This window comes from Ranitomeya variabilis, chromosome 2, assembly GCF_051348905.1.
Source record: "Ranitomeya variabilis isolate aRanVar5 chromosome 2, aRanVar5.hap1, whole genome shotgun sequence".
NCBI lineage: Eukaryota > Metazoa > Chordata > Amphibia > Anura > Dendrobatidae > Ranitomeya > Ranitomeya variabilis.
The window spans coordinates 304,833,172-304,977,350 of NC_135233.1; the positions used below are offsets into that span (position 1 = coordinate 304,833,172).

Here is a 144,179-nt window from a genome sequence, read left to right on the forward strand (position 1 = left end):
GGGACTGACTGACAGATTCGGAACCCTATTAACCCCATATCTGCAGGGTAATAGCTTTTTTTCATGTGACAGGTTCCCTTTAGGCGGGTAATCTCTCTCTATAAATATATATTTATTACCTATATACAGGATAGATGATAAAAGTATGACCATTTGGCATCTGACTGCTAGGACTGTCATTGCTGGCAAGAATGGTTTCAAAGTCCGCTGTGTGAATGGAGCAGTATTGCAGAGGCTTCTTTGACTCTGACTGAGATTACTACACCATCAGTTCTGTTGAAATGAATCATGCAAGATAAGTGACATATTTATCATCAATTTTGTGGATAGGTGATACATTTATATATGTGCAAAATCCACTATACATGCATGTTTGGCATGTTTTTGTTTGTTAATGTAGAGGGGTGTATAAAGCGCTGTCATTTGTGACTATTTGTGAGTTTGATCAACTTTGACACTGGTACAAATCAGACAATTTTGCCCTGCTAGAAAAGCCTGGGGCCCTAGTAGACAGAGGATGGGAGTGAAAGGGTCAAAGGGGTTATGAATGGGTCAGAATTAAATACATTGTTTGGTGGTGGATGTGATTTGGTTAGGTGGATGGAAGGGGGTTGGGTTATAGGGGACAATATAAGAGGAAGGGTCAGCAGGTACCTTCTCTTACCTCTTGGATCCAGATGGAATTGTTATCTAGCAGCAGCAGACAGGAACCATGCCATCTGTAGTTCATGGCCCCCAGTTCATGCAGGATCATCGGTGTGCGGCCTGCATAGCCATTCCAGGAGCCGTGACAGCATCCTACACCCTCCCAACATGCGCTCGGCGGTAACAGGTAGTTAAGGAGCTCGGCGGCGATCCAGGAGCCCCCTCAGGGATCCTCTGGGTAGGGGAGTGAAGTGCATGTCCTGCTTCTCTTCATGTCCTCAGGAGGAATCGTCACTGATGCCATGGCCTTCTGTAAGTGGGCGGAGCTAAATTGTGGCCTTCTGGGACCCGGACCTGTCCAACGGTGGCCCCTGGTGAAGTGCCGGCTAGGGAGTCGAACCCAGCTTCATGGAGCAAAAGAGCAAAAGAGTGAGGAAACACCAGCAGACAATGGTACCGCTGATCCGAGGACACCTCTGATGTAGCCTGGTGAGCAGACTATAAATACACTGCTCAAAAACATAAAGGTAACACTTAACTACCACATTCTAGATATCACTGAATGAAAAATTCCATTGCCAATATTTATTCATTTTATAGTGGAATGCGTTGAGAAAAATACAACATTAAAATGATCAATGTAAATCAAAATTAATATCCCATGGAGGTCTGGATTTGGAAAGATACTCAAAAGTGGAAAATCAAAATACAGGCTGGAGATGCCTCAAGACAAGGAAATGATACTCAGAAGTGTGTGTGGCCTCCACATGCCTTTGTGACCTCCCTACAATGCCTGGGCATGTCCTTGAGGCGGCGAATGTTCTCCTGAGGGATCTCATCCCATACCTAGATTAAAGCATCAGTCAACTCCTGGGCATTCTGTGGTGCAACGTGGCATTGGTGGATGGAATGAGACATGATGTCTCAGATGAGCTCGATTGGATTTAGTTCTGGGGAACAGGCAGGCCAGTCCATAACACCAATGCCTTCATCATGCAGAAACTGCTGACACACTTCAGCAGCATTAGGGCTAGCATTGTCATGCATCAGAAGGAACCCAGGGCCCAGTAGTCCTGCATATGGTCTCACAATAGATCTGAGGATCTCATCCCTGTACCTAATGGCAGTCAGGATACCTCTGGCTAGCACATGGAGGGCTGAGCGGCCCTCCAAAGAAATGCCTCCCCACACCATTACTGACCCACTGCCAACCCGGTCATTCTGGAGGATGCTGCAGGCAGCAGAACATTCTCCTCGACGTCTCCAAACTCTGTCACATCTGCTAAGTGTGAACCTGCGCTCATCAGTGAAGAGAACAGGGCGCCAATGTTGAATTTGTCAACCCTGGTGTTCTCTGGAAAATGCTAATCGCCCTGCACGGTATTGGCCTGTAAGCACAACACCCACTTGTCGAGATCAGGCCCTCATATCACCCTCATGGAGTCTGTTTCTGACAGTTTCAGCACTGCTCCTCCTGATCTTCTTGACAAAGGAGGAGTTAGTGGTAATGCTACTGGGTTGTTGCTCTCTTACGGCCCCCTCCACGTCTCCTGGTGTACTGGCCTGTTTCCTGGTATCTGCTCCATGCACTGGACACTGTGCTGACAGACACATCTACCCTTCTTGCCACAGCTCGCATTGATGTGCGATCCTGGATGAGCTGCACTACCTGAGCAACTTCTGTGGGTTGTAGACACTGACTCATGCTACTGTACTGTACCTCTAGTGGTGACAGCAATGACAAAATGCAAAAATGACAAAAACACCAAAAAAGGATGAGAACAGAGAAATGGTCTGTGGTCACCCCCTGCAGAACCACTAATTGCTAATTGCCTATCACTTCTACCTGTTGTCTGCTCTATTTGCGCAACAGCAGGAGAAATTGATTCACAACTGGTGTAGTTTCATAACTGGACAAGTTGATGTCACAGAAGTGCAATTGACTTGAGTTACATTTGGTTGTTTAAGTGTTCCCTTTACTTTTTGAGGATTTTTTTCTAATGGCAATGAAGCTAGGAATATGGGTAAAGCAGTACGGGATAGTCAGGGCCCCTATGCTGGGACTTCGGATTTCAGGGTTCAATTATTGGGTGTACAGCAAGGTTTGTTAGCAGAACAGTTAAAGGCCATTAATTTGCGATCTTCTGATGGAGGTTGGACATCCCTCTGGGTGCAGGATTAGCAGTTGAGCGAGCCCCTAGTGAGGAACAGCAAATGGGGTGTCTGCTGGGGTGGTGGCAGAAACGGGTTCTAAGGATAAGGAAGATGAGGCAGTGCGTTTGGATGATCAGGTGAAGGGTGAGGTTTGTTTTGAGGGCCCTTTTAGGGGTGCATTTGGAACAGGATGTTACCGTTAAGATTTGGAAGGGGGAGTATGTGGAAATACTGTCATTACTTCCTTTGAAGAAGTTCAATTTGGATAAGGTGAAGCCTAGTGATTCCAAAAAAGTGGAGGAGGGAAAAGACAAAACAAAAACATCAGTATTGGTTAATTCCATTGATGTTTTATAACTGGTGCAGGAGTTTGCAATTCTGGCAAGTGATATTTTTAGAGTTGGCGGAACGCACCGAGTATATATATATATATATATATATATATATATATATATATTGAGTAGTAGGTGCGTTCGCAACCCGGGGTCCACCATGCAGGAGAGAACCTGCTGCTAGTAAAAGACCGTACTATATCGCTTTATAAGCGAACTCTGTTACTTCACAGATTCGTTTGAGAAAGAGAAAGCTGTGCCCTGTTAACCTCACAGGGAAACAGCTACCTAAAAGAGCCGACAGTGGTCATGCAGTCAGCATAGCACACACAAAACTCCTCACCGGAGGTGCCGGTATTCTAGGGGCTTATTTCAGCCGAACCCTGACCACATGCAAGCATGACCACACTGGCGCTGTGCTCATAACTTAGGTTAATACTAGCGCATGGCTGTGCGGCCATGCAAACCTTTTATAGCTGCAGCAACTTCAGGACCTTCCTACAGGACCAATGGGAGCTGCTACAATACCTGAGCAACTTCAGGACCTTCCTAGAGGACCAATGGGAGCTGCTGCAGTACCTGAGCATGTGACCCTCGACCTCCAATGAGAGGTCTTACCCTGGGCATGCTCAGAAGGGGAAAAGCAGGACTTAGTCCCTCTGAGACATCTGCTTGCCGCTGACCAGTACTGGCTACAATGGGTCTGTTCAATCTGGTTGCTTATTTTGTAGAAAATAGCCTCAGCATTTGGAATTCCTTGGTCCCCAGATAAGACTGTAAGTAGTCCAGTTATGGCTATGTCTTCTGGTTATTGAGAATGATTCGGTGACGATGGAATGCAGGCTTCTGGTGAAAACGTTAGCGGATTTAAAGTGGGCAGTGGCTGTGCTTAGGCAGACTAAGAAGGTTCACTTGAGAGGGTACTGTCATTATTGCGTAAGCTCAATTTTGTATTATGCCTATGGGTCATACTGTTTTTCTTGGCGTTTGGCAGCTGTCAAGGCAGGAATAAAATCTCCGGCGCACTTTGTGAGGACCAAGCAGGAAGTTAGGGCCAATTTGGCAGTTTGGAATTCGTTATGAAGAAATATAACGGATGTTCATTGTGGATGGAGAAAGTTGTGTCTAATGGTGACTTGCAACTGTGTACCAATGGGTTCAGTTGGTTATGGGGCGTTTTCCAAGGACATTGGTGCGCAGACCGATGGCTTGTATGTTAGTGCAATACGGTTTCTGTGAGGATTGGTGTTTTTTGGATATTTTCCAATTATAGTGGTGTTTGAACTTTGGGGTTCAGAATTCAGAAATAGGAAGGTTTGTCTTCATGGTAATAACCTGGCTGTGGTTCAACTTGTCTGTGTGTAATAAATTCTCTTAAGGAAAAATAACTCCTGGTAGTAGCTTATTTGTGGCATCTGGTATTACGGCGTTTGTAATGGAATGTGTGCGTTATAGCTAGACACGTGCTGATGAGGTAGCTGCAGGTTGTTTTGTTTGCAGTTCGGCAGGTTTTGGAGTCTGGTTGCGTGGGCGCACAATGTGGGTGCGGAATGTCTTAGCTGGTTATGAAGTCTGGTAACAAGGTAGTTTTCACTTAAATACACAATCAGTGTGCAGGGCTACGTGGTGCCAGTACACAAAAATGTGGGAAGTTATAGGTGTGAGTGCGGGAGTTGGTTCCTCGTATAGGGATCGGTTGCTTTGGCGTTGGCTTTGGTTGATCATGATTTTGTCAGGGGTAGATCAACGCTGACAGTGACGCAGTGTCTGGAGGCCTTAGCAATTTGCTTATGTTGCAGGGGTTGGAGGAAGTAATGAAGGAATTTTGCTTGGACAAGTGTTGAGAGTTTTTTTTCATAGAGGGACACATAGTTGTTATAGGAGAAGACCGGTTTCCTTCTGTTCATTGGACAGGCTACTGTATTGCTGAAGAATGGATTATTTTGTATTATGTGGTGTAACTGTTCTTGTCCGCTTTTGCATTAGCATTTTTATGGGGATTTTCAGATTGGTGAACTGGTCACTTCCTCTAAGCAGGCACAAAGGGCATCTGCAGGTCGGTGAGACGACTTTGATGGAGGATAGAGTGGAATGTTTTCAGGCGTTCAGAGTCGAATCAAGTTGGCCGGGGTATGCTGGTAAGCCTCTATAAGGTTGCAAGGCACGGCGCTGCCCGGGTAAAGCGGTTAAGGATTTCTTGGGCAATAGAGGTGGTTCTTTATTGAGACATGTGGATGGTTCTGCATTATTTCAATGTCAGTTTATTGCAGTATTTTGAGAATTTTTGACTCGTGGGCAAGTACCTCGACAAATATGAGTTGCATTCTTTTTACATTGGTGCAGTAACAGAAGCGTCACGCTGGGGTTTGGGTGACGAGTTGGTTTGGCACATTGTATGTTTGCCCTCATATGTTTCGTGTTAAGGGACTGTTTTTGTTTGTATTTCATTAGTATAAGTGGTGTATTAACCCAGTTAGTTGTTTTTCATGGTAGGACCATGCCTGGTTTGGATCCTGCGGGCACTTTTATGGGTTTTTTTCAGGAGAGGAGGTGGCATCTCGAGAAGACATGTGCCCTGATGGTTGGCTGTCTATGCAAAATAGTGCACGGCACTGGTCAAATAGCTGGGAAACCATGGTATGACGTGGAGTAGTAATAAATCACTTGGCACTCAAATGGTTTCTTTCAGATGAAAAAAAGTGAACATCCCATTTATTTGTGCATCCAGTTCAAAGATTATTTAAACGTTTTGGTCAAATCACAAGACCTTCATCAGAAATATCCTTAACAAAACTGGAAGCATAGGACAATGAGGTATATGAGCCTAGGCAACCCGGGATGGAAAGCGCACCTGGAGCGTCTCAGATCCTTGAAGAGAGAGGAAGGGCGTGTATCCGCCGCTGCATATGGCACTTATAGACGTCCGGTCCGTCACGCTGTGTGGAGCAGCCCCCGGGATCACTCCACACAGCGTGACGGACCGGACGTCTATAAGTGCCATATGCAGCGGCGGATACACGCCCTTCCTCTCTCTTCAAGGATCTGAGATGCTCCAGGTGCGCTTTCCATCCCGGGTTGCCTAGGCTCATATACCTCATTGTCCTATGCTTCCAGTTTTGTTAAGGATATTTCTGATGAAGGTCTTGTGATTTGACCGAAAACGTTTAAATAATCTTTGAACTGGATGCACAAATAAATGGGATGTTCACTTTTTTTCATCTGAAAGAAACCATTTGAGTGCCAAGTGATTTATTACTATTGGATTGACGGGCTGGAAACCTGACTTGGGCACCACACAGGATCCTTGAGTGCCGTGTGTTTTGTCTTGATCATGACGTGGAGTAGGTTGTCAAAGTTTTTTTCATATTACTGTCAAGGGGACCGTACATAGATTGTGTTAGTGTTGCACATTGGGAGGATCGACACTGGTGACATAAAAGTTTGATTTGTTGCAGTTGTGGTCATCCTATCCGAGAATAGTTTGGCTGACATTGTAGCACGGACTACTTGGAGGTATGTGAGGTTGGTGTATAGTCTAAAACAGTCAATGATTAAAGTGAATAAGGTTGTGGCTTGTTTGGTGGCCAGGAATGGCGAGATTGTGGTGCTGCTCAGACCCTTGGAGACTTTGTCAAGAGAGTATTTGATACTTGATGGTGTTCATCTTAATGCAATTGACATGGATTTATGGATATTGAGATTCTGGGACAGCATCGAACAAGATTCTGAGGTGTGGAGGGACTGGCCCGTGTAATGTGTCACACGGTCAGGTCTGTGGCGGGGGGTAAGTTTGGGTCAGAGGCTCGATAAGTGTTGTGTCCTTTTACATAAAGGCCACTATTGGGGGATAGTGACTTTGGTTACATCCCAATATAACTGTCGGGCATTGGTCCTGCATGGTTAGGGTATTAACCCTGTGGTGTTAATACCTTACTCCCTGGGCTGGTGTGGTGCGGCCAGGGAAAGTTCTCTAGGATGTGGGGTTTGCCTCTGGCCTGGGCCTATTAGTCTTTAGGTAGTTAAAAATGTTTATTATAGTGTGTTGTAGTTTTGTTATGTTATAATTTAATAAACGACTGCTGTGGATATTTTACCCAAGTGGCAAGCAGTCATATGATTTATTTACATACAGGAAGGAGGTGTTATTGGCTAAGGAATAATTAAACGACCGGATCTCTCTTAGCTTGTCATGTATAGTACATTTATTCACATGGGCAATAACTATGGCTGATCATATTTATACATGTAAACATTAAATGTAAACAGTCAGGAAAAGGAGATTCAAGTCGAAGAGCTAATCCCACTGCCATGGTCCAGCATCCAGTCCAGGCCTCTGTGGCAGCCAGTCTTAGGCTACTTTCACACATCAGGTTTTTGCCTTCAGGCACAATCCGTTGAATTTTGAAAAAAGGATCCGTTTTTTTTGCCGCCAGATCTGTTTTTTTCTCATAAACTTGTATTAGTGCCGGATAACCTCACGTTTCATCAGTTTTTCGCCAGTTCCGTCAAAAAATGTCAGTCTGGCGGCCAGAGAGAATGCACAGAGAAACGTTTTTCGTGTCCGTCTAAAAAATGGCCAGTGACGGATCCAGCGCCATGCGGCTTTTGCTATAATGGAAGCCTATGTCGCCGTATTCGTCAAATGAGTGAATCCGGCGACCAATTCCGTTTTTTACATTGAGGATGCCCCATAGCTGCATTATCCATTCCGGATATCAGCGAGTCGGATCCAGCAAAAAAACGGATTTGTTGCATCAGTTTTCCACAATTTGCAATGGATCAGTTTTTTCCTAAAGTCACCGGATTCAGCCTGACTGCGAAAACCTGATGTTTGAAAGTAGCCTAATCTTCTATGCCCATAATCCTGGCTGTCTCTTGCACTTACTAAACACCTCAATGTTATGACGTCATGGTGCTTTGCACCTTATGATATCACGGGGCATAGTGATTAAGCCACACATGACATCATGACGTTGTGATGCCAAATAAAAGCCAACAGGATGTTATAACTTCAGGCATGGTATCAGGGGCGGATGTACAATTGGTGCAATCTGTGAAGGCGCACACAGGACCAAGAGCAAAGGGTGACGATTTCCAGCTCCAAATCAGGTAGAATTGTGCTTTATGATGTGCTTTTGGGCTAAAACGACCCATATATTGTTCATGCACAGGGGCCTCTTCTGTCTCTGTCTGCCATAGTATATAATATTATGCCTCTGTACAATGTATTATTAGTGATGGTCATTAGTGATAATCTTTGTAAGATCCTCCAGAAGACACTGAAAATAGAGAAAAACACTATATAAGTTCACTGTACAAAAAGAAAGCTCAATAAGCACAGCAAATTATAAAAGGAGGTAATGAGTTTTGTGTACCATGGCATGAAGGACCACCACCTTCCTACAAGTAGCGCCCAAATAGGAAATGCGCCAGCAAGTAAGATGTGATGTGTACGGGGAATACCCATAAAAATCCTTCCTGTCCCATGAAAAAATGAGGGACTACAAGAAGTCATCATGTAACATGTCCTGTCCTGCAAAATATGGATAACCTGTTCCAGACATGTGACATACATGTATCTCATATGTCAGTTGCAGGTATAGGGAGCATGTGCTTTCTTGGCAGCCAGGAGAGTTCTGAAGTCGTTAATCTGTCAATATACCACAATTCTTCAATACTCTATGAGGACTAAAATAATATGTAAAAAATTATGTAAAACATGATTACAATTACTTAAAAAAAGAACAAATTACCTCTGTTTACGTATTCCAAAAATAATGTAAACAAATAAATAAATATGCATTTTTTGTATCACCACATTCATAAAAGTCCAATGATTTTTTAAAGTATAAACGGTTTCTCTCACAATGTATTAGGCAGAAAACAAAAATTATGGAATAAAAAACAATCGAAAAGTTGTATGGACCCCTTGGTACTGTGGTAATTACAGTTTGACCTGCAAAAACAAACTCTCACACAACTCCATTGAAGGAAAAATGCAAAAAGTTCTGAGTCTGAAAAAATTGCAAAGCTAAACAAATTGTTGTTCTTAAATGTATGAATTCTTTAAAAACTGAAAACAAAAAATCCATACATTGGGTAGCATAGTACAGACCCGAAGAATTCAACTTACCACACCAGGTCATTTTTACTGGACAGGGAAGGACGTAAAATTATGTTTTTCCCCATCACCCCTCATTTATTTTGCGGATTATAAGATGCACTGGTTTATAAGACGCACCCCAAATTTTGGGGAGAAAAATAGGAAAACATTTTTTTTTATAAAATCTGCTTTAACTGTACCTTACCTGGGGGGTGGATATGATGGAGTGGGGTCCCAGGTGGCAGGGTCACTGCTGCAGGAAGCTTGCGGAGGCAAGAGAGGCTGCGGACCCCAGGCTGGTAGGATGTGTGTTCAGCGGCGGCAGGAGTGGGGTGATGCTACGAGACCTAGGATGGTAGGACAGGTTGTTCGGCGGTGCAGGGGCTCTGCCAACATTTTGTCAAACCCCGGAGCCCCGCATCTTCCATAATTTTTAATGTGATGGACTCTGGGAAAATGGCCACAGGAGTCGGCGCATGCTTAATTGAGATCTTGGAAGTCAAGATCTCAATCTGCGCATGCCCTGCCGGAGGCAGCCATTTTCCTGGAGTCCACCGCATTGAAGTGTTCAAAGTGGGGGTTCCAGGCTTTGACAAAATGTCGGTGGAGCCCCTACCAGCCTGGGGCCCCACTCCTGATCCGGCGCCACTAGATGCTTTTTGCTAAAGCGACTCTGGGACCCCGCTCCACGGCAGCTGGTAAGCTTCACCGCAGCTACTATTCGGATTATAAGACACACTCCCATTCCCCCCAAAAAAATTTGAGGAAAAAAGTGCGTCTTATAATCCGAAAAATTATTTGTTTACTATTTTCAGTACATTATATGATAATGTGAATGATGTCACTCAAAACTGTAACTCGTCCCGCAATAAATAAACCCTTATTCAGCTACGTTTATTGAAAAACAAAAATAAATTATGGCTCATAGGCTACATTCACACTAGATTACAGTATTTTCAATCTAGATTACAGTATTTTCTTTCTTTCAACTTTCTTTTTATTGTAAACAGTGTAAAATACAGGAAAGGAAAAAAAGTAAATTACACAAGACACAGTGCAAGATAAAAAAGAAAACATGTAGGAGGAAAGGATAATCATGTAAAATCACAAAGGTTACATTAACCCCTTCATGACCCAGCCTATTTTGGCCTTAATGACCTTGCCGTTTTTTGCAATTCTGACCAGTGTCCCTTTATGAGGTAATAACTTAGGAACGCTTCAACGGATCCTAGCGATTCTGAGATTGTTTTTTCGTGACATATTGGGCTTCATGTTAGTGGTAAATTTAGGTCGATAATTTTTGCGCTTATTTGTGAAAAAATTGGAAATTTGGCAAAAATTTTGAAAATTTCGCAATTTTCACATTTTGAATTTTTATTCTGTTAAATCAGAGAGTTATGTGACACAAAATAGTTAATAAATAACATTTCCCACATGTCTACTTTACATCAGCACAATTTTGGAAACAACATTTTTTTTGCTAGGAAGTTATAAGGGTTAAAATTTGACCAGCGATTTCTCATTTTTACAACAAAATTTACAAAACCATTTTTTTTAGGGACCACCTCACATTTGAAGTCAGATTGAGGGGTCTACATGGCTGAAAATACCCAAAAGTGACACCATTCTAAAAACTGCACCCCTCAATGTGCTCAAAACCACATTCAAGAAGTTTATTAACCCTTCAGGTGCTTCACATTTAACTTTTTAGTCACAAAAATGATCTTTTAGCAACAATTTGTTTATTTTCCCAAGGGTAAAAGGAGAAACTGGACCACAAAAGTTGTTGTCCAATTTGTCCTGAGTACACTGATACCTCATATGTGGGGGTAAACCACTGTTTGTGGGCACGGCAGGGCTCGGAAGGGAAGGAGCGCCATTTGACTTTTTGAATGAAAAATTGGCTCCAATCTTTAGCGGACACCATGTCGCGTTTGGAGACCCCCCGTGTGCCTAAACATTGGAGCTCACCCACAAGTGACCCCATTTTGGAAACTAGACCCCCCAAGGAACTTATCTAGATGCATAGTAAGCACTTTGAACCCCAAGGTGCTTCACAAATTGATCCGTAAAAATGAAAAAGTTATTTTTTTTCACAAAAATTTTCATTTAGCCTCAATTTTTTTCATTTTCACATGGGCAACAGGATAAAATGGATCCTAAAATTTGTTGGACAATTTCTCCTGAGTACACGGATACCTCATATGTGGGGGTAAACCACTGTTTGTGGGCACGGCAGGGCTCGGAAGGGAAGGAGCGCCATTTGACTTTTTGAATGAAAAATTGGCTCCAATCTTTAGCGGACACCATGTCGCGTTTGGAGACCCCCCGTGTGCCTAAACATTGGAGCTCCCCCACAAGTGACCCCATTTTGGAAACTAGACCCCCCAAGGAACTTATCTAGATGCATAGTAAGCACTTTGAACCCCAAGGTGCTTCACAAATTGATCCGTAAAAATGAAAAAGTTATTTTTTTTCACAAAAATTTTCATTTAGCCTCAACTTTTTTCATTTTCACATGGGCAACAGGATAAAATGGATCCTAAAACTTGTTGGGCAATTTCTCCTGAGTACACTGATACCTCATATGTGGGGGTAAACCACTGTTTGTGGGCACGGCAGGGCTCGGAAGGGAAGGAGCGCCATTTGACTTTTTGAATGAAAAATTGGCTCCAATCTTTAGCGGACACCATGTCGCGTTTGGAGACCCCCCGTGTGCCTAAACATTGGAGCTCCCCCACAAGTGACCCCATTTTGGAAACTAGACCCCCCAAGGAACTTATCTAGATGCATAGTAAGCACTTTGAACCCCAAGGTGCTTCACAAATTGATCCGTAAAAATGAAAAAGTTATTTTTTTTCACAAAAATTTTCATTTAGCCTCAACTTTTTTCATTTTCACATGGGCAACAGGATAAAATGGATCCTAAAACTTGTTGGGCAATTTCTCCTGAGTACACTGATACCTCATATGTGGGGGTAAACCACTGTTTGTGGGCACGGCAGGGCTCGGAAGGGAAGGAGCGCCATTTGACTTTTTGAATGAAAAATTGGCTCCAATCTTTAGCGGACACCATGTCGCGTTTGGAGACCCCCCGTGTGCCTAAACATTGGAGCTCCCCCACAAGTGACCCCATTTTGGAAACTAGACCCCCCAAGGAACTTATCTAGATGCATAGTAAGCACTTTGAACCCCAAGGTGCTTCACAAATTGATCCGTAAAAATGAAAAAGTTATTTTTTTTCACAAAAATTTTCATTTAGCCTCAATTTTTTTCATTTTCACATGGGCAACAGGATAAAATGGATCCTAAAATGTGTTGCGCAATTTCTCCTGAGTACACTGATACCTCATATGTGGGGGTAAACCACTGTTTGTGGGCACGGCAGGGCTCGGAAGGGAAGGAGCGCCATTTGACTTTTTGAATGAAAAATTGGCTCCAATCTTTAGCGGACGCCATGTCGCATTTGGAGACCCCCCCGTGTGCCTAAACATTGGAGCTCCCCCACAAGTGACCCCATTTTGGAAACTAGACCCCCCAAGGAACTTATCTAGATGCATAGTAAGCACTTTGAACCCCAAGGTGCTTCACAAATTGATCAGTAAAAATGAAAAAGTTATTTTTTTTCACAAAAATTTTCATTTAGCCTCAATTTTTTTCATTTTCACATGGGCAACAGGATAAAATGGATCCTAAAATTTGTTGGGCAATTTCTCCTGAGTACACTGATACCTCATATGTGGGGGTAAACCACTGTTTGTGGGCATGGCAGGGCTCAGAAGGGAAGGAGCGCCATTTAACTTTTTGAATGAAAAATTGGCTCCAATCTTTAGCGGACACCATGTCGCATTTGGAGACCCCCCGTGTGCCTAAACATTGGAGCTCCCCCACAAGTGACCCCATTTTGGAAACTAGACCCCCCAAGGAACTTATTTAGATGCATAGTAAGCACTTTGAACCCCAAGGTGCTTCACAAATTGAAGGAGCGCCATTTGACTTTTTGACATACATAGTGTACATCAGGTTGGTGTGTGTGTGTGTGTGTTGTAGTGTACGTCAGGTTGGTGTGTATGGCGTATACTACACCAGACACACCAACCTGACGTATGCCACACCACACACCAACCTGACATACACTACACCACACACCAACCTGATGTAGTGTCAGGTTGGTGAGTGTGGCGTAGTGTACATCAGGTTGGTGTGTAGTGTACATGTGGTGTAGTGTACGTCAAGTTGGTGCGTGTGTGTGTGGTGTATACTACACCACACACACCAACCTGACATACACTACACCACACACACCAACCTGACATACACTACACCACACACACCAACCTGACGTAGGGTCAGGTTGGTGTGTGTGGTGTAGTGTACGTCAGGTTGGTATGTGGTGTAGTGTACGTCAGGTTGGTGCGTGTGTGTGTGTGGTGTATACTACACCACACACCAACCTGACATACACTACACCACACACACCAACCTGATGTAGGGTCAGGTTGGTGTGTGTGGTGTAGTGTACGTCAGGTTGGTATGTGGTGTAGTGTACGTCAGGTTGGTGCGCGTGTGTGTGTGTGGTGTATACTACACCACACACCAACCTGGCATACACTACACCACACACACCAACCTGACGTAGGGTCAGGTTGGTGTGTGTGGTGTAGTGTACGTCAGGTTGGTATGTGGTGTAGTGTACGTCAGGTTGGTGCGTGTGTGTGTGGTGTATACTACACCACACACACCAACCTGACGTACACCACACACCAACCTGACATACACTACAACACACACACACCAACCTGACGTAGGGTCAGGTTGGCGAGTGTGGAGTAGTGTACATCAGGTTGGTGTGTAGTGTACATGTGGTGTAGTGTACGTCTGGTGTGTGTGTGTGGCGTATACTACACACACCAACCTGACGTAAACACCACACACCAACCTGACATACATCACACCACACACACCAACCTGACATAGGATCAGGTTGGTGTGTGTGGTGTAGTGTACGTCAGGTTGGTATGTGGTGTAGTGTACGTCAGGTTGGTGTGTGTGTGTGGTGTTGTGTATATCAGCCTGGTGTGGGTGAGTTCTGTAGTGGAATATCAGGATATGGCTAGTCCACGGACGTGTGATGAATTCTGAAGCATTCATCCAAACACAGTCCAGGTTTGTCGGGACACGTTTCACATTGGAAACGAGTTTCCTTTCTTATCCCCCTTTTATAACATACCCGGCACCTTTTTCTTTTTCGCCCCTCTCCGGGAAAATGTTGCCCTGGTACAATACGGGAACCTTGAGTTCCAGGGGTGCTGGGGCCCGCTCCTTCCTCGTCTCCAAACATCAGGGCCTTTATCACCGCCTCCTGGAACTGAAGGAAGGTGTTGTTGTTCTGACCTGCACATCGTGATAGCACGTATGCGTTATACAGTGCCATTTGTACGATGTGCACAGCCAGTTTTTTATACCACACCTTCGTTTTCCGCATGGCACTATAGGGCTGGAGGACTTGATCAGAAAGATCAACTCCCCCCATGTGTTTGTTGTACCCCAGGGCACAGTCCGGTTTGTGGACCTGTGCTGGGGTACCACGAACGGTGGTGGCCGTGGTGCCGGGACCATGGATTGTGGTCAAGAAAAAGACATCCCTTTTGTCTTTGAACTTGACCACAAGCATGTTGCCGCTACATTGGGCTCGGCTCTCACCCTTTGGGAGAGCCTGCTCAATTAGTGACAAAGGGAGACCCCTCTGGTTTCTGCGCACTGTACCGCAAGCGACGGTAGCTCTGGCAGAGAGGGATTGAAAGAGTGGGATGCTTGTATAAAAGTTATCAACGTACAGATGGTAACCTTTATCAAGCAGTGGGTGAACCAAATCCCACACTATTTTCCCACTCACCCCCAGAGCGGGTGGACATTCTGGGGGCTGGATCCTGATGTCCTTTCCTTGATAAACTCTAAAGCTGAGAGTGTACCCTGAGGTACTCTCGCAGAGCTTATAGAGAATAATCCCGTACCTCGCCCGTTTGCTGGGCAGGTACTGACGGAACTGAAGCCGCCCTTTGAAGAGGATGAGGGATTCATCCACACAAATTTCCCTTTGGGGAATGTACACTTCAGCAAACTTGTTGCTGAAGTGTTCGATGACCGGCCGAATTTTGAACAGTCTATCAAAATTCGGGTCATCGCGGGGAAGGATGTCGGTGTTGTCCCTAAAATGTAGAAATTTATGAATCGCCTCAAAACGCTTGCGAATCATAACCATGCCATATATTGGAGTTTGATATAAAATATCAGTACTCCAGTATTGGCGAATTTCTGGTTTCTTCACAATCCCCATGTGAAGGACCAGTCCCCAATATTTCAACATTTCTACAGAGTCAACGGGACTCCAAGCAGAAAATGATGAAACTGGGTTTTGGGAAAAAAATTGCAGGGCGTACAAATTAGTTTGCTCCACCATGAGACTGACGATTGACTCCGAGAAAAAGACTTTGAAAAAGTCTATTTCCCTGAGGTTGGCAGTCTCAAATTGGATTCCTGATTGGGGAATGAAATCAGGAATCCGTGGAGCAAAATTTTCAGGGACGGGGGTCCAGGTGGGGTCACTAGTGCTAGGTTGGGCGTGACTAGCACTAGGTTGGGGGTTACTCACCCTTGGTTGTGGGTCTTCTCCCCCGGCCTCCGACTCTTCTTCCCTGGGCTCCGGCTCTTCTTCTCTGGGCTCCGGCTCTTCTTCCCTTGGCTCCGGACGATTTCTCGTCCTGCGACTTCTTGGTGGTGGCGAGTCTGTGTCACTGGAGGAGGAAGAGTGAGAGGAATACAAAAAAGTGGGGTCCTCTCCCTCACTATCAGCTTCGGAGGCAATAAAAGAATATGCCTCCTCTGCCGAGTACAGTCTTTGTGACTGGGATGAATGGGACGAACGGGACATTGTGTGTGTGGTGTGTGTAAAAAAAACTAAGCTTTATTATAGTGTGCGTGTGTGTATGTGCAAGTGTTTAGTGAAACTTTTTACTGCAGGAGGGGACTTTCAGGCGTGGGGGGCTGAGGAGATGCAGGATCCGGCAGCAGCAGCAAGGGGAGCGATCAGCGAGGCGCGGGAGCGATCAGTGGGGCGCGAAAGCGATCACACGGGAGCGATCAGTGGGGCGCGAAAGCGATCACACGGGAGCGATCAGCGAGGCGCGGGAGCGATCAGTGGGGCGCGAAAGCGATCACACGGGAGCGATCAGCGGGGCGCGGGAGCGATCACACGGGAGCGATCAGTGGGGCGCGAAAGCGATCCCACGGGAGCGATCAGTGGGGCGTGGGAGCGATCACACGGGAGCGATCAGTGAGGCGCGGGAGCGATCACACGGGAGCGATCAGCGGGGCGCGGGAGCGATCACACGGGAGCGATCACACGGGAGCGATCAGTGGGGCGCGGGAGCGATCACACGGGAGCGATCAGTGGGGCGCGAAAGCGATCACACGGGAGCGATCAGCGGGGCGCGGGAGCGATCACACGGGAGCGATCACACGGGAGCGATCAGTGGGGCGCGGGAGCGATCACACGGGAGCGATCAGTGGGGCGCGAAAGCGATCACACGGGAGCGATCAGCGAGGCGCGGGAGCGATCAGTGGGGCGCGAAAGCGATCACACGGGAGCGATCAGCGGGGCGCGGGAGCGATCACACGGGAGCGATCAGTGGGGCGCGAAAGCGATCCCACGGGAGCGATCAGTGGGGCGCGGGAGCGATCACACGGGAGCGATCAGTGGGGCGCGGGAGCGATCACACGGGAGCGATCAGTGAGACACGGGAGCGATCAGCGGGGCGCGGGAGCGATCACACGGGAGCGATCAGTGGGGCGCGAAAGCGATCCCACGGGAGCGATCAGTGGGGCGCGGGAGCGATCACACGGGAGCGATCAGTGAGGCGCGGGAGCGATCACACGGGAGCGATCAGCGGGGCGTGGGAGCGATCACACGGGAGCGATCAGTGGGGCGCGAAAGCGATCACACGGGAGCGATCAGCGAGGCGCGGGAGCGATCAGTGGGGCGCGAAAGCGATCACACGGGAGCGATCAGCGGGGCGCGGGAGCGATCACACGGGAGCGATCAGTGGGGCGCGAAAGCGATCCCACGGGAGCGATCAGCGGGGCGCGGGAGCGATCACACGGGAGCGATCAGTGGGGCGCGGGAGCGATCACACGGGAGCGATCAGTGAGGCGCGGGAGCGATCACACGGGAGCGATCAGTGGGGCGCGGGAACGATCACACGGGATCACTGTCAGGTGAAGGGGCCTGAGGAAATGCAGGAGCCAGCAGCGGGGGGGGGGGGGGGGGTGATCAGAGTGATCACTGGGGCGGGTGATCACCGGAGGGGGGGCAGAAGGTGGCTGTCAGGAGCGAAGGGAAGGAGGGGGCAGGGGAGATGCAGGAGCCTGCAGCAGGGAAGGGTGATCACTGGGCAGGGGGGTGATTTCCGGGGTGTGGGAGGGAGTGGAGGTCAGGAGGGGGGGGGAAATCGGACGTGGGGGGGGGACCAGCGGATCGGAAGGTGGCGATCAGCGGACCGGAGGGCGGACAGGTGGCGATCAGCGGGGCACGGGGGAGCTGTCAGGCAAAGGGGCCTGAGGAAATGCAGGAGCCAGCAGCGGGGGGGGTGGTGACAGGGGGGCAGGGGGTGATAAGAGTGATCACTGGGGCGGGTGATCACCGGGGGGGGGGGCAGGCAGGTGAGATGTAGGAGCAGGCAGGGAAAGTTGATCCCTGGGCAGGGGGGTGATTTCTGGGGCGTGGGAGGGAGTGCAGGGGGGATCAGATGGCGGGGGGGATCGGACAGTGGGGGGAGCGGGAGGCAGAAGGGGGGGAGTACCGGAAGGCGGCAGCGGCGGCGATCAGGCGGCAGCGGCGGTCAGGAGTCGGCAGCGGCGGCGATGAATAGGCGGCAGCGGCGGTAAGGTGGCAGCGGCGGCGGCGATCAGGCAGCGGCAGCGGCGGGTGCAGCAGGCAGGAACCTCACTCTCCAGCTTCCACGGAAGGGATGAAGCTGGAGAGTCATGTCAGACATGTTTCACTCCGCCCCTCCACATCTGATTGGAGGGAAAGCGTCACATGGACGCTTTCTCCAATCAGAGCTGGAGGGGGGTGAAACAGAGGTCACAGGAGCGATCGTGGCCACGGGGGGGCAAAGCCACCCCCTCTGGGGTTAACTAGAGGTCCTCACGTACCTGCGGGTCCGGTGACATTTCATTGACCCCGGTCACCGGACCCGCAGGAACGCGATCAAACCATGACGCATACGCTGCGTCATAGGTCGGATTGGCACCGACTTTCATGACGCAGCGTATGCGTCAAAGGTCGGGAAGGGGTTAAACGAGGTTAAAGGGCCCAAATTTAACCTTTGATAGATTACAGTATTTTCAATCCGAGTGCTGTCTGTGAAAAAAAATGACTTCACACAAACAGCACTCTGTGTTTAGTTGAGATAAGTTTTGTGACAGACTGGACTGGTAAAAAAAAAAAATCACAGCACACATTGGTCTCTTCTGTATTTTGGATGAAACTCGCCTATTCAGGTGTTTGTTTAAAAAAAAAAGTGATCCCATATGGATCAACAGTGCAGCATCTGATTGTAAGGGTACATTGCAATTCTTTAACACAAGAAACTGTATTAGTTCTTGTAAATTTATTAACTGCTGATGTACTAACACGGATGCCACAATACAGATGACAAATCATTTGTTTATTTTCTGAATGGAAGGAAAACGATTTTTATACGCTCAGGTCAGAAAGGAGAGAAAAAATGAAAACAAAAAAGCTAAAATTTGCCCCAAAGGGAAGGATGTAAAATACTGATATCTCTGTTCTAAACATCTGAAATAAAATCATTTTTTATATATATTTTTGAATATTTATCCAAACAAACGGAGCTATAGAATTAAATAATTTTATCTTATATTTTAAAAATATATGACGACAACATGATCTAGGGTGGAATTTCATATATATCCCTTATAAAGAAACTCAGAAGGAGACAATTAGAGACTAAAGTTTATAAAAAGTTTTGCATTAGAGCCACAAATAATTATAATCATTGTAAGGAACATTGGGATTATATCCAACATAATTATTATATCTGTTTTGAACACTTTAAATACAGTTACTTACATATAGGGTTTCTTTGTTTGCGAGTGGGTCTTGTAGAGCCTCATGGGATGCCTTCAAATTGTTCTCATTAAGAACGAATTTCACCAAAAAATTGGTCACAAATCCTGCAGGAGGTCAGTAGTTAGATTCAGCTTAGATTGATTTCATATTTCCTTCTCCAGAAACCTTGGAGAACTGAACATGTCCTCCCATTATGCTGCACAATTAATGCTTTGGCGTCTCAGTAAGTGATTCCATCATTTGGGCCAGAACAAAAAGCGTTGAATGTTTAGCTTGTGCTAATCAATGCCAGAGACCATGACAAAAATCCAGTAGGGTCAAATTGGCACCAATAGTGTCCGTAAATGCGGTGAATTTAGTGGTCTTGCTCCTAAGATGGTGTAAAGGCCCCGTCTCACATAGCGAGATCGCTAGCGAGATCGCTGCTGAGTCACTAGTTTTGTGACGCAACAGCGACCTCAGTAGTGATCTCGCTATGTGTGACACGTACCAGGGATCAGGCCCCTGCTGTGAGATCGCTGGTCGTGTCGGAATGGCCTGGACCTTTTTTTGGTCGTTGAGGTCCCGCTGACATCGCTGAATCGGTGTGTGTGACACCGATCCAGCGATGTCTTCACTGGTAACCAGGGTAAACATCGGGTTACTAAGCGCAGGGCCGCGCTTAGTAACCCAATGTTTACACCCTGGTTACCAGCGTAAATGTAAAAAAAAAAAAAACACTACATACTCACCATCTGATGTCCGTCAGGTCCCTCGCCGTCTGCTTCCTGCTCTGACTGAGATCCGGCCGTACAGTGAGAGCAGAGCACAGCAGTGACGTCACCGCTGCGCTCTGCTCTCACTGTACGGCGGCTCAGTCAGAGCAGGAAGCAGACGGCGAGGGACACCGAAAGGCGAGTATGTACTGTTTGTTTTTTTTGGTAACCAGGGTAAACATCGGGTTACTAAGCGCGGCCCTGCACTTAGTAACCCGATGTTTACCCTGGTTACCCGGGTGCTGCAGGGGGACTTCGGCATCGTTGAAGACATTTTCAACGATGCCGAAGTCGTTCCCCTGATCGTTGGTCGCTGGAGAGAGCTGTCTGTGTGACAGCTCCCCAGCGACCACACAGCGACTTACCAACGATCACGGCCAGGTCGTATCGCTGGTCGTGATCGTTGGTAAATCGCTATGTGAGACGGGGCCTTTAAATACAGGGTGTAATCAGAGACTAAGTACCGTAGATATGGCACTTGGGAGCCTGACAAAGCCATTTTAAATAATTTTACATAAACTTATATAATTAAGAATTTAACTTGATAGAAGATGAAAACTAAAATGCTTTAATTGTGTTTTTTTGGAAAACAGTAATATTATTTAAATATTACTGGTGCAACGTACCTTGAACTTTATTTTTTAAGACATCTAGTGCCTTAGCCTGTAGTTCACTTGGTGTCAGCTCTTGTGGATGAAATTCAGACATTAGCAGATCAGCAACTTGATTCAAGCACCATATAATCTGTTCCTCTGCATACATGTGAGGTATATGGTTTAGTATATATTTATTATAGTTCTTCATAGCACTTAGAAAAAGATAAGAAAATAGAGTTGTTAAAGTTTTGACAAAATTATTAAGTCATTAATATTACTGGTTAGAAATTACATCATAGACCTCATTCATACGTCAGTGTTTTTCACATATGCAAGAAAATGGTCCCTGTGTCATCAGTGATTGGTCCCTGTAATCACTGTGTCATCAGTGTTTTCGATCCGTGTGTCATCAGTGATTGGTTCTTGTGTTATCAGTGTTTTGGATCCTTGTGTCATCAGTATTTGGTTCCTGTGTTATCAGTGTTTTGGATCTGTGTGTCATCAGTATTTGGTTCCTATGTCATCACTATGCCATCAGAGTTTTGGATCTGTGTGTAATCAGTATTTTGGATCTGTATGTCATCAATATTTGGTTCCTGTGTGATCACTGTGTTATCAGTGTCTTGGATCTGTATGTCTTCAGTATTTGGTCCCTGTGTCACCAGCGTTTTGGATCTGTTTGTTATCAGTATTTTGGATCTGTATGTCTTCAGTATTTGATCCCCGAGTCATCAGTGCGTCATCAGTATTTGGTCCCAGTTTCATCAGTGTTTTGGATTGGTGTGTGATCAGTATTTCGTCCCTGTGTCAGCAGTGTTTTTCATAGATGTATAAATAAATTACAAAGCTTCTCCTATCTTTGGCATGGCTGTCATCGTTGTGTTTGTCAAGGACCCATAGACTTGCATTGGCACTGTTCATCTGTGCTGCCGGTAAAAAACAATTGAAAAAACCGTGTGCACTACTGCATGAATGGTGCTAAGGTAGGCTCCCACACCTTAAATCAGATAAAGAAAAAACCTAGCACTCAACTTGATGCGTGTGTGAACTTTTATTTGTAGTACCCAATAAACGTTTCGGTCCCACATACGGACCTTCATCAGTTACTACAGGTGAAAAAAACAAAGTAATATAACAAAAATAATATAAACAACAAAAGTATATACATAGATGAAATTCAGATATAGTGCGGCATCAATGAGGTAGCAGGTCAAGTAAATAGGCGAAAGTACATGCTGAAGAGAACCGTGCGATATATAAAGGCATTATCTATCCACTAGGTGAGATATAAGAAGGTGGTAATGTGAGACACGTACCGTACTATGGTGAGGCCTGGGCATAAGAGACAGAAATGTCTCGGGGCACACATACATGCAGCGTCTATAAGTCACATAAGGGGTAAGTTAGGAGCGTGACTAAAGATGCTGTATTGTGAAAAAATACCCGTTTAGAGATACCTTATCAAAGCGCTGAACTGATGAGAATGCTAGGGGTAAAGAAAACATAGGGTGAGCGCCATAATAGAAAGGGCTGTATGGGAGTGGTGTAAGGCAGCGCAAACTAAACATTACCTGATGGCGGCCAGACGTGATGTGCCGTGGTCAGACGCGGTTTCCGCCGCTGGTCTGATGTGGGGGTGTGAGAGCCGCTACTAAATAGGCCTGGGGAGTGTCCCTTTTGGCGCTTTACACCAATGCAAATTAGCGCTCGTAGTACCGGAAGTGACCTCATGAGAACTTGAATGTGTCTGTCAAGCATGTGTGCGGCTGAGAAGCCGGCACACCAGCATGACAGGGGCCGGCGGAAGTGACGTATCTCCGTGTAGTTGTTCCTAGGGAACATGCTGCGGTCAACTAAGTTCCACCCAGTAGGATTGTCTCTCAGTGCTGAAGATAGAAAGAGGGGCGGTGCCTAACGGAGATCCTGTATGTGGTAAAGGAGCTCCGAGGTTTATGCCGGTATTCAGTGCTGGATTCGGCCATATAAGTTGTAGGAATGGTGAAAGAGGAAGAAGAGCTTGATCCAGTGCGGTCATAGAGTGGTAGAAGTGACTTCAGTATAAACGGCTCTAATAATAGAGAAAGAACATAATTACACACATGGCATATATGACATGTAAATGCAACCACTTAATACTGGAACTTCGCCTGTGTGCAAGGAAAATGACATGGTATAATGGTACATATGTTTAAACAATGAGAAAACAGCATTATATACAATGTAAGACCATGTGAAGTGAACACAGGGGGCAAGGTTACAATGTCAAACATTTATAAGGTTGCCAACCTCATCAAGGGAACCACTAAATGTCCGCTTTGCTGTGGATGAGAAGTTTAAACAAAGATATATACAAAAACCAAATGTCACTGATCAAATAGGGGATTCAGATAAATGAAGCCAAGTCGTACTCCCTATTGAGACCCAACGGATGGAGAGTCTCCAAAGTGTGAATCCAGTAGGCCTCTCTACGTTTTAAACGGGCCACACGATCCCCACCCCGTCTCATAGGGGGGATGTGCTCAATTACTTGGAACCGTAATTGTGAGATGTTGTGACCCTGAGTATTAAAGTGTGACGGGATGGGTAGTAGAAGATGTTTGCAGCGAATCGTGGACTTATGTTTCGAGATCCGATCGCATATGGGTTGTGTGGTCTCTCCTACGTATAGGAGACCACATGGGCATTTTATCAGGTATATGACCCATGAGGAGGAACAGGTAAAGTAGTCAGGGATGTGAAATATTTTACCAGAGCGAGGGTGATGAAAAGAGGAGCCCTTCAGAACATTATGGCACTGTGAACAGTTGAGGCATGGAAATGTTCCTGTGCGAGGGTTTTGTAGGAAACGTTGTTGTGGGGCTGCTTTATTTGATCCTACATCCGCCCTGACTAGTGTATCCTTTAGATTTGGAGGGCGCTTGAAGCAAGGAAGGAATGGATTATGGAATTCTGGAACATTAGGGTGGGCCTTTGCTAGTAGATGCCAGTGCCTACGTATAGACCTGTGTAAGATATAGGCGAATGGGTGGTATGAATGAATGAATGGGATACGATTCTTGGCTCTATTGGGTCGCGGGGGTGAGGGTGAGCTAGCGTCCTGAAGGATGGACGACGGATACCCACGTTGGGTAAATTTAGTGGCCATTTCTTGTAAGCGAACTGGTCGCCGATCTGCATCTGACACAATTTTTGAGACCCGATGAAATTGGGATTTGGGTACCGATTTCTTGGTGGATGTGGGGTGGAAACTCGTAAAGTGCAGCAAACTGTTACGGTCGGTGCTTTTTGTGTAGAGGTCAGTGGAAATGGAGCCATCAGGATGAAGGATGACCATTGTGTCCAGAAAATTGATTTTATTGGGATCCTGTGACATAGTAAAAGAAATGCCAGGCCAGGCTGTATTGAGCCAATCAAAGAAGGACGCGAGGGCTTCCAACGTGCCCCCCCATATGCAAAAGACGTTATCTATGTAACGTTTCCAGAGTAGTACGTTGCTACAGAACATGGGGTGTGGGTATATCTTACTCTCTTCAAAGTCCGCCATGTAGCAATTTGCATAGGGGGGCGCTACGTTGGAGCCCATCGCGGTGCCACGGACCTGTAGATAGAAATCGTCCTGGAACATGAAATGATTGCGGGTGAGAATAATGGTTAACAGCTCAATGCATAGACTGACTTCATCAGATAGCAGACCTGACTGAGTAAGAAGTTTGTGTACCGAATTGATACCCTCAATATGTGGGATGGACGTGTATAAATCTTTCACATCCATGGTCACAAGAATAGATTGTGGAGGAATTCGTCCAAGTTCTTTTAGGATGTTTAGAAAGGAACCTGTGTCCAAAATGTAGGATTTAGATGTTCGTATCAGCGGGGTTAGGATTTTTTCTAGGTAAACTGCCAGTGGGGAGAGGATGGAGTCGGTGGAGGCTACTATCGGTCTCCCTGGTGGTTTCTCCAAATTTTTATGAATCTTAGGAATGGTGTAGAAAACAGGGATCACCGGATGGGGGTTGGTGAGAAACTCGCATGTTTTGCTATCGAGGATCCCGAGATCTGTGTATTTTATAAGGGTTTCAGAAATAGTTTGTCGAATGGTGGCTGTGGGGTCCCGTTGTAATTTTACATAGACGGTAGTGTTATCCAACTGGCGTCTAATTTCGTTTAGATAGTCTGTCTTGTTCATGATTACCAGGGTGCCCCCTTTGTCGGCCGGTTTTATGACCAGACTGTTATCGTTTTGTAGGCCGTGAAGGGCCTGACGTTCCGTAGTAGACAGATTAGGGGGATAGGACAATCTACCCTTGCTGATGTCCTCACGTAATGTTCTAAATGAGTGTTTATAGGTTTCATACAACACTCATTTAGAACATTACGTGAGGACATCAGCAAGGGTAGATTGTCCTATCCCCCTAATCTGTCTACTACGGAACGTCAGGCCCTTCACGGCCTACAAAACGATAACAGTCTGGTCATAAAACCGGCCGACAAAGGGGGCGCCCTGGTAATCATGAACAAGACAGACTATCTAAACGAAATTAGACGCCAGTTGGATAACACTACCGTCTATGTAAAATTACAACGGGACCCCACAGCCACCATTCGACAAACTATTTCTGAAACCCTTATAAAATACACAGATCTCGGGATCCTCGATAGCAAAACATGCGAGTTTCTCACCAACCCCCATCCGGTGATCCCTGTTTTCTACACCATTCCTAAGATTCATAAAAATTTGGAGAAACCACCAGGGAGACCGATAGTAGCCTCCACCGACTCCATCCTCTCCCCACTGGCAGTTTACCTAGAAAAAATCCTAACCCCGCTGATACGAACATCTAAATCCTACATTTTGGACACAGGTTCCTTTCTAAACATCCTAAAAGAACTTGGACGAATTCCTCCACAATCTATTCTTGTGACCATGGATGTGAAAGATTTATACACGTCCATCCCGCATATTGAGGGTATCAATTCGGTACACAAACTTCTTACTCAGTCAGGTCTGCTATCTGATGAAGTCAGTCTATGCATTGAGCTGTTAACCATTATTCTCACCCGCAATCATTTCATGTTCCAGGACGATTTCTATCTACAGGTCCGTGGCACCGCGATGGGCTCCAACATAGCGCCCCCCTATGCAAATTGCTACATGGCGGACTTTGAAGAGAGTAAGATATACCCACACCCCATGTTCTGTAGCAACGTACTACTCTGGAAACGTTACATAGATAACGTCTTTTGCATATGGGGGGGCACGTTGGAAGCCCTCGCGTCCTTCTTTGATTGGCTCAATACAGCCTGGCCTGGCATTTCTTTTACTATGTCACAGGATCCCAATAAAATCAATTTTCTGGACACAATGGTCATCCTTCATCCTGATGGCTCCATTTCCACTGACCTCTACACAAAAAGCACCGACCGTAACAGTTTGCTGCACTTTACGAGTTTCCACCCCACATCCACCAAGAAATCGGTACCCAAATCCCAATTTCATCAGGTCTCAAAAATTGTGTCAGATGCAGATCGGCGACCAGTTCGCTTACAAGAAATGGCCACTAAATTTACCCAACGTGGGTATCCGTCGTCCATCCTTCAGGACGCTAGCTCACCCTCACCCCCGCGACCCAATAGAGCCAAGAATCGTATCCCATTCATTCATTCATACCACCCATTCGCCTATATCTTACACAGGTCTATACGTAGGCACTGGCATCTACTAGCAAAGGCCCACCCTAATGTTCCAGAATTCCATAATCCATTCCTTCCTTGCTTCAAGCGCCCTCCAAATCTAAAGGATACACTAGTCAGGGCGGATGTAGGATCAAATAAAGCAGCCCCACGACAACGTTTCCTACAAAACCCTCGCACAGGAACATTTCCATGCCTCAACTGTTCACAGTGCCATAATGTTCTGAAGGGCTCCTCTTTTCATCACCCTCACTCTGGTAAAATATTTCACATCCCTGACTACTTTACCTGTTCCTCCTCATGGGTCATATACCTGATAAAATGCCCATGTGGTCTCCTATACGTAGGAGAGACCACACAACCCATATGCGATCGGATCTCGAAACATAAGTCCACGATTCGCTGCAAACATCTTCTACTACCCATCCCGTCACACTTTAATACTCAGGGTCACAACATCTCACAATTACGGTTCCAAGTAATTGAGCACATCCCCCCTATGAGACGGGGTGGGGATCGTGTGGCCCGTTTAAAACGTAGAGAGGCCTACTGGATTCACACTTTGGAGACTCTCCATCCGTTGGGTCTCAATAGGGAGTACGACTTGGCTTCATTTATCTGAATCCCCTATTTGATCAGTTGATATTTGATATTTGATATTTGATATTTTTTATATATCTTTGTTTAAACTTCTCATCCACAGCAAAGCGGACATTTAGTGGTTCCCTTGATGAGGTTGGCAACCTTATAAATGTTTGACATTGTAACCTTGCCCCGTGTTCACTTCACATGGTCTTACATTGTATATAATGCTGTTTTCTCATTGTTTAAACATATGTACCATTATACCATGTCATTTTCCTTGCACACAGGCGAAGTTCCAGTATTAAGTGGTTGCATTTACATGTCATATATGCCATGTGTGTAATTATGTTCTTTCTCTATTATTAGAGCCGTTTATACTGAAGTCACTTCTACCACTCTATGACCGCACTGGATCAAGCTCTTCTTCCTCTTTCACCATTCCTACAACTTATATGGCCGAATCCAGCACTGAATACCGGCATAAACCTCGGAGCTCCTTTACCACATACAGGATCTCCGTTAGGCACCGCCCCTCTTTCTATCTTCAGCACTGAGAGACAATCCTACTGGGTGGAACTTAGTTGACCGCAGCATGTTCCCTAGGAACAACTACACGGAGATACGTCACTTCCGCCGGCCCCTGTCATGCTGGTGTGCCGGCTTCTCAGCCGCACACATGCTTGACAGACACATTCAAGTTCTCATGAGGTCACTTCCGGTACTACGAGCGCTAATTTGCATTGGTGTAAAGCGCCAAAAGGGACACTCCCCAGGCCTATTTAGTAGCGGCTCTCACACCCCCACATCAGACCAGCGGCGGAAACCGCGTCTGACCACGGCACATCACGTCTGGCCGCCATCAGGTAATGTTTAGTTTGCGCTGCCTTACACCACTCCCATACAGCCCTTTCTATTATGGCGCTCACCCTATGTTTTCTTTACCCCTAGCATTCTCATCAGTTCAGCGCTTTGATAAGGTATCTCTAAACGGGTATTTTTTCACAATACAGCATCTTTAGTCACGCTCCTAACTTACCCCTTATGTGACTTATAGACGCTGCATGTATGTGTGCCCCGAGACATTTCTGTCTCTTATGCCCAGGCCTCACCATAGTACGGTACGTGTCTCACATTACCACCTTCTTATATCTCACCTAGTGGATAGATAATGCCTTTATATATCGCACGGTTCTCTTCAGCATGTACTTTCGCCTATTTACTTGACCTGCTACCTCATTGATGCCGCACTATATCTGAATTTCATCTATGTATATACTTTTGTTGTTTATATTATTTTTGTTATATTACTTTGGTTTTTTCACCTGTAGTAACTGATGAAGGTCCGTATGTGGGACCGAAACGTTTATTGGGTACTACAAATAAAAGTTCACACACGCATCAAGTTGAGTGCTAGGTTTTTTCTTTAGCCGGTAAAAAACAGACATGTGAACAGCTCCACAGACTACAATGGGTACTTGTTGTATCCGTAAGACAGAACAGATAGTCTGAAAAAGGCCTTAGACCATAAGAAAATGAGCAATTTAAGCTTACCAACTCTGCAAACGTCCTGTATACTTTGAGGATATTAGCAGTCAAGTTCATTGCCCAGATGTTTTGCTGCAGTGCTCACATTGAATAAAAATGTTACACAAGCTCTGGGAGACCGGTGCTGAAATCACCGGAACGGCACCAGTGCAAGAGATTTGCTTTGATTTTTTTCTGTTGTTGTTGTTGTTGCTATTATTATTTATTTTTCTATACTATTATTAAAAGTTCTCTACTATTTTGCTGTTGTAGAGTCCTGATTGTCCTATGACTTCTGCAGCCCTGCTCCTGACTATAGTCTGCTCTCTCCACTTTCCCATCCCTTCTCTCAGTGGTAGGCCGGTTTCACACGTCAGTGGCTCCGGTACGTGAGGTGACAGTTTCCTCACGTACCGGAGCCACTGACACACGTAGACCCATTAAAATCAATGCATCTGTGCAGATGTCATTGATTTTTTGCGGACCGTAATTATCTGGACGTGTGGGACAGCCCTTACATATAGCATGAGAGAGGGGTGGGAGCATGTCAATGGGCGATGATAATATGGAGGGGTAAAAAGGAACAAGTCATCAAGAAGGGTAGATCATACAGGCAGTACTGAGAGTAGGTAGGAAGATAAGTACACACATGTGGGCGGAGGGAAGGAGGATGTGGGGAATGTGTTGTGAATTTGCTTTTTGCTCCCTCTAGTGGTTACTAGTTTTTGACTCTGGTTTTTCTGTCATTCCTTTTATCCGCACCTGGGTCGTTAGTTAGGGGTGTTGCTATATAAGCTCCCTGGACCTTCAGTTCAATGCCTGGCAACGTAGTTATCAGAGCTAGTCTGCTGTGCTCTTGTCTACTGATCCTGGTTCCAGTTATATCAGCTAAGTCTGCCTTTTGCTTTTTGCTATTTGTTTTGGTTTTGTATTTTTGTCCAGCTTGTTCCAAATCTATATCCTGACCTTTGCTGGAAGCTCTAGGGGACTGGTGTTCTCCCCCCGGACCGTTAGACGGTTCGGGGGTTCTTGAATTTCCAGTGTGGATTTTGATAGGGTTTTTGTTGACCATATAAGTTACCTTTCTTTATTCTGCTATCAGTTAGCGGGCCTCTCTGTGCTAAACCTGGTTCATTTCTGTGTTTGTCATTTCCTCTTACCTCACCGTCATTATTTGTGGGGGGCTTCTATCCAGCTTTGGGGTCCCCTTCTCTGGAGGCAAGAAAGGTCTTTGTTTTCCTCTACTAGGGGTAGCTAGATTCTCCGGCTGGCGCGTGTCATCTAGAATCAACGTAGGAATGATCCCCGGCTACTTCTAGTGTTGGCGTTAGGAGTAGATATATGGTCAACCCAGTTACCACTGCCCTATGAGCTGGATTTTTGTATTCTGCAGACTTCCACGTTCCTCTGAGACCCTCGCCATTGGGGTCACAACAGTTTGCCAGGCCAGTATTAAATGTTTAATGCATTGCAGAAGAGGGATTATAAGAAAGAAGATTCTGAGTTTTTTTTTTTTTTTTCTTTCTCCTTCCCCTTTACCTCAGAGTGGCTATGCTTGCTGCAGACATGAATGTCCAGACCTTGATTACAAGTGTGGACCAGCTGGCTACTCGTGTGCAGGGCATACAAGACTATGTTATCAGAAATCCTAGGTCAGAACCTAAAATACCGATTCCTGAACTGTTTTCCGGAGACAGGTTTAAGTTTAGGAATTTCGTGAATAATTGTAAATTGTTTTTGTCCCTGAGACCCTGTTCATCAGGAGATTCTGCTCAGCAAGTAAAAATTGTTATTTCGTTCTTACGGGGCGACCCTCAGGATTGGGCTTTTTCGCTGGCGCCAGGAGATCCGGCATTGGCTGATCTTGATGCGTTTTTTCTGGCGCTCGGTTTACTTTATGAGGAACCCAATCTTGAGATTCAGGCAGAAAAGGCCTTGCTGTCTATGTCTCAGGGGCAGGACGAGGCTGAAGTGTATTGCCAAAAATTTCGGAAATGGTCCGTGCTGACACATTGGAACGAGTGTGCACTGGCTGCTAATTTTAGAAATGGCCTTTCTGAAGCCATTAAGAATGTTATGGTGGGTTTTCCCATTCCCGCAGGTCTGAATGATACTATGGCACTGGCTATTCAAATTGACCGGCGGTTGCGGGAGCGCAAAACCGCAAATTCCCTCATGGTGTTGTCTGAACAGACACCTGATTTAATGCAATGTGATAGAATCCTGACTAGAAATGAGCGGAAAATTCATAGACGCCGGAATGGCTTGTGCTACTACTGTGGTGATTCTACACATGTTATCTCAGCATGCTCTAAACGTATAGCTAAGGTTGTTAGTCCTGTCACCGTTGGTAATTTGCAACCTAAATTTATTCTGTCTGTAACTTTGATTTGCTCACTGTCATCTTATCCTGTCATGGCGTTTGTAGATTCAGGTGCTGCCCTGAGTCTCATGGATCTCTCATTTGCTAAGCGCTGTGGATTTACTCTTGAACCATTAGAAAATCCTATTCCTCTTAGGGGTATTGATGCTACACCATTGGCAGCAAATAAACCGCAGTATTGGACTCAGGTTACCATGTGCATGACTCCTGAACACCGCGAGGTGATACGTTTCCTGGTTTTACATAAAATGCATGATTTGGTCGTTTTGGGGCTGCCATGGTTACAGACCCATAATCCAGTCCTGGACTGGAAGGCTATGTCAGTCTCAAGTTGGGGCTGTCGTGGTATTCATGAGGATTCCCTGCCTGTGTCTATTGCTTCTTCTACGCCTTCGGAAGTTCCGGAGTATTTGTCTGATTATCAGGATGTCTTCAGTGAGTCTGAGTCCAGTGCACTGCCTCCTCATAGGGACTGTGACTGTGCTATAGATTTGATCCCAGGCAGTAAATTTCCTAAGGGAAGACTGTTTAATCTGTCGGTACCTGAACATACCGCTATGCGTTCATATATCAAGGAGTCTCTGGAAAAAGGACATATTCGTCCGTCTTCTTCCCCTCTTGGTGCGGGATTCTTTTTTGTGGCAAAAAAGGACGGATCTTTGAGACCTTGTATTGATTATCGGCTTTTAAATAAGATCACTGTCAAATTTCAGTATCCTTTACCGCTGTTGTCTGACTTGTTTGCCCGGATTAAGGGTGCCAAGTGGTTCACCAAGATAGACCTTCGTGGTGCGTACAACCTTGTGCGCATTAAGCAAGGTGATGAATGGAAAACCGCATTCAATACGCCCGAAGGTCATTTTGAGTACTTGGTGATGCCTTTTGGGCTTTCCAATGCGCCTTCAGTTTTTCAGTCCTTTATGCATGACATTTTCCGGAAGTATCTGGATAAATTTTTGATTGTTTATCTGGATGATATTTTGGTTTTTTCTGATAATTGGGATTCGCATGTGGAGCAGGTCAGGTTGGTCTTTAAAATTTTGCGTGAAAATTCTTTGTTTGTCAAGGGCTCAAAGTGTCTCTTTGGTGTACAGAAGGTTCCCTTTTTGGGGTTCATTTTTTCCCCTTCTGCGGTGGAGATGGACCCAGTCAAGGTCCGAGCTATTCTTGATTGGACTCAGCCCTCGTCAGTTAAGAGTCTTCAGAAGTTCTTGGGCTTCGCTAACTTCTACCGTCGTTTTATCGCTAATTTTTCTAGCATTGTGAAACCTTTGACGGATATGACCAAGAAGGGCTCCGATATAGCTAACTGGGCTCCTGCTGCCGTGGAGGCTTTCCAGGAGTTGAAACGCCGGTTTACTTCGGCGCCTGTTTTGTGCCAGCCTGACGTCTCACTTCCCTTTCAGGTTGAGGTGGATGCTTCGGAAATTGGGGCAGGGGCCGTTTTGTCGCAGAGAGGCCCTGGTTGCTCTGTTATGAAACCTTGTGCCTTTTTCTCTAGGAAGTTTTCGCCTGCCGAGCGAAATTATGATGTGGGCAATCGGGAGTTGTTGGCCATGAAATGGGCATTTGAGGAGTGGCGTCATTGGCTCGAGGGTGCTAAGCATCGTGTGGTGGTCTTGACTGATCACAAAAATCTGATGTATCTCGAGTCTGCTAAACGCCTTAATCCGAGACAGGCCCGCTGGTCATTGTTTTTCTCCCGCTTTGATTTTGTTGTCTCGTATTTACCAGGTTCAAAGAATGTGAAGGCCGATGCTCTTTCTAGGAGCTTTGTGCCTGATGCTCCTGGAGTCGCTGATCCTGTTGGTATTCTTAAAGATGGAGTTATCTTGTCAGCTATTTCTCCGGATCTGCGACGTGTGTTGCAGAGATTTCAGGCTGATAGGCCTGAGTCTTGTCCACCTGACAGACTGTTTGTCCCGAATAAGTGGACCAGCAGAGTCATTTCCGAGGTTCATTCCTCGGTGTTGGCAGGTCACCCGGGAATTTTTGGCACCAGAGATCTGGTGGCCAGGTCCTTTTGGTGGCCTTCCTTGTCAAGGGATGTGCGGTCATTTGTGCAGTCCTGTGGGACTTGTGCTCGAGCTAAGCCTTGCTGTTCTCGTGCCAGCGGTTTGCTCTTGCCCTTGCCTGTCCCGAAGAGACCTTGGACACATATCTCCATGGATTTCATTTCTGATCTTCCGCTATCTCAGGGCATGTCCGTTATCTGGGTGATATGTGATCGCTTCTCCAAGATGGTCCATTTGGTTCCTTTGCCTAAGCTGCCTTCCTCTTCCGATCTGGTTCCTGTGTTTTTCCAGAACGTGGTTCGTTTGCACGGCATCCCTGAGAATATTGTGTCAGACAGAGGATCCCAGTTCGTTTCCAGGTTCTGGCGATCCTTTTGTAGTAGGATGGGCATTGATTTGTCGTTTTCGTCTGCTTTCCATCCTCAGACTAATGGACAGACGGAGCGAACCAATCAGACTTTGGAGGCTTATTTGAGGTGTTTTGTCTCTGCTGATCAGGACGATTGGGTGACATTCTTGCCGTTGGCTGAGTTTGCCCTTAATAATCGGGCTAGTTCCGCCACCTTGGTTTCGCCTTTTTTCTGCAACTCTGGTTTCCATCCTCGCTTTTCTTCGGGTCATGTGGAGCCTTCTGACTGTCCTGGGGTGGATTCTGTGGTGGATAGGTTGCAGCAGATCTGGAATCATGTGGTGGACAACTTGAAGTTGTCACAGGAGAAGGCTCAGCGCTTTGCCAACCGCCGCCGCGGTGTGGGTCCCCGACTACGCGTTGGGGATTTGGTGTGGCTTTCTTCCCGCTTTGTTCCTATGAAGGTCTCCTCTCCCAAATTTAAACCTCGTTTTATTGGGCCTTACAAGATATTGGAAATCCTTAATCCTGTATCTTTTCGTCTGGATCTTCCTGTGTCATTTGCTATTCACAATGTATTTCATAGGTCCTTGTTGCGGCGGTACATTGTGCCTGTAGTTCCTTCTGCTGAGCCTCCTGCTCCGGTGTTGGTTGAGGGCGAGTTGGAGTACGTGGTGGAGAAGATCTTGGATTCTCGCCTCTCCAGGCGGAGGCTTCAGTACCTGGTCAAGTGGAAGGGCTATGGTCAGGAGGATAATTCCTGGGTGGTCGCCTCTGATGTTCATGCGGCCGATTTAGTTCGTGCCTTTCATGCCGCTCATCCTGATCGCCCTGGTGGTCGTGGTGAGGGTTCGGTGACCCCTCACTAAGGGGGGGGTACTGTTGTGAATTTGCTTTTTGCTCCCTCTAGTGGTTACTAGTTTTTTGACTCTGGTTTTTCTGTCATTCCTTTTATCCGCACCTGGGTCGTTAGTTAGGGGTGTTGCTATATAAGCTCCCTGGACCTTCAGTTCAATGCCTGGCAACGTAGTTATCAGAGCTAGTCTGCTGTGCTCTTGTCTACTGATCCTGGTTCCAGTTATATCAGCTAAGTCTGCCTTTTGCTTTTTGCTATTTGTTTTGGTTTTGTATTTTTGTCCAGCTTGTTCCAAATCTATATCCTGACCTTTGCTGGAAGCTCTAGGGGACTGGTGTTCTCCCCCGGACCGTTAGACGGTTCGGGGGTTCTTGAATTTCCAGTGTGGATTTTGATAGGGTTTTTGTTGACCATATAAGTTACCTTTCTTTATTCTGCTATCAGTTAGCGGGCCTCTCTGTGCTAAACCTGGTTCATTTCTGTGTTTGTCATTTCCTCTTACCTCACCGTCATTATTTGTGGGGGGCTTCTATCCAGCTTTGGGGTCCCCTTCTCTGGAGGCAAGAAAGGTCTTTGTTTTCCTCTACTAGGGGTAGCTAGATTCTCCGGCTGGCGCGTGTCATCTAGAATCAACGTAGGAATGATCCCCGGCTACTTCTAGTGTTGGCGTTAGGAGTAGATATATGGTCAACCCAGTTACCACTGCCCTATGAGCTGGATTTTTGTATTCTGCAGACTTCCACGTTCCTCTGAGACCCTCGCCATTGGGGTCACAACAGGAATGGCTGTGTTTGAGCGCATAGAGAAATTATGGGGATAGATGAGGGAATCCTCAGACATTCATCAGCATCAGTATCTGTCGGTACACAAAGATCCCTCATAAAGGCTATGGGATTATATAATAGCTAGTGGCAGCATCGGTGTACTAGAATCACTGCCGTCACATTCGGTATGAATGGGAGAGTCAACCCACAAAAGAAATGGAAATCTAGGAGCAAGCTGCACATCAGATGGTCTAACAGTGAAATAAGAAATGAAGATTGCAAACTGAAAGTTAAAGGTGTTGTCCTATACCTAAAATGTCCTTTATAAATATCTATCTTGAACCCCTAAACACTTTAGTAATTTGCACCTGCAGTACATGATGGCGGCGCCTGGTGGCTATCCTAAGAATATGACATCACTATTGTAGTGTCCACACTTTGCAAGTAATCCACACTAGTAAATCTTCATTATCTTTATTTCTCTTTAGCACGTTGCATAAGCTTGTCTCTGCATGCATGACAAAGTGAAAGTAACTTCTCCCCCTCCTCTCTGTAACTACCCACAATTCTCTACATCTCATCTTTCTTAAAGAGACAAGGTACAAGATTTAACTAATGCATATTACAACATCCCCTTTTTTTTTTTTTTTTTTTTTAAACGAATAAAACTAAAATAAAATAACATGAACTAATGATGCAACAAGAAAAATGTCCAAGAAAACGTATGTCCATTTTGCCCTGTTAAAGAAAAAGAAGTCACGCTTCTTCAATAAGTCTGGATGGAGCCCTTCTCTCTCTTGATGGATAACGTCTGGGCTCAGCGATGGTGTCCATTAATGAAGAACTTGTTGCCTCCTGGTGATTCTCTCCACTGTTGAGTGCCGAATCTTCCCCCAGAGAATGTCCATTGTCATTATTTTGAGGAATAATTTTGAAATGTGAAGAGCTTCGAGTTATGGAGTGTCCATCCCTCTCAGCCGTGACCATGCTGCCTTTCTTGTCAATAACGTTATATTTTGCGGGACAATATGCAGCTGAAGTCTTGTTGGTTGGTCTCTGACGCACCACAACGACGTCACCTCTTTTGATAGCATTTGGCTGTGCCCTTCGCCTTCTGTCTGCATAGTGTTTCATGGTTTGTTTGTTGGAAGAGTCTGCTAAGCGCACAGAGGAGTCACTTGGTACAGGACGACTGACTATGTCAGGGATTCGTATATGCAGAGTTCTGCCAAACATTAGATGCGCTGGAGCAGCATTGGTAGTAGAATGTGGCGTATTGCGGTAATTGCGCATGAATTTGTACAATGACTGTTTCAGTGGGGTGTGCTCCAGGCTAGCTGCCTTGATTCGTTTCCCCATGGTGCGCATGAAGCGTTCGACTATTCCATTTGCTTGCGGCCAGCACGGTGTGATTTTTCTGTGACTGAACCCCAAGTATTCAGCAAATTGTGTGAACACGTGTCCATTGAATGGAGGTCCATTGTCCGTTTTGACCACTCTTGGAATGCCATATGCTGAAAATATGTTATCCAGTTCTGGTATCACACTAGTAGCAGATGTTGAAGAGATAAAAGAAATGACAGGGTATCTGGAATATTCGTCAATTGTTACTAGAATGTATTGGCCATTTGGTAACGGTCCATATATATCGACTGCCACCTCCTCCCAGACAGCAGTGGGTAGAGGTGACATTTGTAAAGGCTCCAGCTGTGATGATGGAGTGATAACTTGGCAGGTGGAACAGTGTTTAACCTTCTCTTCCACCAATTGATCCATGTTTGGGAACCACACTTTTTCTCTGAGTAATTTCTTTGTGCCAACAATTCCCAGATGACCTTCATGCGCTATCTGTATTACTAAGCTGCGCAGAGTCTTAGGTACAACCAATTTGGTACCTCGAAGGATGAGGCATTCCTCAGTGACAGATAGTTCATACCGTACACTTGAGAATAGTTTTAATTCTGTCAGATCAATCTCAGGATCGGGAAATTTTTCTCTTTGAATTTCATGCCACCTTCGATTTCGGATGATTTGTATTAAAGCACGTAGTGTCTTGTCACTTGTTGTGGCGTTCACAAAGTGATCAATGGAAAGAGCTTTTGGTACTGCATGGGCTGTAATGAAGCATATGTATTCTTCAATGGCGGAATGCTCAGGTAGATCATCAGTCATCGGATGTCTTGACAGATAGTCAGCGGGATTGCTGAATTTTCCAGGCTTGTGGACAATTTTGTAGTTGTAGTCCTGTAGACGTAGACCCCACCGTTCTATGCGTGCAGGCATTTTAGCTCTGGGATTTCCAAAGATCGTAAGGAGTGCTTGATGATCTGTGACAACAGTGAAGGGAGCTCCATACAGAAATAAGTGAAAATGTTCGCATCCCCAGACAACTGCCAAGCTTTCTTTTTCAGGTTGTGAATATTTCCGTTCCGTGCTTGTTAAGCTTTTACTTGCATAAGAAATAATCTGAGGATTTTGATTGTTATCTTTATATTGTGCTAAGATGGCACCCAGCCCCACGGGACTGGCGTCCACAATTAGCTCAGTTTGGAGAGCTGGATCAAAATAGGCCATTGTGGTTGTTGAGCAAAGTTCAGTTTTAATTGTTTCAAATGCATTTTGACAGTCTGGAGACCATTGAAAAACACAACTCTGTTTTGTAAGTTCCCTTAATGGACTGTTAATTGTTGAGAAGTTTGGAATGTATCTAGCACAATAACTGGCCATTCCAAGAAACGAGCGTACTTCACTGGCATCTTGTGGAATTGAGGCTGATTTAATGGATTCCACTTTCTTGGGATCAGGTTGTACCCCTTTTGCCGAAAAAATATGACCGTAAAACTCTAATGAATTTTTATCAAATTCACATTTTTCCTTGTTTAAGGTGAGTCCAGCAGAGAGGAGGCATTCAAAGACGGCATATAGAGCACGATTGTGTTCAGCTTGAGTTTTGCCAAACACCAGTATGTCATCACTGTAATTAAAGGCATTTGGAATGTTCTGAATAACGCCCCTTATTGCATCCTGAAAAATTTCCGCTGCAGAGCAGACCCCAAAAGTCAATCTTTTATATCTTCTGAGGCCCACATGTGTGGAAAATGTTGTCAAATATCTGGATTCTGGACTCAGCTCTAACTGGTGATAGCCCTTATTGAGATCGAGTTTTGAAAAGACGGTCGCTCTATTTAACACATGAATGATGTCATCAATTGTGGGTGAGATATGTCTTTCTCTCTGAATGGCAGTGTTGGGTAGGCGCATGTCAACACACAATCTCACCTGGTCAGGAGCCTTTGGTTTAGGAACTACCACCAGTGGTGAGACCCAGGGAGTGGGCCCAGTAACGGTTTCGATAACGTCCTCGTCCATGAGGAATTGGAGTTCTTTTTCTACTTTCCTTCTCAGGTGAAATGGAATGCGCCTATGTGACTGGGCCACTGGGCGAACACTATCGTCCACATGAAGATGTACTTGAGAGTCTTTTAGTTTCCCCAAGCCACTAAATAGGGAGGGAAAATTATTCACCATGGTTTGTATATCCATGTCCGCAGGATCAGTTATGGTATGGATAATTTGGATGAGACCTAGCTTCAAGGCAGTGTGATAGCTGAGAAGACAGCCTCCTGATCCTTGTAACGCATGAAAGGTAGTTTTCTGCTTATTGTCTTTATAGCTCAGTTCAACATCAAACTGCCCTCTGGTAGTTAGAGGTATTTTAGATCCATATGGGAAGATTTTAGTATGTACTTGCTGCAAAACTGGCTTTGTCTTCAATTGCTCATAGGTAGTGCTGTCTATGATGTCCACTGACGCTCCCGTATCTATTGTAAACGTGATATTGGTGTCGCAGATTGGGAGTGTGATACAGGGGGACTGTACAGAGCCAGTGGCAGAGGTGGTGAACACATAGTTTTCTGCTCCAGATGCTTCTTCTGTATCCTGATTTACCATTTTTACATCTGCAGGCCGTGTCATAGGCAGAGAAGGCTTGTATTGTGCTGATCTGCAGACAGCTGCCAAATGGTTCCCTTTTCCACACTTATTGCATGTCTGTCCTATAGCTGGACATCTGTCCAGGCGGTGAGGGAACTCCTGTCCACATCTATAGCATTTTTTCTGTTTTGGGGTTTGCTTGTCTTGTGTATTTTTATGCACGAGATTATGTACCTGTGACTTTTCCCCATTCTCCATTGTAGTAGCCTGATGATCTGCTATTTCCGTAGCACGGGCTATTTTGAGTAATTCATGTAAAGAGAGATCTTGCTGCAGAGCTTTGCGCCTTATTTTGTTAGATGAGCAGGTGACGATTACCTGAGTTAGGATTTCATCATCTATATCTGTGAATGCACATCCATGTGCTAGCTCCCTCAGTTGTGTGACATAGGTGTCTATGGATTCTTCGGGAAGCTGCTTAGCAATTCTGAATTTGTATCTCTCATATCTGATGTTTTGTTTGGGATTGAAGTAATCAGTGAGAGCTTTGCTGCAATCGCTGTATGTATCTGTCTCAGATGCAGGTAATGTGCAGTAGATATCATAGACTCCTGTGCCTGCACAATGTAAAAGTAATGCTTTCTTTCTTTTCTCCTCTTTTATATCTATGGCTTCTAGAAAGTTCTCAAATCTGCTCAACCATTTTCTCCAGTTATGGGAGAGATTAGTGACATCAGTCATATCAAACTGTGGGAAACTGTGTAAGTATTCAGCCATGATGAAGTTTTTCAGTGGTGCAGCCGTGTGGATCAGTAAAATAGGGATTAGTACTCACTGCAGCAGAAGATTTTCATCCCATCCTCGTCGCCAGTTGTAGTGTCCACACTTTGCAAGTAATCCACACTAGTAAATCTTCATTATCTTTATTTCTCTTTAGCACGTTGCATAAGCTTGTCTCTGCATGCATGACAAAGTGAAAGTAACTTCTCCCCCTCCTCTCTGTAACTACCCACAATTCTCTACATCTCATCTTTCTTAAAGAGACAAGGTACAAGATTTAACTAATGCATATTACAACTATCTATCTGCTGGACATCCCTCTTTGGCTACTTTTACGCATCATTTACGGGGCATGCTCCATTAAAAAAAATGGAATCCGTTGCCGGATTCATCATTTCATGGATCTAGCGCCATAGGATTTCATTATAGCAAACTCCAGACGCCGCTGTAGTTTTTTTTACGGAAAAAAAACGTTTCTATGTCCGTTTTTTTCCGGCCGCTGGAAAACAAATTTTCGACGGATCCGGCGAAAAGTGGATGAAACGTGAGGCCATCCGTCACAATCTATACAAGTCTATAAGAAAAAAAACGGATCCGGCAGCAACTTTTGCCGGATCCGTTTTTTTCAAAATTCGTCAGATTAAGCCTGACAAAAAAACCTGATGTGTGAAAGTAGCCAGTAAGCATACATGTCCTGCGTCAGTATTGGTAAGGTCTGCATGTTGAGATTGGACACACTGATTACTGCTGATGACCCTTCTCTTATTTTTAAGACTGAAAAGTGGGTGGATGCCATGATGTTCCCAAAGAGAATGAAGATTGTACTTACCCAATACTGTGCAGGAAACTAACGACACCCCCTAAAATGGGTAATAATTATTAGTTAGGTGTAACATCTATAAATCATCACCTAAAACTGCCGGCAACACAAGAATAAAGTCTTCAATGCACAATAGATGACTGTCGGCAGAACGATTGCTCAGCTGACGATACACAGGAGTGCTCACTTGTCCAGCCACTTCTGTGTTCTGCATGGAAGCCCCTGACAGACCCCTGGTAATTGCTCATCTCTAAAAAAAAAAATGAAAGCCACACCTGCTGGAAATTGGATATGGCAGATCCTTATCTTCAGATATAATCTGCCAGGGGAGAGTCAGGAGGCCCCAATGTCCATAAGACTATCAGCCAATCCTGCCAATACCAATCTCGGTAAGTTCGAATGACCTCAGTCTAAGGCCGGCGTCACACTCGGCGTAAGACAATACGGTCCGTATTTTACGGCCGTAATACGGCCGAAATACGGTGAAATGTTCCCAAAATAGTGATCCGTAGTCAGGGTGTGTCAGCGTATTTTGCGCATGGCATCCTCCGTATGTAATCCGTATGGCATCCGTACTGCGAGATTTTCGCGCAGGCTTGCAAAACCGACATCTAATGGATTTATGTGCTCAAATGTTCGGGAAAACATATATACAGTATATATATATATATATATATATATGTCATTGAGACACATATATATATATTCTGTATTTAGATTTCATTCAGCGCGATATGTGTTAAAAGCCGGTAATTCAATTGCCGGCTTCTCATTTCTCCTGCACAAACCCGACAGGATATGAGACATGGTTTACATACAGTAAACCATCTCATATCCCCATTTTTTTTGCATATTCCACACTACTAATGTTAGTAGTGTGTATGTGCAAAATTTCAGCGCTGTAGCTGCTGAAATAAAGGGTTAAATGGCGGAAAAAATTGGCGTGGGCTCCCGCGCAATTTTCTCCGCCAGAATGGTAAAGCCAGTGACTGAGGGCAGATATTAATAGCCAGGAGAGGGTCCTTGGTTATTGGCCCCCCCGTGGCTAAAAACATCTGCCCCCAGCCACCCCAGAAAAGGCACATCTGGAAGATGCGCCTATTCTGGCACTTGGCCACTCTCTTCCCACTCCCTGTAGCGGTGGGATATGGGGTAATGAAGGGTTAATGCCACCTTGCTATTGTAAGGTGACATTAAGCCAGATTAATAAAGGAGAGGCGTCAATTATGACACCTATCCATTATTAATCCAATTGTAGGAAAGGGTTAAAAAACACACACACACATGATTTAAAAGTATTTTAATGAAAAAAACACAGCGGTTGTTGTAATAATTTATTGTACTCTCAGTCCATCAGGAACACCCTCGCTTGGAAAAATAATAAACGCACAAGATACATACCTTCTGCTGTCAGATCAGGTCCCACGAAGTAATCCATCTGAAGGGGTTAACTAATATTACAGGCAGAGCTGCGATAATCCACTCGCTCTGCCTGTAATCCCCGGGTGCTGAAAGGAAAGCAGTGATCTATACTTACATTCAGTTGCGGTGATGCGCCCCTGCTGGATGTTCTCATGAACTGCAGCCTGGGAACTTTTTCCCACGCTACAGGTCATATGAGGACATCCACCAGGGGGCGCATCACCGCGACTGAAGGAAATGTAGGTCATTGACCTACATTTCATTCATTCGCGGTGATGCGCCCCCTGGTGGATGTCCTCATATGACCTGTAGCGTGGGAAAAAGTTCCCAGGCTGCAGTTCATGAGAACATCCAGCAGGGGCGCATCACCGCAACTGAATGTAAGTATAGATCACTGCTTTCCTTTCAGCACCCGGGGATTACAGGCAGAGCGAGTGGATTATCGCAGCTCTGCCTGTAATATTAGTTAACCCCTTCAGATGGATTACTTCGTGGGACCTGATCTGACAGCAGAAGGTATGTATCTTGTGCGTTTATTATTTTTCCAAGCGAGGGTGTTCCTGATGGACTGAGAGTACAATAAATTATTACAACAACCGCTGTGTTTTTTTCATTAAAATACTTTTAAATCATGTGTGTGTGTGTTTTTTAACCCTTTCCTACAATTGGATTAATAATGGATAGGTGTCATAATTGACGCCTCTCCATTATTAATCTGGCTTAATGTCACCTTCCAATAGCAAGGTGGCATTAACCCTTCATTACCCCATATCCCACCGCTACAGGGAGTGGGAAGAGAGTGGCCAAGTGCCAGAATTGGCGCATCTTCCAGATGTGCCTTTTCTGGGGTGGCTGGGGGCAGATGTTTTTAGCCACGGGGGGGGCCAATAACCATGGACCCTCTCCTGGCTATTAATATCTGCCCTCAGTCACTGGCTTTACCATTCTGGCGGAGAAAATTGCGCGGGAGCCCACGCCAATTTTTTCCGCCATTTAACCCTTTATTTCAGCAGCTACAGCGCTGAAATTTTGCACATACACACTACTAACATTAGTAATGTGGAATATGCAAAAAAAAAGGGGATATGAGATGGTTTACTGTATGTAAACCATGTCTCATATCCTGTCGGGTTTGTGCAGGAGAAATTAAAAGCCGGCAATTGAATTACCGACTTTTCACTAACACCGCTGCGTATTTCTCGCAAGTCACACTGCTGGTCAGTGTGGAATCCGTATTTTTCACGCCCCCATAGACTTTCATTGGCGATTTTTTTTGCGCAGTACGCTGACAAACGCAGCATGCTGCGATTTTGTACGGCCGTAGAAAGCCGTATAATACTGAACCGTAATATACGGCTAATAGGAGCAGCCCCATTGAGAATAATTGTGCCGTATGTTATGCGAGTTTTACGGACGTAGTTTCTGCGCTCTTACGTCCGTAAAACTCGCCAGTGTGACGCCGGCCTAATGTGCATGGGGCCCTAAGGCTCTGCTCACATCTCTTTTTATGAATATAGTTTTAGGTTGTGTCTTGTAAAGAGATAACATATAGATAACATACACATTTGGTCACATGCACCCAGCATATGCCAAAAGCGTGTCCATTTGGCATAAAACTGGACAGTATGAGTCAATATAATGTATAGGAAAGCATAATCAGCTTCACTTTGCAACACAAAGGGATACAGTAAAGTATATAATTTCCAAATGAGCGACGTATGACACTGCATGCCCATTAAGAGCCATACATCACAGCCTTCGAATGGAGATATACCTTGGACATCCCACTAGTCTCATCCTAAGGCCGGGGACACACTTAACGTATAAAAAAACGGTCCGTTTTAGATTGTGCGATTTTTTATCGCATAGCACTCGTCCGTATTACAGTCTAGTGTGACCCCGGCCTAAATTGTGCTCAGCTACTTCCATCAGTCTCACTGACGGATGCGCATCTCTGCTCCATTCAGTATGGAGCCTCAGTGCCCCATTCTCAAGGCTTTAGAGCTCCAATTTCGGGGATCTAGGGGGTCCCAGCGGTTGGACTCCAGTGATCAGCAAGTGATTCTCTTTCCTATGGTGGTCAGTGGATAACTTGATTTTTTGTGAATAACCCTTTAAGTAATGTGAAACTGAATAAAAAACGTGTCACCAGTTTTTCAAGCTAAGCCTGAGAGTATGTGCACACAGTGTTTTTCAGGTGGTTCCGATGCAAAACCTGTCTGAAAAAAAAAACGCAAAAGAATGAACATATTCATTTCTATATATTAACAAAAAACTTGCTGTTCATATGTTCAGGGATTTGAGCGCCTTTTAACCCCTTCAGATAGGCAAAGATGCCGGGCGTTATCTACGCTGAAAATGTATACTTTACAATACAGCAATGGGAGGGCTAAAAAATAACACCAGAGGCCAAAAACATTAAAAAAGCAATCAGGAAATTACCCAAATAAAACTAAAAGTAATGAAAGGATGACTTATATACAATGTGCTGTACCTGTTAAAACTTCATCGACTAATTGATAGATAACAATAAGGACGGCCTTCTGTAGCTTCTGCTTCTGTTGTTCCATAATTTGTGTAATGTTCTGGTCGATCACATCTAAACCTTTCTGACCCTGCTTTTGTGGCTTCAACCTGGTAGAGTCCAAATTGTTGGGGGGCTGTAAAGATATCAAAACAATAGGGAAACTTACAATTGGACCATTTTGCAAATATGTCCTTGCAAGGTGGTCTCAAATCAATTGGTTTCCTAGATTATTCCTTGAATGTAGAGGAAGATATAAGCACAGGTATTAATCAATAAGTGGTTTCTCTTAGGCCGGTTTCACACGTCAGTGGCTCCGGTACGTGAGGTGACAGTTTCCTCACGTACCGGAGCCACTGACACACGTAGACACATTAAAATCAATGCATCTGTGCAGATGTCATTGATTTTTTGCGGACCGTGTCTCCGTGTGCCAAACACGGAGACATGTCAGTGTTCGTGGGAGCGCACGTATTACACGGACCCATTAAAGGCAATGGGTCCGTGTAAAACACGTACCGCACACGGACGTTCTCCGTGTGCCGTGCAGGAGACAGTGCTCCAGTAAGCGCTGTCCCCCCCACATGGTGCTGAAGCCGCCATTCATATCTTCTGTGCAGCAGCGTTTGCTGTAAAGAAGATATGAATAATCCATTTTTTTAGTGGTATTTCGTGTTTAAAATAAAGCTCCATATCCCCACCCCCTGTGCGCCCCCCCCGCTGTTCTGAAAATACTCACCCGGCTCCCTCGTTGGCTGTCGCTGGGAAAAATGGATTATTCATATCTTCTTTACAGCAAACGCTGCTGCACAGAAGATATGAATCGCGGCTTCAGCACGATGCAGGGGACAGCGCTAAACTTTAGCGCTGTCTCCTGCACGGTGCGTGTGGTACCCAGTGGGAACACGGGAGGCACACGTGTGCCACACTGATGTGCCACAGAAACGCAGGGGCACACGGACACGGATAATTCCGGTACCGTTTTTTTCCGGTACCGGAATTATCTGGACGTGTGAGACTGGCCTTAGATAGATAACCCCTGACTATTAGCTATTGTCCTAAGAAATAGGGCTCTCACTATGGTACAGAACTGCCCATAGGAAAATGTATAGCTGATGGGAACTTATCTGGCAAAATCAGCTGTGAAGCACCCCGGTTGAAAGTGCTCACCACACATCTACAGTAGATACATTCCTTGAGTAGTTTAATTTCCCAAATAGTGTCACTTTTGAAAGGTTTTCACTGTTTAGGCACATCAGGGGCTCTCAAATCACGACATAGTGTCCGCTAATGATTCCAGCAAATTTTGTGTTCAAAATATCTACTACTTCGGATTTCTAGGACTACTTGGGATCTTCTTTTTAAAAAAAAAAAAAAAAACAGTTGGTGAAACAGGGCTAGAGATGGGGTCTGTTTTTTTAAATTGTGGGGTGGCTGTGGGCTCCTATTTTAGGCTGGGGTGGGGACCTTCCCAGTCTGATAATATACTGTCAGCCCGCAGGTGTCTGCTTTACCTTGGCTAGTTATTAAAAATAGGGGGGACCCCAAGGACTTCTATCTATCTATCTATCTATCTATCTATCTATCTATCTATCTATCTATCTATCTATCTATCTATCTAAGATTGCTTTATTAGTATGAAAACTAGCTTTAAATTACATGCAGAGTTAGGCTGCCGTCACACTAGCAGTATTTGGTCAGTATTTTACCTCAGTATGTGTAAGCCAAAACCAGGAGTGGGTGATAAATGCAGAAGTGGAGCATATGTTTCTATTATACTTTTCCTCTAATTGTTCCACTCCTGGTTTTGGCTTACAAATACTGATGTAAAATACTGACGAAATACTGCTAGTGTGACGGCAGCCTTACAGTGTGTAAAAGAAAATGTTAAAAGCACATTGCATGTGGATTGCAAACACATGTCATACGGATTGTGGTTGAGAAAATCGCATTGTACTCGCATGACACTCGCTTGACATTAGTCCTACTTTTCTCTATCAAAATCGGACCGATTTTTTATATCACTGTGGGACTCCAGCCTAAAAAGAGTTTTTGAGTTTGACATTTCTATCAACAATGGCAAAAAATCACCAGACATCCTACCTACCTCATCACTACTTGTACTGGTGCTGGGCTTGTCCTCTTGCTTATTGCGAGAATCACTTTTACCTAGTAAATAATATGAAAAGTGAGGAGTACTTCATTTACGAGCACAGGCATTGAGGCCATGTTCACACGTTCAGTATTTGGTCAGTATTTTACCTCAGTATTTGTAAGCCAAAATCAGGAGAGGAACAATGAGAGAAAAAGTATCATAGAAACACGTCACCACTTCTGTATTCATCACCCACTCCTGGTTTTGGCTTACAAATACTGACGTAAAATACTCACCAAATACTGAATGTGTGCATGTGGCCTTACAGCTATTTTCTGTTAGGCTGGAGACACATGAGCATATAGCATCCGATGCGAGAGCTTTGGATGCGATATGCTAATGACAGTCAGCTCCAGCTCTGCTGCGAGTGTAAGCCGATCTTCGGTGCTCTGTGCTCCATTTCTGTTGCAGCTGAGAACCGCAGCACAGGTGAGGAGGAGACGGAGAAAGTAATTTCTTCATCTCCTCCATTGCCTGTCACGGAGTATATCAGACTGCACTTGGGTGACATCAGAGTGCAGCCTAATGTTTCACACGCACCCATAGACTTGTATGCATGAGTGTGAGACGAATCTCGCCGCCAATTGCAGCATGCTGTGATTGTTTTCTCATACCAAATCTTCATGAGAAAATCATCTCGAATCTGCACTGTCCCATAGAATAACACTGGAACGAGTGCTATCCGATAAATCACCGGATAGCACTCAGCCGTGTTCGGGTATGTGCATACGTCAGGATTTCTTGCAGAAATTTTCCTGACAAAATCCGGACATTTCTGCCAGAAATCCGCATGCGTTTTTTTTTTTGCGTTTTTTACGCGTTTTTTGTGCGTTTTTTTTATGCAGATTTTTTGCGTTTTTTTCCTGACACTCCAATTTCATGGGAAATCCGCAAAAAATCTGCAAAAAATAATGAACATGTTGCTTCTTTTTCCGGATTGCGTTTTTTTTTTGCGGAAAAAAACGCAACATTTGCACAAAAAATGCGGAATGCATTCTAAATGATAGGATGCATAATGTATGCGTTTTTTATGCAGAATTATAGCATTTTTATCGGGGAAATCCGCAAAAAAAACGCAAAAAATCCTGAAGAAATCCTGACGTGTGCACATACCCATAAAAAGCAGTGTGAGTGAGGCTACATTTCCATGAAACATATTCACTGTGGACCTCCGGCAGCGGATAGGTGAGAAAGCCTCATAGTTTATCATTTGCAAAGAAAAAGGTGAAACTCACATCTACATCGGCAGCATAAGATGACACTGCGGATCTCAAACCCCCAATTTACACTGTAGATATATTTTGGTGCATGAGGTTTCTTAAAGGAAACCTGACAGCTGATCCCTGCTGGCTGATTCACAGGCTGCATGTATCGGACACTGGCTGGAAGATTTCAGCCAGTTATTTGTGAATCTGAAACACTGCGGCGTTTAAGAGGCAAACATACATTAAGGCTGCCGTCACACTAGCAATATTTGGTCAGTATTTTACATCAGTATCTGTAAGCCAAAACCAGGAGATGGTGATAAATACAGAAGTGGTGACGTGTTTCTATTATACTTTTCCTCTAATTGTTCCACTCCTGGTTTTGGAAGAAGCCACTAGGGGACCCGCCTGTCTGACTAGTCTCCCGTGCAGCTCGGTTCTGGCAGCTTTTAAAGTATGTTTTTCTCTGAAACGCTGCAAGGTTTCAGACTCAATAGTGTATACAAAAAAAGAATCTGGAAGGGTTTCAGACTCAAACATACCTGGCTGAATTAATCCAGCCAGTGCCTGATACATGCTGCCCGTGGATCGGATAGCATGTATCACTGTCAGGCTCCTGTTACAGTAAAATGTCATGCACTTTGCAGTGTTTCAACAGCGTTTGTGCAGCATTTTTGCATCAAAATCCAGAAGAATTAAATGCAGATTTTGCAGCTAATTTTGTTGAGAAATATGTGAAATCTGTGCTTGCAGTACAACTGTGCGTTTCTTCAGAGTCTTCTCTGGGGGCATCCTCTTTCATCCCTCTCTCCCAGACGCAGTCCATCACTGCTCAGCAGTTGATCTATCAGTCTCAGACACTGCTGAAATTTGATTGGTAGCCTCTGGAAGGGAGATGTCCCCAGAGAATACTATGAAGAAACACGTAGTTGCACCACAAGCAGAGATTTCACATACTGTGCTCCAAAAGCTACAAATGAGAATCTCTCTGCAGTGCAAAAAGGAAAAGAGTAGCACAATCAGGGGAGTCTAGGGATTTCTAAAAGGTATTTATATAATTATTTTTTTTTTAAATGTATCAGTTTTTCATCAGCTTGAAACTGATCCAGTTTTTTTTGTTTAATGGATCCATTTTCAAACGAATGATTACTGGACATGTGAACTCAGTCTTAGATTTCTTGCTTGTAATGATACACTATAAATAACCAATTACATACTTTTTTTGTGTTTTCTCTTGATTCGTTGCCATATACCCTCTGGTTGATAACAGTCCTTAGAATCACTTTTGTTGAACATGGTGAATTCACTGTCATTTTTGAACTGTACAATAAAGAAACAGAATATAATTTAGCAGGTCACTTTATTTGAAAGCATTGACCGCATAGCATGTGGTTACAATAGGTCTGCATATAAAATCTTAATACTTTAGCACTAAAACCATAGTATTACATGTATTAGTCAATGCAGAACAAGCAGAAGAGCATCACTTCAAAAGATTAGCATGAAAAATAAACTAACAAATACAAGATGGAAGATTTTGGTGCTAAATCTGTATAGTATAAAGTGGTATTCTCGCCTGGGACATTTATAGCATATATGTCTTATTGATGCAGATACATGCATTGTGCTTGCATAATATTCTTATGTCAGTGCATCTAATTTTGCCTACACCATAGAATGATACAGTCCATAAAATAATTCATATTTAATGAATCTATGGGCAAACAGAATAGACCTACACAGGGCTTCATTCTCTTCACCCTGTGCCTGAGCTTCCTCCATGTTTCACAGTAGGTACAATGTTCTTTTCTTTGGATGCTTCATTTTTGTACCAGTGAACATAGAGCTGATATAACATCAAAAAGCTCCAGTTTTGTCTCATATCCAAAGAACATTCTCAGAGAAGATGTGTGACTTTACAGCTTATCTCGCTGAAAATATAAGGATCGGACATGCCGGATCCTTATCACCTTGAACAAGCTCTCTTGGGAGAGAGTTGGGAGGCCTCCTCACATTAGACTGTCAGCCGAGCTGGCAAATATTGGCTGGTTTGGCCGTTGTTAGTCTTATGTGTATGGGGGCCTTTAGACATTGACTAACCTACAAAAGATTAGCCACGAAGGGTTTTAACAGAAGGGGAAAGTTTCAACTTAACTTAATATCAATAGCAGAATAAAACACTAAATAAAAAGTTTGACAAAAGATAAAACCTAACTTTTAGTACCTTGTTTTCCTGTTCTGATGTGTCCAGAAGATTGCTGGATAAAGATTTTTTATCTGCAGCTGTACAAAGGTAAAAATCGAGTTCGGTTATTCATAAGCATTTATGATCCTTTTTTTTTTTTCGTTTTATTTTGTAACATCTATATTTTATACTACTTTTCTTAAAACCTTTTGGTACTGCAGGCAATGTAGCTATTGCCTGGAACTGAATCTTCTATTGTAGTCTCAAAGTTTCGCTTATGTGGTTTCTGTTGAAGGAGAACCACAAGGGACAAGCGGGTCCTGAGCCATGGTTGTAATTACCAGTTATATAAGAAAGGACACACTGCAGCATCTGACAATGGTTACGACAGCCACCCAGGATCTGAATATACTGTGGACTGCTAGAAAACATCCTCAAATTCCCCAAAACTTTCAAGGCTGCAGCTGAATTTTTGGTTTGTGCCCAAAGTATCACTTTTAATTTCCCAAAAAGCTTTTTTTTCATATTTACTTTTAGAAATCAACATCTACACCAATGCTTACCCTAGAAAGACGATGGCCATTGATTTTTTAAGAAAAAAAAGAGAAGGGCATTACAGAAATATTATGGTGGTTTATAGTGAAATATACGAATGAGTGGGAGGTGTTATGTTTATTATGGTAGTTACAAAACTAGCTATTAGTTACAGACCCTCATTGGATTGTTCCTCATCATTTTCTTCACAAAGAGATCTAAACGCAATCTTGGGGTAATGAGGATCCTTTCCGCTTGTACTAGAGTCTCCACTGGATTCATCATCGGTGGTGGTCTGCTCACGGAGATGTTCCTCCTAAGTTTTTATTAAATGACAAGTGTATTTTGGTGTGAATACATTGTATACATTGTATGATATTTGTTATAACAAGGATAATTATTTCCATCATTGTTTTTATATTCACATAATGATAACCATTAAAGAACTGCAGCACTCATTTTTCATGGGCCAAATCTTGAATTGAAGCTCAATTCAATTTACTTTTATGACAATGAGCTCATGGACAAGACTGCCATTGTTTCTGGGACAATAAAAATAAAAGATTTTTTCTTCACTCATAGTAAACACCTATCATAACTATGATAAGCCCTTTACTATGCAATATATTTTTTACATGAAACTAAATACAACAAGCTGACCTGCTATTTTTTATAGCCTACTCACAATTTCATCAAAGCTTAAAGGGTTATTCCCCCAATCACTTTATTTTTTCACTATCGATGCATGCTTTTTTAAGATACAGTCTAAGCCCAAATATTCTTTTCTTGTATATTTGTGTCTTCTTTCAGTTCTATGTGCCCCTCCCTACATCCAGCTTCAAAGAGCTGAATCAGTGATCTATTCTTACACTAATAAATCACCATTTCCCAGCAGCACCCAGCTTCTCCTCAGTGCTACAGTCCCCTCTCTCTGCTGTGTGCTCCTGACTAGTCCCACTTCTTGGAAATAATGTTTCAGAGCTGTCCTGTAAGCCATTTGACTGATGAATGTGTAAAATAGCACCAGTTTCCAACACAGCTATGCTAAACAGTACTCAGCTCAACTGTATCTCCAACAAATATCTGGCATAGGGCCAATCTATGGTAAGAATCAGCTTTAGGGTATGTGCACACGTTGCGGAATTTGCTGCGGATTTTTCCGCAGCGGATTTGGAAAATCCGCAGTGCAAACCACTGCAGTTTTCACTGCGGATTTTCACGCGGTTTCTTCTGCGGATTCCTCTGCGGGTTTTCAACTGCACTTTCCTATTGGTGCAGGTTGAAAATCGCTGCGGAATCCGCAGAAAGAAGTGACATGCTACTTCTTTTTTTCCGCTGCGTTTCCCCGCGGAATTTTCCGCAGCATGTGCACAGCGGGTTTTTTTCCCCATAGGTTTACATGGTACTGTAAACTTGGGGAAAACTGCTGTGGATCCGCAGCGTCAAATCCGCTGCGGATCCGCAGCAGAATCCGCAGCGTGTGCACATACCCTTATTCTCCTGTGTATGGTCTTGTGTGTGTCTAAAAAATGTTGTCTTCAACATCTCCCATAGGGGCGGAGCCGACTATTCATGATTGTAAATGAGCGGCCCCACGTGACCGCATACAGTAGAAGCCGCGGCCAGACCAGGAAGCATCGACAGCCAACGTGGGAGCGGGTGAGTATTATCTGAACAGCGGGGGGGCGCACAGGGGGTGGGGGGGGCGTCGGACAAGTAGATCTTTCATTTAAACACTATTATTCATATCTTCTATGCAGCAAACGCTGCTGCACAGAAGATATGAATCGCGGCTTCAGCACCATGTGGGGGGGACAGCGCTTACTGTAGCGCTGTCTCCTGCACGCCACAGGGACCGCACACGGAGAACGTCCGTGTGAGGTCCATGTTTTACACGGACCCATTGACTTTAATGGGTCTGTGTAATACGTGCGCTCCCACGAACACTGACATGTCTCCGTGTTTGGCACACGGAGACACAGTCCGCAAAAAATCAATGACATCTGCACAGATGCATTGATTTTAATGGGTCTACGTGTGTCAGTGGCTCCGGTACGTGAGGAAACTGTCACCTCACGTACCGGAGCCACTGACATGTGAAACCGGCCTAAATGTACAATTCAAATGAAAAATAAACTGTATCTTTTTGCTGGAAAAACAAAAATAGTGAACAAAAATAAGTACATAAGTATGCACACCCTTAAACTAATACTTTAATGAAGTACCCATTTGATTTATGCCAGCATTCAGTCTTTTTGGAGGGAGTTAATCAGCATGGCACATTTAGAATTGGCTATCTTTGCCCGGGTTCCATGCAGTAGCGCTCCAAATCTGCGGATATCTTTTATATACAGCGCCTCTTTTGGTCAACCCACAAGTTTTCAATTGGATTTAGGTCCGGGTCATTCCAAAACGTGGATCTTCTTCCGGCAGATATGCATAGGGTTGTTATCATGTTGAAGGGCTGAAGTTTTTGTTGCAAAATTGACTGACATTTGAAGCTGTTCATAATTGCCTCCACCTTGACTAAAGCCCCAATTCCAGCTACTGAAAAACAGTCCCAAACATACTGCAGCCTAGACCATGCTTCACTGTGGGTATGGTGTTCTTTTGGTGATGCACATTGTTGGCCAAAAAGTTCAACCTCATCTCATCACACCATAACACGTTTTCCAACAAGCTTTTGGTAGTCTTGATATAGGTTTTGGCAAAACATAGCTGGGCTGGATGTTTTTGTTTGGAAGAAAAGGCTCCCTTTTTGACACCATACCACAAAGGCCAGACATATGAAGAATACAGGAGATTGTCACATGCAGTACACAACCAGCACTTGCCAGAAATTCCTGAAGCTCCTTTAATGTTGTTTCTATACCTCTTGGCAGCCTCCTGGACCAATTATCTTCTTGTGTTTTGATAACATTTTTGAGGGCTGTCCAGTTTTAGGTAATGTCACTTTTGTGCCAAATTTAAGCCACTTGTTGACCGTCTTCAAGGTGATTCTGGCATATCTAATGCCTTGAAAAATGATTGTATCCTCCTCCTGACTGATAACATTCAACAATATGATTCCTTTGCTGTGTTGTAAGCAATTTACAAACCATGGCTTTTAATGGAAATGTCTGGAAAATCCTCCTAGAACAGCTAAGCTTTATATGGAGGTTAATCAGAATTACTGTGAATTGTACCGGCTGTGCACTGACTTCTATTTATCATTAATGTAAATGTGATTGGCCTAATCTGTCAATTTAACGGGTGTGTAGACATTTCATATCCACTGTATGTTGAGGGCAAAAGATAAAATCGGGGTGACAGACTTCTGTATAGAACCAAACAGTGCATAGAAGACTAGCGTCCTGCCCACTGGACTTCTAAGTATTTTCCCACAAATATACAGGGGTTGGACAAAATAATGGAAACACCTAACGTTTTGGCATCATAATCTTCGAACATGTGATAAACATACAAACCGTGACATATGGTAATGTTTTGTAGTTGATTATTTGTGTTATGTGATATGTGTATGTAAATTAACTGTTTGTTTTGCATAATTGTAAGAACATTGATGAGAACCTGATACCAATGGCAGACCTCTCGGATTTTCAAAGAGGCCAAATTGTTGGTGCTCGTATGGCAGGCGCTAGTGTAACAGAAAGTGTCCGAATGCTTGGCGTGTCAAGAGGTACTGTCTCCAAAGTAATTACTGCGTTTGAAAGAGAAGGAAAAACATCCGCAGCAAAGCACAGGTCCGGCCGAAAGTCAAAGTTGACTGAGAGAGACCGTCGGACTCTAAAGCAAATTGTGAGAGAGGATCGCAAGACCACAGCTCCGAAAATCACTGCTGAGCTCAATGAACACCTACAGAACCCAGTTTCCACAAAAACTCTTTGTCGGGAGCTGCACAAATCTGGATTCCACGGAAGAGCTGCAATTAGAAAACCACTGCTCTCAATGACAACTGTTTCTAAGCGTTTAGAGTGGTGTAGAAACCTCCAGAATTGGTCCCTCGATCAGTGGAAACATGTGATATTCTCAGACGAATCATGGTTTACCCTATTTCCGACCTCCAGCCGAGTGTACGTTTGGAGACAGCCGAAAGAAGCATTCCATCCAGACTGCCTTCTCCCAACCGTAAAACATGGCGGAGGTTCTGTGATGATCTGGGGTGCTATTTTGTGGAGATCTGCTAGGCCAATGATATCCCTTCAAGGAAGAATTAACAACCGAGATTATTTAGGCATTTTGGGCGACCAAGTGCATCCAATGGTTCAAGCACTGTACCCGGAGGGGAACGCCATCTTTCAGGATGATAATGCACCAATTCATACAGCTATAATCGTTAAAGCATGGCAAGAGGAACATTCTAATGAAGTTGAGCATCTCATCTGGTCCCCACAATCCCCAGACCTCAACATTATTGAACATTTATGGTCGATTTTAGAGATTCCATTTAGACGGTGATTTCAGCCGCCATCGTCGCTGAAAGAACTGGAGGGTGTTTTAACTGAAGAATGGGCTGAAATTCCTTTGGAAACAATTCACACCTTGTATGAATCCATACCTCAGAGAATTGAGGCAGTAGTCGCCGCAAAAGGTGGACCTACACCATATTAAACTAACTTTTGTTGATGTTTCCAGGTGTTTCCATTATTTTGTCCAACCCCTGTATATTATGTATCACCTGCTCAGCTCCTTCTGCTCTATAACACACTGCCAATACTGCAGGTCAGACAAGATGTTTAATGGAACAAGTTCCCTTTTACATATTGTAGCGTGGCTAAAGGTTGTCTAGTCGACGGGAGATATGTATCACATAGGTGGCTTGTCGCTGTGATGTAACCATACCTATCTATATGTGTTTCAGGACCTGTGGTGATGTCATAACCACATGTCTAATCATGTGATGGGTTTCTGGGTGTGGTTAGACCTATAAAAGAAAAGCTAAGGCTACTTTCACACTAGCGTCGTGCACTGCACGTCGCTATGCGTCGTTTTGTATAAAAAACGCATCATAGACTAGCATTAGCGACGCAGTGCGACGCATTGCCACACGTTGCAACCATCGTGCGATGGTTGCATCGTGTTGCGTCGGACCGTCGCCACCAAAAAACGTTGCTTGTAACGTTTTTTGCTGCGTCGTGCCCGTCTTTTCCGACCGCGCATGCGCAGCCGGAACTCCGCCCCCGCCTCCCCGCACCTCACAATGGGGCACTGGATGCGTTGAAAAACAGCATCCGCTGCCCCCGTTGTGCGGCGCTTGCACAGTATGCGTCGGTGCGCTGCAACGTCGCATTGCGACGTGCAGTGTACGACGCTAATGTGAAAGTAGCCTAATGCTTAACACAGGAGGTATGTGTGGAGGTGATAGCCCAGAGTGTGTTAAGGCTCCAGGACTGAGCCTGAAGGACCGGACACTTGTTTTTCCTTTTCCTGAGCTAAAGGCTGTTTGTTTTCTGTTTTGCTATGTGGTTTATGGAGCAATAAACCCTTTGAACTTTTAATGGAACGTGCCTCCTGAGTGTCAGTCGTCACACCTGAGCGAGTGAAACCCTACAATATTTAAAACATTTCGGACATAAGCCCCTCTCCAATCACTGTCTCCTGCTTGTAGCCCACTGTCTGTATTTTATTCATCGGTTCACCATAAATTGGTGCATCTTCTTACGATCCTTCGATCTTTCTCATTTACCTCACTACATGGAAGACCTTTTCGAATTCCTTTTACATCATCTTCATAGTCAAAAGGTGAGAAGAAAAACACAGCGTCTGAATCCTGCTGTATTTTGATAAGATCCAACAGTTTCTGAAAAAGAAAGTTCCAAAAAAAGGAAAAATGAATGAAATAAGTTTAGTATTTAAAGATTCTGTATACATTATGAAATAGATCACCGCGCCCGGCAAATATATCACACAGTTACTCGATAACCCTTTCCAAATACTCAGGTTGTACGAGTCTGACTACACATTGCCAGATTTTATGAGACCAAGCTGCCGTCTCTATAGCACTATAGTATGAAAGCGCCAGTCTTCCAGCAGCGCGTTCAGTGTATAGTAACAATGTCTAATACCATCTAATGCAAAAGCCATGTTCACGAATAGGAACTCTGCATATGTGTGTTTTGTGTTGTAGATTTGAGCTTTCAGCAGAATCACGAGCACTTAGACACTGTGGGAGAATGAACTGGAGAATTACAAGAAGGAACTGAACACTAAGAAGTCATACAATACAGTATAGAGCGGAACTACGTTCACACAGAAAAACTAAAATAATGAACACAGTGCTATCTACTATCTGCTTAAGGTATTTCCTCCACAGCATTAGCCTGCATATTCCAAGACATTATAGGTATATGGTACAATGTGTCAGATTTGCCTAAACCTTTCACCAGGTCATTCACAGTTCACTGCACATCTTGTGCCATCGCAGTTAAAGCACAGGCCTGTGCCCGCACATTTGGTTAGGTGAGTGGCCTCTGATCGGGAGAGCCAAATCAGATCTCCTGCTTTTCACTGAGGGGGCAACACTCTGAAACATGTGTCTGCAAATGGAGTTTCTAGTTTGGCTTCTGATCCCAGCTCATGTCGCAAATGTCGTTAAAGGGTCGATTTTGAAGAGTCTATTTGGATATTCGTTATTGTAACATTTCACTGACTCACTTTTATAAACTTATCTGGAGTTGTGCCTATGGAGTAGAAAAATGGACCGTCATCACTTATGGATCCTCCGATAGCATCTGACTTTGGAAACTTTGGGAAATCAGTATATTTCTGGGAAACAAACAAACATTTTTTTCAATGTTATTTATGAGACAAACAATACAGCTCTTATTTATCGGAGACCAAAAATCATTCTCATAGACACTTGTAGTTTATAGATTTTACATTACAGAATTAGAGTCCTGGGATCTAATCCCCTGTCCAATAACATATACCCATGGCTTCCTATGAAATTTGTATGTGCGTGTATAAAATAGGGAAGATCAATTGTAAGCCCCACTAGGGACAGACACTGATGTGATTGGTACTTGCATTAGTAATCGCACTTTGGATTCCAAATCAGAAATTTATAGCATGTGGCATTTTGAGCCATAAACATATGAACTGAGGAAGCCCCATAAAGGGTTTGTCTGCTACTTTGATATTGATGTGGTGCACACGCTGTCAGGATTCTTCAGTGTCGGTGGCAACAGCATGTGGACAAGTGACTGCAAGTATGTGATTTGCAGACTTCTGGCCACAATCCAACTAGACTAATTCACTTGTATTGAGCGAGGCTGCACAGTCTAGCTGGAATGTGGCCACAAGTATGCAAATCACTTACTTGTAGGCATGTGACCACCCGCTCTTGCTGCCGACACCAGAGAATCCAGACAGCATGAAGTGTGCACGCTTTGAAGATCTAGAATTCTGCTGTCACACTGCAGACTTTTATCAGAAGAATGGACAACCCCTTTAAGTACAGTAATTTTTCCTTAATTTGTTTTTTTTTCTTCAATTCTATTAACCGTGCTGAACAAATAAAGTGGTAACTTTCTTCTGTGGTTAGTACGATTATAGTCATACCAAATATCAATATTTTTTATTGTTTTAGTACTTCTGTGGTCTAAATACACATATGAAAAAGATCATGTGTATTTCACCATATTCTAGATGTAGTAGCTTTAAAATGTTTCCATCAATGGAAATCTGTAAGGAATTTTTTTTTGCAGGGCAAACTATAGTACTCATTGATACCCTTTTGTTGCACATATTTTGCATAACTTTTTATTCTACTTTTAGGGCGGGGGAACTATAAAAAAAACAGCGATTCGGGATATTTTACTTCTTTAAACATGGTTAACCAGTCAGTATAAATGACGGGTTACATGTATGTGATACACGAATAACACATTTATATAGTCTGTTGTTTTACTACTATTGCAAAAATAAAATAACTTTATAAAAATATATTTTCTTTTGTTGCCATTCTGTGACACCCATAGCATTTTTCTTTTTTTCTGTAGTTTCCACTGATACAATTTTGGGCTACATACTGTACAAAAAAATCCAAAACAATAAATCTGGAATATTTTTTGTTCCAGTTTTTAAGGCATTCAGCATACATTACATTTTGCATTTTAACTTTACTTTGTGGGTTGATGAAATTTGTACTTTTACCACTCACAACTCATATTGCTCCATCAGTAGATGACAATGAATAGACTTAATTCACAACTACATAAACACAAAGTATAACAATATCAAGATTATGTGTTTGCTAGCATAAAGCAATGTTAGTGTCACCTGGCATATTTTTTCATATATTAATTTAAAGTCTTCAGCACGTCTCTTAGTATTCCAGAGGACAGTATCTGGCGCACTCTCGGCGTATACAGAAATCAGGTATTCATCTTCTTTTTCTACTAGGCTCTAAAGAAAGGTAGAAATACATTTGATAAGTTTGTATATATTATAATAGTATATTAACAATCAGCAAAAATACTGTATATATATTTGCGTTCGAACCTACTCAGAATTTCAGAAAAATGTTAAATGTTGCAAACACAACTGTAATATTTGACCTATTTTATAAATGAAAAAAAAAATGAATTTAAAAAGCTGCAAAAGTAAATGATTTACTTTGACAAGCGTAAAAATATTTCTCCCATCGTAGGGTTATCCACATTTTACTTACATGGGTTATCCAGGACTACAGAATATTTTCTACTATGAGCCTAAGAACTAACGAGCAGGCAGTTGCTAACTACCTGCCTTTTCTGCTCAGCGCAGATCTCTGCCAACACACTGGCCTCTCCTGTTGGTGATTCTGTGGTTTCTGCTGATGTCATATCGACAGGACAACGGCTTCTTTTCCGCCCTGCTCCGCTGATGGGCCGTGACTGCCAATGTCATGATAATTGACAAGCGGCTCTCTACTGCCTAACTGCAGGAAATTGGCTGTCAATCAGCATGACGCCGCACTCTGGTACTGTCGACAGAAAAGCCCAGAAGAAGAAGAGCTGCTCTGTTGACATTCGGCAGCTGAATCGCCGCTAGGAGCAGTCAGTGACCGCTCTGAGCCAGTGGCGGATAGAACAGGTAAGTTATATTTTAACTATGAGCCAAAAAACTAATATAATCCTGCACAACCCCGTTAAATATGACAGGTGAGCTAAAATAACAAAAGGTAACGTTATCACATTTTACAATGCCTCCTGTACCTGCATCTGGTATTCCTGATCCTGTGCCAGAACCTGGCCGAAGGGATCACATGGTGAAGAATCAAGACACTATGGTGATGGGGACTGAAAACATGTGGTTGGGCCTTTTTAAAAGGTAAGTATTGCAGCCTTTACCATTTGGAGACTCTTGCCTTATTTTTATGAAGTTTGGAAAACTCATGATTAGAGTTGATAAATTCACAGCTGGCAATCCAGCCGCAACTCATGATGCAGGAAGAAACTTTTTTGAGCTTTTCAAATACCTCAGAAACTTTAGCAGTCCAGTGATTCTGTTGCCACTTCTGAAGTGCAGTGTCAATAATGGATATAGTTGACGTTATACCATCTTCTCTGTCATCATGATCATCATCATCATCGTAGCCCTCTCTGCCATCATCAGAGTCTTCTATGCCATAATTGAAGTCCTCATTGTCATCATCGGAGCCCTCTCTGCAATCATTGGAGTCCTGGATATAAATTAATCAAGGCATAAACATCCCACAGCGAGACAGCAGTGCTTCAGCCATATAATATGAACTGCAGAATGGTATATTTATTGTAGCGATTTATTACACTTACATACACAAGCCCTGAGCTTACATAAGGCACCACAATTCCACAACAAATATTTTAATGATAAAAAGATTTAAAAAAATATAGCTAGCACATTTAAGAACAATCATAATAAACACTTACATAAACATACAATAAAGTGGAGCCACAAAATCCTGCCATTAATGAAGAGGTAAATGAGGATCACCACATATATCTCCATACACCAAAAACAATAGTTACAAAATTTCATCTTCAAGAGACTATGCCCTGGAAAGAGCCAAGCAAATCCCAAATATTCCATATTTCTGAATAAGGACAAGCAATCTAGCAACAACTCCTACAGACCTCCTACCAACTTTATCTGCCAAGACAGTAATGTACCTCAGCACACAGTTAAAGGGAATATATAATCTGAAAATTTCCCAGGGATAAATTGAGGCTTTTGTGTTAAATGTAAATTTATTTACTTTTTTATATATTTTTTTCTATATATCACAGTTTGTATGTAAAAAAAATCTTGCCATTTTCACACTGACACTGGGGCTATTTTAGACTAAAACTTCTTGTTCATTATAGAAGACTTTTCAGAAGTCTCATCATCATCACAGGCAAAAGTACACTGACAGTTAACACCTCTACTCACAGCTGATAACAAATTATCCACCAAACATAAGAGATTATGTCACAGCTGATCCTGCTCTCCCTCCCTACACAATGACCTTTGCACACGCTCATTAGATGCTTTCATATAAAAAAGGTCAGAGTCTGACATTTGCTGCTAATTTACATGTGAATATCCTGAAAGAACAGGAATTATAAGTCTAGTATAACCCCTGTGGTCAGTGTAAAATTGCAAGAACTCTCATCTTCTTTAATGTGGATCACAAAATTAAAATTAAAAGAGAAAATGGAAATTATTTTTCTTAAACACATTTAACGTAAAATCCTGATTTAAACAGTAGGTAATTTACTGACGACACATTTCCTTAAAGTGCATGGATATTGCATCTTCTCGAGGAATGAGTAATGGGCTGCTTCTTCCTGCCAACATGGCCAAAAACACTAGTGTGCCAGCAGATTGTGATATTGCCATTTTTATTTATTTCTATGGGACTAGTATTCAGGTGGTGAAATGCTCCGATTCCAATAAACGCCTTCCTGTTAGCCAAATAGGAAACATTTCTATACCAAGAACTGTACATAAATGTGGCTAATCCTGATAAGTACATAAAACAACATAAATACAAAACGGACAATTATTCACCCTAGACCTTTCAATAGGTAAAATGTGAAATGGAAACACATTTTAGTATAAAAAATGGATTGGCTACTTACCCCGTCCGTAGCATCACTATCAGAATTTAATGATCGGAACTTAATCGCACACTTTGATTTTGTTGTTTTTGATTTATCTTTCTTAAATAGCCCTAAATGAAGTAAAAAAAATAGGGAGAAAACAACTTAAAGGACCTTATTCCCATTATGAATATAAAAGTAATGAAGTATCACACAAGGCTATTGGTTTTGAAAGAATGGAGCCAGTATTGCCCCTTATTGAGGGAACAAATGAGCCATATATTAACAGACATGTGGGAGTGCAGTTTCCTGAGGCAGCCCAGAAGTCCCTGTACCCCATATATGTGGAGATTAGTATTATAAATTATGCCTGGTAGTTTCAGGACCCTGTTACAGATTTTGAGGCCCAGAAGTTTTATTTTACACCTCTGAAAAAAATCAGTTTGAAAGCTTTCAAAAAAAGTCAAGTCTCTGGTTTTCGAAACATGAACGATGGTAGAGGTCACTGGGAAGAACCTGCTCCACCAGTATAAATGAAGAATCCTGCTTATTGTCCAGCCTATGTTTTCATAAACTGTAAAGATGTACTTAAAGAGAACCTAGCACCTGTCTGAGGCCCCCCTTTATATTTAAGAACACAATGGGCAGCCACAGACAAGTGGCAGTGCGCATGATCCATCTCCGATCCATTCACATGGAGCTCTTAGGAGTCACTGTTCTCAGGATCGGTAGGGGTCCCAGGACTCAGACCCTCAGTGATTGGTAAAGGTATTCCCCATGGGTAGGAAATATTATCCAAAATTGAAAATACCCCTTTAATTACAAAAAATGGTCCCTAAGGTCCCAATAGAAGACTTTCTTAGAAAACTTGTGGACAAATTTCCAGTTTGTGAGCTCCTGGCATGCAGAGCAGCACACCGCAAACCTCGTTACAGAGGGAGATCTCGCTGTACTCTAAAACAGTGCTGCCACATCATGTACTGTGCATTATGTACTCGATAACATCCTTCTAGCTGGTAATGATCGCTAACTGATGTGTACATAATGTGGCAGCTCTGTTTTAGTTAAAAACATGAGATCTCTCCCTGTAACGCGGCTTTTGCGGAGGTTTGCAGGGTCATGTTCTGCATCCCGGGATCACACAATCCAAAATATAGGGGTTTACTTTTGCTAGAAAGTCTTTTACATTAGTATTAGGGGAACTCTTGGGCATTTCTTTTCTAAATAATGTTATTCAGTAAAATCACCTATCTGCAGCTGCCCACGTTGCCTTAAATAAAAAGGGCAGCTACACATCGGGGATTGCCTACACACAAATCTGAACGACAATCATAGGACACCTACAGGTCAATACATTTCATGATATCAATAAATGAAGCGATCCTTTACCTTTAACTCTCTTTATAATCCCCTTCTTTTCTTTTTTTCTGTAATAAATACAAAGATAAAATCATAAGAACAAAGTGTCTATAATTCTGTGTCACAGAAAAGAAAATATCAAAATGTATATGAAAACGTCAAACTCTGGCTTGTGGATTATATTTGACCCGTGAAGATGCCGATACAGTTTTAAAGCAATTATGGAAAGGGGATCATCAGTTAATGCTCCCTCCTCCATTATTATCCCTCTGTGTCTGACTTTTTAGCACAGCGGGGGCAACGACATCACTATTTCACATCCTCTGTGCTGAAAAATGAGCAGCTTCAGAATGCTCGCTGCCAAGATCGGAGCAGCGGGTGAATGAGGAGAGGTGAGTATTTAATAATTTTTTAATGTGTGGCCTATTAATCTCTATGGAGGACTATTTGGGCCCATTATACTGTGTGAAGGACTATGTGGAGCCCATTATACTGTATGGAGGACTATGTGGGGCCAGATGTGGGACCATTATACTGTATGGATGATTATTTGGGTCCATTATACTGTATGGTGGACCCATTATACTGTTTGGAGGACTATGTAGTGCCCTTAATACTGTATGGAGGACTATGTGGGCCCATTACACTGTATGGAGGACTATGAGGGCCCATTATATTATATGAAGGACTGTGGGGCCCATTATACTGTATGGATGACTATCTGGGGCTCATTATACTGTATGGAGGACTATGTGGCGCCATTATACTGTATGGAGGACTATGTGAGGCCCATTATACTGTATGGAGGACAATGTAAGGCCCATTATACTGTATGGAGGACTATGTGGGGCCCATTATACTGTAAGGAGGACTATGTGGGGCCCATTATACTTTGTGGACAGCTGTGTGGGGATCACAGTTGGGGCATCATACTGTGTTAGGGTCACAATACTTTGCTGGGAGGTACAGTAGGGTCATCATACCATTCATACCATGTGTGGATGGTACTGTGGAGGAATTCACTGTGGAAGTATCATAATGTGTTTGGGGTGCACTTTTGTTGACATCATACTTTATTATCTGTAGTGTTCATTAATTCAAGTGTTTTATCCTTTGTACTACATATTTAAATTAGGCCATTAAGCCATATGCTTTTTACTGCTCTTACATAACATATTATATAAATCCAGTATGCCCACTTTGTGATTATATTAGCAATCACAATATTTGGCACCTAATTCATTCATTCATTTAAGTCCACGTGGGTGTTACCAGATAGGTTTCACTGGGGGCCTGTCCTTTTTCTTCCTGTATGAGATGGTATCTGATAACACCCCCTTGGACATAACAAAAGTTAACTCAAGAGGTGCCAATGCTTTGATTGCTAATATCTCCGCAACGGAGAGGTGAAATAAAAAAAAAAGTTTTATTCCGATTTGCAAAAGCTATTACATAGTGTGTCCAGATCAATATGAAAAATGTGATGACACGTCCTCTTTAAATGCTGTTGTCAGTCTCTGATCATGGACTGCCAATGAGTTGCCACGGTGGCCGGAGGTCTTCTGAAGGCTCCCATGGCTGCCATGTTGGTGCTCCAGTGAAGCCCAGTCTTTGGCTGAGCTTCATATCATGCCAATGGGAAGAGGGCCATGTGACACATCAAACTTATTGAGAATTTCACAATACAACTATAATCCCTTGCTCCATGTCAACGGCCCAAACGGCAAAGAATCCGGGTTGCTTTGCTTGTAGAACTGCAAAGTGCTTGTGTTGTGTGTCTATTAAAATCTGGGTTAAAGATTTGAAATCTAATACAACGGGTGTTAGTTACAAAATGAATCATCATGTTAACTGTCAGTCCACTTATGTAATTTATCTAATAAAATGTGGATGCGGACTCCAATATGTAGGTCGCACTATACAAACTATGCACGCAAGGTTAAATAAGCACGGTCAGAACATTCGGAACGTTTTTTTACTGCATAGTTTGTCTAAACATTTTCTGACCATGCATCAAAGAAATCTGAACTCACTTAGACTGACAATTATTGACTTTATACCAGAAACTGTTCCTGATCGATACAATAGTTTAATCAACAGAGAAAGCTTTTGGATATTCACGCTTGGTACATTGACCCCCGAGGGATTAAACCTTACTATTGAAAAAGTTAGCAGATAACCTAATGTTATTATTTTATTTTATTATATATATGTTTTATCATCATGTAATCTGCATGCAATTTATCAGTTTACTGTATTTATTTTTTATAATGGATTTATTGTTTGTGTCTTATTTGTGCCAATCTCATGTCTATTATTCACATGGTTTTTGTGTGATCTCACTTCATCCTGTGTTACCATCATGTGGCATGATGATTGCACTTTAATTTTGATTGTTTGAATTTTGTTTAAATACCTCTTCCTGTGTGTCATTAATAAATCTCCACCTGATGAAGACGAGGTACCGTCGAAACGCGTTGTGGATTCATCCAATACATCTGTGTCCTGTAGTTCGTAGCGCTCCTCTGACCATTATTTACCCCACTACTACTGCACTTATCCTCCGCTGGAGGCACACGGCTGGAGCTGCGGTGGACTTTTCATTCTATCTGACTTATTCGCTTCTTCTTCGCTCCCCAGAGACCGCAATTTACCTGACTGTTATTTACAAGTTTATGACCACTTATAAAATGTGTTCAAAGTGCTGCCCATTGTGTTGGATTGTCAATGCAACCCTCTTCTCCTACTCTTGACACATCCATAGCAATAGCAACACCACAGAAGAAATGCTAGCACAGGCTTCCAGTATCCGTTGTTTCAGATGCTGGGGTCATCTGAAGGCAATTGTCTATGCTGTGAAGATACGAGAAACAATGGATACTGGAAGCCTGTGCTAGCATTCCTTCTGCGGTGTTGCTATCAGTGTGTCAAGAGTTGGAGAAGAGGGTTGCATTGACAATCCAACACAATGGGCAGCACTTTGAACACATTTTATAAGTGGTCATAAACTTGTAAATAACTCATGAAAAATAAAGTTACATTAAAACCAAGCGCACCATTGTTTTTCTTGTGAAATTCTCAATAAGTTTGATGTGTCACATGACCCTCTTCCCATTGGAAAAAATAAATTTAGATCCAAAATGGCCGACCTTCAAAAAGGCCGCCATGGTCATCACCCACCTTGAAAAGTTTTCCCCCTCCCATATACTACTGTGCCACAAACAGGAAGTTGATATCACCAGCCATTCCCTTTTTATTTAGGTGTATCCATATAAATGGCCGACCCTGTACATTTGTTTCACTATGTACAGAAATAGGGCATCATCTCAACATTAATTTAACAAACTACCCCATTTATTATTATATAGAAATATAGGCACATTTGTGAATGAGGCTAATGTGATATTTGCATGTAGCTAAACAGTGAACCAACAAAGTCAATGGTAGCGTGGGTCTTTGGTACTCCTGTCAGACCATGATTTTACCCATAAAATAAGCAATTTTATATATAGAACAAGCTGATAATAGCAGTGAAGTCCCCTAGAGGGACCAAAAATGGTTCATAAAGACATTAAACATTTTTTTAAATAAACATATTTGGTATTTCTGCATCAATAAGAGTAAATAAATAAAAAAAAACATATATATATATATATATATATATATATATATATAAATATATATATATATATATATATATATATATATATATATATATATATATATATATATATAATATATAAAGCTGAATGTGTGTATGTGTGTATGTCCGGGATTGGCATCTGAACCGTCGCAGCTACAGCCACAAAATTTTGCACAGTCACACGTCTGGACCCCGAGAGCGTCATAGGCTATGTTGTGAGGTGAAATTTTAACCCCGCGCTTTCCAATTCACCAAACAATTTTGCCCCTATCTACATAATGGGGAAAAAATGAAAGGAAAAGTGTTGGAGGCAAATTAACAGCTGCCAGATGTGAACAAGGGGGACTTAAAGAATGAGAGCGATGGCGCCAAAGAGTATATACTGTACAGTGGCTAAGGTGGGGCCCCGACATGGGATAATCACCACACCACCCCGGGGATATGAACACACACACAAAATGCGCCACACACTACCACGTGCTCGAACACATATACCACCCTCAGGGCACATTTCACCACACATACACCAACCTCGCCACATAAAAGTCGAAACACAAAAGTCGCCGCTCAAAACTCGCCACGCGCAAAACTCTCCACATGCAAAACTCGCCACACGTGCAAAACTCACCTCATGGAAAACTCGCCACACGCAAAACTTGCACACGCAGAAAAATTGCAACATGCACAAAAGTTGCAACACATGCAAAAGTTGCCTCACACAAAACTTGCACATACTCAAAAGGCACCACACATAAAACTCGCCACGCGCAAAACTCGCCATGCACAAAACTTGCTGCACACAACTTGCTACACTAACCTGTCACATGCAACTCGACACATAAAAAGTTGCTACACGCATGTCGCCACACAAAACTCATCTCACAAAAGTCGCTACATGCATGTCGCCACACGCAACTCAACACACACAACTTGACACACGAAACTCGCCCTAAAACACACACAAGTCTGGTATTATCCTTCAAAAATAAAAATCTGATTAATAAGCAGACAAACTACAAGAGCAACAAATGTACCATATAGGAATCCGGCAGCTGTCAGTCACATGACCTGTCTATTATGTGTATGTGTGAGCTAATATATACTGCCAGGGGGTGGGCTTACTGTTGGCTGGGGATTTATCAGGCTGCCAATTTAGCTTACAAATACTGAGGTAAAAATACTGACCAAATAACGTGTGAACGAGGTCTAATACAGGAGGAGATGACATACAGATATATAATATTTACAGGGGAGATGACACACAGGTATATACTATATACAGGAGGAGATGACACACAGATATATACTATATACAGGACAGATGACACACAGGTATATACTATATACAGGAGGAGATGACACACACATATATACTATATACAGGGGAGATGACACACTGGTATATACTACATACAGGGGAGATGACATACGGTTATATACTATATACAGGAGGAGATGACACACAGGTATATACTATATACAGGAGGAGATGACACACAGGTATATAGTATATACAGGAGGAGATGACATACAGGTATATGCTATGTATAGGAGGAGATGACATACAGGTATATACTATATACAGGAGGAGATGACACACAGATATATACTATATATAGGTGAGATGACACACAGGTATATACTATATACAGGAGGAGATTACATACAGGTATATACTATATATAGGAGGAGATGACATACAGGTACATACTATATACAGGGGAGATGACACACAGCAGGTATACACTATATACAGGGGAGATGACATACAGGTATATACTATATACAGGAGATGACATACAGGTGTATACTATATATAAGGGAGATGACAAACATGTATATACTGAGGTGAAAATGAGAGGTGTGAGGTGAAAATGAAATGGTGTGAGTGCAAAATGAGAGGAGTGAGGGAAAATAGTGGAGTGATCGGAAAATGACAGATGTGAGGTCGAAATGACAAGTGTTAGGGGGGAATGAGAGGAGTGAGGGGGAAAATAAGAGGAGTGAGGGGGAAAATGAGAGGTGTGAGGGAGAAAATGAGAGATGTGAGGGGGAAAATGAAAGATGTGATGGGGAAAATGAGAGGCGTGATGGGAAAATAAGAGAAGTGAGGTGCTATAACTAACCACAGATATTTACTATGCCCAGGCAACGCCGGGCTCTTCAGCTAGTATATATATAAATATGAAATTATTTAAACTGTCCGGTAAACGTATCCTACCCCAAATAAAATGCAATAAAAAGTAAGCAAAATAACACGTGTATCCCAAAATGGCATCAATAAAAACATTAGCTCAAGATGTAAAAACTAAGTTTTCACTCAAGTCAATCGCTGGAACAAAACAACAAAATTATGGGTCTTAGATGATGCTAATATATTTTTTTTTGTTTTTGTTTAAAATTTTCATATTTCTTTCACCATTGAAATAAAAAGGCCCTCGATTCTAAGTTCAATTCCAGTATTACCGCAAGTGTTTTACTATGGGGGTGAAAACTTAGGCTTAAAAGACAACGGCAAGTTAGATATCCTCATAATCTTACTGACCTGAAAAAATGCCAGGATAATTTGTCCACATTATAACAACTTAAAAACAAAAACCACATTTTACCGCATCATTTCACAGTACACAGTATGGTGAACTGAATGGTGTAATTCAAAACAACAAGCCCTTTTAAGGTCCTGTAGAAGGAAAAACTAAAAATTTATGACCCTTGGAAGAAGGTTAAGAACAAACAAAAACGTAAAAAAGATAATTGGATTAGTCAAAAAACGGGTTTAATACCAGTGCATAAAAGAAAATTATCACAAAAAGTCACATTTCCCAAAACTTGTCTCTGCACTTGGAACAAATAAAATAACAAAAATGACATTTAAAGGAGGAAAAATGTAACACCGCGGCTGCCATAATAAGGATGTCATCATAATATCCAGACACAGAATCATTTTATGTGGCTCATATCTAGCAGAGAAATACACTAGTACATTAGAGGATAGCCTCTATAGGCACTGTCGTAGTAGTATACTTACATTGTGCCCGCTGCCTCTGCTCCTGTAGAGGTATCAGACTGATTGTCACAATGGTTACTGCATAAGATATTATCACTTTCCATGACCGTATTGGATGCATCTTGTGCACTGCAGCGACTGCCCTGATTCTTCTTATCACATGTGCCGGAAACCTTCTTCTGCTGAGCTGCCGGGTTATCATTCAACAACACTATTGCTTCATTTATAAACGTAGGTTCAGAAAAATTGTTGATAGTTTGTTCTAAGACTGAACAAAAATGTGCAAAGAAATGTAAATTGTTAAAACCAGTTACTATTTATTTTTGGGACTTTAAATATGCAAATGTTCTCTCCAGAGAGGGAGAGAACCAGAACTCTAGTGCTACCTATAGGAAGTAGTAATCCTAAAAGTCAATGTTGACCCTTGAACGAGCCTTGTCACATGACTTTGAATAAAAGCCAAACCAGAATCTCAATTTGCAGACACTGTGATTCAGGATTCTGCCCCTCATCAGTGCAAAGTGTGAGATCTGGTTTGGCTGGGTGAGTGGCGTCTGACCAGGATCCCAAAGGGTAATGTTTCTCCTTGTGGAGAGTGACATGTCAAGCCTGGCATGCCAAGGGGAGCATTGCAAGGCTTAAAAGTCTCCTCACCTTGGCATGCCAGGCTTGACATATCACTCTCTGTAATGAGAAACGTTACCCCTTGAATCCTTTTTTTAGACTTTCATACATGAAATAAATTGTAAAGCCAGGACAGTCATTTGTACATACAACCCATTAGTCCAACAGATTAGCCAATCTGACAACATTTGAATTCCCCAATTTGTGTGGATTTTCCAGGGAAATTCAAATTGCCCAATGATCTTCGGGACCTGATGCTGCTGGGAGCAATGGCCTACAGTAAATAAAGGGCCTGAGATTCAGCACAACAGAGGTGCAGAGAACAGGAAGCAGCAGTGGCAGATGGAGAGGTGAGAGGCAGGCAAAAGGTTAAAAAGGAAAAAAAAGCCATACTTTCAATCTGCTCCGAGTCTCCTGCTCAGTGTTCACTGCGTGTGCTTGCAGCCAAAAATCACAGCCCAGTGTTCACCAGGACTTCCAGCTGTAAGTAGGCCCCGATACATGCGCAGTGAACCCAGGGCCGGCTCACAGCTATAACCTATGGCCTAGAGCAGGGATGTCAAACTCAAAGTCGCGGGCAAACCCTGATATTTATTAAAAAAATGTTTACAATTGAGAAAGTTTTTCCATATCATCAAATTTAACAAGCAATCTTTTCATATGGAAATAAACTTAAAGGAGTTGTCCCACAAGCAAAGTACAAGTTTCTTAATGGATCTTATAGGGAATCTGTTACATCAATTTTGCCCTATAAGATGTGGCCACCGCCATCAGGGGCTTATCTTCAGCATTCTGTAATGATGTAGATAAGCCCCCTGAAAGATAAGAAAAACAGGTTATATTATACTCACCCAGTGGCGGTCCCGATGGGCGTCGCGGTCCGGTCTGTTGAGGGCAGAGCAAAGTACTGCAGTGTGCATGCGCCGGGAAAGGTCAGAGAGGCCCGACGCCTGCGCACTGCAGTACTTCGCTCTGCCCTCAACAAGGCAGACAAGGTACGCCTGCGCAGGAGCCGCAGCAGGGAGCAAAGAAGAGGACGTCATCGTATGAAGATGGGAGGAGCTGGACCCGGACCGCGATGCCCATCGGACCTGAACAGAACCGGGACCACCCCTGGGTGAGTATAATCTAACGTGTTTTTCTTATCTTTCAGGTTACATTGGGGGGTTTATCTACAACATTACAGAATGCTGTAGATAAGCCCCTGATGGCAGTTGCCTTAGCTTATAGGGCAAAATTGAGGTGACAGATTCCCTTTAACAGTCAGATCACATGACCGCAGCACTGTGTATTCCTTGCAGGCAGGGAAGTACATAGAAATTATGGGGTACCATAGCAGAATTTCAAGCTCCCCCACCTAAAAAAAACCTTAATATTCAGTGAGGTCAGAGAAGAGCATATCTCACAACGCTACAGCCTTACAAAGTAATTTTCCTCCTATTGAAGCCCCTAGGTTGCCCTTTCATTGCCCCATGACATATGATGCCAACAAAAGTGCCTCCCAAACACAGTCTGATAGCCCCACAGTGAATTCCTCCACAGTACCCTCCATGTGCACGGTATGATGACCCTACTGTATCCCCTCCCCCAATCGCCCTGGCAAAGTATGGGGACCACAACACATTATGATGCCCAACTGTGATCCACACACAGCCCTCCACACAGTATAATGGGCCCCACATAGACCTCCATACAGTATAATGGACCCCACATAGTCCTACATACAGTATAATGGGCCCCACATAGCCCTACATACAGTATAATGGGCCACACATGGCCCTCCACACAGTATAATGGGCTCCACATAGTCCTCCATACAGTATAATGGGCCCCACATAGTCTTCTATACAGAATAATGGCCCCACATAGTGCTCCATATAGTTTAATGGGCCACACATAGTCTTCCATATAGAATAATTGCCCCACATAGTCCTCCATACAGTATAATGGGCCACACATAGGGGAAAATAAGCAGGAAGGAAGGTGTATTTAAAGGATTGGACATGCCATGATGCCCTGAGTGGCGGGACTTAGTTTGGACAGTCACTCTGTGCTGACAGAGTCCCTTTAAACTGATCTGCAGACATGATTGACCACACCAACCTTCCTGCCTTCCAACTGCCCCTGGTGAGAAAGAATAATAATGTGTGCTTTACTTCATTAGAAGCGTTTTCATTGCTGCTCTGCAGCTTCTCTGTCCATCACTATCACCATGAGTGTGAAAACACCGATCAGAGCAGAGAGCAGCGTGACGGTCACGGACCGTGAAGAACTGGTGAGCAAAAATGAAAACTCTGCTATGGTAGTAAAATGTTGCCCTTCAGCGTGCTGCCTGTTTCTTCTGCCTGCACATGTGCATTAGAAGTGTGCGTGGTGCAGAGGGATCAATGAGAAGCCGTGCTATCCACAAGATGGCACCACACTTCTGCTGAAAAATAGTTCAATAAATCAAAAGTTGTTAGATAGGTTCTGACTTACAAAAGCGGTCAAAACCTAGGTAAAACAAGTACCTTTCAATAAAAGTAGATTTTTGCTGAAAGGCAGTCTCTATTGTGGGCCTTTGGCTTGTATTAATTTCAATACTGCAGGAATGACACAGAACGAAATATAGAAGAATAACCTGCTCAGCCGAAATGAAATGTGACACCAACGGTGGACTCTAATAAGCAGGATACTCAGAGCTAACTCCACAGTCTGAGTGTGAAGCCTGTAGATATTTTGGACTTTTGCATTGAAGTGTGATTGACTTTTAAGACTTAAGAAAAAAAAAACTAACCATTAAAAAGAATTGTTCAAGGTTAACTTTAAGACCTAAGTAATCATTATAGCCTGGACATAAAGCCTTCAATGACCTGAAATTGCAAAGAATACTGTGGCCTTCCCCAGGGCGACCAGGGGACATTTGTGTCTCCAAGGTGCTCTTGTGTCCTAAACAATACAGACTATTCTTACCCAGTGAGAGACGGATGTGACCTACTACGAGGAGATCGGTGACAACCCCCCAAACTACTGGTGTTTTTTACTGCCTGCTTTAGTTGTTAGAAACTGTTCTTTATAATAACAAAGACCCAAACAAAAAAGCCCGGTTACCAGAAAAGCTCATCCATAATAATTACAATAACCGAAGAGATGGACACAAGAGCATATCAAAAAATATTAATGATTTTATTATTATAATTTCATAAAAAAACAGAGAGAAGTAAATGCAAATAAAGGACTGCCTACACTGTGTTACAAAGGTTTTGTCCCTCGGACAATTTTGAGTGTTCCTGATAGATTTTTTCATGCTGATTTCAGAAATGACTTCAGATTTTTCCTATCACGAAAGGTTTTTTGAGAACTGATATGAAACATTATAATATTCTGTTATAATTCTAAAAACGTATATATGAACTTTTTCTGAAACAGTATATTCTGAAGAATTTTCCACTGAAATAACATAAATCGCTGATCTACATATATGCAAGCACTTATTATGCAAATGTTTTTATTGTTTTATTTTGATTGATAAGTGTCTGCGGTGTGATTCCTATAAGTGTGTCCTAGAAGTGTGAAGATTAATTTAGAATTAAAACCAGAAGGATGTATACAGACTGTGCCCTGCTATCTGCCACCATCGCACTCTAACCAGCATGTCTATTCTTCCTACAGGTATGTTCTTGCACCCAGCTCTCCAGCCTGCTCTCCTGCCTTGTCTGTCTATGAAGTGCACATAGTACATCACCCAACTTTCCACACAGACTTTCCTCTGCTCTTAGCATTCTCATGGTATGCCTTTCAGCTAACCTCAGCTTACCCTGTGTTATTTATGACCTTCTTTGACTTGATTGTATGCATCTGGTCCACCCTTAATTCTCTGACCAAGATGAGCAGAGACCACTCCTCTCTGCTTCACACCTGAATGCACTTAGTTGTACATATATTGCATAGTACAAGTCTGCAATGACTTTAGTCTGCAGTGTGATTCCTATCAGTGTGTCCTAGAAGTGTGAAGATTAATTTAGAATTAAAACCAGAATTGAACCAGAAAGGAACTGAAGGTAACTGGCCAGTCACTGTAAACAATGTTTCTGTTTGTTTTCACTTTCACCCCTATAATTCTTCACTTTCTGCAAACTCCCCTAATCCCTTCTCCTAGTAAAGAACTGTTCATCTCTTCAATCCTCCCCATCCATCTCACCTCCTCCTCAGAACTGTTCCTTAACATACAATCCTCTGTCTCCAAGCACAGACAGCCACCTCATGCCCTCTCCTGCTCCCACCTGCTAACACTTTCTCTGCTCCTTCTCACTGTTGGTGATATCTCTCCAAATCCTGGTCTTTCTCACCACATCCCCACAGTCAGTTCTACCTCCCATCCACGCTCTATCACTAATTTCCGTAACCTCTCTAACCTTATACCCATTCGCCCAGCCCCCACTTCCCCTGTCCCACTAACAGGAGCTCTGTGGAACGCTCGCTCTGTCTGCAACAAACTTTCCTACATCCACAATCTTTTTGTTACTACCAAACTTTCCTTCCCCGCCATCACCGAAACCTGGCTCACCCCTTCTGACACAGCCTCTCCTGCTGCACTTTCATATGGTGGCTTCCACCTTTCTCACACACCCCGCCCCAGCAGCAAGCATGGCGGAGGAGTTGGTTTTCTCCTGTCAGATAACTGCTCCTTCACCACAATCCCACTGTCAAGCTCTGTTACCCTCCCTTCCTTTGAGGTGCACTCTGTGCGCATCTATGGCCCCACCAACCTCCAACTGGCTGTAATTTACCGCCCCCCAGGGCCAGCCACCACCTTCTTTGACCACTTCACCACCTGGCTACTTCATTTCCTTTCTGCGGACATCCCCACTATCATCATGGGCGACTTTAACATACTCATTGACACTTCCCTCTCAGCTGCCACTAAACTTCTATCTCTCACTTCCTCCTTCGGCCTCACTCAATGGTCTTCTGCAGCCACTCACAAAGATGGTCACACATTGGACCTCATCTTCACCCGCCTCTGCTCCCTATCTAACCTCTCTAACTCACCTTTTCTTCTTTCTGACCACAATCTACTCACATTCTCTTCCCTCTCCACTCCTTGTCTACAATCCCCACCCCACAAACTTGTACACCCTTGCAGAAATCTAAAAACACCTTGATCTACACTCACTCTCTGAATCCCTCCTCCCTCTCACAGACATAAGTTCCCTACACAATGCTGATGACGCTGCCGCTCTATATAACACCACAATAGCTGCAGCTTTGGAATCTCTTGCCCCTCTCACACATACCAAAGCTCGCAAAATCAACAGACAGCCCTGGAACACCAGCCTGACCAAAGAACTGAGGTGAGCTTCCAGGGCTGCAGAGCGGAGATGGAAAAGATCCCACTCCAACGAGCACTTTGTCGCATTCAAACAGTCCCTCACTACTTTCAAGACCACACTCACCACAGCAAAACAAACCTACTTCTCATCTCTCATATCCTCCCTGTATCACAACCCTAAACAGTTATTCAACACCTTCAACTCTCCTCCGTCCCCAGCACCTCCTCCCTCCCCACTCATCTCAGCTGAAGACTTTGCCTCATTTTTCAAGCAGAAGATTGAGAACATCAGAGACAGTTTTAGTCGACAACCCCCAGAGCCTTTCCTCCCAACTACCCAGCCCTCCACCTCCAAAACCAACTTCTCCACCATTACAGAAGATCGACTCTCCACTCTACTCCCAAGATCGCATCTCACCACCTGTGCACTTGACCCGATCCCTTCCCACTTCATCCCAAACCTCGCCACAATCTTCATCCCAACCCTAACCCATCTCTTCAAACTATCAATAACAACTGGTGTTTTTCCCTCAAGCTTTAAACATGCCTCAATCACACCTATCCTCAAAAAGCCCTCTCTTCACCCATCCTTTGTATCTAGCTATCGCCCTATAACACTTCTCCCCTATGCCTCAAAACTACTGGAACAACACGTCCATCTTGAACTATCCTCCCATCTATTTTCCTGCTCCATCTTCGATCGCTTACAATCAGGCTTCCGGTCACACCACTCCACTGAAACTGCCCTAACTAAGGTCACCAATGACCTATTAACCGCCAAGAGCAAGCGACACTACTCTATCCTCCTCCTCCTGGACCTGTCCTCTGCCTTTGACACAGTGGACCATTCCCTATTACTACAGTCCCTCTCATCCCTTGGCATCACAGACTTGGCCCTATCCTGGATCTCATCATACCTAACTGACCGAACATTCAGCATCTCCCATTCACACACCACCTCCTCACCTCGCCCCTCGCAAGGTTCAGTTCTAGGGCCCCTGCTCTTCTCCATTTACACTTTTGGCCTGGGACAGCTCATAGAATCTCACGGTTTTCAGTATCATCTCTATGCTGATGATACACAGATATACAACTCTGGACCAGATATCACCACCCTACTAACTAGAATCCCTCAATGTCTATCTGCTATTTCATCCTTCTCCGCTAGATTTCTAAAACTTAAAATGGACAAAACAGAATTCATTGTCTTTCCCCCATCTCACGCAACCCCCCCAACGAACCTATCCATTACAGTAAACGGCTGCCCACTCTCCCCAGTCCCACAAGCTCGCTGTATCGGGGTAATACTCAACACTGATCTCTCCTTCAAACCGCATATCCAAGACCTTTCCACTTCCTGCCGCCTTCAACTCAAAAATATTTCACGGATCCGTACATTCCTAAACCAAGAATCTGCAAAAACCCTAGTCCATGCCCTCATCATCTCCCGCCTCGACTACTGTAACCTCCTGCTCTGTGGCCTCCCCTCTAACACTCTCGCACCCCTCCAACCTATTCTAAACTCAGCTGCCCGACTAATCCACCTGTCCCCCCGCTATTCCCTGGCCTCTCCCCTCTGTCAATCCTTTCACTGGCTCCCCATTACCCAGAGACTCTAGTACAAATGCCTAACCATGACATACAAAGCCATCCACAACCTGTCTCCTCCATACATCTGTGACCTCGTCTCCCGGTACCTTCCTGCACGCAACCTCCGATCCTCACAAGATCTCCTTCTCTACTCCCCTCTTATCTCCTCTTCCCACAATCGCATACAAGATTTCCCTTGCGCATCACCCCTACTCTGGAACTCTCTACCACAACATATTAGACTCTCACCTACCATCAAAACCTTCAAAAAGAACCTGAAGACCTACCTCTTCCGGCAAGCCTACAACCTGCAGTAACCACAGATCGACCAAACCACTGCACGACCAGCTCTATCCTCACCTACTGTATCCTTACCCATCCCTTGTAGATTGTGAGCCCTCGCGGGCAGGGTCCTCTCTCCTCCTGTACCAGTTGCGACTTGCATTGTTCAAGATTATTGTACCTGTTTTTATTATGTATACCCCTCCTCACATGTAAAGCGCCATGGAATAAATGGCGCTATAATAATAAATAATAATAAGTGCTTGCATATGTGTAGATCAGCAATTTATGTTATTTCAGTGGAAAATCTAATATATACTGTTTCAGAAAAAGTTCATATATGAGTTTTTAGAATTATAACAGAATATTATAATGTTTCGTATCATTTCTCAAAAACCTTACGTGATAGGAAAAATCTGAAGTCATTTCTGAAATCAGCATGAAAAAATCTATCAGGAACACTCAAAATTGTCTGAGGGACAAAACCTTTGTAACACAGTGAAATCAAAACACCAGAATTACGTTTTTTTGGTCACCATGACATTGCATTAAAATGCGCGCACCCAACCAGAGATCACGAAAAATGGAGACGCTACAGGTCTCTGAAAAATGTGCAATTTTTTTCTAGCAAAGTTTGGAATTTTTTTTCACCACTTACATAAAAGAGAACCTAGACATGTTTGGTGTCTATGAACTCGTAATGACCTGGAGAATCATAATGGAAGGTCAGTTTTAGCAAAAACGCCAAACAAAAAACAGTGTGGGAATGCATTTTTTTTTTGCAATTGCACCGCACAATTTTTTTCCCGTTTTTGAGTACACGACATGGTAAAACCAATGGTATTGTTCAAAACTATGGCCATATTGACGGAAAAATAAAAAGTTATGGCTCTGGAAAGAAGGGGAGGGAAAAAGGAAAACTCGAAAAAAGCTCCGGTCATGAAAGGGTTAAAAACCTTACGTGATACAGACTTTTGGAGCACATATTCATGTTCAGCATATCAAAATCTATAAGATACATAAGATACAATAAAATTTTATCAGGGGACAAAAACTTCCCTAAAAAAGGGCAGCGACACCACCCAAATATCACAGAGAAAAAAATATAAAAAAATATTATAAGTGCCTAGAAAAAATCTAAAATTCACCGACAACCAGCACTGAATTAACAGATAAATCTAGTACATAATAAAACATAACATTTATTATAGATAAAGATAAAAACAGCAACAATCACGACCTAAAAAACGTCCAATGTTTGGCTGAAAAAAGATACAGGGTGCACTCAGTCCCTAATAGATTAGCTATCTGTACCCTACCTTGCTGCGGAGGTTGGCACCCTATAAATCCTGCGCAATGGCGCCCCCGCTCAACGTAGGCTTTTCCTGACTCACCCTGGGCAACCCTCAAGTGTGAGAAAAATAGACAAACAGCAGACCATACAAACAGACAAACAAATAAATTTAACCAGTGTGCTATATAATAGGGGCACTAGATAATGGTAAAGTGCAAGAGTGCTGTAATAAATTTTCAATGACACGCACTCAATATATAATTGCACATATCCCCATATGGCCTATAGCCTATTATACTGTACCTAGATGCTCACTACCTGCTTGCGGGGGTTGGCACCCTAGATATCCTGCGCAAATGGCGCCCCCGCTCTCGTCGTCTGGCCCTAATAAGCCCTACCACTGCCAACTGGCAAAAAGCCGAAAAAATACAAAAAAGCAGCAGGCCGAGCGTACAATCCTTAATATAGATACACTATAGCACCCAGTCATATAGAACAATTTACATTAATCCCCAGTATCTTAGATAATACATAAACACAACATAATAAATATGCTCATCTCAGTATGTTTATCTCGACGCGTTTCTCCGAGATCGGTTCATCAGGAGACATACTAGAGAAATATCACTTATCTGAATGAAGGGTAAGAGGATAAGTCACTTCAGAGGAAGCGTGCGATACTGTAGTGGGGAACAATGCCCATCCCTGACCACCAGTTCATAACAGCGGTGTGCGCTCTAGTTGCCATGGACACGTGTCCCTCTGACGTCGCTCTCCACGCCCTCCTTGCTGACAAGTCAGCAGTGGACGTGGATCTGCTACCTACGTTAGACGTTGACTCCTGGCTGTCCAGCCCCCGCTGAAAGTGCCACTAATGCCGCCCACACAGGAGAGTATCAGCTCGCTATAAATATAAAACCTCACTCCCCCTCCCTTGACACTCATGCCCCCCTGAAGAATCAAACCGCGAAACGCGTGTTGGGGCCTGCCTCTTCCACTTTCTGCAGCAGGTTGGTCATTGGATCGTTAGCTACTTGCATTTTGCCTTAGGGTACCGTCTCACAGTGGCACTTTGGTCGCTACGACGGCACGATCTGTGACGTTCCAGCGTCGCTTGATTATCGCTCCAGCGTCGTAGACTGTGGTCACACTTTGCAATGCACGGCACTGGAGCGATAATTTCATGACGTATTTGCGATGTAGAAGCCACTGGTTACTGTGCGCACATCGTATACAATATCGTGCACACCTTTGTCACACGATGCAATCATGCCGCCACAGCGGGACACTTGACGACGAAAGAAAGTTTCAAACGATCTGCTACGACGTACGATTCTCAGCGGGGTCCCTGATCGCAGTAGCGTGTCAGACACAGCGATATTGTATGGATATCGCTGGAACGTCACGGATCGTGCCGTCGTAGCGACCAAAGTGCCACTGTGAGACAGTACCCTTACTGATTTATAAACTAGGGGTTTTCCACACCAGGACTCTCTATTATAATCATTAGCCTTTATCACTTTATTAATCATGTGTTTATTAACTCTTTTTACAGCTGGTGTTAATTATCTGCTATTAGGTCTTTTTTTACTGTATTGATTGTTTATTATTTGCCTTTAGCTGTATTCCTTATGTATATCTTCTGTGGTTGGCAGTATTCTTTTCTTGGCACCTTACCTTGAATACTAAAATTACCAATTTCTACTTTTTGCACAAGCACTTTACATTGCCACACTGGTTCTATACATGTAAACATGTTTCTATGTACCTTTTTTATATATTGAAGATCTTTTATAACAGCCCCTCTTTTGTGTGGTGTATATTTATGCATATATTTTTGCGTTCCCAGTTTTTTGCTTGCAAAAAATATATCCCATAAATATATCCCATACATTGTGACTCTGCTCGGATGTGGCACTATGGTGTCGCTGCCCTTTTAATTATCAGTCCTTTATTTGCATTTACTTCTTTGTTTTTTATTAAATTATAATAATAAAATCATTAATTTTTTACATGCTTTTGTGTCCCTCTCTTCTCTTCGGTTATTCTTATAATAACAGTAACCACCAAATTCTATGTCACCATGGAGTAGTGTAACTACCAAGCTCTGTGCCCCAATATTGTAACGTAACCTGCCAAGCAGAGAGATGGTTCCTGATATTGTGTAACCTCCATTGCACCGTGGACGCCGTTAATCCCAGAAAGATCTCACTGCCTTATAATTGGGTCTACGAGGTTCTGCCGAGGTGTCCTTTATTTTTAACATCAAAGAAGTGTGGTATGCAACAGTGTTTTTATTTATTTTTATAAAAAAAGATGCAGAAGTAATCAATTTTTAGGAGGTCTTAAGATTATTGTGCAAAATATTACCATTTACTGAAAGGATTTCAGTTAGGAAGACATAAAGAAGTTGTGATCTCTTCATTGAGTCTGGTAGCCAATAGTCTAGAAGACGTGCAGTGTGTTGTCTAAGAAAATCAACTTCTTCTTGACGCCTTGTAAATCTGCAAACCGTGAAAACAGAGTATGTTTTTTATGTAAATACAAGCTAAAAGGGACACACTTTTTCATTTGTGGAACATTGTGGGGACATATATCAAATCAATTGCAAATAAAAAGGGGGTAATTTCCCATAGCACGCAATCAGTTTTCAGATCCCTTAAAAAAAAAGTAACAGCGTCTGAGCATGGATGGGAGCAGGTAACCTCACTCTCTGAATACAGATCTCTGCTAGACCTACAGTTCCAATCAGCCACTAAGACAGAATGAACTAGGCAGATAAACCAGCCACTTTCAGCATGGAGTTAGAAGAAAGCAAAATAAGGTAACGGATTTTATTACAAAGATTAATAACTTTGCGAAGAATGGTCAATAATTAAATAAAAAAAAAGTTTAGTTTAGTTACTCTTTAATAATGTCCTGCCTGTAACATCCTTTTCTGTGCTTTTCCTCTAAAAGTGCATTTAGGTGGTTACAAGAGTTTGAAAGTTTGTGTGTTTCCGATTACTGACCCGGCAAGAACACGACGAACGAGCTAAACGCTCATTCGTTAGGTGATTAGATTGTTTATGCAGGCATAAAATTAATCTTTATCAGCGGCACATTGCCTTGCGTGCCAACAGCATGATGCTGTTTGGCGACAGAATTATCATAAAAATGAATGTTCTGTTCCCAACCAGTGCTCATCGGCCTACACAGTGCGCCACAGACAAGTCAGTAAACGAGTGATAATCAACTTGTACTTACAGTAGTCAATTGGCCTTGGCTAATGAGCCAAAATCGGGCAGCCTAAATGCAGCTAGACTCTCCCCTCCAATCCATCCTCAACTACGATGCCAAGTTTATCTCTCTTGTCATTCTTCTAATTCCTCTCCTCTCTGCCAGTTCCATCACTCGATAGTAGCTACCAATTGCCTAAGGAAAAATTTGAAAATTCCGATAATGACAAACAAGACTGTCCTCTACCTGCCCCCATACATCTCTGTACTAGTCTTCTGAAACTCACACTTAAAACCACACCCTGCTCTCTGCTCTCCTCTTGACTGGTCCTTCCACTGCTGTCTCAAACTTTGTCTTTTGCATTCCTCTTACTCTACATCTCACTACTTCAAATTATTCTGCTCCACTATGTAACCTTTCCAAAGCAACCTGCTAACAGATGTCTTCAGAAACACGATAAACCCAATGTCACCACACAAATATTGTTAAACTACTGTCCCTTTCCCATTTCTTTTGTAGAATGCAATACCTGGTCCGTCTTTCTGTTCCAATCTGTCACTCCATTAGCTCATTTTATGTCATATGTAGAAAGTCCTGGAAGATAATGATGTTTTCTATACAGTATTGGATTGTGGTCGAGTTTACTCCTCCAGTTTCTAGAAGTTATATGTTGCATGATTTGGGTTTCTGAAAGAGGTTGTCAACTACACCCATACTCACCTCCCATGCCGACGCTGCTTCAACGGTGTCAGTACTTGTATTCCGATTGGCGCTGGCATCACTGCCCCCTCCTTCGGACATATAAGTAATCAAGAGGAGGTGATCGGCCAGCCGCGGCTCTCCCATTCCTCTCCATTGTGTATGAGGACGGGGACAGTCTGATTGGGCGCAGGGCTCACGTGAAGTAACAAACTCACATGAGTCCTGGAAACGCAATTACCCACAACACTGGAACAGCACCGGCACGAGAGGTGAGTATAGGTGGCTTTATTTTAACATGGGCGAACATTCAGGATGAGTATGGGTTGTCCTGAAAGTGGACAACCCCTTTAAATTTCATCAAAGTGAAGCACTCATAGATAATGATGAACTATGTAATTCATAATCAGTATGGAAGGCGATCTAATTTTTCACAGGATGATCTCAATGGGCTGAAGGGGAAAATTTACAGCAACCTGTATCCAATCTTTTTTCTTACCTGTAAGTCACCTTTTGCTTTTTCTTTTTCTTGTTTTGAAAATGAGCAGTCAGCCTGGTAGCGACAGATATTATTATTTCATATTCCTCCAAGGGACGCGCTCTGCTTTTGATATTAAAGAAGACATTCTGTAATCCAGAGTTAATCTCTTTATAAAGAGGTTGATTCTGTAATGTCTCAGGTGGGCTATGCCAGTCTAAAATAAACTTCCGGTAGATGGCCTCCGATACTGCAAACAGACAAGTGCAAGAAGTGAGCTGGGCAGGCATTCCTACAAGTGGCAAAATGTCCATCACAACTTTAACATTTCTCTATTTGTAATGACTAGCACAAACCTCTAAATGTATTTTTTTAAGGTTATAGCATCGGTGTATGTATGACAACCAAAGAAGACCTATAGTATATTGCATAGGCCTCACCTTTGAAGTCCAAAATTAAAAAATAAATTTTATTTTTCTCCTGATCCCAATATAAAATTAATCCATTAAGGGCAAAAACAGAGAAAGAGAGATTTGTTTAGCAGGGTAAGTAGTATATCTAATTGGCACCCTTTTGGGGTACATACAATGTATTTTATCATTTATTATTTTTTTTTGGGGGGGGGTGAAAATAACATCAATTCCATCATTATTATATTCTTTTTTTAAAATTCACTGTGTTATAAAAACACATTATTCTCAGAATGGATAAAACTACAATGAAACCACCTTTTCATATTTTGACTCATCCTTTTTGTTAAATTTCCATTATAGGAATGTTTTTTTTTTTAAATTGCTTTCTCATTTTGTCAGTCGGCATTAGGTGAATGGCAGACATGGCATCATTGGCATCAGCAATCGTTTCAAGGAAGCATCATGTTCAGTTTCATGGTAGCTATTAAGTGAAAAGATAATCATACTGTATGTATTTTGTCCTTCCCAATAGTACAAGACGTTTGTCACGGCATTTATAACCAATTTATCATCCAAGTTGGACGAGGGTTGAAAACGATCACCTGATACATTATTTTTTTGTTAGACCAGCCTTACTAGTTTGTTCTACCTCCCAAAATTAGCTGACTTCTTTCTGACAGTCGATACTTTACAGTGAACAATCTTTTTTGATTTAATTAAATACTTCTCAATTATGTACACTGGATCAGGAAGGTTTACAGAATTTGAGTTTACCTCCGTGTACGAGAAAATATATTGTGTTTTTGAGCTTGGGTGTCAGTGATGGAAAAATAATATTTTGCTCTGAAAAATACTATTTCTTTTCACACTACTATTCCAAAATAATATCCATGACACATGATCCCCATTAGAATTGGGCATCTTACAAATACCTCAGTGCCACTCAGTTTCTGCCAATTAACCACTGATACTGACGTAACAGCAGCTACACATTCCACATCACAAACTGGAGTCACAGACTAGCATTTAGACATAAAAGTTTGTTTCAGTTTTAATAATTTGACAATATAAATTGTATATAGCATACAACACTGCCATAAAGCAATAGGGAATACAAAACACGAACAACAAATAAAACAGCGACCGTGGAGCAAAGCAGGAATATATAGTTGTGCTCAAAAGTTTACATACCCAGGCAGGATTTTTGCTTTCCCATTAGTTAATTGTAGATGTCACTTAAAAGGAAACTGTACTTTCAACAAATTTTGCATAAATCAATAGTTCAGGAAATTATAAGAAATTTTGTAATGTATTTTATCAGAGAAATTTACTTTTTTCCAAACTTCTCAGCCACTTTCCCACTCCTGTTTGGCTTATGAATTTATCCTCTCAAAAAAAAACAGCTCAACTGGCCTTGCTTAAGGCAAGACAGCCAGCAACTTCTCTGAAGTGCCATATTTTGCCTCCTTTACACAGAAAGATAGTGCTGAGCTTTCCAACAAGTTTTCCCCCCATCTAGAGTTGGATTTACATCTACACAGCTGAGTAATGTAGTAGAATTACTTCCATGCTGCTACTCTCTGTGTGCTAAATTAGGAATGAAGAGCAGGAATATCTCTCTGTGTGTGCTGTGTATGGAAGACATCATAGCAGTTAGTCTGCTTCCACCAGTTCATAGTCAACTGCCAATTAACAAAGACCCTGCGGAGGGGAAACTGGTGAAAATGAAGAGTACAAGACATATAATGACCAGGAATAGTCTTAATCTTCATGTACACATACAAATTATTCTGTAAAGCTACTTGAAAGTATAATTACTAGAGATGAGTGAATATATTCGAGTGGAATTAGGTTCTACTCAAATTTTATAAAAATCTGCATTCGCCAAAATGCGAACTTTTTGTAATTTGCTTCGACAGGGATTTAACAAAATGTCGTCCGCCATTTTTCTGAACCATGCAGGGTCATCAAAAGGTAAAAAATAATACAAATATACTCTCACTCTACTTACTGCTCATCTCTCTTGCCTCTCCGCTCCTCACCATTACCTGTCTGGTTCTCGTTGCATCTTCTGATTGCCAATGAAGGGCCTGAACTCTCCATTGTGAAGAAAACCGAGACGGGTGACGGTAAGAAGCCAGAGAGGTGAGCGATGAGGTGAGTATAAGGATTTTATAAGGGGCAATATATTGGAGAATAACTTCTCCGTAAATCGAATTTTCTGAGAGTATCTGCAGGAACAGGAGAATTTGATCTTTGCCTGATCCACTCATCTCTACTAGTTATCCTTTAAAGTAGACCACGTTTGTGTGGTAGACACATTAACATCTAATTATAATATTGGAACTTTATAGTAAAAGCTCTTCGCTTGTACAGTTGCTTTCAATATACATAGATCCCCCAAAGAGTGTAAAAATAGAGGAAAATATTAATTTGCCCATACACATCAATATTTTGGCCATATTTGACAAATGGTCTCAGAAATGTGCATTGACTTAAGAGCAGGATCTTTGACTCTCATAAAGTGGCATCAATATCATGTTTCAAGAGTTCATCAAATGGTATAAAAAATGAAATTAGAGGAAAATACTTGCAATTACATATGTGATATTAGGCATAAAGATAAAATACCTTTCTCCAGAGATTTTGTCAGATCACTAGTCAGACTGAAGTCAACTGTGTCTTCTCCTTCCTATTTAAACAATTATAATATGGATTATTAAAAAAAGTAAACAATTGGACAATTTTAAAAACTGGCTCAGGGTTTTGGATAAGATATGCAGAACTTACCATCTGGCCAAAACATTTTTATGCTTGCAGGTGAAAACATAGTGCAGATGTAGACATGTGTGCCTTATTAATTAATGTTAAATTCTCTACTAAAACTGTTAACCAGTAGTCGTCAGGTCAGATTTATTGGTACAGGAATATGGCAACATGGGCATTGCAATTATTTTGCAATAAGTAAATTAGTCGTATTGTGCTCTGACTGGTATGTGGATTCCGGCTTATAAAGTAGGAATAAGGGAAGGTGTCCCATTGCCTCCACCATCTTGGAGACCATGTGGTCTCAAACAATCAGTTCCTTGCAAGTCTTCACCGACACTATAATTAGCAAGACCACCATAAGAAGATGGAGAAAAACAGCTGAGAAATACCTATGGATCTGCCATTCTCTGGGATGAACACATGATCTGGCTTGTTAAACTCCAACATGCTGACTGTCATGAATCTGTTGTCGGGTGTTCCGGGACCCGGGGCTCCTTCACTGTCCCTACTGCTAGGGGTGCCCTAGCTCAGTCTGTTCCCCAGATTACTTCTGATAGTGAAGACGCCGGGGCCACGTACCTTGCCTTAGCTCCTGAATCTGCCCTCTGTCTGTACCCTTCTCCCACCCAGGGAAGAGAGGCGTAGTAGTGTACCATACTACACCAACCAGACTAACAAGGTAATAGGAACAGGGGTAACAAAAAAAAACAGGCATGCAAATATACACACATAAACAACAGAGGTATGCACCAGGGAGTGGAAGATGGGGTAAAACCAAAGAAGGAGAAGGAGGGGAATTAGAACAAACCCAAAACCTAACAACAGTGTCAGATAAATCCACCAAACACCTTCTCAAACAACAACCACATGCTAACCATGCAGCATGACACTATCTCTGACAATAAGTGCTTACCAGGGCCCAGGTTATATAGGAGATGGGAGTGGCTAACATTGAACAGCTGAGCCTTAATGCAGGAAAGCTTCCAACAGCTCTCAACTGAGCAGATTAACCCTTACACTGCTAAAAGAAATCTGCACCGTTTAATACAAAGGTGAAGTGCTTCTAATCAGTGCAGGAGTAGGAGATATCAGACGCTGCAGACTTTTGGCTCCTCTCTGTGAACCCGTGACATTGATCCAACAAAGACACTTCCCATCCCTATGCATATTAAATTGTTGTTAAATCTTGCACTGGGTATGCAAGAGGAGCATGTGAACTCATGACAGCCTGCAATCATGCAGAAATTAACAGCCATTTGGAAATCGTAATGAAATCGTTGTGATTTGCAAAAAAAACCTCATGGTGGTATTTGTTTGGAGGGGGTGGCCATTCTTTAGGGTACTGTCACACAGTGCCATTTTGATCGCTACGACGGCACGATCCGTGACGTCGCAGCGTCGTATGATTATCGCTCCAGCGTCGTAGACTGCGGTCACACGTTGCAATCACGGCGCTGGAGCGATGCCGAAGTCCCCGGGTAACCAGGGTAAACATCGGGTTACTAAGCGCAGGGCCGCGCTTAGTAACCCGATGTTTACCCTGGTTACCAGTGTAAACGTAAAAAAAACAAACAGTACATACTCACATTCCGGTGTCTGTCCCCCGGCGTCTCAGCTTCTCTGCACTGTGTAAGCACAGCGGCCGGAAAGCAGAGCGGTGACGTCAGACGTCACCGCTGTGCTCGCTTTCCGGCCGGCCGGCGCTCACAAGTGCAGATGCAGCACCCCAGAGTCCTGGTTGTTGCAGTACTGTGGCTCCGCCACTATGGGGAGCTATGGTACGTCTGATTGCACTAAGGAGTTTCTCTGACCAGGTACACTCACACCACACTTCACACTCCGGCCACCAGGGGGGGTGGTCCTATCTAGTAGGCCACTCCTCACAACTCTGGTAAAACTGGGGGTTGGACAGGAAGACAGGGAGAAGTAGCTGGGAAGAGCTAGTGAGAGGACCTGTCAGGGATGGGATCCTGGCAGACTCCTCAGAGCAGAACAAACCAGTGAACAACGGGAATACAGTAAAGAGGAATTAGAACCAGAAGGAGTCGTGCTGTTAGACCGAGGCAACATCCTTCTGAGGCGCAAACAGTCGGTGGCCGGAACGCCGAGCAAGTAAGAGACTTTAAGTACTACTGCAAACCACGGCCGGACAGCTAATTACAGGTTGGCTGTCTCACTTAACACCTAAGCAGACAACGGAGGCAGCTGTGGGAGAGGGGCGACTCTAGGGTCCCGGAAGAACTCCAGGCCTACCCCGTCATACGGGTGCGTCCTACCATATCATCTGGGGGACGGAGAAAGCGAACATCAGAGACAGACAGAAACAGTTGTGAGGACTATCCCGGGAGCTCAGCAGGGAAGAACTACAACACATAGCGCTAGAAGGTAGACACTGATTCCCACCTGTAAAGAGAACTCCTGATGTGCCTTTGGACCGGCCGGTCTCTGACAACCCAGTTAACAGCGCTCTGGACTGAGGTCTCCAAAACCTTCAGTAAAGAGGTAAAGAGACTGCAACCTGGTGTCCTCATTATTTACCGCGACCTGCACCCCACAACTGCACCGTTACAACACCACTTATTGCACCGGACGTCCCCCACTGACAGACAGGGCCACGGACCGGGTCTAGCCACCGTGACAACCCCAGCACTGAGACTCAGTGGCCCGGCTCCGGGTACCCCTCGGCCCTGCGGCGGTGTGGGGCGCTCCAACTTGGCGTCACGAACAGGATCTACTTAAGCCTGAAGAATCAGGTCATGTGTGCCTTGGAACTGTGATTTATTGCGCTTGAATTGTACTTTATTGAAAAGACTGTGTATTGCCATTTACCGCCAAAATTCGCCATTGCCGCGCACGGAGGGAGGAGCCTTAGCTACGTGGGCGGAATCAGCCAAAAGAAGCGTGGAACGGAAAGCGCGGTAAGGCGCCAATCCCGGAAGAGGAACTCCGACCTCCAGCAGGTTCGTGGGAGGAAGGGACAGCCATGTCTGAGTCGGGAGGAGAGGAGGTGGCGGTCGCAGCCGCGGACGCAGGGGCAGCTCCGGTCCCCGCAGCGGACGGAGCCGCGGCCCTAATACCACCACCGGTAGCCGCAGAACCCGCTGTTCCTCCCAACCAGCCGGACGCTGCCGCTAACACAAAAGCCATAATGCCCTTCTCTATGCCGTACCTGCCCGGAGCGGCTTGGCTTCCGCGATACTCTGGGGAGTCGCATACGTTCACTGACTTTAAAGAGGGGCTCTGCAGCCTGCTCGAGTTCTATCCCCTAACCGAGCCTCAGAAGGTCCATATGATAACCGGCCAACTCTTTGGGGCGGCTCTGAGAGAATTGAAATCCTGGCCCGCTGAGGATAAAGAAACTGCACAACAGATTTTTGCCAAGCTTAAAGCCACCTTTGATACTCGCACTGCTACAGAAATTAAACTGACTTTTTATGGATGCAAACAAAGGCCACAGGATAGCTTACGGGACTATGCCCTTAATCTCCAGGAAGCGATGCGGGCCATTAAGCAGAGTGACCCCGGCAGCATGCAGGATGAGGATAAAATCCTGAAGGAGCGGTTCATTGAGGGGCTCCTGTGCAGTCACCAGCGGGGCCAATTGCACTTCCTGGCCATGCAAAATCCAGACTTGACTTTTACGCAGTTTAAAGATAAAGCTATCCAGGCATTGCAGGAGCGACAGCCCAGCCTCGCAGTACCACCCAGGCGCCCCGCTCTCACATACCACCAGGAGGTGGCATCGGATACCCCAGTTGCCGCGGAGGCCGACGCCCAGAGCTTCGAGGACGACTCCCCTGCAGGACTCCGTCTCCAGATGCAAGAGCTAACCAAGAGCGTTGCTGCCCTGGCCCGGACGGTGCAGTCCCTACAGGAGGCCCCCAAAGAGAAGATCCAGTTGGCTTCCAGCCCGGAGGATGTCCCTTGGATGCGACAGAGGAGGACTCCGCCGACCAGGAGCCGGCCCGACGATCGCTTCCACCAGGATGGACGACCCATCTGCCGCCGCTGTCACCAGGTGGGCCTTCTTGCAAGGTACTGTCCTTTAAACGAGCAACCCCTGGGGCAAAGGGCCAACCCCCAGGAGTAGGACGGTCAGGCCCGCGGCATTGGAGAACCAAGTATATTGGAGGACGACCAGTTCTCCCTGTAGTGATTGATGGAATCCCCTTGAATGCTTTGCTGGACACCGGTTCTCAGGTGACGACTATACCTTACGTGCTCTACAAACGGTATTGGGAGGACGCTGATATTACTCGTGGCCCTGACGATGATTTCACCATAATCGCCAGTAATGGTCAGCCGTTGCCACAAGTGGGGTATAAGGAGGTCACCATCAAAGTGGGGCGGGTGGAATTGAAAGCCCAAGGGATTGTGATTGTAGATATTGATCGTCGAGAATGTAATCCCATGATGACTCTTGGTACTAATGTTATAGAAAATTGTCTTGCAGAAGTGATTGTTTTGTTGCAACAGGTGGCAGAAACCGCTGGCCACAGTGAGCAACGTGCCCTGCAGAAGGAAATCAGAGCTCTGATGCAGAGACAGCAGGTAGAGCTGACTGGTGGTGAGATTGGTCGTGTCACTGTGAGTGATTCAAACCCCATCGCGATACCCCCCAAGAGTGAAATGTTAATATGGTGTCGAGCAGCCATAGGCCTCAGGGGTAAGGACTACCAGGCCTTGGTAGAACCCATATATTCAGACAATAGGCCTACTGTTCTGACAGCCCGGGGGGTGGTCGACGTCCGACAGGGGAGAGTGCCCGTACGTGTCCTCAATTGTGGGGAGGAAGAGGTCCACCTAACCAAGTATACCACGCTCGCCAAACTGTTCACTGTCAATAATAGTGTAATACAGACACCTGAACCCTTGGTCCCGTCAAACGTGGCGGAGAACAAAGGTTCTGCAGAGCACTCGAAAGACTGGTGTCGGGAATTGCATGTGGGCACTGACTCTACCCCATCTCATCAAATACAGGGGGCTTACAGGGTGGTACACGAGTACGAGCAGGTATTCAGCAAACACCCCTCAGATTTTGGGCAGGTGAAAGGGATCCAACATCACATCCCCACGGGAGATCACCGACCCATAAAAGAGAGATATCGCCCTGTACCCCCAGCTCATTACCAGTGTGCCAAGGACATGTTACGGGAAATGAAGGAGGCTGGGGTGGTGAGAGACAGCTGTAGCCCCTGGGCAGCTCCGTTAGTCCTTGTTAAAAAGAAAGATGGTACAATGAGGATGTGTGTTGATTACAGGCAGTTGAATCGCATTACACATAAGGACGCATACCCACTGCCCAGGATAGAGGAGTCTCTGGCTGCCTTAAAATCTGCTAACTACTTCTCTACCTTAGATCTCACCAGTGGGTACTGGCAGGTTCCTGTAGCGGAGGCGGACAAAGAGAAGACGGCCTTCACGACGCCAATGGGTCTCTGTGAGTTCAACTACATGCCCTTCGGATTTTGCAATGCTCCCGGAACGTTCCAGAGGATGATGGAGTGCTGCCTGGGACACCTGAACTTTGAAACCGTGCTGCTATATCTGGATGACGTCATAGTCTTCTCTAAAACCTACGAAGACCATCTGAAGCACCTGGCCGAGGTGTTTGAAGCCTTGTCCAACTTCGGCCTAAAAGTGAAACCGTCCAAGTGTCATCTGCTGAAACCTAAAGTGCAGTACCTGGGCCATGTGGTGAGCGCTGAAGGAGTGGCCCCAGACCCCGACAAGGTCACAGTGATCAAGGACTGGCCAAAGCCCAGTGACCTCCACGAAGTCCGGCAGTTCCTCGGGCTGGTAGGCTATTACCGGAGGTTCATTAAAGACTTCACCAAGAAGGCCGCACCCTTGCAAAACCTGTTGGTGGGCCAACCAAAGAAGACCAAGGGGAAGAACACCCCCTTTGACTGGAACGGGGAGCTGGAGGAATCCTTCACCTGCTTGAAGTCGGCGCTGACGGGAGAAGAGGTACTGGCTTACCCCGAATACGACCAACCGTTTGTGCTGTACACAGATGCCAGTAATTTGGGACTAGGAGCCGTGCTGTCTCAAGTCCAGAAAGGCAAAGAAAGAGTGATCGCTTACGCCAGCAGGAAACTCCGTCCCACGGAAAGGAACCCTGACAACTACAGTTCCTTCAAACTGGAATTCCTTGCCCTTGTCTGGGCAGTGACAGAGAGGTTTAAGCACTACCTGGCCTCCGCGAAATTCACCGTCTTCACGGACAACAATCCGCTAACGCATCTGGATACTGCCAAACTCGGGGCTTTGGAACAGCGGTGGATGGCCCGGCTGTCCAACTATGATTTCACCATCAAATATCGGGCAGGACACCAGAATGCCAATGCCGATGCTCTGTCCCGAATGCCCAATTTACCAGAAGTGGGAGAAGACCCGGAGGCACTTGAAGAGGTGGAGCTGCCTGCCTTCCATCGCCCCAAAGCCACTCAGAACTCTCACCATGTGAAGAACAGGCACAAGAACCAACCGGATGCCACGCTGAATCCCCTGCCCCACCACGGATGGGCAGAAACCCAGGATAGTGACCCCGCGGTCCGTCAGGTGAAGGAACTCTTGACGCAGGCTGGGTTGCACCCTGGCCCAGATGATCCACAAGAAACCCAACAGCTGTGGAAGGGGAGAAGCAAACTGTTTATCCATGATGGCAAGTTGTGCAGGAGGAGCATCGACCCACGTACTCATGAATTGGTGTGGCAGATAGTGGTGCCAAGGCGAGATGCGCCCATGGTTCTGGGAGCCTACCATGATGGAGCCGGACACTTCGGATGGAGGAAGCTGGAGAAGCTGCTCCGAGGGAGGTTCTATTGGATTGGCATGAAGAGAACCATTGAGAAGTGGTGTCGGGAGTGTGGTCCATGTAGTCTGCGCAGGAAGGACCGTGACAGTCAACGGGCTCCCCTGCGGCCTATCATCACCAAACGGCCGCTCGAACTGGTTGCGCTGGATCATGTGAAGCTGACACCTAGCCGGTCGGGCTATATCTACGCCCTTACCATCGTGGACCACTACTCCAGGTTTTTGGTGGTTGTGCCTGTCAAGGATCTAACAGCTAGGACTGCCGCCAGGGCCTTCCAGCAGCACTTTTGTAGGCCCCATGGCTACCCAGAGAAAGTACTGACTGATCAGGGGCCTGCATTCGAAGCGGAAGTGTTCCAAGAATTCTGCCAGTTGTACGGGTGTAAGAAGATCAGAACTACACCGTACCACCCTCAAACCAACGGGATGTGCGAGAAGATGAACCAGGTAGTAATCGATTTATTTAAGACCTTGCCTGTGGAGGAACGGAACCTGTGGCCGACAAAGTTGCCTGACTTGGTGGATATGTACAACCACATCCCAGTAAGTTCCACCAACTGTACTCCAGCGTACCTGATGCGAGGAAGGTCTAGTCGGTTACCCGTTGATCTGGAAGGGGGTCCTAGTACCCGAAGATACCTCGCCGGATGCAGATTGGGATGCAGAAAGGCAGCGAAGGTACCGCGAAGTACAGGAGTGTGTAGAGAGAAGTCTCGCCCAGGCTAGGCAGAAGCAAGAAAGGGACTACAACCAACACGCTCCTGCGATTCCCCTGTCACCCGGTGAGCAAGTACTTAAACGAAAGAGGAGATTACACAAGCTCGATGACCAATGGGAAGCAGAACCGTATACCATCCTGCCATCCGACTTCGACAACACAAAGGTCTGTCTCATCAGCAAGGACAGAGGGGAGACCTCGACAGCGGTATCCAGGGATCACCTTAAGGTCTGCCCCGATAAGTTAAAAGAGAGGGGCACGGCCCCAGAAATCTCCCCGCCGGTGGAAAAGGAGAAGATGTTCCATACTGTCCTTGGTGACTTTCCCCAGTCCTGGACTCAGATAAACCAAGCCGTCGTGGTACCTGTCATAATGTTTCAACAGCCGGACCCGCCAGAAACGATGGTGGTACCAGATCATCTGGCCCCGCTACCTCAACAAGCCTTACCTGATGAAGCCATGCCAACCATTGAGCCGGCAAATCCTCCCTCTGCTATCAGTGAATCTGCTGTACCCACTGTTGATAACCGCAGCTCTGAGAGCCCCAACCTGCCAGTGCTACCCAGACTCACTAGAAGTGTAGTTAGAAGACAGTGCACTACACCAGCGGTAGCAAGCATAGCGGGCCCTGTTAGGCCAATAGCAACCCCTGCGCTGCGAAGGTCCACACGCAGCACTCAAAATCAAACTCCCCTCCGCTACAAAACTTGGAGGTATTGATAAGGGCTGCTATTTAATTGAAAATGTTTGTATGCATATCTTTTTGTTACAGGTTTTTAAATGGACACTAGAGTAATGGACGGTGAATTGCTCAAAAACTTTCATAAGGGGGACCCCTTTGTTTACCCGGGGTCCCCGCTGTTTCAACCACTGAACTGAGAGTCATAAACTGTGCATGACCTAACTTTTGCAACGTTCAAGAATCCTCACCTCCCGTAAAGGGAAGCATAGTTATGTTCAATTGTTATGCTATTTCAAAAATTTGTGTGTTTCCTGTTAACATGTATTATTGTTCTTGTTTTCCCAGTCCCGGAGTACTGGATTTAACCGGGGGGGAGTGCAGCACCCCAGAGTCCTGGTTGTTGCAGTACTGTGGCTCCGCCACTATGGGGAGCTATGGTACGTCTGATTGCACTAAGGAGTTTCTCTGACCAGGTACACTCACACCACACTTCACACTCCGGCCACCAGGGGGGGTGGTCCTATCTAGTAGGCCACTCCTCACAACTCTGGTAAAACTGGGGGTTGGACAGGAAGACAGGGAGAAGTAGCTGGGAAGAGCTAGTGAGAGGACCTGTCAGGGATGGGATCCTGGCAGACTCCTCAGAGCAGAACAAACCAGTGAACAACGGGAATACAGTAAAGAGGAATTAGAACCAGAAGGAGTCGTGCTGTTAGACCGAGGCAACATCCTTCTGAGGCGCAAACAGTCGGTGGCCGGAACGCCGAGCAAGTAAGAGACTTTAAGTACTACTGCAAACCACGGCCGGACAGCTAATTACAGGTTGGCTGTCTCACTTCACACCTAAGCAGACAACGGAGGCAGCTGTGGGAGAGGGGCGACTCTAGGGTCCCGGAAGAACTCCAGGCCTACCCCGTCATACGGGTGCGTCCTACCATATCATCTGGGGGACGGAGAAAGCGAACATCAGAGACAGACAGAAACAGTTGTGAGGACTATCCCGGGAGCTCAGCAGGGAAGAACTACAACACATAGCGCTAGAAGGTAGACACTGATTCCCACCTGTAAAGAGAACTCCTGATGTGCCTTTGGACCGGCCGGTCTCTGACAACCCAGTTAACAGCGCTCTGGACTGAGGTCTCCAAAACCTTCAGTAAAGAGGTAAAGAGACTGCAACCTGGTGTCCTCATTATTTACCGCGACCTGCACCCCACAACTGCACCGTTACAACACCACTTATTGCACCGGACGTCCCCCACTGACAGACAGGGCCACGGACCGGGTCTAGCCACCGTGACAACCCCAGCACTGAGACTCAGAGGCCCGGCTCCGGGTACCCCTCGGCCCTGCGGCGGTGTGGGGCGCTCCACAGAGAAGCTGAGACGCCGGAGGACAGACACCGGAATGTGAGTATGTACTGTTTGTTTTTTTTACGTTTACGCTGGTAACCAGGGTAAACATCGGGTTACTAAGCGCGGCCCTGCGCTTAGTTACCCGATGTTTACCCTGGTTACAAGCGAACACATCGCTGGATCGCTGTCACACACAACGATCCAGCGATGTCAGCGGGTGATCAAGCGACGAAAGAAAGTTCCATACGATCTGCTACGACGTACGATTCTCAGCAGGATCCCTGATCGCTGCTGCGTGTCAGACACTGCGATATCGTAACGATATCGCTAGAACGTCACGAATCGTACCGTCGTAGCGATCAAAATTGCACTGTGTGACAGTACCCTTAGCCACTACACATGTCCTTATCTAATTGTCTGAATCAGCAGAGGTTGAGCTATCCAGTATTTGTCATGGTAATCAAGACAATAAAGGGCTTGATTATGCAAACAGAGCCAATGGTAAATTATACCACAATTGTGGTAAAGTACTACATTATTTCTACACTGCGTGTTCATGCAAAAATATGATTGGAATTGAAGCACTTGCTGAAAACAAACTTAGGTCTGCTGGACGTCCTATTGCAGCACAGTATGGGGTGAAGATTACTTCCCTGATACAACAGAAGAGACAATTAGCAGTAAGAATGACTACCACTATATTGTGTCACGTGAAGAAACTAACCTTGTGTCTTTATTTTCTCTGCTCCATGGAAAGACAATCTATGATAGTCCTCTGATGCCTTTAAGGATGATTTGAATGCGATCTCTAATCTAATTTTCACTTATTATACTAAGGCCATGTTCACACAGTGCGTTTTTTACCGCGGAACCGCGGCGGTTTTGCCGCTGCGGTTCCGTAGCTGTTTTCCATGCAGGGTACAGTACACTGTACCCTATGGAAAACAGGACACACTGTGCACATGGTCCGGAAATTTTAAAAAAAAGCCGTGCTGAATAGCTCCCGGAAAAAAGAAGGAGCATGTCAATTCTTCTTCCTGAACCGCAGCGGTTCTGCACCCATAGACCTCCATTGTGAGGTCAAAATCGCAGTAAAACACGCAGATCAAAAATATATCTGCGTGTTTTACTGCGGTTTGATGTGCAGAACCGCTGCAGCAGGAAGTGCGGGGAAGCCGGCGGAAGTGCGGGGCCGGAAGTGCGTGGGCGGAGAGACATGGAGGCATAGCGTCGCATGGGGATCGTGTCGGCCGTTTGATTGATTTGGTATGTGTGTGTGTGTGTGTGTGTGTGTGTGTGTGTGTGTGTGTGTGTGTGTGTGTGTGTGTGTGTATGTGTGTGTGTGTGTGCGTGTCCCCATGCGACGCTAGTGCCACCATTGTGCTAAGTCGCCGCATGGGACTACTACTCCCATCCGGTATTAGGATGGGAGAGTTGTCCCTGTGTCCGGCGACTTAGCACAATAGTAAAGTTTACACCAAACACCTACACACAATACACATACATGACACACAGTACAGTACATACAACACATAACACAGAGTATATACTCACCAACAGCACACTTGTAGGCGAAGCCCTCGATCCTCCAGGAAAAAATCCAAAAATAATAAACCAAATTCATACTCCCTGTCCGCAGAATCCATAAAACGAGTGTCCCACGCCGATCCCCTGCTCTCCGGCGATACACTGCCATGAGCGAAGCTCCTAGCAGTGTATCGCGTACTGTTCCGGAGTTCAATGACTCCGGCGTCTCGGTTAACAGCAGTACAGCTGCGTTGAACTTTCCCACGCAGCACTGCCGTTAAGCGAGAGTGCCGGGGTCAATGACCGCCGGTAAACTCGCTCGCGCATGCGCAGTGACACACCGACAGGAACTATGGCTCCTGTCAGTGTGTTGCTGCATCCGTGGAGAGCAGACATATCTCTGGATGTGTCTGTTCTCCATGGAAAATCTTCGTGGGATACGTGGATACTTAAATACGTGACACGTGTCACTTAAATACGTGATACGTGGCACTTAAATACGTGGCACGTGGCACTTAAATACGTGGCACGTGGCACTTAAATACGTGGCACGTGGCACTTAAATACGTGGCACTTAAATACGTGGCACGTGGCACTTAAATACGTGGCACTTAAATACTGGCACGTGGCACTTAAATACGTGGCACGTGGCACTTAAATACGTGGCACGTGGCACTTAAATACGTGATACGTGGCACTGAAATACGTGGCACGTGGCACTTAAATACGTGGCACGTGGCACTTAAATACGTGATACGTGGCACTGAAATACGTGGCACTTAAATACGTGGCACTTAAATACGTGGCACGTGGCACTGAAATACGTGGCACGTGGCACTTAAATACGTGGCACGTGGCACTTAAATACGTGGCACTTAAATACGTGGCACGTGGCACTGAAATACGTGGCACGTGGCACGTGGCACTTAAATACGTGGCACTTAAATACGTGGCACGTGGCACTTAAATACGTGGCACGTGGCACTGAAATACGTGGCACGTGGCACTTAAATACGTGGCACGTGGCACTTAAATACGTGGCACTTAAATACGTGGCACGTGGCACTGAAATACGTGGCACGTGGCACGTGGCACTTAAATACGTGGCACTTAAATACTGGCACGTGGCACTTAAATACGTGGCACGTGGCACTGAAATACGTGGCACGTGGCACTTAAATACGTGGCACGTGGCACTTAAATACGTGGCACTTAAATACGTGGCACGTGGCACTGAAATACGTGGCACGTGGCACTTAAATACGTGGCACGTGGCACTTAAATACGTGGCACTTAAATACGTGGCACGTGGCACTGAAATACGTGGCACGTGGCACTTAAATACGTGATACGTGGCACTGAAATACGTGGCACGTGGCACTTAAATACGTGGCACGTGGCACTTAAATACGTGATACGTGGCACTGAAATACGTGGCACGTGGCACTTAAATACGTGGCACGTGGCACTGAAATACGTGGCACTTAGGCTATGTTCACATTTGCGTTGTGCGCCGCAGCGTCGGCGCCGCAACACACAACGCAAAGTAAAACGCAGCAAAACGCATGCACAACGCTGCGTTTTGCGCCGCATGCGTCCTTTTTTTGATTGATTTTGGACGCAGCAAAAATGCAACTTGCTGCGTCCTCTGCGCCCGGATGCGTGCGCTGCAGTGACGCATGCGGCGCAAAACGCGGAGCGCTGTCATTCAAAACACGTCCACTCATTTTGGTGTTTAGTCCCAAAATGGAGGATGGAAGAAGAAAAGGGTTGGACAAGGAAATGACATCATTTTTTTTTTTTTTTTCCCCCCACTGCAGTAAACTTTATTTCTGTCAAACACAGACAATCTGCAGACAAAACTGCATCAAAAAACGCACTAAAAAACGCACCAAAAAACGCACCAAAAACGCACCAAAAAACGCACCTGCGTTTTCTGCAGAGACCTGCAGTTTCAGTCAGGAAAAAAAAAGGATGGAAATCCTGAACGTGTGAACATAGCCTAAGAGTGATCTTGGTGGGAACATTGATGGAAGGCGCTTGCTCCCGCTGACTGAAAGTGAGTTCTGTCATGGGCTACGCAACATTATAGTGCAGCTACTGCCATTTTCCTTTTGTGAGCGTATTTCCTGTACACAGCGGGCCGATGATGCATGTGCAAGGTTCGCGGTGACGGACTCTTCAATTACGCATTCCTGCGGGCAGGTCAATCATCAGCAGAGCTTTGATGTCTGCAAATCCCATCTGCGTCTGCACAAGTTTGTGAGAATCTTGTGCGGCGTCCACTCTTTGAGCACACCACGGACGCCGCACACCATGCCGACACTCTGCCAGGCAGCCGGGCTCACCGCCCACCAATGAGGGTACAGGATAATCCCCATTTTTGTCATCAGGTGTCTGTTGATGTGAGATTTGTTTGCATTAGTACATGTACCGGTAAGTATGGGCTAAAATATATTCAGGCTATTATGGTAAATATTTATACTTTGCTTTGATTATTATTTAGACAATTAAATCTACCTGTATATCTTTAATAATTTAGTATTTTAGTTGGCTTTATAAGTGTTATGCATAAAAGCTATGACAGAGGGCCTTGTCCTTTATATAGAGTTGTCTTTGTGTTAATGCTTTCCTTTGTTTCTAAAAGTATAGTTAATTGGACAGAGTCAGTTTCCAGGAATTCAGCGGAATCCATCATTTACGAATTTCTCTCCCCAATTAAAATATTTTCTTTCTTAGGTAACGTAAAACTATTCTCTTTTCCTTATCTTCTGTGGGTGTAATATAATACTTGTTACTTGGGATCTGTACCCTGACAGAAACTGGCTGAGTGTATTTTCTTGCCTCCGATGCATCATATTTATTTTATATTAATTTGGACCAATAATGACAGAATGGAGATCATTTGCATCTCAGCCCAAATTAGTTCTCATTGGAAGAGGCTACCACGACAAGGCATATGCCTATGCTTGGTGTTGCTTCCTAGCAGTAATTGGGATACACTTTTCTATATACACTAGTGTTCTATGTCTTGTGTATATTCCAATACTTATAGTTGTTATTTGTTGCAGATGTGTAAGTCTTCTCCCATTCCTACATAGAGGAAAGGAAAGTCTAAGATAGAGCTAGTGCATCTTGCCAATAACCTTTCCTTGATGACTGCGCAGAAGAATTATGCTATAGTTGCATTTCATCAAATAGAGAAGATTAATTTCTTTCTTAATCTAAGCATTTTTTCTAGTTTTGCTTACAATTCTTGGATATGTTTAATGAGACCAAGACTGGCAAAGGAAGGAACTACAAATCAGGAAAAATACTCTGTCCCCAGCTACTTCTTCTGTCTTCGATCTTTCAGATTCTGACTCTTCTAATGGCTTCGATTTAGGAATTCCTGAGGACTATTATTTGTTTCACAAACAGACTGTATATAAGCTATTAAAGGGAACCTGTCACGTCCTTTATTGATATTAAACTGCTCCCATTGTCTTGTTAGGGGTGCACATTGCATTACTAACATGTTTGTCTTAAGCAAAAAATCCTAGTATTTAGCGCAAAAATCACTTTTTATACTTTAGTTGCCCCACATACCTTCTGTTTCAATCATAGGGGTGGGCAGCTCAAGCTTTTCGGACACAGTCAATCAAATGCATTTTGAAATTCTCCACGCCCATCGCATTCACATTCCTTCCCGTCACTGCTCCCTACATCACCACAATCTCCCAGCAAATCCCGCGCTTGTGCAATGAAGCTCAGCTTTCCGGGTTTTGACTGAATCTGGGTGTACGTCCCAGCTTCATATCCTATGTGCGCATGCTCCTGAGCCGCTTTTGAACAGTTGGAAGCTCCCTCAAAAGGTAAATCTAGCAGTGGCCAAACTGGCTAAGAAGTCTTTATGTCCTTCTGACACCTTACTTCTGTAAGATCCTATGCACAGAAATGCAGACTTTTGGGAGGAAACCTGTCGTAGTGCGAAGAACCAGACAATCACCAAAGTCTTAGAGATAGGGCTCTTTACAGGACAAAAGCTTGAATCTCACTGATCTTTCTTGCTGATGAATTTAGGATGGATGAGCATCTTTTTCTTCAATTCCAAGGGAACAATAAGGGTCAAAAAGCCAAGAAAGCTTCTCTCTCCAGATGGTGGAAGAATTCAATTATCCTTTGCTACAAGCAGGAAGAACTTCAATCCCCTACTGTTAAGGCACATTCTACACGCTCCACAGCAGCATTTTTGGCAAAATCCCCCTATATTCCTCTGGATCAAATACGCAAAACTGTAATGAGGTCAACACTGTCTACCTCTATTAAACATTAAAGACTAGAAATGACAGTGATCTGAGCCTTCAGTAAGAGAGTGTTAGAGAAAGATGCTCCTTAGCCCCCTTTATTTTTTTTTCCTTTTTATTGTGTATTAAGTCTCCCATACTGTGCTGCCATTGGATGTTCAGGAAAGAATAAAATTTGCTATCTGAAATTTTTGTTTCCTGGAGTCCGTAGGCAGCACAGGATTCCACCCCCCCAATAATATTTATTGCTGCATACTAACTCAATGCGAGTTTATTCTCGTGACCTTATACAGTGGTAGTCATTCTTGTTGGTAATAACTGCTAATTAACTGTCACTTCTGTGGTATCAGAGAAGTAACCGTGGCACCCCAGGAGTTCGGGTACCACAGTGGTGCTGCCTTCCTCTCAGGGAGGGTAATGCCATGCCTGGAGGCAGGAGGGATCCCTTTGGCAGGGAAGCTGTACATGCAACACTTTCTGACTCCAGGCCAGAAGGTTGAGCTCTAAACCCAGTTTTAGGGGAGCTTCCCGCAATATACATCCTGGTCTGGAGGAGGAGTTAGACAGTCTGGTGCAGACAAGCAGAGAGTGAGGGAGGACAAAGGAACCTAAGAGCTAAAGGAGGGCTGCGATTGGGCCTCCTTAAAGATAGAGTGCAGAAACCAGGCATTGGGAGCCCGAAGTCGTGGGGAACTATAGGTCCCACGGCAGAACTGGAGGGCAAGAAAGTAACAGCGACTTGCCCACATTAAACCTGAGGTACAGCAGCATTCCAGAGACTGGAGTCACCATGTAAAGAGACCCCAGAGAAATGGCTCAAGTTGGCTACCGTGCAGGTACTGTCCCAGGACAGGCGAGAAGTGTACCTTGTCAGACAAACTCAGGTAGCGAGGGACCAGAAACCAGCACATAGTGGAAGGCTCCCAAACTGGCCTGTAAAAGTGATTCCCACTTGTTTTCAGGCTGCCTGGACTCCATCAACAGCTGTTGCCGGTAGCCTGGACTGAGGCTGACTAGAACTTCAGTAAACCAGGTAAAGACTGTAACCCTGTGTCCTCTATTTATTTGCTGGAATTCACCATCCCTGCCAAACACTCCAGGAACCCTGGGGACCCCACTTCACCTGTGGGAAGCGTCACCATCCTTGCTGCAGTAACATCGCCCCAGAGGACCGCTTTAAGCAGCGTCGGTCCACTCTGACCCAGAACCACAGGTGGCGTCACAGATACAAACTTTATTAAAATTCCTTTAAAGACCTTTCCCCTTTTACTTGAGGGCCCAGGGCCAAGGACCGGGTCGCTGTCACCGTGACCACCCCTTTAATTGCGACCGGACCCGGTAGCGAATATCCCCATTGCCCTGGTGGGTGACTCATAACCTTAACCCTATACTCTGCTGCCTACGGAATCCAGGAAATGAAAACTTCAGATAACAAATTTTATTCTTTCATTTATAGTTTTCTCGTGTGATTTTTTTCATGAAGCTTGTAAAAAAGGCAATAGTTTCCATGCATTTTAACTAAAGTTTTTCTATACATTCATGGATTTCTTTAATGCATTTTTTTCCCTATCAAGGGCACCTGACATGTCAAAAACCACTATTATGCCGGGATCACACATACACGAGATACGGCCGAGTCTTGCGGTTAAAACCCAGCTCTGGTGTCGGCACTCCGGAGCGGATCGTGCAGCTCCATGTATTGCGGTGCGGCTGCACGCTCTGCTCCAGAGTGCCGACACCAGAGCTGGGTTTTCACCTGCGAGACTCAGCCGTATCTCGCATATGTGTGATCCCGGCCTTAGACTGCAAATATGGGGTTAATCTACAGGTTAACAGGGTTCTAAAGCCATTAGGTTGTTGATGAAAGCCTGGTTAGTGGAAAGAAAATGATTCCTTAGAGTCAGAGGTGTGATGGCGCGGCTACAGTCACTGATCGGTACAGTGAGCGGGGTCTGTAACCACACCCCCGGCAGTGACTGACAGCGGCTCTGCAGTGCATCAAACCTTGATGCCGATTTATTATTGATTTTGCACTTGTTCTTTTGTATGAATTTATCTTTTTTTTAAGTTTTTGTTTACTAATTCATTATCTGTTCCGTGACTTTTCTCTACCTTTTTAAAGCTCTTTGCCACTTTTCTTTCCAGGTTGTCAATATAGGCGTGGTAAGCCATTTTCCGATATTTGAGCATAATTTATATTTTTAAAAAGTCTCAACACTTTGTGCAGTTATAGTGGAGCAAAAAAAGTTCACATTTATCTGCTGTGCAGTTGAAGACTAATGTGACATTTTAATGCTTCTTGATGGGATCTTGCTAATTTTGACTCTAATAGCTCATGCTGACAAGCGTATAAATCGGACGTGTGCGGTATGATTTTTTATTTTTTTTCTCGGCGCGACTGTAGCATGTACAAATTTTCAAGTCTATGGCTGCATTAAAAATTAGGATCTGACATAGAAAAACTGCTTAGCATCCAATTTTTATGGATACATTTCTATTATAAAGCTGGGAAACTGTATGTGATCTTGTATGTTTTACTGTTGAAGTATGAAAACAAATCGCACAGGAGTGTATGAAAAATGATCCCTGTTTCATCCAGCTAACTTCCTATGGAACATATCTGTTCTGGACCTCCAGCAGCGGACGTCCAGCAGTGATACCCTTAGCGGTATATATTGCTGCAGATATCATTGAGAAAAAGTTACTGCATCTCAAAAAAGGCAAACAAAAAAAATGCATTGTGTGAATGAGACGTTAGAAATGTTATTTATTTTGCTGCTACTGTAAAATGCAAGAAATAATTTGTGGAAACAAATGCAGCGCTACGTGTGAACAAGTGCTGAAGACATCAGATTTTTGTACTTTGAAAAGTCACAAAAGATGGAAAAAAAAATTGGTTTCTATGATTTATCAATATCAGTCAAAAAAGACAAAAACAGAAAAGTGTCAAAAAAAAACCACAATAAACAATTGGCCCCTTTGTGCCAGTAATTTAGCAAAAACTATTGCACAAATCATGCACAACATCTTTAGTAATTGTGGGCCAATGATTTACAAAATTCCGTATATTCAGGACATGTTTACAGCTGTCAACACAATCTCAGGAAACCCCATGATGAGCGTACCATGCAGGAAACAATAAAGACTAACCCCATTTCCCCTAAATCGCCTTCCATATGACTAAGTGGAGTGTCAGGTATCTGCAGACAGGCTCGGACTGGCCCCCAGGGTAACAGGGGAATCCCCCGGTGGGCCCCTGTGCAGATCTGGGCTCCCAACCCCACTGTATGGGCAGTACTTGGCATAATTCAGTGGATTCACTCTGTACAGAAAAAAAGCAGCATCTCATCACTCACTAACCAAACTACTCAGTTTATTATTATATAGAGATATAGGTAAATTTGTGAACCAGGGTAGTGTAATATTTGTTTACAGGTGAAAAGTGGGCCCTCAAAGTCAATGTTACTGGTGGGCCCTTGTCACCCCAGTCCGACACTGTCTACACATTATGGTTTACCTTCGCTCTGCTGTACACAAACTGGATCTGCCACTGTTACAAGCTGAGAGTTGTCACCGTACAGATATAACATTGGACATTGGACACACATCATTCAGATTCTTCTTCCACAGACGGACACACAGTGTGGTAACACATGATCTCACAGACAGCTGCACTTACCCCTGTGTTGGGTGTCCCTCGCCCAGACTGTACATTGCTCTCACCGCTTTCTTTATGTATTCCCTGGTGAATGTTCCGGGTTTCGCTTCCTTCACAATAGAACAGCGCAATCACAATACTAAGGAATAGATTGTAGAGAAACCCTAAAGGCTTCTGTATCCATTCAAAGCCAGACATAGCTGAAGTGTGCTCAGGAACTAGGTTGTTGTTTCATTTTTCTTAAAAATGCTACGTCATTACCAGAAGGTGGCGCCAGAGCAAAATAAACTATGGTTGGTAAGGGGTTGAGCAATGTCCATATATTTACTTTGTTTCCAGAAGTGGCACTCTATAATTAGTGAACTCTGTATTATGTCTCGGCGGAAATTTTAGTAACACTTTTTTTTTTTCATTTACTTGTTATGCAAAAAAGAAATGTACAGTTTGCTCTTTTTTTATTTAACATATGTGGACATTTGTATTTTGGTTTACCTTCATTACTTGTATATGCGAACAAATCAACTCTGTATCATTTTCAGGCTTGTTTTCTTGAGACGCTCTGAAGCGTTCCATATTGTGATGCAGTTTTTAACTACAGGCTTTTTACAGGTGAAATATCAATTAATGCTTTTAATCTGTGGAAATCTTATTTAAAAATTTTGACAATTCTCAATTAAACTAAATGTGGGTTTGTGATGTGGTTTTGACTGAGAGGTAAGAAACATCTCCTGGAAACGTATCCTGAAACATAAAATTCACAGATATGCCATTTCCTGTTGCCTCATTCAGTCGTCCTTTTTTCACAGTTAAAAGTTATAACCATTATAATCTAGAATCTATTCACACGCACCAGTCAAACTTGCCAATGAAAGTCGATGGGTCCATGAAACAGACAGATAGTTCTTGGATGCCATCGGTGTGTCATCTAAGTGATGTCTGTTTTTTACTGCTTAGGAGAAATTTTCAAATTTTGTTCCATACGAGAAAAATGGATGAAAAACTGATGGTAAGAATGGACACATGGACATAAATTCAATGAAAAGTGGGCTCAGCACATTGAGGAAAATTAGTCTAGTGTTAAAGAACCTACAAAACACGTCTGTATGAAGCCTAATGAGGTACATAATTACATAGGTTGAAAAAGGACCTAGATCCATCAAGTTCAACCTTTCTCCACCAATTATACATTTTGTCACTAAATTATCTTTAACCCACAATGTTATGTGCATTGAGGAAATCATCCTATAATTATCTTGTTATTGTAATATTTTAGGCTACGTCCTCATGATCAAGAATAGGGACATTTTGGAAACAGTGTATTTTCGCTGCATCCAAAACTCTCTGTTCTAATTGCCTCACTTGTTTGTCAGTACTCGCGGATTCACTGCTGGTCAAAATACGCATCAGGGACTAGAGTCTCCACTACAGAAATGAACATGCTGCTGCTCGTAAACTGTTTATTCAGCGTTGAATAAAATAACAGTGGGCATGGGATTTATAGAACTCCCATCCACTGTGCTTCTAAAGCAAAAGGCTACTATTCCTGATCATGGGCACGCAACCTTAAGGGGCAGATGCCATCCATTTTTTTCTTTTTGGCATTAATATATTTGTAAAAAAAAAATAATTGGCATTTATTTTAATGCTTGATTTCATTTTTACATTTCTTATTGAGCTCTTTATACACTTGGATCCTATTTCTGTATTCTCAGTCTTCACGATTTTGAATGTCTTTTGTTTTCGTCTTATTAAACTTTGTATTGTCTTATTTATTCATAACGGTTTCTTTTTATCCCTGGACATTTTATTACCAGAGGGTAAAAGTTTTCTACAGGATTCTAGTAGCATATCCTTAAACATGCCCCATTTATGGTCGGTATCTCCAGTTACCATCACATGGTCCTGGTCTACACAATTAAGTTCTTCCCTTAATTTGTTGAAATTATCTTTAATAAAGTTCCAGGACACTATTATTATTTGCTGCCTTTTAAATTTGTTGAAACATTTCATCCTTTACCTGTTCAGCTATATTATGGGTCTATTATTAAAAGCAAACTCCAATCGGCAGCTTTCCTTTATTGCCATAACCATGTACATTTACCCATAGTGACTCTACATTGCCGCAGCTCCCCCCAATATCGTCACTGAGCACAGGTCCTAAGTAGTAGATAATGAAAATACCCCTCCACTTTTTTGTCTTCCCTGTTATTTCAGAATGTAGCGTAACCCTCTACGCTTATCATCCAGTCATGACTTTGATCCAGTCTGGTTTCCGTAATGCCCATCACATCGCATTCTGAGGTTCACATAAGAGTCTCCAATTTATTCATTTTGTTTGCTAGACTTCTTTCATTTTCCAACAGACGTTTAATACCATTAACACATAAATACTTTCCTGGCACGTCCCAGCTTGCAGTATATCCTCATTAACCCTTAAGGTACCTTCACACGAAACGACATTATAACGATATCGCTAGCAATCCGTGACGTTGCAGCGTCCTCGCTAGCGATATCGTTTCGTTTGACACGCAGCAGCGATCAGGATCCTGCTGTGATGTCACTGGTCGCTGAATAAAGTCCAGAACTTTATTTGGTCGTCCGATCGCTGTGTATCGTTGTGTTTGAAAGCAAAAGCAACGATACCAGCGATATTTTACACTGGTAACCAGGGTAAACATCGGGTTACTAAGCGCAGGGCCGCGCTTAGTTACCCGATGTTTACCCTGGTTACTAGCGTAAAATGTAAAAAAAACAAACAGCACATACTCACATTGCGTCCCCTGCAGTCTGCTTCCTCCTCTGACTCAGCGCCGCAAAGTGAAAGTGAAAGCAGCACAGCGGTGACGTCACCGCTCTGCTCTCACTGTACGGCGCTCAGTCAGTCAGGAAGTGGACGCAGGGGGACGTGAATGTAAGTATGTGCTGTTTGTTTTTTTTAGATTTTACGCTGGTAACCAGGGTAAACATCGGGTTACTAAGCGCGGCCCTGCGCTTAGTTACCCGATGTTTACCCTGGTTACCAGGGGACCTCGGCATAGTTGATCGCTGGAGAGCGGTCTGTGTGACAGCTCTCCAGCGACCAAACAGCGACGCTGCAGCGATCGACATCGTTGTCGCTATCGCTGCAGCGTCGCTTCGTGTGAAGGTACCTTTACTGCCCCACTCTCTAGGTCTACTTGACTCATCCCCTTATTTGCACAACTATCCTCCCCCCAGATCCTAGTTTAAAAGCTCCTCCAACTGTCTGACCATTTTCCCCAGCACAGCTGCACTGTCCCCTCTGATGTCCAGCCCGTCCCTATTGTAGAGCCTGTATCTGACAGATGTCGGCCCAGTTCTCCATGAACCCAAACCCTTCCTTACCAATTTCTGCACTACTTATTTATCTCACTAATCTCCCACTGTCTTTCTAGTGACATTTGTGGCACAGGCAGTATTTCTGAGAACAGTTAATAGAAAGTTAAAAAAATGTAAGGGTTTTGAAAACCCTAATTCTGCTTGTACATATGTCATCTGATGTTTTATGCCGTTTTTGAAGTGGATTAAGAAGGAAGAGAGAAGTGATACTCTGTTATCACTCGAGTATCACGGTGCTCGAATGTGCTCGTTACTCTACGAGTAATGGGCGGTGCTCGATGTAAAACTCAAATCCCCGCACTGCATCTTTGGTTTCTGTTATGCAGCTAATAAGCATGCAGGGATTTCCTGTGAACACTTTAAGGCTGCCGTCACACTATCAGTATTTGGTCAGTATTTTACATCAGTATTTGTAAGCCAAAACCAGGAGTGGGTGATAAATACAGAAGTGGTGCATATGTTTCTATTATACTTTTCCTCTAATTGTTCCACTCCTGGTTTTGGCTTACAAATACTGATGTAAAATACTGACCAAATACTGCTAGTGTGACGGCAGCCTAATGCTGTAGCCATCTTGGGTGTGGCATTACTGTGATTGGCTGGCTGTGTGACATCAGGGTTTATAAGAAGACAGGCACTGCTTGGCTCAGCACACTGACGCCATACCCCTGACGAATCTGTACGGGTCGCGGCAATACGCGTGGGGTGATTCCGGGGTCTCCCACTCATATCCCCTGCTGTTTGGACGTTCCTGCCTGGCTCATCTTTTCCGGGAGTTCCTACTGTGAGTGTCTTTTCTGGTACATTTGGCCATTTTTGGCCATTACTCCTTCAGTGGTTTATCAGTCATTGGTTACTATTATCAATCCTATTTGACTGATCTGTTACAGTGCTCATATTATAAACCCAGGTTTTTGAGGGGTTTCTTACATTTACCCTAATTGTAGGGATGCTCTGTGCTGGTTCTCTGTCATGAATCACACTGTGCTGTCAGGGATCCCACCAATAATATGTCACGGTTCACGGGGAAGATATCTTTATCATCCCTACTACTCACACCAATTTGTCACAAACCGGGGTTGTTTGGTTGCCCCTGGTTCCTTCTGAAGGGGATTTATCTATATCTCACTTCCCAGTGGAACTTGCAGATCTCTGGCACCCCCTTACCCTCAGGTCAGTCAGGGTACTGCACCTAGGGTAATTAATCACCAGAAAGGCTGCCTGCTATGTACTGGCTATGGGGCACACTCAAGCGAGGGTGATATAACTACTCCCACTCAGGCGGGAACAATAATTATCAATGCCGCCTTCGCTACAAAGTGTATTTCACTTCAGAGGATGCGACAGTTCGTTTAGAGCATGGAGAGACAAGCTAGTAATTTTATATTTTACTCCAAAAAAAAGGTAGGCAGTGTTTACAAGGTATAAAAAGATATTATAAAGAAGACAAAATCATGTGCACATTACAATTACAAATAAAAGAAGGATTAAAATTGAAAAAACACTTACATAGCATTCAGATCATTTCATATCATCATGGCTGTCCTGCGGGCTTTGTAGGGTGCATACATCTAGATGCATGTCACATCTATAGACCAGCTGGACCCCGGGCAAAAAGACTTCGGAAGACTGCTCACTTCATTACTCATTTCTTTGCCTAAAACCCAGGCACTCCCCCTGCGGTGACATCACTTAGGGGCTGAAACCTCCTCTTTACTTAGAATGCGAAAACTATTTTTATGCATATCTCGCTGTATGAATCTCGTATACAAAATACACCAGGCTCCCGAGGTGCGCCACTTCGGGGTCGATTCTTTTAAGTGTAAACACGGAGCAAATACCTGAACCGTTTACTGAGAAATCCACCCTTTGCCCTCGTTGCATTTAGCTGCTAGTGGTTTCAGGGAGTGATAGATCTATCGATGGAAATCCGGAATATACAATTCTTATATCTCTAGCCCGGATCGGTGCCAGAATATGTCACTTTAATAGAACAAAGAATCTCATGGTGGCTACACCAGTTTCAACTAGTACCATGTGGGAGGAGGAATGAGTAGTTTTAGGGAGACTGCTTTGCCTGCAGCATAGAATCATAAAAATTCTTCAGGGAGGGGTTTAGGATTCACACACACACAAGCAGCAGGCAGAGAGGGGGGGTCGGAATGGCCCACAGCCTGTCTGGAAAGCCATGTAACCTTCTGAAACTAAACTCACAATATGACATTTTTACATTATCGTGACATTCTCCAACACTGATTTGGTCCATTTTAGGGCATACTAGGGATCGTCCAAATTTTGACAAGCCCTGATTATTGATATCCCAGGGTGCATTGGATAAATATTTATTAGGAGCTATATTGTCTCAGGGTTAGAAGATTGCATTGCACTTATTGTATCTGTTTATTGCAGTGGGTTTGAGTGGTTGTTCTCACATGTTTTTACTTGTGTTTTATGTTTTCTGTTTCTGTAATTGTGGGTCAATAAAATTATTATATTTTATTATTTTATTATTTTGGTGTAGTGTGCATGCTTTACAGGATTGCTTTTCTTTTTGGCATCATTGCACAGCTGACAATTCGTATTGGAGGGAGAGAGTGCTAGTCTAGGCCTGTGTGCACAGTCTAATCAGAGGTCTGTAGTTTGATACTGATGCTGAAGCTGGGCAATCATACCAGCAGTCCTTCTAAGGACTAATTGTTTGTATCACATACAATCTACATTTAGCACCGAGCGAGAGAAAAACTTGCAGGAGCAGGCAGAATGACAGAATCCAGTCTGTAGACAAGGATTAGATCTGTGCAGTCCATTGGCAAATATATAGCTGCAGTTTTTTTGTGGGAGGTGAAAAAATTGAATATATTTTGATCCATCAAGCGCTTTGAGGTCTGTTTTTGAGTTCTATAAACAGACCCAAAAATCATTGAAACATGTGAGATCTAAAACTGTGAAACAGCTGGGTATTGCATCCAAGGTTAATAATAATAATAATAATAATAATTTTATTTATATAGCGCCAACATATTCCGCAGCGCTTTACAACTTATAGAGGGGACTTATACAGACAACAGACATTACAGCATAACAGAAATCACAGTTCAAAACAGATACCAGGAGGAATGAGGGCCCTGCTGCTCGCAAGCTTACAATCTATGAGGAAAAGGGGAGACACAAGAGGTGGATGGTAACAATTGCTTTAGTTATTTGGACCAGCCATAGTGTAAGGCTCGGGTGTTCATGTAAAGCTGCATGAACCAGTTAACTGCCTAAGTATGTAACAGTACAGACACAGAGGCTATTAACTGCATAAAGTGTATGAGAACATGATGGAGGAACGTGATTATGTTGTTGTTTTTTATTAATAGGCCACACAGGGATAATTAGGTTAATGCGTTGAGGCGGTAGGCCAATCTGAACAAATGAGTTTTTAGTGCACGCTTAAAACTGTGGGGATTGGGGATTAATTGTATTAACCTAGGTAGTGCATTCCAAAGAATCGGCGCCGCACGTGTAAAGTCTTGGAGACGGGAGTGGGAGGTTCTGATTATTGAGGATGCTAACCTGAGGTCATTAGCAGATCGGAGGGCACGGGTAGGTTGGTAGACTGAGACCAGAGAGGAGATGTAGGGTGGTGCTGAGCCATGGAGTGCTTTGTGGATGAGGGTAGTAGTTTTGTACTGGATTCTGGATTGGATGGGTAGCCAGTGTAATGACTGGCACAAGGTAGAGGCATCGGTGTAACGGTTGGCGAGGAATATGATCCTGGTTCATCTGTTATCCCTGTGATATAGTTGTGGGGTGCCAATGACATTTCATGGCAGATTGGGGCTTGCAAAAGGCCCCATGTCTAGCACATTATTACATCTAGGCTTCATAGGTATAATAATGTGGCAGATATGGGGGACCTCTAATTCAAATATAACAAATCTAAAAACAAGGCAAAAGCAAATGTTTGAGATAAATAATAATCTTTATTAATACCTTTGAAAGCAAACACAATTGTGTAAATGAAGATCTTTATTAATTCTAGGAAAAATAAATCTAAACCTACAGAGCCCTGTGTGAAAAAGCGATTGCCCCCCTTGAAACATAAATTAACTGTGCTTTATCACTTCTTTGAGAAGCTGAATTCAAATTCCATAGCAACACCCATGCCTGAATACTGCCACCACTGATCTCAATCAAGAAATCACTTAAATAGGACCTGCCTCACAAAGTAAAGTAGACCTAAAGTTGCTCACAAGCTAGACATCATACCGTGATCCAAAGAAATTCTGGAACAAATAAGAAACAAAGCAATTGAGATCTATCAGTTTGGAAAAGGTTTTAAAGTCATTTCTAAAGCTTTGGGACTCCTGAGATCCACAGTGAGAGCCATTATCCACAAATGGTGAAAACATGGAACAGTGGTGAACCTTCCCAAGAGTGGCCGGCCCACCAAAATTACCCCAAAAGCGCAGCAACGACTCAGCAACATCCAAAGAACTGCAGGTCTCACTTGCCGCAATTAAAGTCAGTGTTCAAGACTACAACATAAGAAAGAGATTGGGCAAAAATGGCTTGCGTGGCAAAGTTGCAAGACGAAAACCACTGCTGAGCAATAAAAACATAAAGGCTTATCTCAGTTTTGCCAGAAAACATCTTGATGATCCTGAAGACTTTTAGGCGAATACTCTGTGGACTGACAAAACAAAAGTTTAACTTTTTGGAAGTTGTATGTCTCATTAAATCTGGCGTAGAAGTGACACAGCATTTCAGAAAAGGAACATCATACCAACAGTAAAATATGGTGGTGGTAGTTTGATGATCTGGACCTGTTTTGCTGCTTCAGGATCTGGAAGCTTGCTGTGGTAAATGGAATCATTAATTCTGCTGTTTAACAAAAAATCCTGAAGGAGAATGTCCAGCCATCTGTTCATGACCTCAAGCTGGAGCGCACTTGGGTTATGCAGCAGGAAAATGATCCAAAACACACCAGCAAGTCCACCTCTGAATGGCTTAGGAAAAATAAAATTAAAGATTTCGAGTGGCCTAAAGTCCTGGCCTTAATCCGATTGAGATGCTGTGGCATGACCTTAAAAAGGTGGTTCATGCTCAGAAATCCTCCAATGTACCTGAATTGCAACAATTCTGTAAAGATGAGTGGTCCAAAATTCCTCCAGAGCATTGTAAAAGATTAATTGCCAGTTATCGCAAAGGCTTGATTGCAGTTGTTCATGCTAAGGGCGGCCCAACCAGTTATTAGGTTTAGTGGGGCAATCACTTTTTCACACAGGCCTCTGTGGGATTGGATTTCTTTTTCCCTTAATATAATAAAGACCTTTATTTAGAAATGGAATTTTTGTGTTCACTTGTGTTATCTTTGTCTAATATTTAAATTTGTTTGCTGATCTGAAACATTTAAGTGTGACAAACATGCAAAATAATAGGAAATCAGGAAGGGGGCAAACACTTTTACAAGCAAACATATTTAAAAGTAATATACATGTAAGGATGTGGACTGTCTTGCCCTGTTCCTGCCCTTGAAGACAACAGACGCACTATGTAAATACTGTTGTGCGGTTTTATATGTGAAGTAACATTATGGTAATGTACAGTATATAAAGTGTTAGAGCTTAACATGAATATAGCATAAGGATAACCTTAGGACAGCATAGGATATAGAACAGGTTAGCATGGGTAGCATGCCCTAGGGGGCACTTCCTGGTTAGAGAGAGTTCCGTGTCAGCCAGGGAAGTGTTGAGTGGGTTCAAGTTCAGGTGTAGTGGGTTACTAGGAATAGTAAGGGCCAAACGTTCAGGGCAGTGAGAGGCCAAATGGAGATCCCTGATGGACATTCCAACAGGGTCTGGAGCCTAGGGCTCCGGCCAGGTAATATGGAGTGGGCCTGGTCCTCTGACATCACAAGGTCTGTAGACTGGAGTTACATGAGGGGCAGATGGCTCATCCCGGATGCACTGCCGAAGTGTACAATGAATCCCTGGGGCTGATGAGTCAGTGAGCTTGGGGGTAGTCCAGAATGAACGTGTTGCAGAACAGAAGAGGAGTTGTGCTAAGGAGGAAGAAAGTTGGCATTTTTATGTCTTATCCCACCTGTACCCACCTGATGAACTTGGACTATTTAGTAAAAGTTGAACTGTTACAAAGAACCTGGTGTCCCATGCAATGAGTATGACGGTCCTGAAGACAGAAGCTTGAAGGTAGCGGAGACCTGCGGCCTACAAGTGAGTGTGATACACCTTACACCCTACAACACACTAGGACTGGGACACCATTTTCTGTAAAGTGCGAGAGCGCCATCAGACAGCAGCTCAGTCGCAACTACCACTCTGCAACCACTTTACATACAGATGACACGGTATCATCGAAATACAGAATGTAAAGATGGGAAAACACCTTGATGAAGCTTTACAAGTAAAACACATGTTGGGGCGCAGTGAGTCCCTGGTTCTCTACTCTGTTCTACTCGGTCACTTTTGACTTTACCAGTTCAGTAACACTTGTTTATATGTTCTTTCCTATTAGCGCTTTTATTGCTTATCCTGAGTAGCTCTTGTGGCTGGTTTACTTAGGGATAAAGCTTTCTATTCATTGGACCAGTGCCTAACACATATAGGCTTTATTACTCTATGTACATTTATTTTTAGACCCACATGTGGTCGAATACTTCCATCTTATAGTAGATTCTTGCATTACAGGGGTATTTCTTATTCAGGGGTTTTTGTATCTTTTCGCACTGTACGTCTGTGTTCCTGTGTTGTTTCTATATTACTTTAATATTTTTTATTTTTACATGTTTGTTTTGAGATGTATTAATAAAGATTAGTTTCTAATTTCAGACTTTTGTTTTGGTGATATGTGATTCTTCTAATGATACTGTATGAGTACAATGTGTAATTGCCTCATCATAGTGAAACCTACAAATATAAAATGATGATATTGGTTATTGCTGAGTGCATAATTGTTCAAACTGATAAAATAAAAAATATATATTTATGTTATATGGTCAACACCACAACAGATAAAAATGAAATGGCAGAATCACTGTTTTTTTTTATCATGTCTCCTAAAAAAAATAGACTAAAAAAGAGATTAGTTAGTCACATAGACCCCAAAATGGTATCAATAAGAACTAGAGCTTGCTTTGCAAAAAATGTCCTTATTCAACTCTATTGACCAAAAAGTAAAAATGCCATGTAGGTACACACTCTGTACCATTGAAAAAAAGACATCGCCATCAAGAGGGAGAAAATAATAGGAATGGGGTGTAGATACAACCATAATGCATTAATCAATCTGTTCTCAAACAGAAACATTTTCCCTCCTAACCTAAAGTAGTCATTGTCATGATCAACATTTTTTTACATAAGTATTTATGTAGTTTTCTTCTAAAAAAGTTCTAAGTACTTTTAAAATCATCGATTTCTTCTGTGATCAGCACCTTAGGTCGACTGTGCTGAAGATTTGTACTTTTCATCAGGCTTGGACTGACTGTCTGTCCAACTGGGCATATTGCCGGTGGGCCATACTGTTTTAGTTCACACTAGGTTGCCCCCAAATTTCCAGGTCCCTTCTAAACCGACAGATAACTCCTCCAGTCCACATACAGGGTCTTGCGTTAGAGGCTATTTGCTGGGCTTCAATGAAAGTTTTAATAGCTTGTAGTCTATTGAAATGGAAGGAGGGCTTTGTGCAATTAGTGGGGAGGGGTTAATTATGTGGGTGGAGCTTTCCATCTGCACGAATGATTTTACTGGAGATGAGCATTGGATTTGGTAAGTATTGATAATGAATTGATACTTTACTGACATGTTTAGAATCAAACAAATAATCGTTATTATAGCATTAAGACAGCAGGATTCAAAAACACAATTGTGAATGAACAGAGAGATTATTGTTTCATCGGAAAAATGAAACTTAGGTGAAATCTCACATTTGCATTAACAAGGATACAAAACATATACATATACATAAATATATATATTGTAGTGTGGCAAATGGTTGCGTAGTCAATGAGAGATATGTGTCGCAGAGATGGCTTGTCTCTGGGATGTAACCCGGAGTATTTTCTCTAGTGAATCAATGGACAAAGAAATACCCAGATAGTTGTCGGCGCTTCCATCACAAGATTCTTGCTTCACAAGAAACCAAAGGCTCCTTTGGTTTCTTGTGAAGCAAGAATCTTGTGACGGAAGCGCCGACAACTATCTGGGTATTTCTTTGTCCATTAATTGCTTTCACCACGGTTGTCTGAAGCCTCCCGTGAGCCCAGCTGGTCGAGCTGCAGTCCGTCTCCTCGGGATTCCTGTGGGATCCTGTTTATGCCTCATTTTGCCGGTTTCTGGTGAGTGCAACTATTATAGCGTGCAATTTAGATACAGTTTTTACTACACTTAGGTTGTGCGTGGTGTTTGTTCCCCTCTTTTCTCTCCCTATCTCTTAGGGTCAGTTTGATTCATATATTTCTCTAGTGAATGAAAGCACTAAGATGTTGTTTGTTGCACCTGGGAACGGGTTGCGGGTAGCTGTTTGAGATGGGTGGGTCTGGCTACCCACATACCTCACCTCTGGGTGTGGTTACAGCCTATATAATGGAGGCTGTTGTTTGGCACATGGTCTGTGTAACAGCCCAACAAACAGGCTCTCCATTCATGTGTTGTGACTGTCACACAGCCGCGACACATGCAGCTGTGGCGCCGAATAGCTGATCGGCCGTAGTGATCCAGGAAGCCGGGTTCCAGCTCCAGCTTTGTCTGTTAGCGCTATAGCTTGCCGGATACGCTGGGATCTGATCATATTCGCTCATCTCTATTTATGAGGTCTGTAGCATGCTGAGACATGGGGGAGAGATTATTAGATTGACTTAATGGCTGACTGCATAATTTGGAGTAAAACGCAAAAGAACTTACAGTATACACTAGTTGGGAGAGGGGTGATCACACCTGGTTTTATCTGTATTTTATGAACTTGTATAATAGACTTTCTAGCCCACAACAAATGGGTTAACATCCGATGAGTTTCATTTGCCCACTTAAAATAGAGAGCCTCAATTTAGCAGCGAAAATGGCATCGAGCTGTAGCTTGGTATCTTTTGTAGCCTTATATACAGCAAATTCAGTGATGGCAGCTTTTGTTTGGCAATCGCAATCTTGTCAATTTGGCTTCTAACACAGCTTGATATTTGTTTCTCTCTTTCTTAATAAAAAAAGGCTATGTGAGATAAACTTCCCGCCTCTGAAAGGCTTATTTTTGATCCAAGTCCAACCACGTCAGTATGCTGGTATTTATTATCCTGAAGGTAAAACTGTAATTCCTCAGATATTTGTTGTTTAATTACAGGGTTGGTCAAGAGTGACTCATTCAGGCACCACTGAAAAAGTGGATATTGGTTCGGAAAAATGAAACTCAGCATACATCGTGTCATGATCTGACAACGAACACAAAATATACTACGTTCCAAATTATTATGCAAATGTTATTTTTCTATAATTTTCCTAAATGTTTAATGCAGATGAGTCAGTACAATTGTTCATCTTGTCAGCAGTTAAGAGTATCAATCAGATTTTACTGGACAAACCTCCCAATGATAACAGTATTTTTTTTTTCAAAACTAAAAACACTCACAATGCAGTGTTACAAATGATTATGCACGACAGAGTTTAACCCTTTAGTGACGGGGTTCAATTTTTAAAATCTGACCAGTGTCACTTTATGTGGTAATAACTCTGGAACGCTTCAAAAAATCCCAGTGCTTTTGAGATTGTTTTTTTTCATGGCACATTATACTTTATGATAATGGTAAATTTAGGTTGATATGTTTTGTGTTTATTTATAAAAAAAAAATCAGAAATTTGACAACAATGTAAAGAAATTAGAAATTTTCAAACTTTGAATGATTATCCCTTTAATTCAGATAGTCATACCATAGGAAAACATTAATAAATAACGTTTCCCACATGTCTGCTTTACATCCTCACCACTTGCAAAATGTTATTTTATTTTGTTAGCATTTTAGGAGGTTAAAAATGGAGTAACAATTTTTTGTTTTTTCATGGAAATTTACAAAGTGCATTTTTATAGGGACCTATCCAGGTTTGAAGTGACTTTAGGGGTTCTATATATTGGAAAATCCCCAAAAGTGATACCATTTTAAAAACAGCACCGCCTGACATACTGAAAACTGCTCTCAGGTAGTTTTATTAACCCTTCAGGTGCTTTTCAGGAATTAATACAAAGTGACAAGACAGGAATGAAAAAAATTTGTTTACCACCTAAATATCGCTAACTTCTGAACAGATTACTACAGCCGGCAGACTAAGGCCGCTATTTTGCCTTGAACTGCCATGGCAAACATCAGGACCACACAATCATTATCTCAGGGTGCCAATTGGGATAAAGAGGGAGAAGCCACACTCTTTTAACCATTTATATGATGTAGTCACTATTGACAGCAGCATCTAAGGGGTTAAACAGATATGGACGGTGTCAACACTGATCATAGCTAATGCAGCAAGTTGTCAGCTATAGTGTACAGCCGACAGCTGCTGGATTGTCACCTGTATGGGGAGGCTATTCTCTTATATCTCAGGTCAGTTAAAATACGTATTGGCGGTCATTAAGGGGTTAAAAACATTTTATTGGTTATAAAGAACTGAAAATTGTCATATGTTGAATTTGCAACATTAAGAGGTCAAATCTACCGAAATCAAAAGCTTTTTAGCATTAACAGGTCAAGTTTCATCTTCACAAAGAACCCTTCATCCACAAAGAATTCCTACATCTATTGAACTTGAGTTTTTTGATAGTTTCTGTTTGAATTTCTTTGCAGAATGTCAGAATAGCCTCCCATAGCTGTTGTTTTGATGGTACTGCCTCCACCCTCAGATATCTTGATTGAGGATACTCTAAAGGTTCTCAATAGGGCTGAGGTCAGGGGAGGATGGTGGCCACAACATAAACTTCTTTCCTATTATACCCATAGCAGCCAATGACTCAGAAGATGTTGCATTGTCATGCATGGAAATGATTCTGCTACGGAAGGCACTGTTCTTCTTTTTGTACCATAGAAGAAAGTGGTCAGTCAGAAACTCTTTATACTTTGCTGAGGTCATCTTCACAATTTCAAGGACTCTAATGAGTCCTACCAGCTGTCTCCATATGATTCTGGCCCCAAAACATGACTCTGCCACCTCCTCGCTGATGTCACAGTCTTGTTGGGACATGTAGACCACCCATTAACCATCCACTACACCAATGATCTGAACCAGGGTTGCACAGCACTCATCAGTAAATAAGACTGTTTTAAAATTAATCTTTATGTATGTCTGGAACCACTGTACCCGTTTTTGCTTGAGCACTGTTTAGGGATGGCCGAATAGTAGCTTTATGCACAACTGCAAGCCTCTGGAAGTTCCTACACATTGAGGTTCGTGGGACTCCAGAGGCACCAGTAGCTTCAAATACCTGTTTGCTGCTTTGTAATGGCATTTTAGCAGCTGCTTTCCAAATCCAATGAATTTGTCTGGCAGAAACCTTCCTAATTATGCCTTTATCTGCACAAATCCATCTGTGCTCTGTATCAGCCACAAATCTCAGTCTTCACAATACGATGAACACGCTTAAATTTTTGTGAAATATATGTGTTTATAACTTGGTCAAGCCATTGCACTATTTGACACTTTTCGGCAGCAGAGAGATCATCTATCTTTCCCATGTTACTTTAAAAACCCGTGACTACTTAATAATGTCGTACGTCCTTCTTAAGTAGTTTTCCTTTAATTGGGGTCACCTGGCAAACTAATTATCACAGGTGTTTCAAATTAATTTCAGTGATCCATAGAGCCTGGAGATACAATACCACCCATGAGTTTATGTGAAAAACACAAATGACATCTTTATGACACTTAAATCCAATGTACATAATAATTTAGAACATGGTGTATATCTGGCAAATAAAAGATGTGATAGGGAACTGTAGTTTGCCAAAATCCAGTCAATCCTAGTCCCATGTCCATAAGAAGGGGAATAGTAAGAATAGCCTTTCTAAGGGCCTTTGTGTGCTCGATGGACATCATCCAGGATAGGTGACTACTGACTACAAAAACGCCATAAATTGTGGGCTTTTGAGAACATGTACGAAGTAATGGAGCAGAGTGCGATCTGTCAAGCTTACCGTTAACAACAAAGTTGAAATCCCTATACCTGATAAGATTTTTATGAAGAGTTACACACTTCACAAGCAACATAAATAGCAAAGAATTATGCAAATTATCTCATGTAGGTATACAACAACCGATAATCGAGTGCTCGCTACGGAAAGAATGGCAGACCATTTGGCAAAATTCAGATACCAAAGAAAAAAGGAAACACCGAACTGTAGGGTCGAATGATAGGCACAAATACAAAAGTAAATGTAAAAGATTGTTTATTATTAATATAGGGAACAAAAAAAGGGGAAGAAAATTGGTAATAAGGTACTGATCACACACAGTGTGTATCTGCCCATAGAATACACCTAATACATCAAAACAACTGAATACAATGCTCGTATAGCCAGATTATGCACACGAATGGAAACAAGTACATGGATGACAGTGAGTGGTGAATATCAAAATGACCGTGCACCTATAACATAAAAATATACGATTTGCACACTCAGCTAGCACCTGAAAATTGCATAAAACATGTGTATAAGCAAAAGCACCAAGTGCACTATATGGCGGATGTGTGAATATCTGTGTACAAATGTACTAATGGGTGTGGAGAGGCGTGAATACCATTTCACTTTAATGGCCGGCAGCGTTAGCCGCAGGCAGAGGCTAACACTGCCCGCCGCTGCTGCTGAGTGGGGGGCTCCGGAGGTGCGCCCCTAAAGGGCAGCGATCCTTGATTGCGATCCCTGCAGCTTAGGACCAGAGCGGAGCTGCAGGGATTCACGCCGTCCTCCTTCCTGCCCTGCACTTCCTGTCTGACTCAGCGCGGCTGGATGACGTCATCATTCAGCACGGCTGTTTCAGAGAGAAAGTTGCCAGAATGTGCGGCGGCTGCTGGGAATGTGCGAAGAGGTGAGTGGGTGCTATGTGTGTGTGTGCCTGCGTGTGTGCGGCTGTGTGTGTGTCTGTGTGTGCGTCTCTGCCTGCCTGCGTGTGTGTCCCTGCCTCCGTGTGTGCAGCTGTGTGTGTGGGGGGAGGCAATGATGATGATGGTGCTGGAGGCAATGATGATGGTGGTGGGGGCAATGATGATGGTGGTGGGGCAATGATCATGGTGCTGGAGGCGATGATGATGGTGTTGGAGGCAATGATGGTGGTGGGGGCAATGATGATGATGGTGGTGGGGGCAATGATGATGATGGTGCTGGAGGCAAGGATGATGGTGGTGGGGGCAATGATGATGGTGGTGAGGGCAATGAAGATGATGATGGTGGTGGGGGAAGCAATGATGATGGTGCTGGAGGCAATGATAATGGTGGTGGGAGCAATGATGATGGTGGTGGGGGCAATGATGATGATGGTGGTGGGGCAATGATGGTGGTGGGGGAAGCGATGATGATGGTGGTGGAGGAGGCAATGATGATGATGGTGGTGGGGGAGGCAATGATGATGATGGTGGTGGGGGCAATGATGGTGGTGGGGAAGCAATGATGATGGTGGTGGGGGAGGCAATGATGATGATGGTGGTGGGGAAGCAATGATGGTGGTGGGGGAGGCAATGATTATGGTGGTGGTGGGGGATGCAGTGATGATGATGGAGGTGGGGGAGGTAATGATGATGGTGGTGAGGAAGAAAGCAATGGTGGTTGTGGTGTAAAGGACAAAGATGGTAGTGGTGGAAAGGACAATGGTGGTGGGGAGGAGGCAATGATGGAGGTGGTAATGAGTAAAATGGTGGAGGGGGAGAACAATGATGATAGTGGAGGGGGCTGCATCATACCCTTTCAGAGGGGCTGCATTATACCCTATGAGGGGGCTACATTATAATTCTGTGGGGGCTGTATTATTCTCTGAGGGGGCTACATCATACTATATGAGGGGAGCTGCATTATGCCCTATGAGGGGCTACAGTATATTCTATGGGGGGCTGCCTTATGAGGGGTTGGCATTATACTCTGAGGGGGCTACATTATATTCTGTGGAGGGGCTGCATTATATTATATGTGGGGGCTGCATTATTCTCTCAGGTGGCTACATCATTCTATATGAGGGGAGCTGTATTATGCCCTATGAGGGGGCTGCAGTATATTCTGTGGGGGGCTGCCTTATGAGGGAATTACATTATACTCTGAGGGGCTACATTATATTCTGTGGAGGGGCTGCATTATGCCATATGAGGGAGCTACATTATATTCTATGGGGGGGCTGCATTATACCTTATGAGGGGGTTGCATTATATTTTTTTGGGTGCTGTATTATACCCTATGAGGGGGGCTGCATATATTCCATGAGGGAGGCTACACTATATTCTATGAGGGAGCTGCATTATATTCTATGGGGGGCTGCATTATATTCTGTGGGAGGTTACATTATATTCTATGAGGCGGCTACATTATATTCTATGAGGGGGCTACATTATATTCTATGAGGGGGCTACCCCAACCCCGCTACATAATTAAGATGTGTACTACCTTATATTATGCCCTTATATTAGCATGTTTTACTACACAATTGGTGGTCTTGAATTTATTTCTATGTAGCTACATAGTGGGCCTCAAGAATGATTTTCTCTGGTGGGCCCAAGGTGCTCCAGTCCGACGCTGGTTACCTGTATGGTTGTGTAGGCATGAGCAGACACGCGCCCCGACACATGTTTCTGAACAAGTTTTGCTCCGAAATGCGCGTCGGGGAGCATGTCTGCTCATACCTACACAACCATACAGATAACCATCCTCTTGGGTCAGTATTTATTCTGCTCCTAGTATCAAATTGTGCTTCCTATCTAGTGTCTGCACCAGCAGTATGATCTAATGTTCTTTACTCAATACTCTGGCTATTATTGGCACAATAATGGACATGCTTTAATACATATATCCTGGTTACACTGCAGCGCTGCTTTATCTGGCATCCAGGTTATTAGGCTTTGAAATACAGTTAAGTCAATATATATTTGGACAGAGACAACATTTTTCTAATTTGGTTATAGACATTACCACAATGAATTTCAAACAAAACAATTCAGATGCAGTTGAAGTTCAGACTTTCAGCTTTCATTTGAGGGTATCCACATTAAAATTGGATGAAGGGTTTAGGAGTTTCAGCTCCTTAACATGTGCCACCCTGTTTTTAAACACATCCGCCATATAGTGCACTTGGTGCTTTTACTTATACACATGTGTTTTACACATTTTTCAGGTGCTAGCTGAGTATGCAAATCGTATATGTTTACGTTATAGGTGCACGGTCATTTTGATATTCACCATTCACTGTCCTCCATGTACTTATTTCCATTCGTATGCATAATCTGGCTATACGAGTATTGTATTCAGTTGTTTTGATGTATTCAGTGTATTCTATGAGCAGATACACACTGTGTGTGATCAGTACCTTATTACCAATTTTCTTCCCCTATTTTTGTTCCCTATATTAATAATAAACAATCTTTTACATTTACTTTTGTATTTGTGCCTATCATTCGACCCTACAGTTTGGTGTTTCCTTTTTTCTCAGATAAGATGTTTGTAATGTAAAAGTTCTAATAGAGAGAAAATGTTGGAAAATAAGCTAATAAGGTCCTAGTAGAGTAGGTTCACAAGAAAATATAATAAATCATTCAGAGTTTCATCAAGAAAAGTGGGAGGATTTTTTTTTCTCATTTGTCAGTCGTGTGCAGTCTGTATACAATCCGTTTTTTTTCATTAGCAGCTATTAATCGCTTAGATTTTCCCATGTTACACAATTGCAATATATCCATAAAAACGGATGCTATACTGTGGTTACATATTGCATCCATTTTTTTCACACACCCATAGACTTGAATGGGCGAGTCTTATCCAATTTACAGTATAAACTAGTGCATGCTGTGATTTTTTTCACAATCAGATTAAGTCAGTTAAAAAAAAAATTGCTCATCTGCACTGCCCTGTTGAATAACATTGGTTCAAGTTCTGTCCATTTTTTCCACGGATAGCATTTGGACCGAAAATACAGTATTGTAAATGAGCTCTAAGGCCTCATTTAGACGATTGTGTTGTTTTCAGGGGGTTTTCATGGATTCAGCACGTGCTCATTATAATCTACAGGTGCTTCTCACAAAATTAGAATATCATCAAAAATGTAATTTATTTCAGTCCTTCAATACAAAAAGTGAAACTCATATACTATATAGAACTATTACAAACAAAGTGATCTATTGCAAGTGTTTATTTCTGTTAATGTTGATGACTATGGCTTACAGCCAATGAAAACCCAAAAGTCATTATCTCAGTAAATTAGAATACTTTATAACACCAGCTTAAAAAATGATTTTAAAATCCGAAATGTTGGACTACTGAAATGTACGGTATGTTCAGTAAATGCACTCACTACTTGATCGGGGCTCCTTTTGCATCAATTACTGCATCAATGCGGCATGGTATGGAGGCGATCAGCCTTTGCACGCACTGCTGAGGTGTTATGGAAGCCCAGGTTGCTTTGATAGCAGCCTTCAGCTCATCTGCATTGTTGGGTCTGGTGTCTCATCTTCCTCTTGACAATACCCCATAGATTTTTTTATGGGGTTAAGGTCAGGCGAGTTTGCTGGCCAATCAAGCACAGTGATACTATTGTTCTTAAACCAGGTATTGATACTATTGTAGTGTGGACAGGTGCCAAGTCGTGCTGGAGAATGAAATTTCCATCTCCAAAAAGATTGTCGGCAGAGGGAAGTGTGAAGTGCTCTAAAATTTCCTGGTAGACAGCTGTGCTGATTTTGGTCTTGATAAAACACAGTGGATCTACACCAGCAGATGACATGGCTCCCCAAACCATCACTGATTGTGGAAACTTCACACTAGACCTCAAGCAGCTTCGATCATGTGTCTCTTCACTCTCCCTCCAGACTCTGGGATCTTGATTTCCAAATGAAATGCAAAATTTACTTTCATCTGAAAACAACACCTTGGACCACTGAGAAATAGCTTTCTTACCTAATCAGTATAAGAAATGCTGTTAGAGCAGAGCAGTGTGACATGCAGGCAGAGTGAAAAATGTGCTAATAATTTAAAATCACATGTAATGATGCTGCCTGGTGTAGTAGAAAGGCAGCCTAAGGAGGTGCTAGCGCCAGCAGAGGGAGAGGGAGGTATGAGGCACTCAGTGCACACAGGACCTGAACTAGGCTGGTCACGTGATCACTGCAGGGATGATGGGGCGGAGCTACATCACGAGAACGGAGGGTCTGCAAGAAATGTAGGACACAGAGTACTAAGACAGAGACATGATTAAAGGACAAGCCAAGGGTCAGGAGCCAGATGGGAGAGAGGTACCAAGGGGCAAAACAGCTGATTAGTCAGAGACAAGCCAAGGGGTCAGAAAGCCAGGACAGACAGAGAAGTACCAAATGGAAAGCAGGGGCAGTAGTGAGGGACAAACCGGGTCATACACAGCAAGGCACACACACACAGAGGCACAACGATTACAGATGAATGACCTGGGTCAGCTATCTCAAACCGGGTACACAGAAGTATAACCGACTCAGAACCAAGGAACCGCCAGCATTAAATAGCTGCCACAGAACCAAAGAGAGGCGGACTAATTTAAAGCAGACCTGACCAGGAGGGAGCCAGAACCAGCCCATCCAGAGTCATGACAGTACCCCCTTCTCAATGGGGGGCCACCGGCCCCCCAGGTTTCTCAGGAAACTGAGCATGAAAAGGCCCGCACCAGATGGTCAGCATGAACCGATCAGGCAGGAACCCAAGAACGATCCTCAGGACCATACCCTTTCCAGAGCACCAGATACTGGAGAGTACGACAGACCATCCGAGAATCCATGATGTGCTTGGATCGCCCCCGTAGGACAGTGGGGTACTCGGCACCGGGCCCTTCGGTTCTCTAAGGGGGATGTCACGGCGGCTGACCTGGTCCGTGGCCCTAGGGACATCCGTTGTAAATGGGGGGAAGGTCTTTAAAGGGATAGTGTTCGTGACGCCACCTGTGGTATTCGGTCAGGGTGACCGACGCTGCTTAGGGGTCCGCTGAGGTGATGTTGTAGCACCCCCACTGCCGCAGGGCCGAGGGGTACCCGGTACCGGGCCTCTGGGTCTCTGCTCTGGGGTTGTCACGGTGGCTAGACCCGGTCCGTGACCCTGCTGAGGGGCGCCCAATGAAAGGTGTGGATGGTGGTGGTAGTGCGGTGCAGTGCGGGTCACAGTAAATAACGAGGACACCAGGTTGCAGTCTCTTTACCTCTTTACTGAAGGCTTCAGGATCCTCAGTCCGGAATACGGTTAACCAGGCTGCGCAAGTCTGGCCGGTCCGATGGCACCTCCAGAGTTCCCTTTGCAGGTGGAAATCTGTGCCTACCTTCTAGTGCTTGTGTGTTGCGGTCCTCCCCTGCTGTGCTCACGGGATAGTCCCCACAACTGTTGTGTCTGTTTCTCGTGTTCCCTCACAACTCGATTCTGATGTTCTTCTTCGTCCCCCAGATGATATGGCTAGGACGCACCCGTATGACGGGTAGGCTCGGAGCTCTTCCTGGACGCTAGTGTCGCCCTTCTCCTATTGTTGCCCCCTGTGTCTTCGTAGGTGATTTGTGTGAGACAGCCCGCCTATAGCTGACTGTCCTGCCGTAGGTTTGAAGTATTGCTTGGAGCCTAGTACTTCCTCGGCGTTCCGGCCACCGGCTACGCGCCTCAGTAGGATGTTGCCTCGTCTTACAGCACGACTCCTACTGGTATTTCTCCTTGTTGCGTTGATCTCGTTTCTCACTCAGCACAATATACCTCGCTTCTTGTCCTTTCTTAGGGCACCGCCGCTATCTAGTGCAGGCGCGGTCCCGTAACGTTCTCTCTGTTCGCTAGGCCTCTGTCAGGATCCCACCCCTGACAGGGACCCCTGTCATGATCTCAATGGCAAGAGAACATAGCATAAGCATATATAGGAACTAGCTCTTGGAAGATGGGAACTGAGCTGACCATGAACTAAACCTAACGCACAACTAGCAGTGGCCGGGTAGCATGCCTACGTTGATTCTAGATGCCCAGCCCAGCCGGAGGACTAAATAAAGCTAGCAGAGGAAAATATTAGTCCTAACTCACCTCTAGAGAAATACCCCGAAAGGAGACAGAGGCCCCCCACATGTATTGGCGGTGAGTTGAGATGAAATAACAAACGTAGTATGAAAATAGGTTTAGCAAATTTGAGGTCCACTTACTACATAGCAGAAGACAGAAAGGACACTTTCATGGTCAGCTGAAAACCCTATCAAAAACACCATCCAGAAATTACTTTAAAACTCTGGCATTAACTCATAACACCAGAGTGGCAATTCCCGTTCACAAGAGCTTTCCAGACACAGTAACGAAACTACAGCTGTGAACTGGAACAAAATGCAAAAACAAACATGGACAAGAGTCCAACTTATCTAGTAGTTGTCTAGGAGCAGGAACAAGCACAGAGAGGCTTCTGATAACATTGTTGACCGGCAAGCAACTAACAGAGCAGCAAGGTTATATAGCGACTCCCACATCTTGATGGGAACAGGTGAACAGAGAAGATGAAGACACCAGTTCAATTCCACCAGTAGCCACCGGGGGAGCCCAGAATCCAAATTCACAACAGTACCCCCCCCTCAAGGAGGGGGCACCGAACCCTCACCAGAACCACCAGGGCGATCAGGATGGACCCTATGAAAGGCACGAACCAGATCGGAGGCATGAACATCAGATGCATTCACCCAAGAATTATCCTCCTGGCCGTATCCCTTCCACTTGACCAGATACTGGAGTCTCCGTCTGGAAACACGAGAGTCCAAAATTTTCTCCACAACGTACTCCAACTCACCCTCAACCAACACCGGAGCAGGAGGCTCAACGGAAGGCACAACCGGTACCTCATACCTGCGCAATAATGACCGATGAAAAACGTTATGAATAGAAAAGGATGCAGGGAGGTCCAAACGGAAGGAAACAGGGTTAAGAATCTCCAATATCTTATACGGGCCGATAAACCGAGGCTTAAACTTAGGAGAAGAGACCCTCATAGGGACAAAACGAGAAGACAACCACACCAAATCCCCAACAGAAAGCCGAGGACCAACACGACGGTGGCGGTTGGCAAAAAGCTGAGTCTTCTCCTGGGACAACCTCAAATTGTCCACCACCTGCCCCCAGATCTGATGCAATCTCTCCACCACAGCATCCACTCCAGGACAATCCGAAGATTCCACCTGACCAGAGGAAAATCGAGGATGAAACCCCGAATTACAGAAAAACGGGGACACCAAAGTGGCAGAGCTGGCCCGATTATTGAGAGCGAACTCCGCCAATGGCAAAAAAGCAACCCAATCATCCTGGTCAGCAGACACAAAACACCTCAGATATGTCTCCAGGGTCTGATTAATCCGCTCGGTCTGGCCATTCGTCTGAGGATGGAAAGCGGACGAAAAAGATAAATCTATGCCCATCCTAGCACAGAATGCCCGCCAAAATCTAGACACGAATTGGGTCCCTCTGTCAGAAACGATATTCTCAGGAATACCATGCAAACGAACAACATTTTGAAAAAACAGAGGAACCAACTCGGAAGAAGAAGGTAACTTGGGCAGAGGAACCAAATGGACCATCTTAGAAAAACGGTCACACACCACCCAGATGACAGACATCTTCTGAGAAACAGGCAGATCTGAAATAAAATCCATCGAGATGTGCGTCCAAGGCCTCTTAGGAATAGGCAAGGGCAACAATAATCCACTAGCCCGAGAACAACAAGGCTTGGCCCGAGCACAAACGTCACAAGACTGCACAAAGCCTCGCACATCTCGTGACAGGGAAGGCCACCAGAAGGACCTTGCCACCAAATCCCTGGTACCAAAAATGCCAGGATGACCTGCCAACGCAGAAGAATGAACCTCAGAGATGACTCTACTGGTCCAATCATCAGGAACAAACAGTTTATCAGGTGGGCAACGATCAGGTCTCTCCGCCTGAAACTCCTGCAAGGCCCGCCGCAGGTCTGGAGAAACGGCTGACAATACCACTCCATCCTTAAGGATACCTGTGGGCTCAGAGTTACCAGGCGAGTCAGGCTCAAAACTCCTAGAAAGGGCATCCGCCTTAACATTCTTAGAACCCGGTAGGTATGACACCACAAAATTAAACCGAGAGAAAAATAATGACCAGCGCGCCTGTCTAGGATTCAGGCGCCTGGCGGTCTCAAGATAAATCAAATTTTTGTGGTCAGTCAATACCACCACCTGATGTCTGGCCCCCTCAAGCCAATGGCGCCACTCCTCAAAAGCCCACTTCATGGCCAAAAGCTCCCGATTCCCAACATCATAATTCCGCTCAGCGGGCGAAAATTTACGGGAAAAGAAGGCACAAGGCCTCATCACGGAGCAGTCAGAACTTTTCTGCGACAACACTGCCCCAGCTCCGATCTCAGAAGCGTCGACCTCAACCTGAAAAGGTAGAGCAACATCAGGCTGACGCAACACAGGGGCAGAGGAAAAACGGCGCTTAAGCTCCCGAAAGGCCTCCACAGCATCAGGGGACCAATCAGCAACATCAGCACCCTTCTTAGTCAAATCGGTCAATGGCTTAGCAATATCCGAAAAACCAGCAATAAATCGACGATAAAAGTTAGCAAAGCCCAAAAATTTCTGAAGACTCTTAAGAGAAGAGGGCTGCGTCCAATCACAAATAGCTTGAACCTTGACAGGATCCATTTCAATGGAAGAGGGGGAAAAAATATATCCCAAAAAGGAAATCCTCTGTACCCCAAAAACACACTTAGAACCCTTCACACACAAAGAATTAGACCGCAAAACCTGAAAAACCCTCCTGACTTGCTGGACATGAGAGTCCCAGTCATCCGAAAAAATCAGAATATCATCCAGATACACAATCATAAATTTATCCAAATAATCGCGAAAAATATCATGCATAAAGGACTGGAAAACTGACGGAGCATTAGAAAGACCAAAAGGCATCACTAAATACTCAAAGTGGCCCTCGGGCGTATTAAATGCGGTTTTCCACTCATCCCCCTGCCTGATTCGCACCAAATTATACGCCCCACGAAGGTCAATCTTAGAGAACCACTTGGCCCCCTTTATGCGAGCAAACAAATCAGTCAGCAACGGCAATGGGTATTGATATTTAACAGTGATTTTATTCAAAAGCCGATAATCAATACATGGTCTCAAAGAGCCGTCTTTTTTTGACACAAAGAAAAAACCGGCTCCTAAGGGAGATGACGATGGACGAATATGTCCCTTTTCCAAGGACTCCTTTATATATTCTCGCATAGCAGCATGTTCAGGCACAGACAGATTAAATAAACGACCCTTTGGGTATTTACTACCCGGGATTAAATCTATGGCACAATCGCACTCTCGGTGCGGAGGTAACGAACCAAGCTTGGATTCTTCAAAGACGTCACGATAGTCAGACAGGAACTCAGGAATTTCAGAGGGAATGGATGATGAAATGGAAACCACAGGTACATCCCCATGAGCCCCCTTACATCCCCAGCTCAACACAGACATAGCTCTCCAGTCGAGGACTGGGTTGTGAGATTGCAGCCAAGGCAATCCTAGCACCAAATCATCATGTAGATTATACAGCACCAGAAAGCGAATAATCTCCTGGTGATCCGGATTAATACGCATAGTTACTTGTGTCCAGTATTGTGGTTTATTATTAGCCAATGGGGTGGAGTCAATCCCCTTCAGAGGAATAGGAGTCTCCAAAGGCTCTAAATCATACCCACAGCGTTTGGCAAAGGACCAATCCATAAGACTCAAAGCGGCGCCAGAGTCGACATAGGCGTCCGTGGTAATAGATGACAAAGAGCAAATCAGGGTCACAGATAGAATAAATTTAGACGGTAAGGTGCAAATGGAAACAGATTTACCAAGCTTTTTAGTGCGCTTAGAGCATGCTGATATAACATGAGTAGAATCACCACAATAGAAACACAACCCATTTTTCCGTCTAAAATTCTGCCGCTCGCTTCGGGACAGAATTCTATCACACTGCATACTCTCTGGCGACTTCTCAGTGGACACCGCCAGATGGTGCACTGGTTTGCGCTCCCGCAAACGCCTATCGATCTGAATAGCCATTGTCATGGACTCATTCAGACCCGCAGGCACAGGGAACCCCACCATAACATCCTTAATGGCATCAGAGAGACCCTCTCTGAAAGTCGCCGCCAGGGCGCACTCATTCCACTGAGTAAGCACAGACCATTTACGGAATCTTTGGCAGTAAATTTCCGCTTCATCTTGCCCCTGAGATAGGGACATCAAAGTTTTTTCTGCCTGAAGCTCCAAATGAGGTTCGTCATAAAGCAACCCCAAGGCCAGAAAAAACGCATCCACATTGAGCAACGCAGGATCCCCTGGTGTCAATGAAAAAGCCCAGTCTTGAGGGTCGCCCCGGAGCAAGGAAATCACAATCCTGACCTGCTGTGCAGGGTCTCCGGCAGAGCGAGATTTCAGAGACAAAAATAATTTGCAATTATTTCGAAAATTCTGAAACCCGGATCTATTCCCCGAGAAAAATTCCGGCAAAGGAATTCTCGGCTCAGATACAGGTGCATGACAAACAAAATCTTGCAAATTTTGTACCTTCGTGGCGAGATTATTCAAACCTGCAGTTACACTCTGAAGATCCATTACAAACAGGTGGACACAGAGCCATTCAAGGGTTAAGAGGAGGTAAGAAGCAGCTAGACAGCAATTAAGGGCTAGGCAGCAAAACTCTGAGGGGAAAAAAAAAAAAAAAAAAAATTTCCCTTCAACACTTCTTTTTCTCCTGCTTCAGCCCAAACAATTAACACTTTGCAGGCCGGTCAAACTGTCATGATCTCAATGGCAAGAGAACATAGCATAAGCATATATAGGAACTAGCTCTTGGAAGATGGGAACTGAGCTGACCATGAACTAAACCTAACGCACAACTAGCAGTGGCCGGGTAGCATGCCTACGTTGATTCTAGATGCCCAGCCCAGCCGGAGGACTAAATAAAGCTAGCAGAGGAAAATATTAGTCCTAACTCACCTCTAGAGAAATACCCCGAAAGGAGACAGAGGCCCCCCACATGTATTGGCGGTGAGTTGAGATGAAATAACAAACGTAGTATGAAAATAGGTTTAGCAAATTTGAGGTCCACTTACTACATAGCAGAAGACAGAAAGGACACTTTCATGGTCAGCTGAAAACCCTATCAAAAACACCATCCAGAAATTACTTTAAAACTCTGGCATTAACTCATAACACCAGAGTGGCAATTCCCGTTCACAAGAGCTTTCCAGACACAGTAACGAAACTACAGCTGTGAACTGGAACAAAATGCAAAAACAAACATGGACAAGAGTCCAACTTATCTAGTAGTTGTCTAGGAGCAGGAACAAGCACAGAGAGGCTTCTGATAACATTGTTGACCGGCAAGCAACTAACAGAGCAGCAAGGTTATATAGCGACTCCCACATCTTGATGGGAACAGGTGAACAGAGAAGATGAAGACACCAGTTCAATTCCACCAGTAGCCACCGGGGGAGCCCAGAATCCAAATTCACAACAGACCCCCCTGAGTCTCTCCCCGCAACACCCTCTGCCACAGGGTGTTGCCTGTTCGATTCCCAGTCAGCTTCTAACTAACTTCCTATCCAACCCCCAGTTTTACCAGATTGTGAGGAGTGGCCTAATACATAGTACCCTTAGCTCCCCCTGGAGGCCAGACTGTGAAGTGTATTTGTGTCTGTGATACCTGGTCAGGTGAACCCCTTCAGTGCCATCAGACGTACCATAGCCCCCCTTAGTGGCGGAGCATCAGTACTGCAACGACCAGGACTCTGGGGCGCTGCAATGTAATGGCAGCTAGATGGTATACCTTCCCACAGGAGAAGTGTATCCCCAGGGCTTCCCAGAGTGTAGATGGGGAATGGTGAGAGACGCAGAGACGAACGAGGACACAAGGTTGCAGTCGGTTTACCTTTACTGAAGACTTCAGCATCCACAGTCCAGAGCACCGGATCACAGGGTAGGCAGAGTCCGGCCGGTCTGAAGGCAAATCCAGAGTCCCCTTATCCAGGTGGAAATCAGTAGCCTTCCTCTAGCGCCTGGGTGTTGTAGTACCTCCCTGCTGAGCTTCTCGGTAAAGTCCTCACAACTGCTGTTGGTGTTCTAGATGTTGTTTCTTTTTCTCTGTCCCCCAGATGGAATGGATAGGACAAACCCGTATGACTGGTGGCCTGAGGCTTTTTACAGGGATTCTATCATGCCCCGGCCCCCACAAGTTGCCACCGTGCCTCCTGGGTATAAGGTCGGGCAACTAATATGGAACTAGCTGTCCTGCTGGTCTCTGGAGCCAGGCTTGGAGACATTGACTCCCTCGGTGTTCTGGCTACCGGGTCCTGCACCTCAGAAAGGAGGCAGCCTTTTGCAGGGCAGAACTCCTTCTGGTTTCCTCTCCTTTTGCTATGACTTTGTTTCTCACTCGTTACAATACAATTCTCTTCTAATGTCTCTTTCTTAGGTTGCTGCTGCACGTGGGGCAGGCGCAGCTCCGTGGCCTTCTGTCTAGGCCTCTGACAGGATCCTACCCCTGTCAGGGACCCACTACCTGAGTGGAGCTCAGATAGCAGCTTACTGGGTGAAGCCCAGCTCGCTTCTGCCTAACTTCCTGTCCAGACTACCAGTTTTACCTAATTGTGAGGAGTGCCCTAATAATTAAGAGCATGGCTCCCCCTGGCGGCCTGGAGTGTGAAGTGTGTTGTGTGGTCTGTGATACCTGGTAAAGAGATCCCCTTTATTGCCTTCAGACGTAATATCATTCCTCCTGGTGGAAGAATGACATTACTGCAATGACCAGGACTCGGTGGCGCTGCACGCTCCACCTCATACTCCTCCTGACCATCGACCAACACATCGACCCAATGACCCCTCATCAACAGCCTCTAATGGTTTCACCAGGGAACTATGGGACACATTGGAGATCTTAAAAGACGATGGGAGGCGCAAACGAAATGCCACGGGGTTTACCACTTTCATGATTTCATAGGGGCCAATAAACTTAGGTCCCAATTTCACCGAAGGAACCCTAAGCTTAATGTTCCTCGTGGACAACCACACTTTATCCTCAACCCGGAGAGGAGGTCCCGCAGCCCCTCTCCTGTCTGTAAAAATCTTAAACTTCCTCTGAGCCACCTCAATGTTCCTTTGGACCTCCTGCCATAAATCCCTCAGCTGCTGTACAGCAACATCAGCCCCAGGGCATCCAGAGTCCAAACGAGAGATCTCCCCGAAGTGTGGATTGAACCCATAATTGCAGAAGAAAGGGGAGATGCCTGTGGAGTGATTCACACAGTTATTAAAAGCGAACTCTGCTAATGGCAAGGCATCACACCAATTCTCCTGTCTGGAAGTGGACACACAGCGCACAATTTGTTACAATGACTGGTTGGTCTGTTCCGTCTGACCGTTGGTCTCCGGATGGTATACGGATGAAAAAGACAACGCAATATCCATTTTTTTTGCAAAACACCCTCCAAAACCTGGACACAAACTGCACTCCACGATTAGACACCACACTAAAGGGCACACCATGCAAACGAACCACATGTTGTGCAAACAACCTAGATTCGGTTTCTGCAGAAGGTAAAGCCACCAAAGGTATAAAGTGTGCTTGATTAGAAAACCTGTTCACCACTACCCATATGACACTATTACCCTTAGAAGAGGGAAGATTGGTGATAAAATCCATGGACAAATGTGTCCATTGTCTATCAGGAACTGGCAAAGTCACCAATTCCCCGGCGGGCCGATAATGAGAGCTCTCAGTGTGTGCACAAACTTCACATGCAGACACAAACCTCTTCACATCAGACATAAGCGAAGACCACCAGAAAACCCTCGCGATGGCCCCAAGAGTAGCCGAGATACCAGGATGTCCACCCACTGCCAAGTCATGAAACTCCTGAAGAACCCTGAGACGAAATTGAATTGGGACAAACAGCTTGTCAACCGGCTTGGATGGGGGGCATGAGATTGGGCCTCCTGAATCTCCCGTTCCAATCCAGATGACACATCAGCCACCACAACCCCAGGATAAAGGATGGAGGATGGAGGTTCGGGAGGAAAAACGGATCCAGGCTCCGGGACAAGGTATCAGCCCTCTTATTTTTGGATCCAGGACGAAAAGTGATCAAAAACTGAAACCGGGAGAAAAACAGAGACCATCTAGCCTGCCTAGGGGTCAACCTCTTGGCCGATTCAATGTACGCCAGGTTTTTGTGATCAGTAACCATTGTAATGGGATGAGCCGCCCCCTCCAAAAAATGCCTCCTTTCCTCAAAAGCCAACTTGACCGCAAGTTCCCGATTGCCCACATCATAATTTCTCTCCGCTGGGGAGAATTTCTTGAAGAAGAAGGCGCATGGTCTCAGATTGGTCAATGTGGCAGGTCCCTGGGACAACACTGCCCCCACCCCCACCTCTGAGTCATCAACCTCTACTATAAAGGGGTCAGATGGATCTGGCTGTAAGAGAACCGGTGCAGTCATGAAACATTTTTTTAACAATAAAAACGCTGCTACCGCTGAGGCAAGCCAGTTCTAAACGTCAGCCCCCTTCTGTGTCAAATCGGTGAGGGGCTTGACTACCTGTGTGAATTCCGGTAGTAATTGGCGAATCCCAAAAAGCATTGCAGACCTTTCAGGTCACGTGGCTGAACCCAATCTACAATGGCCTGAACCGTCTTGGGATCCATGCCAAACCCCTCCCCGGAGACAATGAACCCCAAGAAAGACAGTTCCTGGACAAAAAATGAGCTTAGCGAAACTTAGCTTAGCTTAGCAACTTAGCGAAAAGCAGGTTCTCCCTGAGTCTCAGGAGAACTGCCCGAAGATGACCGACATGGGCCTGCTTATTGGATAAATAAACCAAAATGTCGTCTATGTAGATAACCACAAACCACCCAATAAAATCAGAGAACACAAAATTGATGAAGTTTTGGAAGACCGCAGGAGCATTGGTCAAGCCAAACGGCATAACTAAATTTTCGAGTAAACCTTCAGAAGTGAGGAACGCAGTCTTCCACTCATCCCCCTCCCGTACCCGAATTAGGTTATATACCCCCACAAATCCAGCTTAGAAAACCATTTGGCCCCAGACAATTGATTACACAAATTGGGAATGAGTGGAAGGGGATATGTTTTTCTCACGGTAATCTTATTAAGTTCCCGAAAGTCAACGCATGGACGGAGGCCACAGTCTTTTTTTTTTACAAAAAAAAATCCTGTGGCAACAGGAGACATAGAAGGGCGGATATGTCCCTTGCAGAGATTTTCAGATATGTACTCCTTCATAGCAGACCGCACAGGACCAGAAAGGTTTAACAACCGTGCCTTACACAACTTAGCCCCAGGAATAAGATCGATGGCACAATCAAAAGGGTGGTGTGGTGGCAACCCATCGGCCTGACTTTCAGAGAACACGTCCTCGAAGTCCTTCAGGTACTCCGGAATACACTTCAGACCAACGGGTGACATAGATACAGAAATTAGACAGTTATTTTTACATTTAGGCCCCCATTTAACAATCTCCCAGGCCTCCCAGTCAATGACCGGATTATGACATTGCAACCAGGGGAACCCCAAGACCAACCCGGCAGGGAGGTTGTCCAGAACAAAATAAGCTATATGCTCGGTATGAACAGGGCCCACCTTAAGAATCAACTCCTTAGTAATGGAGAGGATCCCGTCATTGGTGAAAGGTGTAGAGTCAATAGCCACGACCTTCATGGGATTCCCCAACCTGACTATCCCTATCTCACAATTGGCCACCAACTTAGAGTCAATCAGATTTACAGTAGATCCGCAATCCACAAAAGCAGAAGAGGGTAAAAAACAATTGTTCTCACCAAGTTCTACTTTCAATAATAATTTGAAGATTGAGGAAGACAGTACCTGGGAATCTGGGCAGCCTCCTCGGCAGCTACCCAGACCTAGGCGTTTCCCGAGACCTTGGAAAACCGGCAGACAGGAGGGGCAGTCTCTTCTCCAATGGCCCGGAGCTCCACAATAAAAACAGATTTTTCTCCCTACGGCGTCTCCTCTCCCTTTCTTTTGTGGAGACAGCCCCCACCTCCATGGGCTCAAACAATGATAGGGGTTCAGGCTTAAGAGGTAACAATGGAGCCTCATGATGCACCACTCCCCTCTCTCACAGCGTACTGTCCATACGGACGGCCTGTGTCATAGCTTCTTCCAGAGAATCAGGTGGTGGATGTAGAGCTAGCACATCCTTTAAATGCTCAGACAGTCCCCTTCAGAATAGCCCTCTGAGCGCCAAGTTATTCCAAGACACTTCTGGTGCCCACGGCCTGTACTCAGAACAGTACCACTCGGCAGAGAGCTTCCCCTGAGTGAGACCCATAATCGTGTCCTCAGCCAATCTCACTCGATCGGGTTCATCGTAAAGGAGGCCTCGAAGAACCGATCCACAGACAATCTCTCAGGGGAGGTAGGGGGCAAGGAAAAAGCGCAGAACTGTGGGCCCCCACGTAACAAAGATATCATTATCCCCACCCTTTGACTCTTGTCCCATGAAGACCTAGGATGCAGGGAAAACAATAACTTGCAACTCTCCCTAAAGACCCAGAATTTACTTTTATCCCCAGAAAAGATATCCGGTAATTTTACAGAAGGTTCAGGATAAGAAAGGGAAACATCTGAGACAGCCCTATCCATACTGCCAGACGGAGAGGAAGCCCCCCCGAACCGCACTAACTGTATCCACCAACTCCCTTTGCACCTGTCGGTGAGAAGCAACGAAAGCTTTTTGCTCCCCTACAGATTGAGCATCATTTTGGTCAGGTTAGCTACCTGATCTGACAGAGCTTGGAGTGGATCCATATCAGAGAAAGAAAAAAAGGGGGCGCTAGAGGAAGCGCAGGGAGAGGGAGGAATGAGGCACGCAGTGCACACAGGACCTGAACTAGGCTGGTCAAGTGATCACTGCAGGGACGATGAGGGAGGAGCTACAGCACGAGAACGGAGGGTCTGCAAGAAACGCAGGACACAGAGTACTAAGACAGAGATGTGGTCAAAGTACAAGCCGGGGGTCAGGAGCCAGACGGGACTGAGGTACCTAGGGGCAAAACAGCAGATTAGTCAGAGACAAGCCAAGGGGTCAGAAAGCCAGGACAGACAGAGAAGTTCCAAGAAGAAAACAGGGGCAGTAGTTAGGGGACAAACCGGGTCATACACAGCAAGGCACACACGCACAGGGGCACAACGATTAGAGGAGAATAACCTGGGTCAGCTATCTCAAATCAGGTAGACGGAAGTATAACCGACTCAGAACCCAGGAACCACCAGCATTAAATAGCTGCCCCAGAACCAAAGAGAAGTGGACTAATTTAACCCAGACCTGAGCAGGACGGAGCCAGAACCAGCCAATCCAGAGTCATGACATCACAGCCCTGAAAGTCATCTCTGCTCTAAGTAGTGACACTAACTGCTTTTTTTCTAAATAATTTCCTCTTTTTAATGATGCTTGATGATGTGTTAGAAGACGAATACCCGGCTTGCAGAGACGTCACTTGCGGGGTGATATTGGTCTCTGTACACCAGCTATTCAACTTATATCACATGCACTAACAGTGCGCTCTGGTGTCAGCTCCTTACTGCTGATCTGAGCCAGTGAGAGAGCGTGCGCTGTCATTGTGCACACTAAATAGTGCACATTGCGCAGGGGCTAGCCCAGCCCTAAAATGAGTGTCACTGATGGCGCTTCGTTTCAGGGACCGCAGCCTCTGTCCACTGATGACGCTTCATTTGAGTATCCCAAACATGTACTGGGATTCTCAAGTGAAGCATCATAAAAAAGAAAGAAAAAAGCAGTTTGTGTAGTTATGGAAGGATAGGGAATTTTTAATTTAAGTATATGAGAAAGTAGTTTACATTACGGTATTAAATAGATAGGGATTTTAGGATGAAAATGAAGTTGTATTTTGGACCATCCCTTTAAGAACCTTTAATGTCACCTTTAATCTGTGCAAATCCATTGAAAAATAAACTGACATATTTTCAGGTGCAAAAATAAAATAAAAAAATCCCTAAAATTATGTGTTTGCAGAAATATGCACACCCTTAATCTAATACTTTGTTGAAGTACCTTTTGAATTTATGACAGCATTTAGTTTTTTTGGGTAGGAGTCTATCAGCATGGCACATCTAGACTTGGGCATTTCCTGCGCTCTCTGGCAACACCATTGTTTTGTTGTTTTGGAGGTATGCTTAGGGTCATTGCTGCACTGAAAGGTGAAATTCCTCTTCATCGTCAGCTTTTTATCAGAGTCCTTGCAAAACTGACTTACCATATATTTGGAAGGAACTTATCGTAATTCCCTCCACTTTGACCATAGCCCCAGTCCCAGTTGATGATTTCAGCAAAGCATAATGCTTTCTCCAACATGCTTCACTGTGGGTGTGGAGTACTTTTGGTGGTGCACAGAGTTGACTTTGCATCAAACATATCTTTTGGAATCAAGGCCAAAAAGTACAACCTTGGTCTCATCAGACCATAACCCTTTTCCCCACATGCTTGTAACAGACTTTATTTGGGTTTTGGCAAAACATAGTCAGGGTTGGATGTTTTTCTTTGTAAGAAAAGGCTTCTGGCTTACCACTCTACCTCTCAGACCACAACACATATAAATAATACAAGAGTTTGTTGTCAAATGCAGTGCATGAAATTCTTGCAGCTCCTTTAATGTTGCTGTAGGCCTCTTGTCAGTTTTCCTGGACCAATTTTCTTATATTTTCATCAATTTTTGAGGGACATCCAATTCTAAGCAATGTAAGTGTTCTGTCAAAATTAAAACATTTCTCGATGACCATCTCCCGAGTGTTCCATAATGTATCTAATGCCTTGGAAAATTATTTTGTACCCTTCTCCTGACTGATAACATTTAACAATGAGATCCTTTTGCTGTGTTGTAAGTTGTTTACAGAGCATGGCTTTTGCTGTAAAATGCAGCTAAGAAAATATCAGGAATATCCTACTACAACAGCTAAATTTTATATAGGGATACTCAGAATATCTGTAAATCATGGCAACTGTGTAAGGACTATTATTTGCATGAGTTTAAATGTGATTGGCTAATTTTGAACACAACCACATCCCCAATTATAAGAGGGAGTTTACACTTATACACCCACATTATTTTAGTTTTATTTTGATTTCCCCCTTCAAAATGATTTCAGTTTGTTTCTGAATGGATTTTTATAGATTATGGATGACATGTGGAAATAATTCTGAAATGATTCTTCTGGGTATAATTTTTTTACATTACTAAAACCTGGCATTTTAATTTATTTTTTAATCTTTATTTATTGACATATTACTACACTGGTGATGCAGCGGATTTTAATTTCGTGAATTCCGATCTATGATATCTAATCCGTCCACTAGAGGTCAGGCAACCCAAACCTTAGATAGCACTGCCTGCCCTCAAACCAAAGGGCTGATTCTAGAGCAAGCGCTTCCTGACTGGTGATCTGACCATAAATGGAAATCCAGCTGGATACACCAGGGAGGGCGAACTATTGTCATGTGATTACTACAGTCCCGTATTTCCGTGTGACATTCACTACACTAAGGTCATATACAGTATTCGTCCTACAAGTTTCTGCAAAGTTTCCACTGGACAGTTTTCCTATTAAATACATTAGTGATATGCTTTAATAATTAATATATCATGGGTCATACATTAAAGGGTTAAACATAGCTACCAGCTGTCATCTTTCTCTAATTTATAAAAAATGTATACTTGGAATTTTAGAAATAGGATAGTGATGCCCTTTCGGATTAAAATTGTTATCCAGGGACATAAAAGCTATTTTAACATTATGCAAATAAATATTAATTGAACTTATATACTTTAATTATGAAATCTGCACTGATGTCCTGATTTCTGCCTATCTCTGAGAAATTGGGCCCTCCTTTCATGTCTCCTAACCTTTAACACCGGGGTGCACACATTGCAGTCTCAGAATCCGCACTGAGGTTCCGCAGTAATGCACGGTACAATAGAAGTAAGCAGAGTTTTAATGCAACCCCATTCGCTTAGAATTTAAAAAATCTGCTGCTGATTCAAGACTGTCTGCAAATTCTCCAATCATCCATCATGACCGTTCTCTACAGGAATACAGTGGGAGATATCTGTAGCTGTATGCACAACAAAATCTGCAGAACATATGCAGGTTTCTAGGTGGTTCATTGATGTAGACAGCATGAGCAGCTGAACTCAGTGATTGGCTGCAGCGGTGATGTGCGCTGTAATTATGATGTCACTGCTGCAGTTAATCACTAGAGCAGGGCGAAGGCGAGGACCACCCCAGATTGTTATTTTATACCCATGCACCTACAGGCTTCAGGTACCGCTGGTGTGGCTTCAGGATTTAGGTACCACTGGTGCGACTTCAGGTTCAGGTACCGCTGGTGCAGCTTCAGGTACTGCCAGTGCACCTTCAGGCTTCAGGTACTGCTGGTGCAGCTTCAGAGTTCAGGTACCACTGGTGCGGCTTCAGGGTTCAGGTACCACCGGTGCAGCAACAGGGTTCAGGTACCGCTGGTGCAGCTTCAGGGTTCAGGTACCACCAGTGTGGTCATAGACTCAAAGTACCGCCAGGTGTGGTTTCAGGTTCAGGCCATGGCCACACAAAGACTAAGGGTTCAGGTTCACTTTCAACTACATGGCATACTATGACGGGTCACCTGGCGATGTACAGTTGCACACACTACACAAGGAACTACAGGGGTTGCTCAGGCACCTCCCTACTGGGGAGGGTGCCATTTATACAAGGTGCCTCCCAGCCATTGTCTGGGGCAATTTCAAACTACGTACTGCCCTTTTAAGAATAGTAAAGTGCACTCATGCACTAGTAACACCGCCAGGAAGCCAGTACGGCATGCACAGGAGGGAAGGGAGCAAGAGATGTGGAGGTCACCGCGCGGCCGGTGAATATGTCAGCATCCCTGCATGGAAGGGGAACTATGCAGGGGCGCTGACATTAGTGTTACGATAATCGTGAAATGAACGTTTTTAAGAAGGCTCATTACCGCTTATCTTGTAGTGTAGAATCAGCTGTAGTCTAGCACAGCTGTTAGTCCTCCATATCTGCATGGAGCAGTTCTGTCAAATTGAATTATGGTGCCACATTGGCACTTTTAAGGCTGTATTGACACATAAGTGCTTATTATATTTATGCTTAAACATTTTGCTCATAAGTCTTAGTTTTTCTTGCTAGATTAAAAAAAATGTGAAAAGTACAGAAATTGCAGGGTCTCCATTAAGGAAAATGATAATCAGTCATTAAAAAGCCATAAAGTAATCACAATTTATGAGCAGTGAGGAAACTGATAGCTGATCTATTTGGATATAACCAACAAATAAAGTACTGCTAATGTCTGCAGGTTTGTACTTGGTTGCTAAAGCTAGCAGTGGACTTCAGAGGTTGCCAGCTGTGGATCTTGCAGACTCTTTGTCATGGACTGTAGTACAATAAATCCATTAGGAATGATTTCTTTTGTCCTTTTGTTTCCTTAAAGGTACCTTCACATTAAGCGACGCTGCAGCGATAGCGACAACGATGCCGATCGCTGCAGCGTCGCTGTTTGGTCGCTGGAGTGCTGTCACACAGACCGCTCTCCAGCGACCAACGATGCCGAGGTCCCCGGGTAACCAGGGTAAACATCGGGTTGCTAAGCGCAGGGCCGCGCTTAGTAACCCGATGTTTACCCTGGTTACCATCCTAAAAGTAAAAAAAACAAACAGTACATACTCACCTGCGCGTCCCCCGGCGTCCGCTTCCCTGCACTGACTGAGCGCCGGCCCTAACAGCAGAGCGGTGATGTCACCGCTGTGCTTTTACTTTCACTTTAGGGCCGGCGCTCAGTCAGAGCAGGAAGCGGACGGCAGGGGACGCGCAGGTGAGTATGTACTGTTTGTTTTTTTTACTTTTACGCTGGTAACCAGGGTAAACATCGGGTTACTAAGCACGGCCCTGCGCTTAGTAACCCGATATTTACCCTGGTTACCAGCGTAAAACATCGCTGGTATCGTTGCTTTTGGTGTCAAACCTGACGATAAACGCCGATCTGACAACTAAATAAAGTTCTGAACTTTATTCAACGACCAGCGACATCACAGCAGGATCCTGATCGCTGCTGCGTGTCAAACTAAACGATATCGCTAGCCAGGACGCTGCAACGTCACGGATCGCTAGCGATATCGTTTAGTGTGAAGGTACCTTAAAGGCCCCGTCTCACATAGCGAGATCGCTAGCGAGATCGCTGCTGAGTCACTAGTTTTGTGACGCAACAGCGACCTCAGTAGCGATCTCGCTATGTGTGACACGTACCAGCGATCAGGCCCCTG

At 44.1% G+C, this 144,179-nt stretch overlaps 1 protein-coding gene across 1 annotated transcript; it reads right to left on the reverse strand.

Annotated features, from left to right (window-relative positions):
- Positions 1-7,312: 7,312 nt before the first annotated feature.
- Positions 7,313-105,497, reverse strand: LOC143805656 (uncharacterized). The gene is made up of 20 exons (XM_077285187.1): positions 105,263-105,497; positions 86,062-86,122; positions 83,039-83,267; positions 80,992-81,125; positions 69,542-69,788; positions 62,901-62,938; positions 61,551-61,642; positions 59,924-60,127; positions 58,744-58,869; positions 57,118-57,228; positions 56,150-56,263; positions 50,641-50,779; positions 49,969-50,027; positions 48,962-49,064; positions 46,492-46,553; positions 44,355-44,520; positions 40,448-40,478; positions 20,769-20,950; positions 19,388-19,491; positions 7,313-8,410 (listed from the first exon to the last, which is right to left on the reverse strand). Exons 1-20 carry the CDS (start codon positions 105,437-105,439, stop codon positions 8,363-8,365), a joined length of 2,427 nt encoding a protein of 808 aa, XP_077141302.1. The 5' UTR covers positions 105,440-105,497; the 3' UTR covers positions 7,313-8,362.
- Positions 105,498-144,179: the final 38,682 nt, after the last annotated feature.

Bases quoted from the DNA above. Each gene is read 5' to 3' on its own strand.
- LOC143805656 (XM_077285187.1), bottom strand. From the start codon at position 105,439: ATGTCTGGCTTTGAATGGATACAGAAGCCTTTAGGGTTTCTCTACAAT. The intron at 69,789-80,991 runs GTAATATTTTGC...ATTTTTGTTCAG, and splicing joins TGAAATCCTTTCAGTAAATG to TCTTAGAACAAACTATCAAC. The intron at 44,521-46,491 runs GTAGGTAGGATG...ATATCTTTACAG, and splicing joins CCAGTACAAGTAGTGATGAG to CCCCCCAACAATTTGGACTC.